Genomic DNA, 115766 nt, shown 5'->3' with positions numbered 1-115766 from the left:
TTTTGTGCAAGTTGAAAGAACAGAAGACTTAGAGGTGACTAGGCAAACCGGAAGCCCCACGCTGAAAATAAAGGGAGTATCACCAGCTCAGCGGGTTTATTAATTTGGATATAAACGGATTAGAACTATAAGCAACTTGATGACCAATAAGGAACATTGTTGAATTAATTTAGGATTGGGTCAGACTGATACATTAATTAGAAGACAATTGGGTTCTTAACTAACTTAATAACATTAAGAGTTCAAAACTGATCTTATTTAATAATCAATGTAAATCTGTCTAGGTATATCCTAATTCCTATTTCTCTCTTTCCTCTTCTGATATTCATTTACAATTGATTCCATATTAAATATAGAATTAATATAAATACTGATCAAACCTGATTAATCAAAATTACTTAACTATTTATTGACTACTTTATTTAACATTGCTTTGTAAATGAACTGTCATTGATTGATTTGCTTTATTACCTACTGTAGTGATAGATTGCTTGCTTGTTATTATTATTATTAATTATTAGATCTTTAATTTTTAATTACATTAACTATTCAATATTTGAGGGGCAGAGATATTAATAGACAAACCTGACACATAGCAACTCTTTTTTGAAATAGTTTAAATAAATATAATAGAAGTATATGGTTAATTGGAGTTATATTCTGGAAATATTTAAAATGTTTAATTTAAAACTGGCTTTTTGCCAGTTTTGTATTGGAATGTAGTAAAATGTCGATGTCTTCAGCGACTACATTCCAATCCATGGTAAGGATGCAGCAATCAATCAATCAAAATTATGAAAAGATGACAGAAACATGGAAGATATGAGGGGTAATATTAAAAGAGTAGAGGATAGAGTAGTCAAAATGGATGGGAAAATAGAGTCTATTCAATAAACATTATCAAAGAATGAGCCAAAAATAAAAGAAATAGAAGAGAAGAGTGAAAAGATGGAGGCAAAAATGCAAGAAACAGAAACTAACAGGATGACAACTATTAAAAATATGGAAGAAGTTTTACTTAGCACGGAACTTGAAAAACCTGCTTTCTTTCTGAGGTTTCAGAACATACAGGAAAATAAAGAAGAAAATAATGGCTGAAATAGTAGCGAGCATTATATGGCATTAAATATGGCAAAGAATAAAATAATACTATGCATAACTTTTTAATGTATTATATTTGTAAATTGTACTTAAAATTAAAATATATATATTGCAATACTATTTTCGTGTTCTATGAAACTTTTTGTTGCTCCATATAGACCAAATTTTTAATCAAGAAACACCCCCGGTCAATGGTGTCCTGCTTTACCAATGTTAAAATCTGGCTACCTTTCCTTTAGGACAAGTGTTGAACACAAGTAACATAAAAAGATAAGCAAATAAATAATATTTCTGTCCTAAAAGATCTAGACGAATAGACACAATAATGAAAAATGTGACTGGTAAATTAAAATCTAAACCATAAAAACATGGGCCCCTAAAGACCATACTAAAATAAGTGTTCTATGGATTTTATAAAGACAGAGCTGTAGCCAAATGCAGCTGCCTCAAGACTGCCTTGTAAACTCTGGAGATGATGCAGGAAAAGACCATCTCCCATCGGCCTAATAGTTCAGTCTCAAGAGCAGCGGAGTTTCTGCGTATCTCCTGCAGACTTCAGTGTCTGCTGAAACACATTTTCTATTTATATGTGGCTTGCCTTACCTAAAGGCAATACTTGGTAACTAAGTGAAATAAAACATTAACAGATTGTAAAAGAAACATCAACAGTAACATGGTTTAAAAAATGTGAATCCTTCTGTGTAGGGGATGTAACCATGGACCTGCTGAACTATCATGGATCTATCATAGTACTTGGCTGTGAATGTTCCCCATGAAGAGCCTTTCAATTCAAAGAATATTTTTCTCTTTCATAGCAGAACAGACACGAAATATTCCAAACAATTTCTAGAGGTAATGTTTTTGATTTAGTGTGTGGGAAAAGTTCTCACTTTGTTCCCAAATGCCAATCTGCCAAAGTAGGCCAACAAGCTGCTTTCTCACAGTACCCTTTTTGTGAGGTTGCATGAGATCACAACTGCTTTAACAAAATTTGCAATAGTGATGAGAGCTTCATATGAATCACAAGCTCAACTATTTATATATGCAGGTTTTTTTTTCTCCAAAGTTTGATCAGAATGCAGGTCAACAAATAGCAGATGTCTTTTTGGTATTCTATATGTAGTCTATAATTTATCTGCCTTTAAAATGGGGATTGGCAACAGGATTAGCAACAGAATTTTATAGACATTTACCAAGAAGTCTGCCTCTCAGTTTCGATGTAAAAACTAAATACTGAATGCAAACGTGTCATCAAGGCTTGGTGCAAGATGGGAAATGACATCTCAGTGCTTTCTCTAAAAGTGGGACCCACTGGGCCATTCTTCCAAAACTGTGTCCTTACCAGGATCCTCAGGTCTTTCACGCCTTAGCACTTCAGCACATACACGCTTGAGTTTCTCGATTTTCCTTTTCATTTGTTCTTTTTCTATTGTAAAATTTTCCAATACTAGCATTTTACTGTAACATAATAAGGACCAGAGAGATATTAGCCCTCTTGCAATATAGAGGCGGGAGGAGTGGAGGAGCCCATGTCTAGGGTGGCACAGGGCCGGAATATCCCGGTTTTGCTGGGGAAAGGCAGATATGTTGGGAGACATGGGGTAGGCGGCTCTTGGGGAACAAGAGCTCGCTGCTTGAAAGCAATCCCTTGTTCTGGCCCCATGAGCTTATCTCGGGGTACTGGCGACAAGCGAATCTCGGACCCTAGGCTCAGGCTGTTGATATTCAATGTCAGGTCAGTTGTAAATAAAGCTCCCCTCATCCAGGATTTACTCCTAGATGAGGAGGCTGACCTGACATGTGTTACTGAGATCTGGCTGGGCCCAGAAGGAGGAGTCCCTCTCTCTGAAATGTGCCCAGCTGGGTTGCAGGTGTGGCACCAGCCACGACCCCAGGGAAGGTGGGGGGATGAGTGGCTATTATAGTGAAAAAGACCTTCAGCCTACGCAGGCTCGCTGCTCCTGAGATTACGGATTGTGAGTCCCTCTTTGTGAAGTTGGACCTAGGGGTTCAGTTGGGCTTGTTGCTCATGTACCTGCCTCCCAGCTGCATGTCAACAGCCCTGCCTGTGCTACTCAAGGAGATAGTTGGGCTGGCAGTGGAGTTCCCCAAGCTTATTGTCTTGGTGGACATTAACCTGTTGCTCGGAGAATCCTCTGGATTGGTGCAGGAGTTGGACCTGACTGAAGTAATTTAGGGTGCAACTCATGAGGGGGGCATGCTCCTGACATGGTATTCCCCACAGAGCAGTTGAGCAATGATCTGAAATTAAGGGTCTTAAATATGTTGCCTTTGTCATGGTCAGATCATTTTCTGCTACGGCTTGATTTCAAGGCTTCAATCCTCCTTATTTGGACCGGGAGTCTCTACTCACAGTCGCTCATGCCTTTATCACCTTGAGATTCAACTACTGCAATGCTCTCTACATGGGGCTACCTTTGAAGAGTGTTTGGAAAATTAAAATTGTGCAAAATGTGGCCGTGCAAATGGTCATGGGCATTCCTAGACATGCCCCTCTTTCTCCAACACTACGTGGATTGCATTGATTGCTGATTGGTTTCTGGACACAATTTAAAGTGTTGGTAATGACCTATAAAGCCATACATGGCGTCGGTACTTGGCGGTACTTGTGGGACCGCCTTCTGCCGCATCAATCCCAGCAATTGGTGAGGTCCCACAGAGTTGGCCTTCTCCAGGTCTCATCAACTAGACAATGTCATTTGGTGGTGCGTAGGTGAAGAGCTTTTTCTGTGGGGGCTTCTGAATCAGCTCCCCCTGGAGATTCGCTCTGCCCCCCCCACTTCATTTATGCCACCATGCTTGGGGCAGTTAGATCTCAGTCCCCCTGGCCGACCAAATGTTTGTATGGCTGTTGTTTGAATGGGTATGACTGATTTTTAATATAATTGGGGGTTTTAGATTGTCTCTATAGTTTTAATTTAATTGGATTTGCTATTGTATTTGTATTGTATATGTTTTTATATGTTGTAAGCCACCCCGAGTCCTTAGAGAGGGACGGCATATAAATCCAATAAATAAAATAAATAAAATAAAAATAAACATTTCTCACCTATGCAGTTCTTCTTTCAACTCATTAATTTTGTGGAGGAGCTCTAATTTCTCCATGGCATCTTTTTTAATTTTTGTGCTCAGACTTTCATTTTCTTTTATTATTTTTTGAATCTCGTCTTCTTTCTCTGAAGTAATTTTCCTGTAAAATATCAAGAGCAGAGTGAAGTTAGCCCCCTTAGGTTTTTTTACTCAAATTGTAAAACTTGTTTAAAATTAAAACTAATTGAAATATTGAAGAAACGACGAGAAAGTCAGGGTTGCTATCCAAAATTTTCTCACCTCCTCAACTTTTCTTCAAAGTCTTCACAAATTTCATTTTTTTCTTGGCAAAGTTTCTTATTTTCCTCAAAAAGTTCATTATTTTTTATTTCTAATTCATTTTTTTCAGTCAGCAGTTTAGAAATTTTCATTGTCATGCTGCAAATAATGAAGACCAGAGAGAAATTAGCCCCCAGGGTTTTTTTTAACTTGAATTATCAACCTTTTTATTCATTTTTTATTAAATACACATTAAAAATACCTTATGAAATTATGAATGTCATACAGACAGGGTGAACTTAAGAGGATTGTGCAAAGATTTGATGAACTATGTGAAGACTTACATATAATTCTGCTCCTTCACTCTCTTCAAATCAGCATCTGAACTTTGCACTTTTGTCTGAACAATCTAGAGAAGCCAAAATAGATCATAAGTCAGGAATATATTTCGGTAACAGCCCACTTGCTACCCCTCACTACCCAATCAGTCACACTGGGCTTTCCCCCCTCTTTTTATGATATGATCTATGTCTCGGTCATGCACACTCAACAGGTTCCTTATGTACTAGATTGCTTACCTGATGGGATGGCAACTTTATGCTGGGCTAGAAAAAAAAGTAGTCTTAGTTAATTTCTTTAGGAAATGTAAAACACAGTGGTTCAAAACAATTATGAATCATCTAAATTTTATTTCACTGCTATTGGTATTGTATGTGGCCAAAGAAGCTAGCTAATGTAGCAACGAAGGAACCGACCAAGAATTAGCATCAGCTCTGATAATTGCCATTCTTTTACAGAAATTACAAATAAACTAGTCTGTATAGATGTGTGTATGGATTTCATATATGCAATAGAAATATAAAGCGAACATATATACTACATAAAATATGCTGCACATGCATTATTAACCATTACCAATTGTGAAAAAATCATTTATTTTCATTTTTCTCATAATTATATTCTAAGGTGAGCTGCAAGTATACATTATATACCTCAGCATGTCTTTGTGTCAGAAGAGGAAGTCTCGAACTTTCTTCATCCGGAGACAAAATACCCTATTTTTAAAAAGCAAATTGACAGTGATTAGAGACACTAATTTTTCTATCAACAATTCTAAATGATATTAAACATTGTTTCCTCTTAAAATCTGGGCTACCAACTATATCTCTGCCATCTAATCTTTGACACATGCCTGGAAATTCACACTACTGAAAAAAATAACATTTTACTATTCTTCCAAAACTGAAGAAACTTCTTGGATTACGGTCTAAAAATTTTCAAAAAAAACCCAAGCAAAGAAAAAGGAAAGTCCAGTTTCTTCTCGGTTGGATGAGTTCCTGCTGTTTTCCTAACAAGATTTTTCAGAAGTGGTTTGGTGTTGCCTCCTTTCTAGGGGAAGAAAAGGTGACTTGGTCAGGGTCACCCACTTGGCTTTGTGCCTAAAGTGGGGCAAGGAATGTCGGTCTCTGCGTGCGCAGGGTGATGCCTTAACCACGATACCAAACTGGCTTTCTTGGGTTGCTAATGCAAGCTAACTATGTATTTCAAAGGTCAAAACAAAAACCTAAATGGTCAACTGAGGATAAACAGAAATCACAATTCATATTCTGTATGTCTGTCTATCTGTGTTTCTCCAACTACCTACTGTTCTTTCTATCTATATGTCTGTCTGATTGACTGTCTGTATCTATCTATATCTATCTATCTATCTATCTATCTATCTATCTATCTATCTATCTATCTATCTATCTATCCATCCATCCATCCATCCATCCATCCATCCATCCATCCATCCATCCATCCATCCATCCATCCATCCATCCATCTATCCTATCTATCTATCTATCTATCTATCTATCTATCTATCTATCTATCTATCTATCTATCTATCCTATCTATCTATCCCTACCTAGCTACCTAGCTACCTGCCTAAAATTTCTATATGTTCCATCACACATTTACTGTGACAGTGTATGAACAAATGTTTTCTCTTACCTCCCTTTCGAGACGTTTCATCTTTTCTCTTAATTTTGTCAACAAATTGTTTTCCATCCCAAAATCAGTAATGGAAACTAGAAGACAAAGTAATAGGTGAGAATGCAGAACAGCCTTGACATTTTTATTTCCAAAATTGGAATCTAAACTTGAGACAGTGTCCAGAATAGCACATAATTTTAAAATTATATTTGCCCTCTAATTCCTCTACTCTGATCCTTTAGGTAAGGTGACCAGATGTCCCACTTTTGGGCAGGACAGTCCCAATTTTTAACAATTTGTCCCACATCCCGCAGCATTTTTAAAAAGTCCTGATTATTTTTTTTTTACTTCCAACTTGACATCGCATCATGGCAGGGCAGCCTCCAGTGAACTCCAGGTCTGTTCTCTGCTTTGGAGCTTTTTTGGTTGCAGCTTGGAGAGCCTCCACAACTTAAAGAGGAACTTCCTGTGGCGTTAAGGTGATCCCCCAGAGAGCGAGAAATACCCTCAGGACCACAGCTGATGCAGCTACCTGACACTTAAAAGGGAAGCAAGAAATAACAGCCAAAATAAGCCAAATAAGGGACTAAAACGGATGGGGATTGCAGATTTGTGGGAAGGTTCGGAGTGAGAGGTGGTAATAGTAGAATGACTTGGAGAGAGGAGCCCTTGATGCTGTCTGGTTGGATTGATTTGATTGTATTTGATTTGATCGGGAGTTCCAAGGGGCAACGCAGCAGTCATTGCATTTCATCAGGAACAGTGAGGACTTGAAAGATGGGTGAGGAGAAAGAGTTGAAGTGGCGGACGGGTGATTGGAGATCGGAAATCAGAGCTCGGAGATAGGAGACCAGCCACAGACTCCCTCCTCCTAATACCAGATTTAGACCTACTTGGGAATCATTCCGGACGAGCTGTTTGAATAGCAAAGGGCAAGGTGGTGTTTTTGAATGTATATGAAGTTTTGTGCAAGTTGAAAGAACAGAAGACTTAGAGGTGACTAGGCAAACTGGAAGCCCCACGCTGAAAATAAAGGGAGTATCACCAGCTCAGCGGGTTTATTAATTTGGATATAAACGGATTAGAACTATAAGCAACTTGACGACCAATAAGGAACATTGTTGAATTAATTTAGGATTGGGTCAGACTGATACATTAATTAGAAGACAATTGGGTTCTTAACTAACTTAATAACATTAAGAGTTCAAAACTGATCTTATTTAATAATCAATGGAAAACTGTCTAGGTATATCCTAATTCCTATTTCTCTCTTTCCTCTTCTGAAATTCATTTACAATTGATTCCATATTAAATATAGAATTAATATTAATACTGATTAAACCTGATTAATCAAAATTACTTAACTATTTATTGGCTACTTTATTTAACATTGCTTTGTAAATGAACTGTCATTGATTGATTTACTTTATTACCTACTATAGTGATAGATTGCTTGCTTGTTATTATTATTAATTATTAGATCTTTAATTTTTAATTACATTAACTATTCAATATTTGAGAGGCAGAGATATTAATAGACAAACCTGACACATAGCAACTCTTTTTTGAAATAGTTTAAATAAATATAATAGAAGTATATGGTTAATTGGAGTTATATTCTGGAAATATTTAAAATATTTAAAATATTTAATTTAAAACTGGCTTTTTGCCAGTTTTGTATTGGAATGTAGTAAAATGTTGATGTCTTCAGCGACTACATTCCAATCCATGGTAAGGATGCAGCAATCAATCAATCAAAATTATGAAAAGATGACAGAAAACATGGAAGATATGAGGGGTAATATTAAAAGAGTAGAGGATATAGTAGTCAAAATGGATGGGAAAATAGAGTCTATTCAATAAACATTATCAAAGAATGAGCCAAAAATAAAAGAAATAGAAGAGAAGAGTGAAAAGATGGAGGCAAAAATGCAAGAAACAGAAACTAACAGGATGACAACTATTAAAAATATGGAAGAAGTTTTACTTAGCACGGAACTGGAAAAACCTGCTTTCTTTCTGAGGTTCCAGAACACACAGGAAAATAAAGAAGAAAATAATGGCTGAAATAGTAGCTAGCATTATATGGCATTAAATATGGCAAAGAATAAAATAATACTATGCATAACTTTTTAATGTATTATATTTGTAAATTGTACTTAAAATTAAAATATATATATTGCAATACTATTTTTGTGTTCTATGAAACTTTTTGTTGCTCCATATAGACCAAATTTTTAATCAAGAAACACCCCCGGTCAATGGTGTCCTGCTTTACCAATGTTAAAATCTGGCTACCTTTCCTTTAGGACAAGTGTTGAACATAAGTAACATAAAAAGATAAGCAAATAAATAATATTTCTGTCCTAAAAGATCTAGACGAATAGACACAATAATGAAAAATGTGACTGGTAAATTAAAATCTAAACCATAACAACATGGGCCCCTAAAGACCATACTAAAATAAGTGTTCTATGGATTTTATAAAGACAGAGCTGTAGCCAAGTGCAGCTGCCTCAAGACTGCCTTGTAAACTCTGGAGATGATGCAGGAAAAGACCATCTCCCATCGGCCTATCTGCGTATCTCCTGCAGACTTCAGTGTCTGCTGAAACACATTTTCTATTTATATGTGGCTTGCCTTACCTAAAGGCAATACTTGGTAACTAAGTGAAATAAAACATTAACAGATTGTAAAAGGAAACATCAACAGTAACATGGTTTAAAAAATGTGAATCCTTCTGTGTAGGGGATGTAACCATGGACCTGCTGAACTATCATGGATCTATCATAGTACTTGGCTGTGAATGTTCCCCATGAAGAGCCTTTCAATTCAAAGAATATTTTTCTCTTTCATAGCAGAACAGACACGAAATATTCAAAACAATTTCTAGAGGTAATGTTTTTGATTTAGTGTGTGGGAAAAGTTCTCACTTTGTTCCCAAATGCCAATCTGCCAAAGTAGGCCAACAAGCTGCTTTCTCACAGTACCCTTTTTGTGAGGTTGCGTGACATCACAATTGCCTTAACAAAATTTGCAATAGTGATGAGAGCTTCATATGAATCACAAGCTCAACTATTTATATATGCAGCTTTTTTTCTCCAAAGTTTGATCAGAATGCAGGTCAACAAATAGCAGATGTCTTTTTGGTATTCTATATTTAGTCTATAATTTATCTGCCTTTAAAATGGGGATTGGCAACAGGATTAGCAACAGAATTTTATACACATTCACCAAGAAGTCTGCCTCTCAGTTTCGATGTAAAAACTAAATGCTGAATGCAAACGTGTCATCAAGGCTTGGTGCAAGATGGGAAATGACATCTCAGTGCTTTCTCTAAAAGTGGGACCCACTGGGTCATTCTTCCAAAACTGTGTCCTTACCAGGATCCTCAGGTCTTTCACGCCTTAGCACTTCAGCAATTCCACACTTCAGATCCTCAGCACGTCCACCCCTCCACCCGTCCACCCGTCCACCCGTCCACCCGTCCACCCGTCCACCCCTCCGCCCCTCCGCCCCTACGCTCCTCCGCCCCTCCGCCCCTACGCTCCTCCGCCCCTCCGCCCCTCTGCCCCTCCGCCCCTCCGCCCCTCCGCCCCTCCGCCCCTCCGCTCCTCCACTCCTACACTCCTCCATCCCTCCGCTCCTCCACTCCTCCACTCCTCCACTCCTCCACTCCTCCACTCCTCCACTCCTCCACTCCTCCACTCCTCCACTCCTCCACTCCTCCACTCCTCCACTCCTCCACTCCTCCACTCCTCCACTCCTCCACTCCTCCACTCCTCCACTCCTCCACTCCTCCACTCCTCCACTCCTCCACTCCACTCCTCCACTCCTCCACTCCTCCACTCCTCCACTCAACTCAACTCAACTCAACTCAACTCCTCCACTCCTCCACTCCTCCACTCCTCAACGCCTCAACTAAACACCCTCAGCACAAGGATTGGGATCTTGGATATATATATGTATGTAGCAGTCAATTATCACAATGAGTGTTTCATGACTTATCCTATTATGGCAAACCTTTGTCCTAGAATCGCCATGGCTCCTCATATACATGATAACCTCATCTGCTTTTTGGCTGAGAGTCCCACCTCTGAAATGGTTTCAGCAGTTTTGATTCTGATGGGGGATCCGAATTTAGCCTATTTCTAAAATACCAGCTCAATTAATTTTTAAAATTAATTTTATCCCCCGTTTACAATTAAAACTATCCTTCCTTCTTTCCTCTTTCATTTCCTCCTCTCCCTACTTTCCTCCTCTTCTCCTCTCATTTTCTCCAGTTCTCGGTGCCACAGGTTCTGTCATCTTATTTTTTGCTTCTGTGCATGCGCGTAAGCTGGTTTTTTTTAGCACTGTGCATGCGTGTGTGAAGCGCCCGCACAGCAAGGAGTGAACTAGCATCAAAAAAACTCAGAACCCGCCCCCTGGATTGCAGGATGCTGTAACTCTCATAATTGTGCGCCAAGCACCCAATTATAATTTCATTGCAAGAACACTGCAATGACTGCTACCTTGAGGACCAGTCATAAATCCTCTTATTCATTATAACCCTAAACTGTTAATAAATAAATTAAATGAGGACTGCATTAAATGAGGACTGCATTTAGAGGGAAAGGTTTGGCTACTGAGTGCGATGAGAACAGTATAGGATGGAAATAAGCGTGATAATAAATGGAAAGGCTAGTAAATTTTTCTTTGGGGGGGGGGTAATTTTTAAATTTTAAATTTTTAAATTTAAATGTATATTTTATTTTATGTACGTTGAGAGCATATGCACCAAGACAAATTCCTTGTGTGTCCAATCACACTTGGCCAATAAAAATTCTATTCTATTCTATTCTATTCTAAATTTTCCTTCTCTAATCATGTGTATAGAAAAAAAGATACCATTAATTTTAAGTTACATTATAGTATATCATTTTTGCAATTTCGGTATACATAGATTAACCAATGCCACCTCCTTACCATTTGACAGCTGAACAAAAAATAATTATTCCAATTACTTATATGATAAGAAAGAAAGAAAACTGTTAGCCAATATACATTTTAGCCTGTTACTATTCTTAATCACATCAAATTAATTAGATCATAATGTTTCAATTTTCTCAAAATCTCCTCCATATCAATTTTCATGTATAGTTTAAACCTTCTTCCATAGCAAATTTTTCAACATTGAGGGAATAACGTCATATCCCCCTGAATGCTTAATAACAAATGTTTCTCATGTTAAAAGTGTTTGATTGGCAACATGAATGGATGTGTATTTTTGAATGCAAATCATGCCATGTTGTTGGCTGAGGAGAAAATAAGTATGCATAATTATAATAATAATAATATAATATTATAATAATAGTTCCTTTACAAACATCTGTGTTTGAATTTCTCTTTTTGGACTTAATTGGGGGCTCGCAACGAGAAGCCCGGCAGAAGACATAATAATATGCTTTCGTCCAAGTTGAAGTGAGAGTTGGGGCTGGTTAGGTCTCACAGAGTTTGCTTTCTCCAGGTCCCGTCAGCTAGGCAATGCCGCCTGGCAGGGCCTATTAGACGAGCCTTCTCTGGCATCCCTGGCTCTCTGGAATCAACTCCTTCCAGGAATTCGTACTGCCCCCACCCTCCTGGCCTTCCGCAAGGCTTTAAAACCTCACCTTTGAGTGTGATGCCTAGCTCCGGCCAACGGATTGGAATCTACATGGGATGAGTGTGGATTCTTGTTTTAATGTATTGGGGGTTTAGATCTGATTTTTAAATTTAGATTTCTTATGCATTGTATTTTTGTACCTATTTTGTTGTGAGCCACCCTGAGTCTGCAGAGAAGGGCAAAAATAAATAAGTAAGTAGGCCAGTCAGAGACACAGAAGTAAGTTGAAGTCATTGAGAATTGGGTACATCAAAAAACTATAGTAAAACATGAAGAACAAAAGTGAAGACTTCTTGTAGTGTGAATGGATTTTGAATATGAAAGTAAATGACCAATATGAAACTGTAATGAGGTAACATGACATCAGTCCCTCAGGACAGAACAGGAAACTAGCCCCAGCCCCAGCCCTAGAGCTCCTGCCCAGCCCTAGCCCTAGCCCTAGCCTAGCTTCAGATGGCCAACGCACACACACGCACTGGAGCTGACATAGGGCAATGTCTTGTGTACCCTCTGATATGGTTCTACGTGCCACCACACGTTTAAAAAGCGTCCGCTTTCCCGGGCAGCCGGCTTTGCTGGCTGGAGAAGTGAGTGATCTGGGACTGCGTGGCTTTGCGCCACTTCAAACGTTTCTGCGCAGAAGGTTTTTAATGGCTGCGCGGGCGCGCACCCGCGCAGCTTATAGGTAACAGTGCCTGCCAACTTGGTAAAAAGCGATTAAAATCGTCTGTTTAGTTTCTAGAAAAAGAGTGAAATGAGATGGAGGTAATGTCATGAGAATGTATCCCTCAAACAAGAATGTTTTGCTGCAGCTGATGGAACATGAGAGTGAATTCTGTGTCAGAAATGGATATTTTGCAACCAGCCTGTTTTTCAAATGTCAACCTCGTGTCCCCACCCACAAAATGTGGTTACATTCGAATAAGCAGGTAGCCATGGCCTGCCCTACTTCCCCAACATGAAGTCAGTGTGGGATGTGATGGGCATGTGGACATAATCAGGGCCAGATTGCGATTATTAAAGCTACCGGAGTGCTGCACACGCAGCTTTGGTTCTCTTGCATGCGGTGTGCATGTCCCAGCGTGTTTTCCCCCCTGCAAAATACTGTATCCAGATGGTTCAGTTCCAAGTGGGGAGAAAGACACTGGAAACATGGAGGCTGATTGGAAAGATGGTTTATTGGTGAACAGGACCACATGGGTTTGAGGTCCTGGGCAACATATGGAGGAGAGAGATTGAGGTATTTATACCCTCTCTTGGGCCTGGCCCTTAAGCTTCCTGTTCCTGTGCAAGAAATGTATTCTGTTGGCTTGTCAGACTCCCAGGTTATGCAGCAGTCATAGTTAACTTTGTAAGTTATCTGAGTCTCAGGCTTGGTTGAAGCTTGCTAATGAAATGAAAGGGCTTGTCCTATTACGGCTGAATGATTTTGCCCTTGGTTAGATCTTTTGTGAGGGCTAATCGCATCACTGAGGCTGAAGGTCTTTTGTCTTGTAGATAGGCTGGTCCAGTCCTGCTGGGGCTATTAAGAAAGGTGGGGGCTGTTTTCCAAGAGCATGTTTCTCCGTTAGGGAAATATAATATTCTACCTTTTAAATATTTCTCCAAATATTTCATTCTTCTAAGACAGGGTTGGGTGCTAGCTTTCCATAGGATCACTAAACAAACTGTAACAAGTTGAGGATTACCTGTAATAACGTTCACCTATCTCCAGTGATGGGCTCCTACGGGTATGGTCAGGTACTCAGTACCGGTAGAAAAATTTTGATTTTTTTTTTCTTTTTTCCCTTCTGGGCTCTGGGTATGTTTTTCCTGTCGCAATAAATTAGGTTGAATATGTATAATTTTAGAAGAGCTGTGTGTGCGTGTGTGTACATACACTTTATGTAGTAGATAATCAGGGGTGGGCTACTGCCCGGATGGGGGGTGGGATGCAGTGGGGTAGCGAAAATGGAACTCCACCCCAGAACACCCAATTTGCACTGAAAGATGTTGAAACAAAATGCATAAGCCAAGCCCACAGTGTGGTAGTAAAAATTTTGATAACCCCTCACTGCATCTATCTCCTTCCCACTGAAGTACTAGCTAGGAAGAGAAACTTTGGGATTCCTACAGATGTGGAAGAAGGACATAACAATGCACGCCATTTAGATTTATTAGTTATTAAAATTCTACTGTACAATTTGTCATTTTGTGTGTGTGAGAGAGAGAGACAGTGAGAAAGAAAGAGACAGACAGAGACAGAGAAGGGGAGGGGAACATTAGAGTTAGCCTAACCTCCAACACCTATACTAGACCAGAGGTTTCCAACCTTGGCAACTTTAAGACTTGCGGACTTCAACTCCCAGAGTTGAAATTGACTGAGAAGTTCTAGGAGTTGATGTCCACAAGTCTTAAAAGTTGCCAAGGTTGGAGACCCTGTACTCAGGGATGGGTTGCCACTGCGCATCAATAGCAGCCACCAAATTGTGCAACCTGCAGGCAACCACTCTGGTGCCAGTCCTATGGGCTACCACCATCTTTTTTCTTTAATTGTTTGCATTTTTTTTTTTGCTTCGTGCAGACAAGCAAAACCTTGTGAGGAGAGGCACATGCGTGCAAGATTTTGGTGATTTTTTGCATCTAAAAATCACCAAAAACACACATACACGTGTTCCCTTGCAAGATTTCAGCACATTTTTTGCTTCCTGCCCATGCGCGGAAGCCAAATCATGCTGGGGATTCACATGAACAATGAGATAATCCAAGCTGCGTGCACACCCCACCGGTAATAGCCGGTAGTAGCAATCCTCCCTAGCCTGTACTACACTACAGAATCCAGACATCCCTAATAAAACCCACACCAATGCCCACACACACCCCAGGACCAGTCTACCAGCTGTGCCAGCAAGGTAAAATTCACTGCTCCTTCCTCAAGGGGAGGGGCATATTTTCGCACCTCAGTGGGGACTAACGCAGCAGCAGACTCTCCACCCCCCCCACCACCCGATTAACAAAGAGGAAATCCAGAAAAACTGTTTGATTCCGCTCTACCCCAGGACCGGCTGAAAGTCATGACAATTCCTGTGCGCAACGTCCATGGGGCGCTCCACACATCCGAGGAGTTCAAAGCAGGGAGAGGAAGGGGTCAAGTCATCCTGCCATGATTCCCATCAGGGATTGAGCTCCGGGCCAATTTGCATTGCATATTCCTCACAGAGACACACCCACGCTCCAGCCAACGGGAAGTCTTCTTATATCATGCGCAGAACGCCCAGAAGAAGCCAACCTTCTCGGTAGCGTCAGAGGACTAATGGAACATGCGCAAGAGAACGTTTCCCATAGTAATTCCTGGGGAGCGTGGGCGGCAACGTTTCCTTTAATCTCCCCTCCGATTTGCAGGATAGGCTGCAGTAGCAGGCAGGGACCACTAGGTGGCGGCTGCTGTGCAGCATCCCAAGGAAAGAGATTCCTCCAGTTAGCAGGCTACAATGGGGGGCGGGGACAGGACACTCGGAATGAGTTGGGATCTTTAGAAAGGGGCCGCAGTTCAAGTGAGGTTTGCTAGGGTGGGAGTCTTCTCCCCTCCTAGCCACAATCTCCTGTAAGTGCAGTAATTTCTTTCCTTTAAGGCAGGGGTCTTCAAACTTGGCAGCTTTAAGACTTGTGGACTTCAACTCCCAGAACTCTCCAGCCAGCATATCTGACATAGCATAGCTGACTCTGGGAGTTGAAGTCCACAAGTCTTAAAGTTGCTAAGTTTAAAGAGCCCTCCTTTAAGGCTTCTTTTCCACTTGATCCAGTGATTTTGGGAAAAATTGGGAGCTCAGGATGGAATCTTGTCTTTAAGATATCTTCCCAGCATGCCAAGCAAGTGTCGGAGTGCCCCGGTCTTCCCCATGGACAATCAGTGGCCTGGATGATTTCTCTGTAGGAAAGACACTGCTGGCAATGCTGCTAGGAGCTCCCTGGTGGAAACCAGGAGTGAGAGGTTGAGGGATCCCTCGTGAAAGTGAGTGGGATTCAGGGATACCAAGTTTGAGTTCGGCTCTGCCCCGACTTCTGATGGCCTATCAGCTGGAAGGTGAGGTGGCTGTGTCAATCTAGTCAAAGGCACATCCTGGATGGATCTTGTGGCACTCAGTAGTTTGAAGGCAGATTCTTACCAAAAGGCCCCAAAAAGGTCCATTTCTGCCTTGTTCCATTGGGCGGATTCTCTCCAACCCCTGAGCTAAAACAGAATTCATCTCGTTGGGGACCCCAATGTAGACATGCAAGAAGGCTGCTTTCTTGGTCTTAAAGAGCCAGCCAGGTGGGGCTAGATCTCACGCAGTTGGGACATCCCTTCTCCACCAGAGACCCTGGAGGAAAAGTTAGTCCTACCCAAAACAATGGCAATTAATCCTGTGCACAGAGCAGATGGGCGGGGCCCCAAAAATGTGCTGGCGATTATGCTGGGCATTTTCAGATCAGGATAAATCTGGAAAAATTTCCCCTTTTTTTCAAAGGAAAGTCAAATTAACTTTAACTGTAGCAAGGAATGTGTTTGTCAGGATGCCAGTTACCTTATGCAGGAAGAAGGACAACTGCATCTGATCCCATCCCTCAAAACAACATTTCATCTGGAAGGTTTTTCTAAAAAGATCAGTAGGATCCATTTAAAAGCTGACAGGATTTCATCCCACAATTGAAATTTTCCTACCTACCTGCATGGGGAAAAGAGCTCAAGCAGGTCAAAGGAATTCCTGATTGTGGGAACGCGGGAACTAGTGTCTTGGAATGTGCGTGCGAAAATCTATGAACTGGACCAACAACAAAGTATTCTTAGTTAAAAATAATGGTAACTGCTTTGATGTCAGGAAATTCTCATTCCTAAAGTATATATCTATAGGTGGGCAGTGGGAGTTGAATGAGGCTATCTACTAGATTTATAGATGTAAAATTATAATGAGCTATAATTCTTTTTTTTTCTAAAATAAGGAGAATGTGAGATTTTTCTGAATTTTCTAAGTTAAGGAGAACCTAATACAAAATTCTGGACCAGGAAGTTTATGGTGGCTATCTAAAAATTTCTCACCTCCATTTCAATTCATAATAGTCTCGGTAGAGCTGCTCATTTTTATCCATTAAGTCAATGTTTTGGAACGTGATTTTCTCCATTTTCATTTCTTCTTTTTCTCTTGTTAATTTTTCAATTACTGACGGTTTCCTGTAAAATATAAGGACCAGAGAGATATTAGCCCTCTTGCAATGTAGAGGTGGGAGGAGTGGAGGAGCCCATATCTTGGGTGGCACAGGGCCGGAATGTCCCGGTTATGCTGGGGAGAGGCAGATATGATGGGAGACATGGGGTAGGCTGCTCTCGGGGAACAAGAGCTCGCTGCTTGAAAGCGATCCCTTGTTCCGGCCCCATGAGCTTAGCCCGGGGTACTGGCGACAAGCGAATCTCAGACCCTAGGCTCAGGCAGTTGATACTCAATGCCAGGTTGGTTGTAAATAAAGCTCTCCTCATCCAGGATTTACTCCTAGATGAGGAGGCTGACCTGACATGTGTGACTGAGATCTGGCTGGGCCCAGAAGGAGGAGTCCCTCTCTCTGAAATGTGCCCAGCTGGGTTGCAGGTGTGGCACCAGCCATGACCCCAGGGAAGGTGGAAGGATGAGTGGCTATTATAGCGAAAAAGACCTTCAGCCTACGCAGGCTCGCTGCTTCTAAGATTACGGGTTGTGAGGCCCTCTTTGTGAAGTTGGACCTAGGGGTTCAGGTGGGCTTGTTGCTCATGTACCTGCCTCCCAGCTGCGTGTCAACAGCCCTGCCTGTGCTTCTCGAGGAGGTAGCTGGGCTGGCAGTGGAGTTCCCCAAGCTTATTGTCTTGGTGGACATTAACCTGTTGCTCAGAGAATCCTCTGGATTGGTGCAGGAGTTTATGGCCACCATGGCAACCATAGACCTGACCGAAGTAATTTAGGGTGCAACTCATGAGGGGGCCATGCTCCTGACATGGTATTCCCCACAGAGCAGTTGAGCAATGATCTGAAATTAAGGGTCTTAAATATTTTGCCTTTGTCATTTTCTGCTACGGCTTGATTTCAAGGCTTCAATCCTCCTCTGCAGGGAGATGGAACTGATTAGGTGATTCCTTCCCAGGCGCCTGATGGACTCAGAGGGCTTTCAGAGGATACTTTCATCTGCTGGTCCATTACTCTGGGGGGGAAGAAACCATCATCTTTCAGCTGTGGCAAGGGGCACGTTTGCCTGGTGCACCAGTTGCGGCCTTATTTGGACCGTGAGTCTCTACTCACAGTCGCTCATGCCTTTATCACCTTGAGATTCAACTACTGCAATGCTCTCTACATGGTGCTACATTTGAAGAGTGTTTGGAAAATTAAAATTGTGCAAAATGCGGCCGTGCAAATGGTCATGGGCATTCCTAGACATGCCCCTCTTTCTCCAACACTACGTGGATTGCATTGGTTGCTGATTGGTTTCTGGACACAATTCAAAGAGTTGGTAATGACCTATAAAGCCATACATGGCATCGGTACTTGGCGGTACTTGTGGGACCACCTTCTGCCGCATCAATCCCAGCAATTGGTGAGGTCCCACAGAGTTGGCCTTCTCCAGGTCCCATCAACTAGACAATATCGTTTGGTGGTGCGTAGGTGAAGAGCCTTTTCTGTGGGGGCTTCTGAATCAGCTCTCCCTGGAGATTCGCTCTGCCCCCCCCCCCCCACTTCATTTATGCCACCAGGCTTGGGGCAGTTAGATCTCAGTCCCCCTGGCCGACCAAATGTTTGTATGGCTGTTGTTTGAATGGGTATGACTGATTTTTAACATAATTGGGGTTTTTAGATTGTCTCTATAGTTTTAATTTAATTGGATTTGCTATTGTATTTGTATTGCATTTGTTTTTATATGTTGTAAGCCACCCTGAGTCCTTGGAGAGGGGCGGCATATAAATCCAATTAATAAAATAAATAAAATAAAAATAAACATTTCTCACCTATACAGTTCTTCTTTCAATTCATTATTTTCGTGGAGGAGCTCTACTTTCTCAATGGCATATTTTTTAATTTTTGAGCTGAGACTTTCATTTTGTTTTATAATTTTTTCAATCTCCTATTATTTCTCTGAACTAATTTTCCTGTAAAATATCAAGAGCAGAGTGAAGTTAGCCCCGTTAGGTTCTTTTATTCAAATTGTGAAACTTGTTTAAAATTAAAACTAATTGAAATATTGAAGAAACGACGAGAAAGTCAGGGTTGAGTCCCATTTTCCAAAGAGAGAAAGAAAGGCAAATGGAGAGGAAGGAGGACAGAGAGTCCCATTTTCAAGAGGGAAGGAAAAAGAGAAAGAGAGAAGGCAAATGGAGAGGAAGGAGGATGGATGGATGGATGGATGGATAGATAGGAATTTTTTCCCCTCTCAGCGAGGGGGCTGCAGGAGAGGCGGGACGGGCATTCTCACTGCAGAGACCGGCGAAGGTGATTTTTAATGTTGGGTGCGCCGGCGAAGGTTTTTCTTACTTTAAATGTTCCGGGCGGATTGGCAGGGGGATGGGGAGTGCGCGCGCCCGCCCACACGCCTGACATTGAAAATCACCTTTGCCGGTCTCCGCTGTGAGAAGAACGGAGAGAGAATGAGAGAGAGTGAGAGCGACAGAGCAAGATAGAGAGAAAGTGAGAAAGAGAGAGAGAGAGAAAGGGGGGAGAGAAAGAGATAGCAAGAGAGAGAACAAGAGAGAGAAAGAGTGAGAGAAAGAAAACAAGAGAGAAAGAGTGAGTGAGAGAGAAAGCAAGAGAGAGAGAAAGAAAACAAGAGAGAAAGAGTGAGTGAGAGAGAAAGCAAGAGAGAGAGAAAGAAAACAAGAGAGAGAAAGTGAGAAAAAGAGAGAGCAAGAGGGGGAGAGAAAGAAAGAGAGAGAGAGATGAGAGAGGAAGGAAGAGAGTGTGAGAGAGGAAGAAAGCAAGCAAGAGGGAGACAGACAAAGAAAGCAAGGGAGAGAGAAGAGTGGAAGGAAGAGAGAGAGAAAGAAAGAAAGAAAGAGAAATGATAGAAAAAAGTGGAGAAAAAGAGAAATGAGAAAATATTTGAGGCTTAGAATGACAGGAAAGAGAGAGAAACAGAGAGAGAAGTGACTCTTGATTTAAAGCATATGGTAAAAGTACTTAAATAATAACAGAGGAAAAAAAACCCCAGCCCTCACCTGTTTTTATTAATAGTTATGTTTTTGGTTTTGCTGGTTGTTTTAGTTTTAATAGTAATGGATTTTGGTTTTTTTAAATTATTAATTTCTTTTAATAAAAAATAAGGGATTTTTTTCTTATTTATTTCTTGTTTGTTTGTTTGTTTATTTCTATGCGGCCCAGTCCCAAGGGGACTGCCATTCAGACACTATACTTTTCCGCCCACACCGGAAAAAAATTAGAGGGAACATTGATCACAAGAATGTTATTTTATTCTATCAGGCAAGGTGGATAAGTTCTGTGTCCCACCAGTTTTGGTTTCCACGCAGGGCTTACAGATAGGATTTAGGAAGTGTGCTTTCTGTCTCAAGATTCCTGCTTTATAAACAACCTTCCTATGAAGATTCAAACACCCTTGATCGTTTTTGGTCTCCAGTTATGGGGCTGTGGAAGCCTGCTTGTATTTGTTATGTGGATAAGGATTTTTTTTTTTTACGTGGCCCTATATACCGTAATAGCCATTTAATACTATTTAAATGTCAGGGTCAGAAATCACAGGTCTGTTGAGATGGTTGTTTTGTTCCTTAGTAAATGAATGGCCAGATTAATGGGGAATAAGAGTAAAGAATAATTGTAGCACCATCGTGTGAAGATGGTCTACATCACATGGCAGAATTGGACGGAAACAAGTTTTCTTTCCAAAGTTTCCCAGGAATGACATTAGCTTACTTTGAGGTTAGCATTAGCATTCATTTAATTAAAAGACTTTAGGTTTGCTCGGATGTCATTCCTGAAACTGCATATTACAGGACAGACATCCCATCAAAGTAAGTACTAAATTTGATGTAAAAGCAGATTTCAGAAAATGGGAGAAACGCACAAGAATGCTCAATGCTCCTAAATAGAAAATAAAAAACCGGATATTGTAGAAACAAGGATTATTGTTTTGACAATAAGGAACTGAAATAACCCACAGATTGGAAAATATGATTGCTTCTATCAAGTCATCCAAACACTTGAGTCACATGGACAACACTGTAGTTTCAGAGATTAATCACCGAGCTATTTTTAGAAAGCAATTTGCAAAACCATGAAGAAAGTTCCTACTTATTCCTACGGGATTGCTCTCACATAGTTAAAATGAATTATTTTCAGAATAACTTAAGTTACACGTAAAAACTTTTACATGAGTCAAGTTAGATAACAAATTAGAATAAACTTACTAAGTAGCAGATGATTATGGTCTATAATAAAATCTAGTGAATGAAATGAAACAAGAGGAAAATAGGATTTACTCTATGTATTTATAATATTCTTACCATTATAATCTTTTTCTGACTAGATCCTAGACTAGATCCTAAACTAGATCCTGAGCTATTTAGAAATTTCTTAATCAAGTATTGACCAGTCCTACCTTGCCTACTTCCTAGCTCAAACAATGTTGGTACTTACTTCCTAGCTCAAACAATGTTGGTACTTACCGCCATTACTGGTATGATGCATGCGCAGGTCTGCGTCGCCAGTGTGCACGATCGCATGCCCCAGCGAGATTTTGCTTCTGCATATGGAAGGAAGCAAAATCTCATGAAAGGGCATGTGCGCGTGAGATTTCAGTATTTTTTTTTGCTTCTGCGCATGCGCAGAAGCAAAATCTCACTGGGGCGCACACATGCCGGCAACACAGAGCTGCAAGCGCAGCTCCATTTTTCGCTACCGGTACACAGTGTGGCCCGTACTGGCTAGCAACCTAAAAAAACAAGTATTGTGGTGCCACAATTAATTGTTATATTGCTCCGCCTCAACTACAGACCAGAGAAAACTTAGCACATGTGCATTAAGAAGGGATTCCTCCTCTTCTTCCTCATCTCTGCTGTGAGGTGCTGGAAGTTCAGAAGTCCTGGCTGAACCTCTGCCACTGCCACCGAATCCTTACCAGCTTCCTCATTATCCAACTTGTGTGCCAGCATCACCTCATTGGCGTCATCTCGGATGGGATCCGCTACCAGCTGCACAAGCTGCTGGCTGTGTGCGTGTCACAACATATATCTACTTTTCTGCATTGGAACTTTTTGCTTACGTATTTAACAAAAATAGGTGTACTCCTATCACAAAGCACATCATAGACTGCACCTGGAGTCTCTAAGATATATGATCATGTACATGTGATTTTCAAACATCTGCTACTTTCTCCACAGATATAATGCTCTGCATTTGTGTGCAACTTGTGGTCTCAAAGTAAACCCAACAATCCTGGTGTCACCATCATGTGCAACAATGTTGGAAGAACGCTCACATCTGAATATTACCTCTGGCTGAAGACCTGCTCTATATTACAGTACTGTGAGGCAGACAGATAGAAAATGAAAAAGAATCGTAAGAGCCCGGTTTGATCAGACTAAAATCACTTTTATCCCAGGATCATGTTTCCACTATGGCCAGTGTTCTGTCTGGGTGCCCCCAGACTTCAACACCAACTGGAAAAAGCAGCCAGACACGCTGGTAAAAGCAAAAGCACTTTATAGTTTGAAAAATAAACACAGAGAAAAACCTGTTCTTCCCAACAGGCAGGCTATGAGACTTCACAGCAGAGTCCTGATGGCCAGACAATACAACAGACTTCTTGCTGGCACACCCACCACTGTAGAGAATAAGACCCACACCTTTTCCCCCCAAGGTTTCAGTATTCAAAGTCACAAACCAGAATTCCAAGACGCCAAAGATCACAGCCAGGTCCCAGGACTCCCAAAGATAATACTCCACAAGCCAGGAAGGGTGGGTCTGCCTTTTCAGAGAGCACCACACCCAAACCCAGCTGTTGCCTCTTTAGTGCTGAAAGTACCTGGCTAATTGTCCCCTTCGTTGTGTTGCTCTTCTCTGCCGGAGATCTATGATTGCTTGTGCATTTTCATCTAAGGAATCCAGGCTGCTTGCTGGGGAGAGCTCCCCCGAGGGGGACTCTGGCTGTCCTCCCTCTCCCTCAGCCTGAGATTCCTCCTCCCCGTCTGCCTGAACCTCCTGTTCCTCATCCTCCCCCTCTGAGCAGGAAGCCGGCAGAGGATCAGCCGTTCCCTGAGGGGCCTCAGACGGAATCACAACAGCCAGTCAGAAGCCTCTCAATGTATTGTGTAAGCAGCACACAGAAGCAACCGGTTCCATCTGCTGATATTCTCCATCAATCCATATTTGCAATCCATACCCATATTTGAAATCCCATTTCTTCTAATCCTGGAGGTTTTATGTGGTCATTACAAAAATATGTCATTAGTTGATTTCCCCCCTCTATGACTATATTTATCTCTCTTTTGATTGCCTTCTACTCTTATTTATTCAGGATAAAGTTGCCTTTCAAAGTTGCTTTTTCCAAAGACGGTCACATTGAAGCACAAAATAAATTGGCAAAAGTCGGCGAGTTTTGGTGATTTTCAACCTTTCTTTGCTTCTGCGCATGTGCAGAAGCAAAGAAATAGCTGAAATCTCTCACATGTGAATGTCCTCACCTGAGATTTCGGCAATTTTCACTGATTTCTTTGCTTCTGCGCATGCACAGAAGCAAATTCTTGCACGGGAGTGTGTGGACCCACATCGGCATCCGGGATTGATACGGTAGGGAAAGAAGGTAAGTGCGGCCCTTCACTGGTCTAATGTCCAGCAGTGGGTTGCGCCCGGTTCAGCCTGGTTGTCTGAACTGGTAGCAGTGGCAGTGGGAGACTCCGCCCACCCACCGAGGATTGTGCACGTGAGTGAGCATGTGAACTGGTAACAAAACCATTTAGAATCCACCACTGCTAATGTCAACAAAAAACCCCAAAGGTACAAGTACAGACTAGGTGAAACCTGGCTCAAAAACAGGAACTGTGAGAGGGAAAATCGTGCATGGAGCCACAGGTGTACCCATGTTTCGGCATGCATGAAAGCAAAAAACCCTCACCGAAACATAGGCACACCTGCGGCCCATGCACAATTTTGCTACCTCCAAAGGAAGAAGAACATACGAGCCGCGGCAGTGAGCGCAATTTAGCATTCTGGCTCGTAGCCCACCACTGGACCTAGAGGACATTCCTTTTCTGCCATAGCATCCACCTTGTGCACATTCTTCCTCCAGATATCAGGATGGCCCCACACCCTGTTGGCCTTTCATAAAGCCATGAAGGCCTGGTTCTGGGCTCAGGGAACCAGCTTCTTTGTTGTACTAATAATTTGGGTTGGATGTTTTTCAACTGCATTGTATTTTAATTTTTGCAATGTTTTTTAATTTTGTTCACCATTAAGAGTGATTTGTTGAGCTACACTACTATACAAACTGAATAAATACATGATCATTAAGCTCATGGCTTCTGGCTAATTTCCACATCAGCTAGAAGCCAACATTTTATGTTTTGGAACAACAAAAATATAATTCCACTTTTCCAATCACCTTTTATTTGGCCCAAAGGCAGCTATCTCCATGTCCAGTCAACGAAGCAGCGGAAGTGATGTGCCGGTGTCTGGAGGCTGTTGGGGCCTGGATGGGTGTCAACAGACTCAAACTCAACCCGGATAAGATGGAGTGGCTGTGGGTTTTGCCTCCCAAGGACAATTCCATCTGTCCGTCCATTACCCTGGGGGGGGGGGGAAATTATTGACCCCCTTGGAGAGGGTCCGCAACTTGGGCATCCTCCTCGATCCACAGCTCACTTTAGAGAACCATCTTTCAGCTGTGGCGAGGGGGGCGTTTGCCCAGGTTCGCCTGGTGCACCAGTTGCAGCCCTATCTGGACCGGGACTCATTGCTCACAGTCACTCATGCCCTCATCACCTGGAGGTTCGACTACTGTAATGCTCTCTACATGGGGCTACCTTTGAAAAGTGTTCGGAAACTTCAGATCGTGCAGAATGCAGCTGCGAGAGCAGTCATGGGCTTATCTAGGTATGCCCATGTTTCGCCATCACTCCACAGTCTGCATTGGCTGCCGATCAATTTCCGGTCACAATTCAAAGTGTTGGTTATGACCTTTAAAGCCCTTTATGGCACCGGACCAGAATATCTCCGAGACCGCCTCCTGCCGCACGAATCCCAGCGACCGATTAGGTCCCACAGAGTGGGCCTTCTCCAGGTCCCGTCAACTAAACAATGTCGGTTGGCGGGCCCCAGGGAAAGAGCCTTCTCTGTGGCGGCCCCGACTCTCTGGAACCAACTCCCCCCAGAGATTAGAACTGCCCCTACTCTCCCTGCCTTCCGTAAACTCCTTAAAACCCACCTTTGCCGTCAGGCATGGGGAAACTAAAACACCTCCCCCAGGCATGTACAATTTATGCATGGTATGTTTGTGTGTGTGTGTGTGTTAGTATATTGGGACTCTTTTTAAACTTTTTAAATATTTAAATTTATTTGGATTTGTTACGATTTGTTGTGTCTTGTTGTGAGCCGCCCCGAGTCTGCGGAGAGGGGCGGCATACAAATCTAAATAATAAATAATAAATAAAATAAAAATAAATAATAAATATCTTTTTGGTTTTCTTTGTAAAGTGGTATGGACTGATTTGTGCACTCAACTTCCCTCATTCCAGTGTTGAAAAATGACTGACAGATGGTTGTTGTGCTAGAAAACTGACAGTTATCTTAGGCCAGAAAGAGGGGGGAGAAATAGAGTAAGAGCACATTCTTGTAATTAGCTAATGGGGTAAAATATTTAACCTTACACAACTGAACCAGCATGTTGCTAAGTATGCAAGGATGGGGATAGTTAATTAGTTAACAGCAAAGACATGAATGTTGTTTGTTCCAGGAAGGAAGAATGATAAATTAGCACTGAGATTGAACTGCTTTAATGTCCCATGTAGGCACTTTACTCATTAAAGATTAAAGATTGCAATTTGTTTTGGGGCAAAAAACCCCCTGAATCATCAAAAGACACAGGTGTAAAATAAATCCCGTCTTAACCCTAAAAGTCAGTTACAACAGCATCAGAATTAAAAAAAAAAAAGAAGATGTTTCAGCCTTTAGGGTTCCCAGTTTGTTCCACTGGATAGATGCCACCTGCTCTTGGGCCAAATCTATAAAGGGTCTAGTATTAAGTTCTTTTAATTACAGTGGTACCTCGAGATACGAGTTTAATTCGTTCCGGACCTGGGCTCTTAAGTCGAGCAGCTCTTATCTCGAACGACTTTTCCCCATAGGAATTAATGTAAATAATTTTAATTGGTTCCAGCCCTCAAAAAACTCACAAAGTTAGTCTAAATTATGCAGAAAGACATGTTTTTAATGAAGAAATGTACATGTACATATAAATGAATAATGAAGTTTCTTTCACTTAACTTGTAAACTTTCTTAAACTTTTAAATTTACATATGTTCAACTTCTCTGCCACCCAATCCTGTAGGACAGAGGTCCCCAACCCTTTTTGCACCAGGGACCGGCTTTAAGCGATCAAGAGAGGAATGGGTGAATGAATGGACGGAGGGTGGGAAGGAAGCAAGGAAACTTATGAAAGGGGAGAGTAAGAGAGGAATGAGTGAAGGGAGGGAGGGAGGGAAGAAGGTGGGAAGGAGAAAGAAAAGAAGAAATAGAGGAAGGGAAGGTAAAAGAGAGAAAGAAAAAGAGCAAGAAAGAAAGAAAGAAAGAAAGAAAGGGGGAAGGGACAGGAACAGAGGAAGGAAGCAAGGAAACTTATGAAAGGGGAGAGTAAGAGAGGAATGAGTGAAGGGATGGAGGGAGGGAAGAAGGTGGGAAGGAGAAAGAAAAGAAGAAATAGAGGAAGGGAAGGTAAAAGAGAGAAAGAAAAAGAGCAAGAAAGAAAGCTGCAAGCACCCCCCCGAGCCCCCCAGGCTGGCTGCAACCTTTTAAAACACGCGCGCCGCTTCGCAGCTGTCTCCTGAAGCCGAACGCGGAAGTTAGCGTTTGGCTTCAGGAGACAGCTCCTTGGCGCTTGTATCTCGAATTTGGGCTTGTAAGTAGAACAAAAATATCTCTCCCCTCCCAGCTCTTATCTCGAGTTGCTCTTAAGTAGAGCAGCTCTTATGTCGGGGTTCCACTGTATTGCTTTTTGTTACATTTACATTTTTTAAAAACTTTTTTACTTTGTTTCTAAATGGTGGCAATTTTGTAAGTGGGTTCACTTTAACTGTTCTGTAGAGGTTACTAGGGCGTTCAGTAAATGCCAACACTTAAGTACAGTGGTACCTCTATTTAAGAACGCCTCTACTTAAGAACTTTTCTAGATAAGAACCGGATGTTCAAGATCTTTTTCCCTTTTCTTAAGAACCATTTTCTACTTAAGAACCCGAGGCCGGAAAGGTTTCCCAGGGAATTTGAGAGCGGCACGAAGGCCTGGCCAGTTTCCTGCCATTCCCCCTTTAATCCTGAAATCTCGGGCTTTACTGGACTGCCAGAGGAGCCTTTCGGTGGCGCTTAAGGAGGCTTTGGCAGTCCAGAGTGAACGAAGCATTTTCCTTTCTCTGGGCGCTTGGAGAGGGAATAAACCTCTGCCAGCGCCCAGAGAAAAGAAATGCTCCCTTCACTCTGGGCAGTGACTGTCCTCCTCCTCTTCTTCCTCCTCCTCCTCCCACCCAGATTCTGAGCTTTTATTTCTTTCCTAATGGGTTTGCATGCATTATTTGCTTTTACATTGATTCCTATGGGAAAAAATTATTCTACTTACAAACTTTTCTACTTAAGAACCTGGTCACGGAACAAATTAAGTTCTTAAATAGAGGGAAAACTAAGAATATCTATGGATCAGGCGCGGGTTCCACTTACCTTTGCTACTGGTGCGCATCGTGATGTTGCACGAATGCAGGTGCCACACTCATACACGCGTGTCCCTTCCTGCAATTTCACTTCCGGACATGCTCAGAAGGTGGTTTCAGGCCGAAACACAGCTGTGGACCCACTCAGCTGTGCTTCGGATGAAGAAATATAGGTGGGTATTAACGTGCGGGCAGGAGGGGTGGCTTTTTCCACAGTAGAGGAGAAGAAGCCATGCAAACAACAACCAAAAAAATCACTGAAAATTCCAAAAAAAGAGAGATGGTGGAAAGCACAGACCGGCAAAGACAGAGTCTGATCTATGACACCTAAATTACATTACCAGCAGGTTGCTAACAGTTTGGGTGATCTGGTCCGAACCGGGAAGAACCCACCCAGGCGGAACAGGGGGCATGCCATTCCGTTGACGGAAATGGAGCGTGTAGGCTCACTCCATTGCCGTCGGATGTGCATGCGCTGTGCATGCGCAATGGCGCAATTGTGGTAAAAATTAACGGGTTTTTTGCTTGAACGCATGCAGAAGGAGATTTCTTGCTGCCACGCCTAGAGCAGCAGCTGGGGCCAGCAGCAAAAGCATCTTGCCCCAGCTCCGGTCATGTGGCCTGCTCTTTGATCTCCTGGGCCACAGGAGAGATGCCTGCAGTGTGGGAGAGCACAGAATAGGCCGTGCGGCCAGAATTGGGGCCACCCACCCTGCTCCCTGTGCCATAGCCCCTGCAGGAGGTGATCCAGGTAAGCGGGGCGAGGGGCCTGGCGAGGGGAGTGAGGGCAAGGGGCACGGCGGAGGGAGAGAGGGTGAGCGGCGCAGCGAGCGAGGGTGAGCAATGCAGCGGGGGAGTGAGGGCGAGTGGTGCAGCGAGGGGAGCATGCATGGAAGCAAAAAATCCCGGAAATAATGCACACGTCTTTGCACAATATTTAGCTTCTGCACATGCACAGAAGCCAAACTGTGCACCAGGCACGGGTGCATGCCAGGTGCGCTTGCAGTGGTGCGCTCCCAGTGTGTTCCGGTAGGACTGTGGTTGGTAGCCTGCCCCTGAACCTATGGATGCTACTCTAGTCTCCTACCTTAAAATTACTGTTCCTTCTTATTATATGTAGCTTTCAATATGCTACAAAATGCTGCAGAATTTGCCCAATTCCTCATATTTCTTCCCTCATCTGTGTCTCCAGATATTTCCTCAAGAAGATGAAAGTGTAATCTAGAAATTGCACAAGCCCTTTCCATCCTGGAGGTAATAAGCAATCAGGAGGAAATGACTTTTAATACAATCAATTGCATTCGATTAAGGAAAATGTAAAGTCATCTTTGAGTCACATTTGACTCCTGATGATTCCAGGAAATTGTCTATATAATGGTCTCATCAGTAATAGAGAAGTGATTTGTTCCTGTCTTCTCCAAGATATTTTCCCACCTCCTAGAAAAAACATATAGCCCTGGGATTTTCCAGTGGGCTACCATCCAAATACGCACCAGGCCCCAAGTCAGCTAAATATTGCCACTTGATTGTCAGTTTATTCAACTCCATCAGAGCCAGATAACACCTGGGTTCACACATCACACTAAACCAGTGGTTTTCAATATTTGCAACTTTAAGCTTGATGGTCTTCAGTTCCCAGAATATACTGGCTAGGGAATTCTGGGAATTGAAGTTTATTTACTTTGAAGTTGCCATGGTTAAGAAACACTTTTAAGTCAGGAATTTGAAATATTAGTTTAATAATAATAATAATAATAATAATAATAATAATAATAATAATAATAATAATAATTTATTAGATTTGTATGCTGCCCCTCTCCGAAGACTCGAGGTGGCTTACCTAATAAGCTACAGTGTTAGCTGGTTTAGAATGCCATGATCCATCCTTCCTTCCTTCCTTCCTTCCTTCCTTCCTTCCTTCCTTCCTTCCTTCCTTCCTTCCTCCCGCAAAGGAAGGACATATAGACTCTACTTTAGGTAGCAAATAGGCTCTACTTTAGGTAGCAAAATGACTTAGGATGGTCCTGATCAAGGTGAACCAACTCTTTTGTTTCAGCTTCTTATACACTGCTCAAAAATAAATAAATAAAGAGAACACTTAAATAACAGAATATAACTCCAAGTAAATCAAACGTCTGTGAGATCAAACTGTCCACTTAGGAAGCAACAGTGATTTACAATCAATTTCAAATGCCGTTGTGCAAATGGAATAGTTGTGCAAATGAAATATTCAATGAGAATATTTCATTCATTCAGATCTAGGATGTGTTATTTGAGCGTTCCCTTTATTTATTTATTTTTTGAGCAGTTTATATGCCCTAGGGCAGCGTTTCCCAACCTTGGCAACTTGAAGACAGCTGGACTTCAACTCCCAGAATTCCTTCCTTCCTTCTGGGAGTTGAAGTCCAAATATCTTCAAGGTGCCAAGGTTGGGAAACACTGCCCTAGGGTCCCATTGACAAAAAGCCAGCAATGCTGCAAAAATACTACCAGCGAGTCTCAGGGTTCATTCAGCTGTTTGACACTGTTTTACGCTTAGCCCTCCCCCTCTTGCAGAACGGAGCCAAAAGCATAGAGCGAACTACAGGTTCCAGCATGCTTTTGCCTTTAGCATGCCGATGAACGGTCGGTGTGTAAGAGCGAACTGTGCTTATTTGCTTTTGTTGGATCCTGAATCCATGTAAGATTCGGATCACTGGTTGTTAAGTGCGAAATGAATGTACCGATGTTGCTTTCCAGTAATCATTTCCCTCTGTTCTGTTGCCAGCCCTCGATATAGGATATAGGATAAAAAACTTTTAAAGTTTTTTGGTGTTTTTTTTAAAAAAATTATAATTTATAATAAAAAGAATTATTTAAAAACTTTATAATAGGTTTTTTAATAATTATTTTTTTTGGGGGGAAATCTCTTCAGATACATGGCTGTCTTTTTCCTTTAAACCGATCTAATCACTTTAATAACTTAAATACACTTTGGCTCTATTTTGGCTTCACCTGTAGTGATACAGTCAAAGATAGTACAGTACAGTAGATCTTTCTCAGTGCTAAAACAAGATTTCATTAGACTCACAAATTGCTATGCAACATAGTACAGCCACAAGAGATCACTGATAAATTATCAATCAAGATTGGCAAATTCTCTTTATAATTTCTTAACACTGCAACATGTAGCCTCTGTATAACATCAGTAAATTTTAGGATACTTTTCTTACGGCATTTAGTAGCCATACTTAAAATTCATAGCCCTTATTAACAAGATGATTTGTGATGCTAATGAAGCTGTTTTCTAAACTCTTTTGTAATGTTTGAGCTGTTATAAAAATTGCTTTTCTGTTCATTTAGCACTTCAAATAATCTAGGCTAAATTACACATTGTCAGAAATTGATGCTGGGAATTGAGAAATTAAAGTGCCAAGATACAAGAGTCCTTTTGGAGAATGCTGATTTATTTTATTGATTGATTGATCAAATTTATGTAGCCAGGAAGTAACTGGGCTGCCTATCATTAATTATCTATCATTTCTGAGAAGGAAATTTCAACAAGGTGTTTTCCACTAATCCCAATTTAGCCAGTTTAGTAATTGATATATGCAACTGGGCTCCAAATTACAGTCAGATTCAAATGTGTGGAAACAGTTTTTCAGAAATTCTAGTCATAAAATTTATTTATTTATTTTATTTATTTATTTATTATTTGGATTTGTATGCCGCCCCTCTCCGAAAACTCGGGGCGGCTCACAACAAGTGAAAAGAAAATCCAATACATAATCCAATTAATTAAAATATTATAAATTTAAGAAAAACCCCTATACTAACATACACACACACAAGCATACCATATATAAATTCCACGTGCCCAGGGGAAGATGTTTAGTTTCCCCATGCCTGACAGCAAAGGTGGGTTTTGAGGAGTTTACGGAAGGCAGGAAGAGTAGGGGCAGTTCTGATCTCCGGGGGGAGTTGGTTCCAGAGAGTCGGTGCTGCCACAGAGAAGGCTCTCCCCCTGGGGCCCGCCAACCGGCATTGTTTAGTTGACGGGACCCGGAGGAGGCCCACTCTGTGGGACCTAATCGGTTGCTGGGATTCGTGCGGCAGAAGGCGGTCTCAGAGATATTCTGGTCCAGTGCCATGAAGGGCTTTAAAGGTCATAACCAACACTTTGAATTGTGACCGGAAACTGATCGGCAGCCAATGCAGACTGCGGAGTGATGGTGAAACATGGGCATACCTGGGTAAGCCCATGACTGCTCTCGCAGCTGCATTCTGCACGATCTGAAGTTTCCGAACACTTTTCAAAGGTAGCCCCATGTAGAGAGCATTACAGTAGTCGAACCTCGAGGTGATGAGGGCATGAGTGACTGTGAGCAATGAGTCCCGGTCCAGGTAGGGCCGCAACTGGTGCACCAGGCGAACCTGGGCAAACGCCCCCCTCGCCACAGCTGAAAGATGGTTCTCTAATGTGAGCTGTGGATCGAGGAGGACGCCCAAGTTGCGGACCCTCTCTGAGGGGGTCAGTAATTCCCCCCCCCCCAGGGTAATGGACGGACAGATGGGATTGTCCTTGGGAGGCAAAACCCACAGCCACTCCGTCTTATCCGGGTTGAGCTTGAGTCTGTTGACACCCATCCAGGCCCCAACAGCCTCCAGGCACCGGCACATCACTTCCACCGCTTCGTTGACTGGGCATGGGGTGGAGATGTAAAGCTGGGTATCATCGGCATATTGATGATACCTCACCCCATGTCCTTGGATGATCTCACCCAGCGGTTTCATGTAGATATTAAATAGCAAGGGGGAGAGGACCGACCCCTGAGGTACTCCACAAGGGAGAGACCTCGGAGTCGACCTCTGACCCCCCACTAACACCGACTGCGACCGGCCAGAGAGGTAGGAGGAGAACCACTGAAGCACAGTGCCTCCCACCCCCAACCCCTCCAACCGGTGCAGAAGGATACCATGGTCGATGGTATCGAAAGCCGCTGAGAGATCGAGGAGCACCAGGACAGAGGATAAACCCCCATCCCGGGCCCGCCAGAGATCATCTATCAACGCGACCAAAGCGGTTTCCGTGCTGTAACCGGGCCTGAAGCCCGACTGCTGGGGACCTAGATAATCGGCTTCTTCCAAGGACCGCTGGAGCTGGAGTGCCACCACCTTCTCGACAACCTTCCCCATGAAGGGAAGGTTGGAGACTGGACGATAGTTGTTGAGTAATTGTATAGGTAAGAACTAGAATTCTCAATTGGATTTAGAAAAAAATAGAAAAAAGACAGTTCACAATATATGGCTTTGATTCACAGGCCTTGCAATAACTATAGTTTTCAAGTGTAAGATTATGTTGAGTTATCTGATATATAAAATAGACAATGCTATCATTTGAACACCCAGAAGCTATAGCAAATCTAACAGCGCCCCCAGTCTGCACAATTGATTGCACAACAGAGTGGAAGTAGATGGGCAACACATCCAGGGGTGGGCTATTGCCCGGACGGGGAGAGGAGGGACACAGTGGGGTAGTGAAAATGGAGCTCCACCTCAGAGCACCCAATTTGCACTGAAAGATGTTGAAAGAAAATGCAGGGTGTCCTGCAGAAGCAATGCCCATATTGTGGTAGTAAAAATTTTGGTAGCCCTTCACTGAACACATCTATCAATCAATCCTAATCCGAGCAGATGATATGCCCAGTTCTGGGTCAAGTTGTTGATGAGTTATTGGATTTATTTGAAGTGAATCTTTGTACAATTTTTAACTCTGCCAAGATTCAAGATTGAACGTTTATAAGCTCTTTGGCACAGATATTGGTTTGGTTTAATGTGATAATCCAAAGAAAATAATAGTAATTATAATATAATGTGTCTTTCATTATCATTCAATAACCATTGTGAAGTCTAGCTCCAAAGATCTGAAATAAAATAAAATTTATTGGAATTATATGGAACTTTGTGTGCACGATGAGTCAAATATTCAATTCCTAAAATGCAATATGAGCAAGTTAAATAGTCCCAAAAGCCATCTATTTTGCCTGAAGAATTCCACTTTTATAATTTGTATTTTCATTTGAGTATGGGAATTATAATCCAGGACAGGACAGGAAAAAGTCAACTCTGTTGGTTGGCCTTATTTACCTTGCATTTCTCTGATCTGCCTTTTTGGGATGTTTCATCCATAAAATAGTTCAGAGCCTCAATGGCTCATTGGACATTTCAGGAAGATGAAAGTCCTCAATATTTTTGAACAGGCTTCTACAATGGAGAATTCCCTTCATGTATGATGTGTCTTGGAGTTACAAGTCCAGTGCACATGGAGGCCACCAGATTGGGTACAGCTTCTCTAAAAAAACCTAGGCTTTATATGACCTTAACTGTTTTATTAAATATGACACGGCACCTATGCTTTGTTTTTATTGATTTATGTCATGTTCATTAGTTGCTTGAAAGTGTACTCCTTTGTTGTAGATTGTGTAAGTCTACCAACACTGAGCAATACAGCAGAAAACCCATAAACACCAGGGGCAAATTTCAGATGGGCACTAGTAAGGCTAGCCAAACAGGGTTAGCAGCATGTTTAATGACAAGTCACTTTAATCCAGTACAGTGATACCTTGTCTTACAAACTTAATTGGTTCCGGGACGAGGTTTTTAAGGTGAAAAGTTTGTAAGACGAAACAATGTTTCCCATAGGAATCAATGGAAAAGCGATTAATGCGTGCAAGCCCAAAATTCACCCCTTTTGCCAGCCGAAGCGCCTGTTTTTGCACTGTTGGGATTCCCCTGAGGCTCCCCTCCATAGGAAACCCCACCTCCGGACCTCTGTGTTTTTGCAATGCTGCGATTTCACTGAGAATCCCCTCGCTGTGAAACCCCACCTCTGGACTTCCGTTGCCAGTGAAGTGCCCATTTTTGCGCTGCTGGGATTCCCCTGCTGGGATTCCTTGCAGCATCACAAAAACACGGAAGTCCTGAGGTGGGGTTTCCCATGGAGGGGAGCCTCAGGTGAATCCCAGCAGCGCAAAAATGGGTGCTTCGCTGGCAACGGAAGTCCAGAGGCGGGGCATCCCAGCGGCGGCGGTGGGTTTGTAAGGTGAAAATAGTTTGTAAGAAGAGGCAAAAAAATCTTAAACCCCGGGTTTGTATCTCGAAAAGTTTGTATGACGAGGCATTTGTAAGATGAGGTATCACTGTACTCCACACTCAACGTGTAGTCCTCAATGGAACTGCATCTACATGGAGGGACATATACAGTGGGGTACCCCATGGATCTGTTTTAAGGCCAGTACTCTTCAACATATTCATCAATGATGTGGATAAGCGTACAGATGAAGAACTCATCAAATTTTCGGACAACACCAAGCTAGCAGGAATAGCCAACACTCCAGAAGATAAGCTTAAGATATAGAAGGATCTTGATAGATTTGAATTTGGACATTATCTAACTAAATGAAATTCAAAGATGAAAAAAGTAAGGTTCTACATTTAGACAAGTAAAATAAAATGCACAGATATAGTATATGTGGTACCTTGTTCAACAGCAGTAACTGTGAGAGGGATCTTGGAGTCCTAGTGATCAATCACTTAAATATGAACCAGCAGAGCACTACAGTGAGCAAAAAAACCAACATAGTTCTAGGCTGCATAAAGAGAGGGATAGAATCAAGGTCATACAAAGTGTTAATACCACTTTATAATGCCTTGGTAAGGCCACACTTGGAATATTGCATTCAGTTTTGGTCACCACAACTTTAAAAAAATGTTGAGACTCTAGAAAGAGTGCAAAAAAGAGCAACAAAATGATTAGGGGACTGGAGGCTAAAACATACAAAGAATGGTTGCTGGAGCTGGGTATGTCTAGTCTGATGAAAAAGACTAGGGGTGACATGATAGCCGTGTTCCAATATCTCAGAGGCTGTCACAAAGGAGAGTCAAGCTATTCTCCAAAGCCCTGACGGTAGGACAAGAAGCAATGGGTGGAAACTAATCAAGGAGAGAAGCAACTTAGAACTAAGGAGAAATTTCCTGATACCTAAAACAATCAATGGAACAACCTGCCTCCAGAGGTTGTAAATGCTCCAACACTGGAAGTTTCAAATAAGAGATTTGATAACTATTTGTCTGAAGTGGTGTTGGCTTTCCTGCCTAAGCAGGAGGTTGGACTAGAAGACGTCCAAGATCCCTTCCAGCTCTATTATTCTATTTTTTCTCTTCACAAATTCCATTTTATAACAAAACATATACGCCTTAAAATATATCAATAAGATATATATACATTTTCAATATTTCATAAACCAATATCTTATTTTGCACCCTTTTCAACTCTTATTCTTCAGTCTGACCCAACACTCCTCTCTCTCAACCTTCATCCCCTTCCTACTTTCTTACTCCTTCTCTCCCCTTTCTCCTTCCCTCCATTCATCCTCTATTAACACTCTATATTTTCTACTTCTTTTCACTCCTCTAACTTCCCCTTCTACTTCCTCTTCCTCCCTCTAATACCGTTCCCTGAGTGTCTCCTATCCTCACTCAATTTATATTTGACAAACTGATATTATGTTCCTTATTTTCATACTAGCGGTGCCACTTCTCAAATTATTATTTTTGTTTCATTGCTATGTTTATAATTTGTACAACCTTGGCATATGTTACATGACTCTAATGTCACCTAATCCCCTAGTTTTGTCTCCTGGGCCAACCACCAATTAATTCAATTTTTATTCTTAAAATATTGCTATAGCTTAATTTTTTTCACTAATTATCATTTCTTGTGGAGCTCTATTATTCTATTCTTTTCTATTCTATTCTATTATTTGTTTGTTTTTGTCAAGTACATATTGGTAGTATACAAAGATATAACAATGTTTATATACATGATACTAATAAGAGAGGAAACATTAGTACAGGGGACAGAAAGCATGCTGGTGCACTTATGCACGCCCTTTACTGATATCTTAACAATCAGAAGTCAACAGTGGATAGTCTAAGGGTAAAGTTTTGGGGGTTAGATGATGATACTAGAGTCAGGTAGTGAATTCCATACATTAACTACTCGGTTATGAAAGTCATATTTCCTGCAGTCAAGTTTGGTGCAGTTTACTTTAAGTTTGTATCTGTTATGTGCTCATGTGTTGTTGTGTGTGAAGCTGAAGTAGTTGTTGACAGGAAGGACGTTGTAGTAGATGATTTTATGGGCTATACTTAGGTCGTGTTTTAGCTGACATCGATCTAAGCTTTCTAAACCTAGGATTGTAAATCTAGTTGCGTAGGGTATTCTGTTGTGAGTAGAGGAATGGACATATTTCTGGACATTTTCTAGAGTGTTTACGTCCAAAATGTGATGCGGGTTCCAGATAGATGAGCTGTATTTAAGGATTGGTCTGACAAAAGTTTTGTATGCCCCTGGCTAGCATGAGATTACCGGAGCAGAAGCTATGTAGGATTAGGTTAACAACTCTTGAAGCCTTTTTGGCGATGTCCTTGCAGTGGGCTTTGACACTTAGGCCATTTAATATTTATTTATTTATTTTATTTATTTATTTTGTCCATTTCCTGAGTGGCTCCTATCCTCACTCAATTTATATTTGACAGACTGATATTATGTTCCTTATTTTCATACTAGCCTTTCATATTAGCCTTGGAATATGAGTATTCCAAGGTCCTTAGCGAGTGAGGGTTGTCTGCAAGGTGTTGTTTATTCAGCCTGTATTTGGTGATCTATTTGCCAATGTGTAGGACAGAGCATTTGTTGGTTGAGATTTGGTCCGGAGAGAGACAAAGGCAGCTGAGAATCGGGGCGAGGGAACTCAGATGCCGCCTTCTCTCCAAACAACCCGTCAGGCCTGCTGCGGTTTGCGCCCGGGCGGGGCGGCTGACTGGCCTCGGATTTCTCCTTGCCTTTGGGCGAGGAGGAGGAGGAGGCGGCTGACGAGGCGGGCGGCAGAAGCCGGCCTCGGTCACGTGGTGCCGGCGCAGAGGAGCAGCTTCTGCCGCCTGCAATTTTCCGCCGGCTGCTCATCGCCCGGCTTTTTCTGGGGATGCTCCCCAGACGCGGCTTTGTGGTAGCAGAGTCAGGCCGAAGTCGCCGACGTCTTGCGTCGCTTCGCCTTTGCCGCGCGGCTCAGGTGACTCTTCTGCCCGGCGGCGATGTAAGACAAGCCCGGCGCTCGCTCCCTCGCTCGCTTCGAGGAACCAGCTTCACCTGCTAGGGCTGAAGTAGGAGGGGTTTTTTTAAAAAAAAAGGCCCTCCCCTGCCCGGCTGTAGGAGTTCAAGGGGCGGCCTTTCTTTTGGGAAGGTGAGTCTGGGGTCGGCGGCCGCTTCTGTCCTTCCTTGGGATGGCGGGAGGAAGGGGCTTCCTGAGCACAGAGAGAGGCGAAAAAAATGGGGCTGCTTCGGATGGGATCCGCCTCTGAATTATGGAACTAGGCCATCGAGAGGGTCTGACCGTGTTTTTAAGGCAGACCCTTCCCGGCGACGAAGCTTGCTTTTTTGTGGTGGCCCCGATAATCTTTCGACGAAGGACCAATAAAGGACGAAGCGGTAAAATTCCAGGACTGAGAGCTGTGGCTGGAAGGAGGAAGAGAGCAACGTATTGAACTGAATTGAATTTTTCTAAGCCTTTCTGTTGAACTAAAAAACCTCTTCTCCCTCTTGATTGGGTGATTTTTTGAGTATTTTTAAAATAATAAGAAGAATAATTTAATATTTATTTAATATCACGTTTGTTCATTTTTCTCAAAAGGGATGCTTTATTTGGGACAAACTCTTAAGTTTGCATCCTCCCACTTTTGCTGCTATGTGAAGGGAATGATTTTTCTAAAATTGCATGCTGATTGATTGATTTGACTGACTGACTGACTTTTTATGGTTTGGGTTGTTTTTTTAAATTTATTTATTTATTATTTAGATTTGTATGCCGCCCCTCTCCACAGACTCGATTATAAATTATAATAAGATTATAATTTAAATTAACTGGATTTGGGACGTTATATATTGTTTCATTATGTGTTGTAAGCCACCCTGAGTCTTCGGGGAGGGGTGGCATAAAAGTCCAATTAATAAATAAGAAATAAATAATATGATGCCCAACTCCTGAAGGACTCTGGGCGTAAATGCATATGCCATCTAAACATGAAGGTGGCATCCTTTTTTCCTTCAGAAATTATACTTTCACTCCGATAGCAATGTGTATAGAAGCGATCGACTGTTAAAAACTAATTTAATTCATCAGTGGAAGCCTATGTTGACTTAATGGAAATATTCATTATTCTAATTAAGGTTAAGTTCTTAGATAGATGGGCATTGCTTTCGATTCCTCCTTAGATAAATGAACATTTAAAAAAGTTTCTTCAATTGGAAGTCTTCTGGATTTGGGGAGGTCTTCTGGAGTCTGCAGAGAGGGGCGGCATACAAATTTAATAAATAATAATAATAAATATTAATAATAATAATCAAATCCCTTCCTTCCCATTCAAATAAATTACCGGTATATGAAAGTTATATGAATGTGTTGCTGTCGTATGTTTTATTGTGGAGGTAATATTAAATCTATATGCCCTTTCTTTGTACAGTAGATTTCTTTTTAGGTAAATGGTGTTAAGTTTCTTCAACTGGACAACTTAGAGAGTTCTTAAATTAAAAAAAACTCTGGATGATGCTAAAATATGTTCCTTCCATTCAGATTAAAATTGCTATGGAATTATTGTTGCCTTATGTTACATTATAGAGGTAATGTTAATTTTATATGTCCTTTCTTTGAAATCATTTTAATGAATGACACTATGTTATTGGTTATGCAGATGAATCATGGCTATTTATCATTCCCATAAACATGATGATGCTGAATAACTACAAAGAAAAAAAATCCACATCTTTCTGGAGGCTTATTTTTTATTTAAAGGATAGTTGAATAATTTTCAAAATTGTGGAAAAAGTTAAAATACTGTACTTGCATATCTAAGTGAATGAACAAAAGCTTTCTAGAACTTTGTTTTTAACTTCAACTGAGTGGTGAAAGTTAATCATAGCCCCTTTTTCAAATTCATCTGGCTTTTTAATTTTAGCTTGGAACAGTTCAGTTTTTTGAAATGGATTTTAGTTATAGGGTATGATATAATAATCATCAGTGGCTAGTATTGAGACAGTGTCAGAAATTTAGATTCTGCTTCTATGAGACACTCGTATAGTAGTGTTGACAAACCATAGATGGCCAGCTAAATCTACCACTCTAATTTAATTTATAAACCTACTCTGAACTTCCTAAACACAAATCTAATAAATACATGAAAAATATACTAATTGTATTGAATTGAAAAGTATGACCAACTAAATCAAAATTTCAACAAATCTTGTCTAGTTGAACAGTGGAGTAGGGCGTACTTGTATTTAGCACTTAGAAACACTTGGTCTGTGAAGGATCTCATGTGTAGACTAGCTGAAAAAAAATCCTAGAATGCAATGGCAAGACCATTTCCATATTGTAGCCGGGTGTGGGCTACTGCACGGACCGGGGCGGGGGGGGATGCAGTGGGGTAGCAAAAATGGAGCTCCACCCCAGAGCATCCAATTTGCACTGAAAGATGATGAAAGGAAATGCAGGGCGTCCTGCATAAACAATGCCCACAGTGTGGTAGTAAAAGGTTTGGTAGCCCTTCACACTGATTGTAGCCCTCCCCCCTCCCCCCCCCCCCACAAAACCCCACTTTATGAATCTACCTATGTTGTCATCAGGAATAAAATTCAACTCAAGGATTTGATTACCGGTATATTATTGCCTTCCCGTTCTTTGAAAATTTTTCTGAATTCTGATTATTTTATTTCTTTATTTCTTTATTTTATTTTATTTATCATACAAATATAGTATTGTATTGTAGTATGTTTAACATAATATAAGTATAAAGTAGAGATAGAAAAGATAAAGAGACATTAGGACAGGAACGGTAGGCACAAAGGTGCACTTATGCACACCCCTTACAGACCTCTTAGAAAAAGGCAGAGGTCTATTGTAGATAATGTAAGGTTGAAGATTTTGGGATTGGGGGAAGAAACAACAGAGTGAATTCCAGGCCACTCTATTGCTGAAATTGTATTTTCTGCAGTCTAGTTTGGAGCAATTTACATTTAGTTTGTATCTATTGCATGCTCTTGCGTTGTTGTTGTTAAAGGTGAAGTAGTCGCCAACAGGGAGTAGTACATTGTGATGTATGATTTTATGAGCAACAGTTAAATCAGTTCGGAGGCGGCGTATTACTTTCAAATGATGATACCAAAAATGGACTGTATATTCACTAATTAACTCTGTGCATATAGTTACTTCCTCTGGCTCTGATTTGGCAATTGAAATCAATAAAGAAAATGTTTAGCATTATATTTGATAAGTTGACTGCAACATTTATATAAATAATTTGGATTTGCATGGGTTTTGCTGTATCTTATGAGATTATGAGCATCCCTGTTGGGTTGGCAGTATTACAGGATCGATATGACATTAATAATCCTGTGGAATAGACAGTCACCTTGCACAAATATGATAGGTCCCACAAAATAATTTAATACAGTATATGAAAATATTTTTGTACTGCTTTAGAATGAGCACAAAATTACTTCCCGTTTAAATGCCAGTGTCAAATGAGATAACAATGATTTTCCTCCCATTTATCTTAATATAACAATTGTGCGTTGGTGCTTTTTGAAAGAGAAAGAGATGAATTGAGGAATCTGCCACATATAATATAGATCCTGGACCAGGGAAGAGGAGGGAAAGAGAAGGGAAGTGAGCTACTGCTTTATAGATTAACTTCTTTGTCCTTCGTATGCGTAGGAATCTGTTCCCCAAATATTGCTTCTTGTGTTTTTCATAGCAATACCAGTAATGCAATTATATTTCTTGAGCACCATACAATTCTCAATAATAAATTCTTTGAATTTAGTTAACCTGGTTTTCTGGTATCTTCAGTATTAAAGATGTTGATAATACCTTGTCTTCATTCTCACAGTGGATCTACTTCCTATCTATTGTCTTTCTACCCAGACATGAATGGAAGAAAGCTCCATTTTTCAGATGAGAGACCTGCCTCTGAGCACACTTATTTTGGAATGGAGCCACACTGGCTTTTAACATTGTTGTTGTCCTCTAACAACAATTTGTAATACATTAAGGCCAATGTTGCAAATACAGAACTAAATAATTCACATGCCTTCTGTGAGAGGGTCAATAGAATTAGAAGGAAGTTTAAGCAGATTCTGTGACATCTGTACTCTAAGAGCAAACAGAATATATTGTAATTTCTAGGGTTCCTAATACTAAAAAGCCCAGGAAGTTGTTTATGGAACTCCCTCAATGTGCTAAAGTTTCTTAGCTCAAGGAATTGGATTTAAAAATTGGTTTGTTCTGTGACTTTTCTCTGAAAGTGTGATCTGTATGACGGTAAGACATAGAATGGAGTTCCATATAATATACATGTCTTAAAGCAGTGTTTTTCAACCAGTGTGCCGCGACACACTAGTGTGCCGTGAGACATAGTCAGGTGTGCCGCGAAGCTCAGAGAGAGAAAGAAAACAAAAGAGAGAGAAAGAAAGAAAACAAGAGAGAGAAAGAAAGAAAGAGAGAGAGAGAAAGAAAGAGAGAAAGAAAACGAGAGAAAGAAAGCAAGAGAGAGAGAAAGAAAGCAAGAGAGAGAGAAAGAAAGCAAGAGAGAGAAAGAGAGAAAGAAAGCAAGAGAGAGAAAGAGAGAAAGAAAGCAAGAGAGAGAGAAAGAAAGAGAGAAAAAGAAAACAAGATAGAGAGAGTGAGAAAGAAAAAGAGAGAGAGAGAGAAAGAAAGAAAGAGAGAAAGAAAGAAAGAAAGAGAGAAAGAAAGAAAGAGAGAGAGAGAAAGAGAGGGAAGGTGGGAGAGAGAAAGACATAGAGAGAGGTAGGGAGGGAGAGAGAAAGAGAGCAAAAAAGAGAGGAAGGAAGGAAGAGAGAAAGAAAGAGGGATGGAGAGAGAAAAAAAGAAGGGAGAGAAAGAAGGTGGGAGAGAGAAATAGAGCGAAAGGAAGGAAGAGAGAGAAACATTTTTTAGCCCCCCCCCCCCCCCCACTCAATGTGCCCCAGGGTTTTGTAAATGTAAAAAATGTGCCATGGCTCAAAAAAGGTTGAAAATCACTGTCTTAAAGAACCCAGTTATTATTTATTGGACTTCTAGACCATTCAGAAGCCGTGATTCTCAGCCATTTTATGATGGTGCAGAAATCAAGCAAGAGCCAAGGATAAATGTGCACGTAAGAGAGGGGGAGGATGTGAGAAATGTCGAAGATTTTTTTGAGAAATAACTCGTGAAACAATATCCTGTAAAATCTTAACAGGAAAACTGATAAACAAAATAATGTGTTTATGGAAAAAACCTCCTTATGTTTGGTTCCAAAAATAGTGCTTTCTATGATAGGAACATGAGAACTGTGGGAGAACTCATTTTTCTTCACTGTTAATATCTTTTTCACTGCTGTGATTAGTTGATGAAATAACATCAATGGGCTATAAGTTGGCATGGAAGGTGCTGTAATACTTGTAGTTTAGAGTTGAAACTCTTGTTGTTAAAGGAGACAATCACACCTTGAGTTTTAGATATGCTCACAAATACATGCATAGCATTTTTGGTTAATCATTCCAATATTGCTAATGTTTTTTTCTATTCCAGCAATGGAAAATCCTGAAGTGCTTGTAGGCAGCTGCAGTACTCAGGATGATGAACATTTATACAATGTAAAACATCATGCATCAATGTGCCAGCTTCTGGAAGATCAGTTAAGAAGAAAACTTAAATTTTTCTTTATGAATCCCTGTGAAAAATTCTGGGCCCGAGGAAGGAAACCGTGGAAGCTGGGCATACAAATTCTGAAAATAGCTATGGTCACTATCCAGGTGAGACACAAAGCTGCAGTACAATTATTACTTACACATTTTTAGCTACTGCTATATAAATTCAAGAAATTATAACCAGTTGAGTGACAACCTCTGATTTACTGCTGCTTTAGTGACTTGTGTTTTTAGAACCATTTGTACGGTTGGTATTTGAAACTTTCAGACCTTAATACAGGCAGTCCTCGACTTATAACCATTTGTTTAGCAACTGTCTAAAGTTACAAGGGCTTGGTCATATACTGTAATTAGAATTTGGGCGCTTGACAGCCAGCATGTACTAATGATGGTTGCAGCATCCTAGAAACATGTGACCTGCATTTGCAATCTTCCCAGTTGGCTTCCAACAAGCAAAGTCAATAGGGAAAGCTGGATTTATTTAGCAACCGCATAATTCAATCAATTACTGCAGTGATTCATTTAAAAACCATTCCCCCCCCCATTTTTAAAAATAAAATCAGGTACAACTCATGTAATAATTGCCTTGCTTAGCAACAGAAATGTTGGTCATAATTGTGATTGTAAATCAAGGACCATCTGTAAGTATTGAAATGACCTGTGTTCTTACACACTGAATATTTTGGAAGAAAATATTTTTGTCAAGTATTTAGTATTGACAAATTTAATAATATATGTATCTTCATCATATGTTCTCCATCTGTGTTGCAAAAGAACTTTCATAAGTGCCAGCTAACATAGCTATCTCGTTTAGGAATTATAGAACTTTTAGTCCAAATATTTGATGGATGCTGGATTGGGGTAATGAACAGAATAGGCTATTAGTCAAGTAGAGACAATGAACAATATCAAGATTATAGTTGCAGTTTCATTTCATTATTATATATGTCACTCTTCAGCCTTCTACTAATTAAATCCTCATTGTTCACCAACTATAAGGAAATCTGTGTGTTCAGAATATAGTATGAAAATGTCCAATATGAACTATACTAATATTATATTATATTCTTATTCAGCAAAACAGATCCAAGATCAAAAAGAATAAAATAGTCATGATATTGAACTGGGCTAAATTTTAAGTGTAACAAGAATATAGTTACATAAATATAGGAGGAGTCTTTGACCACTGAATGAAAATAAAAGTTGTAAATCGGAGGGATGGTACCCAGCTCTTTTTTCCTATATGTTCAATTCCTGATTTATTTACCTTTCACACTCTCAGGGTAAAATGAAACTACCAAGAGAATGAGTAGGGAATGGTGGTAGAACTACTGTATTTTTCGGAATATACAGATAAGAGGCACCCTTTTCCTCCCTAAAAGAGGCTGAACATTTGGGTGTGACTTATACTTTGAATGTTACTTTTTCAAAAAATTTTTCCCCAGCCCTAGCAAGGTGCTGACAATCTTCTCTGCTTCCTATGCCCTCCGAAGAAGGTTTTTTCCAGCCCTAAGTCTTTGCAGGCTTGCTTTCATTCCTATCCCCTCTGAAAAAGGCTTTTTCAGCCCTAACCAGAGGATAAAATAATGTGTTCGAGCTGAACTGACTAAGAACACTAACCAGATGAATACCTGATAGGTAGATTCCCCCCCTCTATTTTACTCCCCCGAAACTAAGGTGTGTCTTATACTCCAGTGTGTCTTATACTCTGAAAGATACGGTAGCTACGAATGCTCCATCAATTAAAAAATTTAATGTACTTGTGGTCAGAATGGACTTTTTGAGTATTTTAGCTGAAGAATTCCCTTTCTATTGATATTTTCAGCTTGTAGTTTTTGGTTTAAGCAATCAAATGGTGGTTACATTTAAAGAAGAAAACACGGTATCCTTTAAGCATCTATTCCTGAAAGGCTATATGGACAGCATGGATGACACCTATGCAGTGTACACGCAAAAAGAGGTCTATGACCAGATCTCTTTCGCAATAAACCAGGTAATATTTATCTATCTATCTATCTATCTATCTATCTATCTATCTATCTATCTATCTATCTATCCATCCATCCATCCATCCATCCATCCATCCATCCATCCATCCATCCATCCATCCATCTATCGGCTGTATGTTCCAGCATAAGTCTGGAATGACTCAAGCAATTTTAAACAAACTTGGTACACAGATGATTTACCCTCTGGAAACAAATACTGTGGGAGTAAGACACCCTAGTACCCCTTAGTGTGTGTGTGTGTTCCAGCATAACTCTGAAACATCTGGGCCATTAATGAGAGCGAGTGCAGCGTCCTAGAGTGGACATTGTCTATGATTCACTTCTGTCACAGCTTCCTCTAGAAAGCCAGCCATGACATTTGCCCTCCACTGGGCCAATGGGAAAGCACTTGATATTCCCTTCTCTTGACAGAAGGTGGCCCAAAGTGCCATGATTGTAGAAAGGGTGGGAAAGAGGAGTGCGTTGGAGGGGGGAGGGACAGGGCAGGGGTGATGGGCATGGGGGTAGGGGGAAGAAAGGCCCCTCTCAATGACTCCCTGTTAGAGGCAGACGACGCCCCCTGGTGGATTTGGGGCAAAGTGCCAAGATTGTAGAAAGAGCGGAAAGAAGGTCACATGGGAAGGGGAGGGCAGGGGTGATAGGCATGGGAGTAGGGGGCAAAAGACCCTTCTCAATGGCTCCCTGTCAGACAAATGCTTTGAGGTCTATAAATACCCGTGTAGCGCTGGGTTTTCAGCTAGTATTTTATAAAATATTGTACACTGAACCTAAACTAAGCTTGAAAAAGCCAAGTCATTATATGTAAACAGATATGAATGGAAGGAAAATCACATTGGTTTCCTATACCATAGAGCTTGCATTGGCTCTAATGAGGCAAGAGATGCAGACCTTTTAATTCCATAGTAACCTCATGAGATAAAGGTAACACAGGCAATTGGCCCATAAAAATGAGGTTTTCTATGACTGAATCCATTTCACCGAGTTTTATTTGAACCTTAGTCTTTGTAATTCTATTCATGAGATCAATAAATCTGAAAAGCAGGATGTTCCATCGCAGACATTCTCTTGCGTCTCCAATTAGTTCAGTTTTAATTATCAGGCAGCTCCATTAACTGGTTGTACCTTGTCGCTTAGTTCTTACAGCTGCGTGCTAATTCGGTTGGAAATCACGCCTACGAAAAGAAAGGATCAGAAGAGACGCCCATGGCAATATGTCAGTACTTCTACAAGAGAGGAATTATCAGCCCTGGAAATGACACTTTCGATATTGACCCAGAAATTGAAACTGGTGATATACTGAACGACTCAAATCAGATAGATTGTTTCTGTGTGTGAGAGAGAAAGGAGAATGAGAGTGGGGTGGGCGGAGGTCAGAAAGAGAGACAACTTGAGCAAAGTCATAGTGTTTAAAAGCAAACACATAGTAATTTCCAGTATCATTACAATATAATGGGTAGACACTTCAGATGTTTTATTTGTACAGGAAGAAATTCAACTACTGCAGATAGTCCTCACTTAGCAATTGCTTCATTCAGTAACAGTTCAGAGTTACGACAACAGTGAAAAGGTATATTTAAGACCAATCCCTGAACTTGCAGCTATTGCAACATCCATTGTCACCTTCTCAGCTTGTTTCCAAGCAGAATCATTTCCAAGCTTGTTTCCAAGCAGAATCATTGTGGAAAATGGCAGGAAGTCACAAAAGTCATATGCCATTTTGCTTAACAACCTGAGGTGATTTGGTTAATGACTGCACTGGAACTGTCATGGGATGTTTCACTTTATGACTATATCACTTAGTAACTGTGATTAGTAAGTGAGGACTACTTGTACATTAGAGTCTTGTTTAAGTCATGAAAACTGCAGTAGTGGTGCTTCATTTAATTCCTTGCCCCATTTCACTCAAATGATGTCAGCTTCAGTCAGACCAAGTATATTCCATATAGACGTACATTGTTTATATCTATGGAGATTCTCAGTCATCCAGGTTATGGTTGTCCTGAAGGTGCTTTTTCAAGAAGTAACTGGACTTTCTGGTTTTTCTTTGAAGATGTTTTGCTTCTCATCCAATAAGCTTCTTCAACTCTGAGCTGAAGAAGCTTCATGGATGAGAAACAGAACATCTTGAAAGAAAAACCAGAAAGTCCAGGTGCCTCTTGAAAAAGCACCTTTAGGGTGTACGTGGTTTAGTTTCCAAGTGGCCTGATACCCTGCTGATAAAAATGGCTGACTCATAGCCCAGTGTGTTGACTTTATTGTATCTGAAGCAGGTTCTTCATACTGGTAATTATTGAACAGAGTTAAGGGTGCATCTACTTGCAAGATACTGTAGTATAATCAAAATTGAAGCAATTGATGTCCCTCATCCACAAAAGTGTCTTGCCAACTCAACATTGCAAACATCACCAACACTAATTGGTGATTCAGGTTCACGGTGAACTATATATTAGGAAAAGTGAGGCAGTGCCCTCAGACTGTAGACATGTGATAGAAAGCATTAGTTGGATGACATAAATGTTTGCTGTGTGGATTATTTTGCGCTCTTACTTTTGCCCTGAAGTATTGAAGAAAATGTCACCTTACAATGCACTTACAAATCCAGTTAGTTTACTTGACTGAGCCATTCATGTTTATGTGCTTTAGGCAAATACCAAAATATATTGGCTGACTCTACTGGCCTCTGAAACTTTGTGAATAAATTTGAGTGGACAGTCTTAACTGTTCAACATGAATATTGATTACTGAACATATAGAATTATTGGTAGTGTCTGTTATGAGAATTCAGAAGCATTGTGACTTATTTTTGGAGTTTGGAAATAGTGACATAAATAATAATCTCTTAGCGAACTAATGTAGTAAACATATGTGCACAACATTTCCAAACAATACCAAAAGCTGAATTCTGTAAGGATATCTTAGCTTAAACCTCTTGGGTATGAAAGATATTAAAGGACTGTTGACAGATTGAGGGTCTTTTCTTGATATATGTATGCAATTACATGAACTAATGTGTAACATATACAAATAATTACAGTACAAGAACTTTCTGAATTACTGTTTCTTCATTTTATTCAGATGGAAGTAATTCATAACTGCATTGAAACATCATTCTACAGTTATAAGTAGAAGGGCCTGTAACCATAGAAATTAGGGTATTAGGGTACTGATCTGTGGATCAAGTATAAAATTTCCTTTTTGGGTTTATTTTTAACAAGCAGATATTTTCAGGGATTCTTTATCAAATAAGAATTCCCATAAGGCAGAAGTTCAGTAAATATATGCATTAAATTAATGAAAAAACATAGCTGCTTTTTTCTTGCAAGTATGAAGAAAGATTTTACATCTCGTATTATTTAGATAAGACTACTAGTGACCAGATTGGATTTAATTTCCTTATTACTGATTTTCTGTCTTCCTCGTCTTATTAAATATTGAGTATTTTCTATATGCCGTAAAGCATCTGTCTTCCCACAGAGTGTCTTTATGTGGAGCCAATGCTACCTCTGGAAAATGGGACACTGAGGAAGACTCCTTTCAATTTTACTTTGGACTTCCAGAGGTGAGGAGAAATAAAAGTTGCTGGCATTCTTGAACATTTTTGGTAATGGTGAAATAAAGCTCCGGTCTCTGTTCTAGACTTGTAACTCTGACACTCACGTTCAAACTGAAGGCCATTAATCTCCAGACCATTCGACAACATGAACTCCCAGACTGCTATGATTTCACACTAACAGTAAGTACAGAGGTGGAGTCCTTGGAACTTTCTGAGCTTGGTTGTTTATGTGCAGATAAACTAGGAAGCAAGTAAAAAAAATTGAACTGATGAAGACTTGTAATTAGTCATTTTCTGAAGGGCAGGTTTGGGATGGGAGAAATGGGCCTAGATTGTGTCAGCTTCTTAAAGTGGACTATTGCAGTATATACATTAGCAACTTAGAAGTAGAGAATGAAGTGAAATGATAACGCTGAAGCTAATCAAGAGGCAGGCACCAATGATTTATTGCTTCCAGAGATTTGCCTGCCCACAGCTGCAAATACCCATTTGGTAAATCAGCTATTCTTCTCCAATGCACTTGCAAGGAGAGTCCAGGATGGGTAATTCTCAATCTGATTGGTCGGGACTGAGTTTAATTTAAATATTAGGGAGTCACCGCCCCCCTTAGCCCTCCAGTCTAAAAACTCAGTCGCAGTAAAAGGGACTTTGAGTTTGTTCTCCTTTCTTTTTTTGTTTACAAAATGAGTTTTATTAATAAAATGTACTAATATATTTTTTTCTCTTTTGCTTTTGTCTTTCAGGTGCAGCAGGGGGACTGGATTTCCTCGGGCAGCCAGGGTTTAAACCTCCAGAGGGTTTGCTCTGCCAGCTGCTGCTCCTCTGTGATTCTCCCCACATTGTGAAAAGGGCCTGTGGGAGACAGAGAGAGCCCACGGGCTGTCTGCTTCCGTGGTAGCGCCCGGTAGCCGAGGGGGTGACTGACGCCTCGGGGGGGTCCGCCCCTCCCGGCGCGAATAGGTCACAGGCCGCCTGTCACTTCGGACAGGGGCCTCCGTGAAGGGCTTTACAAGCGCCCCCCCCACCGCTCCGCGCTATCTTGATTAGCGCTACGAACCCGACTGCCAGCTGAGAGGAGCGATCGGTGTCGGCGAGGCCTCAGTGGGGGAGCCGCCGAAAGAGAAGCCGGAGGGCGGGAGAGCTTGGCTTCCCGCCCATTTCCATGGCAATGGCCCGGCGGCCATCTTGGGAGGCCGCAATGAGCCGAACTGCCCCTGACGCGCCCAATTGTATCCAGGGTTGCCGGGGCAACGGCCCGGTGGCCATTTTGGAGGCACATCGGCCGAGAGAGCTGCTTCGCGCCCAAATGTATCAAGGGTTGCCATAGCAGCAGGCCGTTATTGCTCTCGCCAGGCTGCCCCCTCCCCAGCGCCGGTGAGGGGCTTTTCCCATTGGCTCAGCTTACTGAGGGCCTATTTCTGTTCAAAGACACGCAGGCGCTTTTCTGCCCTGTCCTCGTGTCTCTTGTCGGTGGTGTGTGAGCAGAGTCGTTTCTTCACCCTCGCAGATTGCTAATTGTGAGTTGTTTTGAATCCATGGCTGATCAAACGGTCCAGGCCGGGGAGGAGGCCGGTGCCAACAGGCCCAGTACCCCCAAGGAGAGGGCTTCCAAGTCCAAATCCAAATCCTCCCAGGGGGCTTCGCTCAGAGAAGCGGAGAAGCGCATCAAAGCGCTTGAAAAACAGCTAGAGGCCTCCCAGAGATCTTCTGCATCTACTGCTCAGCCTCTAGGTGCCATTCCCCCGCCAGCCTCCCCCATTTTCACCCCAGGGGTTGTAGGCTCGGCCTCTGAAAGGGATTGGTCACCAGAGAGGCCTTTCCAATCCTCCATTTCTCCCAGGCCAGAGGCCCTCGCATTTGGAAAACAAGCTACGTGGCCCTGCACATTCGCTGCTCCACAGCCTATCCATCCACAAGGTGGGCAGTCACAAGCAGCCACATTCACCCCCACGGCAGCTGGATTACGCACTGCGCAGGATGCCTGGCAGAGTATGCCCCAGGCCCTGCAGGACTTAATTGTTAGTGCATATACTCAGGGGCAGGCTAGTGTGGCTCAGCAACAGCAGCTACCAGCAGATCCTGCTCCACCGAGGTTCAGGGACCCCTGGATAGCTCCAGCCACTCAATCCATGCTGGAGTCCAAAGATGATGATGAATTTTCCAGGGATGAGTTCAGCGAGGCGGAGGAGGACTTATCCGGAGATGAACAACCACCTGAACTGCCTGCATTGCCCGGTCTGTTCAAGTCCTCCCTCTTCAGGACTTTGCTGAACAAAGCAAAAATGACCATTGACCAGGCGGGAGAAGGAGGTCAGGGAGCTCCTTCGGCTCTGGGTCAGCCTGCAGGGGGCCTGTTTGTGTTTCCACAGCAGGAGACTGTCAATGTCCCATCATCCCACTTGTTCCTAGAGACAGTACAGCGCCCATGGGAGAACCCTGCGACACCCCAGGGCCCGTCTAACCTGGACAAGCGCTTCTACACCTTTGACCAGGCCATGGAGGATCTCTTGGAGCTACCTATAGTGGACAAACCAGTAACCAGCCTGGTCTCGAATGCCCTTGTTCCTTCGGAGTCTCAAGAAGGATTAAGGGCTGAGGACAAGAGGGCGGACAATGTCATTCGCAGGACTCATCAGATGTCAGCTTGGGCTGTAAGGGCTGCTTCTGCGGCCTCTTTCTTTAATCGAGCTACGCTCCTCTGGATAAAAGACATCCAGTCCAGAGTTGATCCCCAAGATGCGAGGCTGCGCCAGGACCTGAACAAACTGCTGGCGGCCACAGAGTTTTCCGCAGACGCAACAGTTAATGCCGCTAAGTTCGCGTCCAGAGCAATGGCCTCGTCGGTCGCCTCCCGCAGACTCATCTGGTTGAGGAATTGGCAGGCCGATGTCAAATCAAAATGGGCCCTTGCTTCTTCACCGTTCAAGGGCAAGAAGCTCTTTGGAGAGATCTTGGACGATGTATTGGTGGAGGACAGGGACAAGAAAAAGGTCATGCCCAGCTCCAGCAAAAAGCAAGGAAGGCGCTTTACCCCCTACCAACGGAGGCAGCCCTTTCGGAATGACCTCACCTCGGCCAATAACCAGAGGTCGAGGTCCTACTTTCCAGGATCGTTTGGTCAGGGTTCCTTTCGTTCGGACAGGAACCAGCAATTCGATCGCGGATCCTTCCAGGGCCGCCGCCCCTTTAGAGGTTCCGGCAGGGGGTTCAGGAAAACCAAATGACTCTCCTATGGACATTCCTTTGGGCGGCCGGCTAATCCATTTCTCAGACGTCTGGACAAACACCTCATCGGACCCATGGGCGACTGCCACGGTCTCACAAGGTCTGCAGATCGAGTTTCTTCGCCCTCCACCTTGCCGCTATCTACCTTGTCGTGCCCCCTTGGATATTTCCAAGAAGAGGCTCCTCTACCAAGAGGTGTCCCACCTGTTGGAGATAGGAGCAATCGAGGAGGTCCCCCTACTTCAACAGGGTATGGGGTTCTACTCGGCGATCTTCTTGGTCCCAAAGTCCTCAGGAGGGGCACGTCTCATACTGAACCTTCGAAGGCTGAACCTCTATGTAAAGTACAGGAGGTTCAGAATGCATTCTCTGCGTTCCATTCTGGCCGCCATCCGCCAGGGGGACTACATGACGTCCATAGACCTAAAGGAGGCCTACCTCCATGTCCCCATTTTTCGGCCTCACCGTCAATATCTGCGTTTCAGCCTAGATGGGGCCCATTTTCAGTACAGGGCCATGCCTTTCGGGCTCTCATCGGCCCCAAGATCCTTCACGAAGCTGCTGGATGTCCTGACGGCAGGTCTCAGGCAGCAATCGGTGCGCCTGATGGCCTATCTAGACGACATCGTGATTCTGTCCAGGACAAGAGACCTTGCTTTTCAGGACTTACATCTAACCATCCAGACGCTCCAGGATCATGGCTTTTCGGTCAACTTCGACAAAAGCCACTTGACTCCCACGACTCGTCTAGCTCACCTGGGGACCAGCATAGATTCCAGGAGGGGCCTTGTCTTCCTGTCCCAGGAGAGGCAGTCCACCATCAGGGAGCTCGTTCGGGGCTTGGCATCACAGCGATACCCCAGACTCTCCTTCCTGTCCAAACTTCTCGGTACACTGGTTTCATGTATCGATGTCATTCCATGGGCCAGGTATCACCTACGGCCTCTACAATGGTTCCTTTTGCCATTCCAGAGAAAGAAGATCAGCCATTCCCACCTACAAGTACATCTCGACTCAGAGGTTCGACGGTCCTTACGGTGGTGGGTATCCCCAGCTCTAACAAGGGGTTCCCTCTTTCTGGAACGATACCTTCTCACGGTGACAACAGACGCCAGCTTGACTGGGTGGGGAGCCCATCTTTCCTCGAATCTGGCCCAGGGCCTTTGGGATCCATCGGACCTGAGGGAGGTGAACATCAACTTCCTGGAGTTGAAGGCGGTTTCCCTGGCTCTCCTCAGTTTCGCAGACCTGGTCAGGGGTCAGCATGTCCTAGTTCGGACCGACAACGTCTCCACCCGGTCTCACATCAACAGACAGGGGGGGACACGGTCTCGACGACTGATGAGGGAGTCGGAATCCCTACTCAGGTGGGCGGAGGCCAACCTTGCTTCCCTGTCAGCGGAGCACATCTCGGGGGTGGAGAATGTGTGCGCGGACTGGCTGAGCCGGGAGACCTTGGATCCAGGGGAGTGGCAGCTGGATCCCGCAGTTTTTCAGGACATTGTTCAAAAGTTCGGGAGGCCACTCTTGGACCTGTTTGCTACTCAGAGCACTCTCAGCTCCCACGCTTCTTCTCCCGCTTCCCGACCCCGGGTGCGGAAGGGGTCGACGCCCTTCGAATTCAGTGGCCACCAGGTCTTCTGTACGCATTTCCACCGATCTCCATCATTCCCAGAGTAATGCGGAAGATTCTGGAGCAACGAGCGGAGGTGCTGTTGCTGGCTCCTTACTGGCCTCGCAGCATCTGGTTTGCGGATTTGATGCAACTGTCAGTGTCACCCCCCTGGAGGATCCCGGATCACCGGATCTCCCTCTCACAGGGCTCAATCTCCCACCCAGAGCCTCAGTGGTGGCAGCTGACCGTGTGGAGATTGAGCGGCAACATCTAAAGCGTCAGAATTTGCCAGATGCAGTTATCGACACGATTCAGGCTGCTCGCAGACCTTCGACAAGACGAATTTACCAGGCAACCTGGGCTTCCTTTTCCAGGTTCTGTGAGGAGCGGGAGGTGGATCCACAAAAAGCTTCCCCTCCCTTGGTCTTAAGCTTTCTTCAGTCAGGCCTAGAAAAAGGACTCGCGCCTAACACCTTGCGCCGTCATGTGGCCGCCTTATCCACAATCATAGGTGGAGACAGTTACCGTTCCCTCGCCAGACATCCTTGGATCAGGGACTTCCTGAAAGGGGCCACCAACATCAGGCCACCACCGATACATCGGTTTCCTTCCTGGGATTTGTCGTTGGTACTCCATGCCTTAACGGGTCCTCCATTCGAACCGTTTCGCCATATATCGCTCAGAATGTTAACACTCAAGACTGCCTTCTTGGTGGCAATCACATCTGCCAGGCGGGTCTCTGAGATTGCAGCTTTCTCTACCAGAGAGGACCTCTGTAGGTTTCACCCTGATAGAGTTGTATTGAGACTGGACCCAGCCTTTCTTCCTAAGATCAACTCTACTTTTCACAGGGCACAGGAGGTAGTGCTTCCGGACTTCTGTAGCCATGGGACTCACCCTTCGGAGCTGCGGTGGCATAAGCTCGATGTGAGACGAGCTTTGAAGATTTATATCCGCAGGACTCAGGACTTCAGGACTTCGGAGGCTTTATTCGTCTCCTTTGCAACTAGAACCTTGGGCACCAGAGTCTCTTCTAGGACAATAAGCCGCTGGTTGTGTGATTGCATCAGAGAGGCTTACCGATCTAAGGGATCACCTGTTCCACAGGGACTTACTGGACATTCCACACGCAGCACGGCTACTACAGCGGCCTGGAGGACCCAGGCTTCACTAGAAGACATTTGTAGGGCGGCCACTTGGGCAGCTCCGTCCTCATTTGTCAGACACTATCGAATTGACTCCTTTGCTTCTGCGGAGGCAGCTTTTGGGAGGAGGGTATTACAGCGGGTGTGTTCTTTTTCTGAGCCCCCGGTCCGACCTTCTCCCTCCCTTGGTTAATGTCTTGGGTATATCCCATCCTGGACTCTCCTTGCAAGTGCATTGGAGAAGAACCGTTGAAACTTACCTGAACGGTCTTCTCGATGCACTGCAAGGAGAGTCCAGACCCGCCCGAATTCGGGACCGGGGTTACTGTTAGACGGTTATCTTGCATGGTTTAATAAAGTTTGTTAGTTTTACTGCTCCTTCGTTTTCTTTTAGACTGGAGGGCTAAGGGGGGCGGTGACTCCCTAATATTTAAATTAAACTCAGTCCCGACCAATCAGATTGAGAATTACCCATCCTGGACTCTCCTTGCAGTGCATCGAGAAGACCGTTCAGGTAAGTTTCAACGGTTCTTTGTGTGTGTGTGTCTGTGTCTGTGTCCTACAATTCACATTAATTCTCGCGGTAACTCACCTACTCTTCTTTTAGTTAAGTTCAAAACATAATTCTGTATAGTATTAGCTTTTTGACAATAATATTAACAATAATATTAATACTTTTATTATGCGTGTAACTATATTGTAATTGTACATTTTAAAATTTGTTTCTATTTATTTTTGGTTGACTGTGGCTGGCGATCAACTTGAATACTCCTCAGATGGAAAAGTGCAATAAAACCCAAATAGTGATAAGAATAGCAATATTTCTGAAACAATATTAAAAAGATAGAAGACATTGGGTCATGTTCTCTTGTTAAGTTTTGTTCGAGGATTATTCAGATATAGTCTTCCTTTATTCTATTTCTCCACCTTATTTTTAAACTGCTTAGATTTGGGGGAGAATGGTACACTGACAGAACTAAACTAACTCCAAGCATTTTCTGTTTTCTACAAAACATGCTTTTTATATGCCATCACTGCTTCAAAGTTATACTTCAAGCTAACTATAAGACTTTATGGCTTTTTTGAGAAGAATAGTAGATAGATAAATAGATGGATGGATGGAAGGTAGGTAGGTAGGTAGATAGATATAGATTTTGATTTTATTACCAAGCATTAGGCATAAACTATTCAGATTCTATCTGAACTAATGAGTGTTTAGAAATAAGAATAATAGCATCTTTTCTATCTCCACAATATCTACAGATACTCTTTGATAACAAAGCTCATAGTGGAAGAATTAAAATAAGCCTAGACAATGATATTGCCATCAAGGAATGTAAAGACTGGCATGTTTCTGGATCAAGTAAGCTTAAAAAACATACTTTTGTTATTACTTATTTAGTGCTTATTAGGTTTTATTGAAGGCCTAGTGATGCATGAAGTTAAATATAGTATTTGCTATGTTCTGTAGTAACTATATTTTTTAAAGTATGTTTGTCAACTGAGCACACAATTTGAATATGTGTGTTACATCATTTCACCTATAGTCCTTAAAAAAGTCTCTTTCTATATGGTTAATATTTGAATTACTGGCGAAATTCAAAAAATTTCCCTACCAGTTTGGTGGGTGAGGTTTGGTGGGCGTGGCAAGGAAGGATACTGCAAAATCTTCATTCCCACCCCACTCTGGGGCCAGCCAGAGATGGTATTTGCCGGTTCTCCTAATTAGTCAAAATTTCCGCTACTGGTTCTCCAGAATCTGTCAGAACCTGCTGAATTTCACTTCTGATTTACAGTATATTAGAAGGGAATTCCCCACAATTGGAAATTTGCCCCAAATGCAAATAACTACATACGGTAACTTGAGGGAGGAGGGGTCCTCTTTAGACTACCAAAAGTGTGAAGCATTCATTCCTTTTGATGGCTTTGAATCCTTTAATTATCCACCTTTCCCTGTATTGAAAAATTAAGTAAGATGGAGGCCTCTTCTCCATTATTAGCACTCTCTCAAGGCAATTTCACAAAGAAAATTTCCCCTCAGACACAAATGAGTATGTGTTCTATGAGAGTATCAGGTTAACTATTATGCATAGACAAGTACAGTGGTCCCTCGACTTGCGCGTTCTCGATTAGCGCGAAACGCTGCAACGCGGTTTTTCAAAAAATATTATTTAAAAAAATAAAATATTAAAAAATAATTTTTTTTTTATTCTGTTCCCTGAATGGAGACCGCCGGCCGCTCAATCGGGCCGGCAGGGAACAGAATGGAGCCTTCCGCGGCGGGGCTGGTAAGGGGGGGAGCCGAGGGGGGAGCCGAGCCCAGCCCCGTGGCATTCGCTTTCCTCCCGCCGGCAGCCGACTGATCGTGGGCTCCTTCGCAACCTCGGAGAGCTTCCTGGTTTTCGTGAGCTTTCATGCCCCGGAAGCTCTCCGAGGTTGCGAAGGAGCCCACAATCAGTCTCGGCTGCGGGTGGGAGGAAGGCGAATCCCCCGTGGGCTCCGTTACATCTTCCGCTGCCAGCCAGGCCATGCTGGCGGCAGCGGAACAATCGCTGGCTGTCAACTTTTCTTTTTAAAACTGGGCAGGAGCTGACTTGCCTCCCCAGTGCTAAAAAGAAAAGTTGACAGCCAGCGCCACGCCTGGCTCGACTTCCCTGGCTGCTTGGCCGGGGAGGCTCGGCCGAAAGCGGCTGGAGCGGCAGAGCCGAGCACGCCTTCCGCCCGGGAAGTCCTGCCCCTTCATCCCCACCCCTCGCCCCTGTGGCCGGCTCATCCAGGGGGGCGTGTGTGGACTGGCAAGCGGCAAGCGGGAAGACCAAGGGAAGGTTCCTTCAGCCGCCCAACACCTGATCCGCTCCGCAGCGCGGCAGCAGCGAGGAGCCGAAGATGGGGTTTCCCCTTTGCCTTTACCCCATCTTCGGCTCCTCGCTGCTTCCGCGCTGCGGAGCAGATCAGCTGTTGGGCGGCTGAAGGAATCTTCCCTTGGTCTTCCCCGCCGCCCACACGCAAACTCCACCATCTGCGCATGTGCGGCCATGAAAAAAATGGCGCACATGCGCAGATGGTGGTTTTACTTCCGCATCCAATATAACGCGGAAATCGGTTAGCGCGGGAGGTCTTGGAACGTAACCCCCGCGCTAACCGAGAGATCACTGTAAATCAATCTTTTTTTCCCAGTACAGAAGAATACCCATTATATGATGATCTTTGATGGTTTTGTCATACTGACATGTCTTGCATCACTGATTCTCTGCACACGATCTGTAATTAAAGGAATTTATCTACAAAGGGTAAGCTTATGTTTGTCAGTATCTCTTAATAAATTTAATTGCAGCTTTTCAATAGCAATTTCTCTTTTCTTGCCCTCTCACGTATCCTAGGAATTTGTGACTTTTTTCCAACATCACTATAAGAAAGAAGTATCTTTCTCTGATCTAGTGGAATTTGTCAATGGATGGTATATCATGATCATCGTTAGTGACCTTCTTACCATAGTTGGTTCTACATTAAAGATGGAGATACAAGCTAAGGTAAGTGACTTGAATGCTGAATAGATGACCTGTGTTCCAGTTTTGGAAGTCCCAATTGAAATCTTATTGACCAACCTGAATTTTGTTATTTTAATAGTTCACTTGAGTCTTCAACTGGGGAAAATGGTCACATTGAGAAAACTGCTGCTCCAGAGAAGGCATTTTTCTAGCTGTATATTTTATCTATCCATGGTAATATCATTAGAAATTAGAAATGAGCAGTATCTGTGCATATCATCAAAAGTCTATTAATTTGCTGTGCAATGCATTTGTGCTCTTTGTCCACCAGGAAACAGCCCTGACATTTTTAGCCCATTTCTTTTTAATGGAATAAGGTTTACTCACCTCCCAAGAACGGTCTCCTAATCTAGCAGAACTTTATGTCTCCCATCTCAGTGTCAAAAGAAAAGAAAATATGGTATCCCCAAGAGTTAAAATGAATATAAAAGGTCCTTTTTTTATGGGCACCCCACCTGAAATTCCGTTAGTGTAATTTATTGAACATCATCTTAATCTTCATATAGAGTCTGACAAGCTATGACGTCTGCAGTATCCTGTTAGGAACTTCCACCATGCTTGTGTGGCTTGGAGTGATCCGCTACCTCAGCTTCTTTAAGAAATATAATGTAAGGATCTTCTGGAACACTCATGCTCTTGGTATTCTTTTCTGTTATTACCTGGCAATGCTGAATATCTTTGGAAAGTCTAATGAGCATCTTTGGGTTTTTCTTGGGCCTTGTTTTTCAGCTGCTTATTTTGACTCTCCGTGCAGCATTGCCCAATGTCATTCGATTTTGCTCCTGTGCGGCTATGATCTATCTGGGTTATTGCTTCTGTGGCTGGATTGTGCTGGGCCCATATCATGCTAAGGTACTGTGAGTTGGATGTTTGTCATCTAGTTTTGTATCTGAAGGGTCTTGCGCAAATGTTAACAAAATGAGCACGCTGCCAAGATATCTGAAAGGGCCAGTTTATCACTTTAGTTATGTAACTATACATGATCACCAGAATATGGAGTTGTCACGTATAGGTATATATTCTGCATTATCTGAGGCATTGATGCACATTAATAAAATATTGTAATATCCAGAGATTTTCAAGGGCTGGTATTGAGTAAAACATGTAAGATTTATTTGCAGTTTACTGTATTTGACCAGTATTTTTTAAACAACTTGAGCAAAAAATGGAAATAATTTTCTTTTCTTTTGTCTGTTTGTTCCTGAATATTTGTTCTCTTCTAGTTCCATACCTTGAATATGGTTTCTGAATGTCTTTTCTCTTTGATAAATGGAGATGACATGTTTGCTACTTTTGCAAAAATGCAACAGAAAAGCTACCTGGTGTGGCTGTTCAGCCGGATCTACCTCTACTCTTTCATTAGCCTCTTTATCTACATGGTTCTGAGTCTCTTCATTGCCTTAATTACAGACACGTATGAAACAGTGAAGGTACATAAGCATCACTATAGGATGTTACGTTTAATTTTTGAAATGTGAATTTCCAAAAGTTCTGAAATAGTTTTCTGAATATCAAATGATTTTGTTCATTTCATTAGTCTCTTGTGCAAACAGAGATATTCTACACCTTTGCAAGAATTCAGCATAACATCATGACATCATCATACAAATGACACAGAGCTCTGATAAGTTCACATTTACTGCAAGTAAGCAAAAAAGGGCCATTTGCATGATGACATTATGATGCAGTGTCATAATTTATTCGGTCTATGTCAAACTCACAGAGTCATGTTACCGTCATATAATGTATTGCGATGTTTCCCCCCTTTGCGGAACTGGGGTGGGCTTGGCCTGCGCATAATGCATCCAAATCACAGGCCATCTGTTCCATTTATTCCATAGCTGAGTGATAAGTTTTTTGTATTTAATTTTTTTTTGTTAGCATGGTTTATCTGGTTCTAAAGAACTGAGCAAGTTCTTTACAACAACCAAGACTGAAGTTTAAGGCTATAACCTATTGCTTAATTTCCCAACTCTACTTTAATCTGAACTACTATGCTTAATTTCCCTTGGGCAAGAGGACATGTACTATGATAACAGTTGTTTTTCCCTTCCCATTGCCTATAATATGAGGGAATCTCTTCAGAAGATAGTTTGGGTGCTCCAACTTCCTAATGTCCTCTGTAGGCCCTAAAGACAAAAAAAATATGAAAAGCCCTCAAGCACTCTTCTTGCAATACTGACGTGAGAAGACCCCAGGAGCAAGACAAGATTTTAAGTTAATGTTATGTTTATATTGAATTACAAGGATATTTAATTCAACAGAATTCCTATGATTTTTGTTGTTTTTGATGCAAAGTTGTGTCTAATTCATCGTGACCCCATGGACAACATTCCTTCAGGCCTTCCTGTCCTCTACCATCCCCTGAAGTCCATTAAATCTCACGCTGACTGCTTCAGTGACTCCATCCAACCACCTCATTCTCTACCATCCCCTTATTCCTTTGCCCTCAATCTCTCCCAGCATTAGGTTCTTCTCCAGTGAGTCCTTCCTTCTCATTAGGTGGCTAAAGTATTTGAGTTTTATCTGCAGCATCTGGCCTTTTAAAGGGCAGTCAGGGTTGATATCTAGGACTGACCGATTTAATCGCCTTGCAGTCCAAGGGACTCGCAGAAGTCTTCTCCAGAGCCATATTTCAAAGGCCTTGCTCCCTCTCTATTATTTAATTACTGCCTTAGCAGCCGTCCGCATCTTCAGGTAGCTAACGTAAGATTTGACAAAGCAGATTTGGCTCTGGTTAGCTTTCATATCGGAAGTTGAAAAAAATCTAGTGCTGTGGGAGGTTGAAAACCCATCCTGGAAGGTGGCAAAACCACATCACTTTCTTACCATTCCTGGGCAATAAAACTGAATGGATGTATCCATGTAAATCACAAGGGTCCAGAGAAGGTGGCTTTGCTCTTTGATTTCAGAATTTTCCTCTTCTCTCATATGAAAAAGTATAATTTGGCAGCATCATTTGGAAGACATCTGAATATTTCCTCCAAGGCTACTAGAGTCTGCCTGGAATCCTGAGGCTCAAAGTTGTGTTCCCCTGTCATTTCTACCAGGGTTTAAAGACCGATAAAATGCAAATTACAAGTCCACCCTAATCTCCCAATCTCTTGTGGAAACTTGGGGGAAGGTGGATGAGAAATAGGGTGCAAGAACCTCACTTTTCTCCTTTTTAATAGCTTCTAACTAACCAGGAGAAACCTGACCTTTCCTATTTTTCCTCACCCCTCTTTAAAAATTGTGTTTTTCATAGCCATATAATATCCACTGGAGTTGTACTACATAACAACTTTTTTTTTTTAGCATTACCAGCGTGAAGGCTTTCCAGAGACAGAACTTCATTCATTCATAGCCCAGTGCAAAGACCTGCCAAACTCTGGAAGATACAGATTAGAAGAGGACAGTCCTATAAATATTTTCTGTTGTTGTAAAAGGTTGGTGACTAAAGGCCTGGGTGACAGATGCATCATCTGACAGTTTTGTTTCTTCAATATTTAATTAAGTTGACTGCTGTGAGAATAGAAAGCAGGTTAACAGAACATCAGTCTTGAATCTAGTGAAACTGTAGGCACTTTCTCATAAGCCTAGTGACCCTACACTGGTTTGAAAGCTGCTCTAGATTCCCATGATCCCCCAATGTCATAGATCAGAGGTCTTCAAACTTAGCTGGTTGGAGAATTCTGGGAGTTGAAGTCCACAAGTGTTAAAGTTGCCAAGTTTGAGGATCCCTGGTCATAGATAGATAGATAGATAGATAGATAGATAGATAGATAGATAGATAGATAGATAGATAGATAGATAGATAGATAGATACCCATTTTTCAGAATTGCAAATGGTTAAAAGTGAAAGCAATTACTGATTTATTTTAAACTTTCTGAGGGTTGAGGAATAAAGATACCAGTGAACCTTTAAAATAATGGTGCATAAAATAACTTTGGTGTCAGTTATACTTTTGTAAAGTGAGCAATTGTGATTATCCCCACTAATTCTTTGGGGGTTTTTAAGAGTACGGTTTCTAACCTTGCACTTCTTATTCAGGGTGACTTATTTTTATTAAAATTATTTTCTTTAGATCAATAGATCTTGTTTGATTTATAAAATGGGACCATTTTGATTTCATTATTATATTTTTGTGCAGCTGGATAACATCTCTGTACCTTTTTCCCTTCTTTAGGTCTTAATAAAAACATTGGGAAAAATTGCTGAAAGTAGTTGGAGATTCTGGAGCTGGACAATCATCACAGATTCAGTAAGAAATCATCAAAGAGGAAATTCAAATATAAGAGGCACAAAATTGTCATAAATGTTTTTGAAATATGTGCTGGTAATTATGTTAATTCTGAGTCCTATTTACTATTTAATGCACAGCTTAAACTTTTTATGAAAAACAGTGGAAAACTGAAATTATATTGTGATGTACAGTGATCCCTCGATCTTCGCGAAACGCTATATCGCGATTTTTCAAAAAATATTAATTAAAAAATACTCCACGGTTTTTTTGCTATACCGCGGTTTTTCCCACCCGATGACATCACTCTCTTCCTTTCTCATCTTTCTTTCTCTCTCTCTTTCTCTATCTTGCTTCTTCCTCTCTCACACTCTCTTCCTCCCTCTCTCATCTCTTTCTTTCCTTCTCTCTCTTTCTCTATCTCTCCCCCTCTTGCTCTCGAGTGGCGGGCGGCGGGCGGGCGGGCGAGCGGCGGGCGGGCAGCAGCGAGGAGCCGAAGATCGGGGTTTCCCCTTTGCGTGGGCGGCGGGGAAACCCTGATCTTCGGCTCCTCGCTGCTGCCGCGCTGCTGAGCAGATCAGCTGCTGGGCGGCCGAAGAAACCTTCCCTGGGTCTTCCCCGCCACCCACGCAAACTCCACCATCTGCGCATGCGCGGCCATGGAAAAAGGGCGTGCATGTGCAGATGGTGTTTTTACTTCCGCACCACTATCGAGTATCGCGAGGAGTCTTGGAACGTAACCCTCACGATACTCGAGAGATCACTGTACTATCATTACTCTTACTATGTTATGTTACAGGCACAATGTATGAATAACTCTACGTAAATTACTGTATTTTTCGGAGTATAAGATGTACCTTAGTTTTTGGAGAGGAAAATAAGGGAGGGAAATCTGCCTACCAGATATTCATCTGGCTAGCATCTTTAATCTGGTCGGTTTCACACATTATTTTATCCCCTGGTTGGGGCTTAAAAAAATCTTATTCGGAAAGAGTAACAATGAAAGAACCTGCAAGCCGGTCAGAGCTCGGAACATTATTAGTGCCTCGTTAGTGCTGGAAAGAAACTTAGAGTAGAGCAGTGTAGAGCAGTGAAAAAAAGCCTGCAAAGTCTTAGGGCTGGAAAAAACATTATTCGGAGAAAGTAACAATGAAAAAGCCGGCAAGGTCAGACCTGGGAAGATCATTAGCATCTTGTTAGGGCTGAAAAAAAAGCTTCGGAAAAAGCTACATTCGGAGTATAAGATGCACCCAAATTTTCAGCCTCCTTTAGGGTGGAAAAAGATGCATATTATACTCCAAAAATATGGTAATCATACAAGATTTTCTCTGTTTTTTATAGGTATCTAAATAACCTTAAAAGTAAAAGAGAGCAAATGGTTTCAGTATATTCTCTCTGTGATTTGAGACAGATCACTAAAGGACTTTTGAGTCCCAATTGTTTATTGTTTGTCAAATCTGTTGAATTTGTGAATCTGTTAGTTCTTCAGCCAACATAAAGATGGTTGGCTTCGTTATTTATTCTAATTATTTTATGAAAAACCTCCTTTTTTGGAACTTAAACAGTCTGTTATCCATCGCTTTCATGTCCAAGGCAAGACTAAAATTCACAGGCTCCTGGTTTCTAGCCTGGTGCCTTAACCACTATTAATGCCCTGAGTACTTTGTACCAGAAAAACATTCTTAACTTAATATATTTCTATTTTAAGAAATGCACAGACATGTTTTAAATGTTAGCTAGTAGCATTTCTTAAGTGAATCTCTGCAGCTGTTAAATTGATAGCACACTTGTTAAGTGGAATCTGGTTTCCCTGTTGACTTTGCTTGTCAGAAGTTCGCAAAAGAGGATCACGTGATCTTTGATGCTATGTGATCCATGGGGATGCTACAGTGGTTTTAAGTGCGAAAATAAGTCACTTTTTTCAATTTCGAACAGTCACTAAGTGAACTGTTGTAAGTTGAGGACTGCCTGTATAGATACATTACAAGTTAATGTTAATAGTGAAAATGTTAGTGAGTCAACACAGCATTGGATCCATGGCCCTTCCATGAGCCAGCCCCCTTCTGGTTCTTTCTGAAGTCAAGGTTCATTGACATCAGAATCTGACTGGATCTTGAAGAGTACTCACATCAAGGCCAGATTCTTCGCATTAGAGCGGAAATCCTATAGTCGTCCTAGATCAGGGGTGTCAAACTCACAATGACACATCGTCACGTGATGTATTACAACTTTTCTCCCCTTCACTAAACCATGGGTGGACATGGTCAGCGTGTGACGTATCTGGCCCACGGACCGTGAGTTTGACACACCTGCCCTAGATAATAGCATTAAAACCTAAGCTTTATCCTGGTTTAATCTCTGTTTAAAATTAATTAGAGGAAAGAAGAAACTTGCAGTATTTGCTCCTAAGAAATCGTTTCCCTCATAGACTTTCACAATAAGTATTTGTTAGACAGTGCTGGGTTTTGGCATTTAGTGGCTGTGCTCTAGACCAGTGGTCCCCAACGTTTTTTCCACCAGGGACCAGTTTCAGCAAGACAATTTTTCTATGGCCCAGTGGGGGCAGAAAGGGGCGTGGTTGGGGGCGGGATTAAGTATGGGGGTGCTGGTCCTCCCCGCCCCTCTTTCCCGCCATCGTCCTGTGGCCGGCAGATCCTGCCTCCCAAGCCCTCTTGCCCAGCGGGAGGTAAGCGCTGGAGAGAGGGTGTCAGGCTGGCCCTCCTGCCTCCCCCCAGCCAAAAACGCAAAAGCGCCCCACGGCAGAAGCCAAAAGAGGCTTGAGCCTCTCGGTCCTTCCCGCCCCTCTGTCCCATCCATCGTCCTGTGGCCGGCAGAACCTGCCTCCCGAGGCCTCTTGCCCGGCGGGAGGCGAAGCGCTGGAGGGAGGGGGTGGCGGCATGAGGGCCGGCAGCTGCTGACTCCACGGACCGGTGCAACATGCCCCGCGGCCCGGTACTGGTCCGTGGCCCGGTGGTTAGGGACCCCTGCTCTAGGCCACAAATTTCCTAAAAGACCACAGGCAACAAAGCAGGAAATGTCTGGGTTTCTACCTTTATAGGCAAGTGTCCTCCTTTTGATTAACCAATGTGATTAAATAATGTTTTAATCCAATTACTGTACAGCCAATTTTAATGGCTATTGTCTTGTCTTTAATATGCTGTCCTAGTTTTGGCAAAGGCCACAGGAGAGGTTGTTACTAGAGGGACCAAGCTTGGGTTTTCATCCTTTCAAAAAGCTTTCTGAAGTATTTTTTTTCTTCAAAAAAGTAAAAATGACATCAAACTATTGAAGACAAACATGCTCTTTTAATTATTGCTCCTCATGCCTCCCCTGGAAACTTTTAGGGCTGTCATTCAGTGGTTTACTTCTTGATTTAGCATAGTAATTTTAGAGAGCTCCAGGGCTTAGAGGGAAAAAACAAAGTGGAGACCACCTGTGATCCACAGGTTTTCTACCACATCAGTCATTAAAATTCAATACTGACTTTATTTGATGCTCTTCCAATTACAGTAGATGGAAATAATTGGATTAACACATTTGAATTCTTTGGTCTATTCTTAGATAAAAAGAGATCATTCAGTAATAGAGAATTGAATATTTTATTACAGTATATAATAAATGTATCATCAGTGCAATGTGTTTCTCAAATCTTTATATTAAGTAAATGCTATCTGCTTGCAGTAGAGCAAGAATGGGCATAACATGAAATATGCTTAATTATAGTTTTTAACTTTCTGTCTTAGAACTGTTAAATAATTGCATAAAAATCTTGAAATGAAACTTGACTTTTATGGATGTCGAATTTGTCATGTGATATTGAAAAGCAAATCTGAAAAATAAATTCTATTTTTAGACTGAAATTTTCAGATGCAGAAGCAATAATTACAGCACAAACTGTTGGCAGAAGGCAAAACAATATATTATAACGTACTGTGTACAAACTTTTGAAAGTATGAAACATGCTCGCTGTTCTCATTTGTAAATCGATACTGTAGAAAATAATATATTATTTTGAATGTACATCTGAATATTATATTGAATGGTACATAATATTAACAGTAGAAATAAATATTTCTTTATCCAGTAATATCTTTGTGTAATTAAAAAAATGATGTGTGTGTGTGTGTGTGTGTGTGGTATGTGTGTATGAGAGAGAGAGAGAGAGAGTGAGTGAGTAGTGGCCTAGACCAGTGTTTTTCAACCAGTATGCATGAAACATGGTCAGGTGTGCCGGGGGGAAATTAAACATGAGTCCCCAAACTACAGCCCGCGTGCCGGATACAGCCCATGTAGGCCATTTATCCGGCCAGCTGCCTCCATCCGAACATAAACATTCCCCTCACAATCCCGCCAGCTATCAGCGACAGGAAGAGTGGAAGCACAGGGAACACTCATTGACCAATCACCTTCTAGGATTCATCCCGATCATTAGTGATGAACCAATAGCAGGCCACCTCTCATCTACACCCAGGAAGGTCACCGCTCGGGCTGCCGCGAACTTGTCATTGTGTGGCCATGGCGAGTAGTTGAAGCTGCTACTCCTCCCCATGGTCCCGATTTCTAATCCTGGTCAGGACTGGAGGTAAATGTTGCCACCACGAGATGAATCCTCAGCTTCAGATGGTTATGTCTATCCTGATGGTGTATATTATTAACTATATGTATAATATGTACTGTGTTAGAGTGTCATTTTGGTTGGTGGTGTGCCCCAGGATTTTGTAGATGTAAAAAATGTGCCGCAGCTCAAAAAAAGGTTGAAAATCACTGGCCTAGACAACTCCCAAAGGAAGGAGAATATAAAGTTGCAGACTATATTTTCTTCTGCTTTACTTAAAAGTCTTTTTATCAATTATCTATGTCCTACCTTAAGTAATTAGCAGTAGTGAATTGATATGTCACATTGTGTGATGGTTTTATGAAAAAGTACGTAATACAAATAAAATTGAGGTGCATTTTTCCCAATTCAAATTAAACTGAGTGAAAGTCTTGTCAAATCCAACCATGGAATATTGAGCCTCAGAACTTAAATGTTAAAAGTAGCCTCCCCTTAAAGGTTTACCTAATAAAGTTGGTAACAGGGAAGGCTAGAATTAACATTTCTGAGCCACAAACTACTATCTTCAGTTATTTCAGGCAATATCCACCTCTAATTAATTTCTCTTTTGTTGCTTTTTAGCAACAAAATTTCTGTTTAATACAGAAAAAGAGCAAAAAGACCCTGTGCAAGAGTAAAGTGTACAGTCCAATTTGAACACATTTCTTCAGTCTAGTAAAGACCATTGCTATGTTTACCTCATGTTGAATTTGCCTATGGAAATTGTTGCGACTATAATACCACCATTATCTATCCCGAAACTTTCCATTCTGGATAAAGTTGAATTATACTGGATCTTACAACCTAAGAATTGTCCTCCTCAACCATACTGGCTGGTGATCGATAGTTCTACTATTCAACCTGTCTCTTGCCATTTCCTGTCCTATAGTTGCATGGGGGATCACTGTGTAATAAAACCTGACGAATCTTGGATACAACTGAAGAGATTCAGATGACATTTACATGTGGAAAGTACTACCTATAATGACAACATAGTGTAGATACATAGATAGATGATCTCTACACATAGGGGTTCCACAGATAAAAGCTGCCAGATGGTAATCAGATGGGATGAGATGGCATGGGGTGCATTTAAAAACTGGGGGAAATGAAACAAGCTGGCTAATCCCCTTTTCCATCCATTGTGAAGCAGCTTTCCAAGTTTGAGAAGTTAAGGGCTAGGACTTGTCTGACAGATTCTGGAGCTTTTGAACCACACAGCATCAAAATGTCTTTTGTAATGGGACAGTCTTTTCTGGCTGGCATCTTCCTTCCTTTTGCCTAATAAGCACATCCTATGCTTCAAGAAGCATATTTAGGTTGCAAATATCCAGAGGACTATTTGGTAGTGGCAAACAGCTTGGGGTTTCTGTAACTCTTGTGATTTTTGCAGCCAATATATCCATGCAATCAAGTTTTTTGAAGGCACAGCAAGAGAGGTTTGTGATCTTCAGGGCAATTTCTTGTTCTGCCTTCACTATGTGTATGGACACTTCTGACTTCTTCACATCCACTACTGTCACTGTCCAAATCCCATGAACCAGTTTTAAAATCACAACCGTTCTCAATCTAGTTACCAAAATCTCTTAAATCAGCGAAGAACAGTCTTTTTTACAGGGAGCAAAATCATTCCCACCCTTACTTTGTTTAAGATTAGGTAAGCTGGTCTGCAAACATCCACATGGCAGGACAAAATAATCTTTTCACATTTCTCTGCTATCATCTAGTAGTCAATCTAGATTTCTGCAGTCAGATATGGTTCAGTTCTCTTAGCTTTGCTGCTCGTTTTGTTGCAGACGTAAAGGCAAAATAATCCTTACCTAAATATTAAATAAAAATAATAAAGTTAGCCATCAAGACTTCAACCACTTTTCCTTAATGTTCTGATCATTCAATAAACTTTTTTTTTGATAGACCCACAAAATAGGCAAGATGCTAAAAGGTCTCTTTGCTGCCATCTAGTGACCACTCTCTGGAATCAATTGACCCCTGTGATCTGCACTCTTCCTACCTTCCTGGCTTTCCTGAAGGCTGTGAAAACTTGGCTTTGCCTGCAGGCCTGTGGCCGATGAGTTATACCATCTAGCTCCGGCTAAAAGGATGAATTATTTATTTTCTTGTGGTTTTAAATTGTTATTATATTGTTTTAAATTGCTGTACACTTCCCAGAGTCCCGAAGGAGTTGGGCGGCTTATAAATAAATAAATTAAATTAAATTAAATTAAACTTTTTACAGCCCAAATATGGTAGATCTAGTCTTGGGGGAGGGGGAGAGAAATGTTTTCCTGCCAGTAATACTGGGAGATAAAATATCCTGAGCTGAGAAGCCCCTGAGTAGCCTCACTCACCACGGCACTAAAGACATTCCTCTTTGATTCAACAGATTGAAACAGCCTTGTTCTGGGGATCAGCAAGAGGGGAAGAAATTGGAGAGGTTGGGAATGTTTTTAATAAGTTTTGTGGTTTTATTAGTTGTGTTTCAGCTAAGTGTGTGTATTGCCTACTGCCTGTCCTTGTTAGTTGTATATGGCTTGCTGTCATTCCCCTTGTTAAAAGGGCATTATAAATAAATTAAATTATTATTATTATTATTATTATTATTATTATGTGAAAGGACAGTGGAACAGGTGTGTGCACATCGCAATTGTGCATCAGTTTAGTGCAAAAGAGATCCCCAAGATTCACAATCACGATCAAGCCCAGCATTTCCCGAACTGCTGTCTTCCAGATGTTTATTTATTTATTTGTCAAAACATACAAGATAGCAGGTATTGGTATAAACATAAACAAAAGCAAAGTAGGTACAGGTAAATTTGGACAATAGGACAGTAAGACAAGGACGGTAGGCACGATGTTGCGCTTATGCACGCCCCCCTACAGACCTCTAAGAAATGGGGTGAGGTCGACTGTAGACAGTCTTAGGCAGTGATGGCGAACCTATGGCACGGGTGCCACAAGTGGCACGCGGAGCGATATCTGCTGGCACGCGAGCTTCAACATGCAGGTTTATGCTGGCCAGCTGATTGTTGGCTTACACAGAGACTTTGGGAGGGTGTTTTTGGTTTCCAGAGAGCCTCCTGGGGGATGGGGAAGGCATTTTTACCCTCCCCCGGTTCCAGGGAAGCCTTTGGATCCTGGGGAGTGAAACAAGAGCCTATTGGGCCCACCAGAAGTTGCAAAACAGGCCATTTCCGGCCTCCAGAGGGCCTCTGGATTGGTAGGGGAAGCTGTTTTTCCCTTCCCCAGGCATTGAATTATGAGTGTGGGCACTCACGCATGCGCGATAGCATGAACGTGTGCTCTTTCAGCACCTGAGGAAAAAAAGGTTCACCATCATTGGTCTAAAGTTAAAGTCTTTGGGATTTGGGGAAGAAACCAGAGTCAGGTAGTACATTCCAAGGAGTAGTGGGTTGCTACTGGTGCAGTAGGGGACAGTGCAATTTGTGCGCGACCGTTCTGGTGGAAGTCCTATGGGTGCCACCATCTTTTCAATTTTTCATATTTTTTGCTTCGTGCACATGTGCAGAAGCAAAATCTCACGAGGGGATGCTCATGCGTGTGAGATTTTGGCGATTTTTTACTTTGGCACATGCATGGAAGCAAAAAACCACCAAACAACAACAACAACAACAACAACAATAATAATAATAATAATAATAATAATAATAATAATAATAATAATAATTTATTAGATTTGTATGCCACCCCTCTCCGGAGACTCGGATTTCAGCGCATTTTTGCTTTCTGCCCATGTACAGAAGCAAAAACATGTTGGGGACATGCACACATAACACATGCACAAGACAACCAAAGCTGCATACGCAACACACCAGTAGAAGCGGTAATAGCAGTTTAAGTTTATTGGATTTATATGCCACCCCTCTCTGAGGACTCTTACAACATATAAAAAAGACAATATATATTGAAATCCAAATAATTCAAATTCAGTTATAACTAAAAGAAATAAAGTTGCCCCTGATTCCAGGCACTGATCTTGTTTTGAACCTCTCAACAAATCAGGAGGAAATTTAGGTGAGGCGATATACGTGCCCGCTCGCTTGAGGGAAATCTCTCGTTTTCTGAACATGCATAAAAGATAGTCTGTCACTATGTTGTTTAAATATTAAGATAGAATTTAACCGCTGTTGTTACAGGCCGCAAACACATACTAAGAAAGAACTGACTTGGGGGAGGGTTAGGGTTATGTTCTGTCGGTTTGTGTTGTTCTCTACTTCAAGACATGTATAGTCAAAATAAGCAAACATACAATAAATTATGTAATGACTTTTTAAATAGTATTTATAAACTCAATAAAAATCATTTTTTTTTAAAGATAGACTGCTACTCTGCGTTGAACACCGCCTATGTTATCTGCCTTCATGGTCACTCAAAAAACATTTCATTGTCTCCGGGGGTGGAAAGGAGGAACTGACTAACTCCCACCAAGCCAAGGCCTTGTGTCAGCTGAAATAATTAAAAAAACAACTCTAGAGCTTCATTCCGATAAAAGATCCTTCCCCTCCCCATTCGCCTGTCTATGGAGCCCCTGATTGGTCTGCGCTCTCCCTCCCGCTTCCCGGCTGACCAATAACAAACCGGGGGGGGGGGGGGGGGAGACAGCAACCCGGCAAAGTTCCATTCTCTTTTCGCGTCCCGATCTGGATTGATTTGATAGCGGCGGAAAGGGGGGGGGGGGTCGCTCCGCTTGATGAGTTTGGAAGGGCGGGAAGTGGGGGGTGGGTCGGATCCAAAGTCCAACGTTTCCTAGCAATGGGGAGGATCCCTAAGAGGCGGCGGAAGCCGGAGCCCCCCCGCCCCCAGCCCGGAGGGTCACTTAGTCACCCTGCAGCTGCAAAAGTTAACTTCCAGGCGCGCAGCTTGCGAGCGACGGTCGGACCCTCTTTGGATCGGGGAGGGCGGGGAAGGGAAAGAAACGGTGCCACGAATTCTAAAGCCTCGCTCGCTTCTTTTGACTACCGCGGCTGCCTGCGCCAGGTAGGGCTTTGTCCTTTAGAAAAAAACAAAAACGACCGCGCGGTGTGTTAAGAACGGCCGCCTTTAGGAAAGATTGCAGCAGCGCGGCGGGCCGGATGCGTCAAATGACAACATCTTGAATTTGCCCCTTGATGGAGGAGCCCTGCAGGGACAAACCGCGTGGGCCCCTCGCCGGCTGTTGTGTGTTGGCTCCGGTTCCACGTGAGGGCAGCGCCGCTGGGGCTTCTGTGTCGTTTCCTTTCGTCTCTTCCTCCTCCTGTGTCCCGCGTCTCTCTTGAAGTAATGCAGAATCGCCTACAGCCACGGGATCCAACCTTGGCATCTTTAATTGAATCTGGTTTTAGAAGTTTTAGAAGTTTTAAGGGGCGTACATAAGTGCACGTCCCCTGTCCTATAGTCTCTCCCATATCTCATATATCTTCTCTTCTATCCCTATATCTTTTTCTGCTATTCTCTCATAGTTATATTTTACTCCTTTATTTTCTCCTTTAATACATTCTACCGGATTATATTACCCTCATTGTGTATTATTGTGTATTGGACAAAACAAACAAATTAATAATGTTTTGATTTTGGTTGTGAGCTGCCTAGAGTCCCTAAGGAAATGGGTGCTATACAAATTTAATTAATTAATCAATCAATTAATTAATTAAAACGCCCAGAATTCACCAGCCAGCTTTGCTGACTGGGGAATTCTGGGAGTCGAAGTCCACCGGGCTTAAAAGTTGCTAAGGTTGGAGAACCCTGGCCTATTTTATTTATTTATTTTATTGTTTTGCCAAGTATATATTGGTGGTATACAAAGGTATAACAATGTTTATATATACTGCTCAAAAAATAAATAAAGGGAACACTTAAACAACACAATATAGCTCCAAGTAAATCAAACTTCTGTGAAATCAAACTGTCCACTTATTCACAATCTGATTGACAACACTGATTGACAATCAATTTCACATGTTTCAGCACATTCAACTTTATACAGAACAAAGTATTCAATGAGAATATTTCATTCATTCAGATCTAGGATGTGTTCTTTGAGTGTTCCCTTTATTTTTTTTGAGCAGTACATGATACTAGTAAAATAGAAACATTAGGACCAGACGGAAAGCATGGTGGTGCACTTACGTACCCCGCTCTAAAGCCAGAGGAGGCCAAGGTCAGCTTCTACACCTGGGGGGCCCCTGCTGTCCCTGGATGAGGGAAATCCTTTGGTTTGCTGGCTGGGGAATTCTGGGAGTTGAAGTCCACCAGGCTTAAAGTTGCTAAGGTTGGCCTATTTTATTTGCTTATTTTATTGTTTTGCCAAGTACATATTGGTGGTATACAAAGATAACAATGTTTATATATACAGTACTGCTCAAAAAATATACAGGGAACGCTTAAACAACACAATATAACTTCAAGTAAATCAAACTCCTGTGAAATCAAACTCCACTCATTGACAATCTGATTGACAACACTGTTTGACAATCAATTTCATATGTTTCAGCACATTCAACTTTGTACAGAAGAAAGTATTCAATGAGACTATTTCATTCATTCAGATCCAGGATGTGTTCTTTGAGTGTTCCCTTTATTTATTTATTTTTGAGCAGTGTACATGATACTAGTAAAATAGAAACATTAGGACAGGGGACAGAAAGCATGGTGGTGCACTTATGTACTCCCCTTACTAACCTCTAGAGCAGTGTTTCCCAACCTTGGCAACATGAAGATATTTGGACTTCAACTCCCAGAATTCTCCAGCAAGTGAATGCTGGCTGGGGACTTCTGGGCATTGAAGTCCAGATATCTTTAAGTTGCCAAGGTTGGGAAACACTGCTCTAGAGCCAAAGGAGGCCAAAGTCAGCTTCTACACCTGGGGGTCCCTGCAGTCCCTGGATGAGGGAAATCCTTGGGTTTTCTGGCTGGGGAATTCTGGGAATTGAAGTCCACCAGGCTTAACGTTGCCAAGGTTGAAAAAAAAATAGCAGAATGCTGCTTTAGATGACCTAAGATTGGCGTTTTATCAGAAATCCAGGCATAGATTGTGATATATCTCAGCAGGGAGAAAGAATGATTTGTAATCTTTAAGCCAGACTTTCAACAATGAAGGTTTTTTTTGAACTTCATTGATAAGTGACTCCTAACCAGTTTAGTTTTTTATTAAAGTAAATAAGTTAGTTTGAAGTCTTCAACTCAGGAGCAATGCCTAATGATTTCAGTGGGGCTTTGATCCCCTGCAGTAGGGGGTTACATTTGGCTAAATATTGTGTGAGTTGTAGGTTTTCAAAATTCCTTCCATTTTTTCCATAGCCGTGGAATTTATGCTTATTCAGAAGTAAGTCCCATTTAATTCACTTAGGTTGTGCAATCTAATTTATTTTGCTAAATGTGAATGATGAGTTTTGTGTTTTCCATTTGTTGCACTAGAAAGGTCCTTTCCATCTCTGTTATTCTATTATTTGGAGTATAGGACACCATAAGTGCAGCTGAATACAGTGATACCTTGTCTTACAAACTTAATTGGTTCCAGGATGAGGTTCTTAAGGTGAAAAGTTTGTAAGACGAAACAAGGTTTCCCATAGGAATCAATGGAAAAGTGATTAATGCGTGCAAGCCCAAAATTCACCCCTTTTGCCAGCCGAAGCGCCCGTTTTTGCACTGCTGAGATTCCTCTGAGGCTCCCCTCCATGGGAAACCCCACCTCTGGACTTCTGTGTTTTTGCGATGCTCCAGGGAAATCCCAGCATCGCAAAAATGAGTGCTTTGCTGGCAAGAGAAGTCCAGAGGTGGCGTTTCCCAGCAAAGGGAGGATCAGTGAAATCGCAGCATCCTTGAAACCCCACCTACGGACCTCTGTGTTTTTGCAATGGGGTGGGGTTTCCCATTGAGGGGAGCCTCAGGGGAATCCCAGTAGCGCAAAAATGGGTGCTTCGCTGGCAACAGAAGTCCGGAGGCAGGGCATCCCAGTGGCAGTGGTGGGTTTGTAAGGTGAAAATAGTTTGTAAGACGAGGCAAAAAAATCTTAAACCCCGGGTTTGTATCTCGAAAAGTTTGTATGATGAGGCGTTTGTAAGACAAGGTATCACTGTATTTTTACCTGGAAACATATCCTTGTTCAGGTTAAAAGTAACATAAGAGCATAGGAAAGGAATGGAGTTCTGGGAGCAAAAGCTGGGGAGGTACATTTTCTGAAATACAGTGATACCTCATCTTACAAACGCCTCGTCATACAAACTTTTCGAGATACAAACCCGGGGTTTAAGATTTTTTTGCCTCTTCTTACAAACTATTTTCACCTTACAAACCCACCGCCGCCGGTTGCCCAGCCTCCGGACTTCCGTTGCCAGCAAAGCACCCGTTTTTGCGCTGCTGGGATTCCCCTGAGGCTCCCCTCCATGGGAAACCCCACCTCCGGACTTCTGTGTTTTTGTGATGCTGCAGGGGAATCCCAGCAGGGGAATCCCAACAGCGCAAAAACGGGCGCTTCACTGTCAACGGAAGTCCGGAGGTGGGGTTTCCCAGCAAGGGGAGCCTCAGTGAAATCGCAGCATCGCAAAAACACAGAGGTCTGGAGATGGGGTTTCGAGGACTTCGGTGTTTTTGCGATGCTGCGATTTCACTGATGCTCCCTTCACTGGGAAACCCCACCTCTGGACTTCCGTTGCCAGCGAAGCACTCATTTTTGCGATGCTGGGATTCCCCTGCTGAGATTTCTTTGCAGCATCGCAAAAACACAGAATTCTGGAGGTGGGGTTTCCCATGGAGGGGAGCCTCCAGCAGCGCAAAAACAAGCGCTTCGGCTGGCAAAAGGGGTGAATTTTGGGCTTGCACGCATTAATCACTTTTCCATTGATTCCTATGGGAAACATTGTTTCGTCTTACAAACTTTTCACCTTCAGAACCTTGTCCCGGAACCAATTAAGTTTGTAAGACAAGGTATCACTGTACAGGTATTTTAAGTGCTACTGGAGCTTCTTTCATTCTACCTGGCATTAAATCTGGTGCATAAAATTCCAGACTGTTTCTTGCTTTTCAGATTGCCAGAGGCAACAATTTCACTCTGACTTATATAGTGGAGTGATGTCACTATTGTTAGAAAAGAAAAAGCACTCAGTACCCAATTCTGTTTATGTACACAGAGGACAGAGGTGTTGCTTCCACAAGGCATTTTCAGGAAAAGAATTCAAATTTCTCTGATGCCATTCAGCTTGTCAGACTCAGGGAAATAGTCAAGGCAAAGTGGAGACTTCTCTGTTTTCAGTAAAACATTTATATAGCATAGTATGAAGAAATATTCTAGACTATACAGTAATTAGCAAGTCATTGAGAAAATGAATTTGAGGGAGAAAATGCACTTTTGTTGATTTAAAGAAAATGTATAACAAAAATTATGGAATGTTTTGAGCAAGGAAAGGCAGTCCTCACTTAACAATGATTGTTTGCCATCACTAATCAAATCACCCACAATTGTTAAGTCATATGTCACATGGCAGCGAGTTATAACATTCACCATTGACGTTGCTTGTTAGAAGCTGGGAGTGACCTCCTGGTTCGGACCAATTCTATGGAACCAGTGGTAACTTGGTGGCTTGGGTTGCTAGAACTGGCAGTAACTCAAGCATGCCACACCTCCAAACCAGTGCTCGGTGCCGCAGGGGCTGCCATCTTATTTTTTGCTTCTGTGCATGCGCATAAGCTGGGTTTTTTAGCACTCTGCATGCGTGTGTGAAGCACCCGCGCAGCAAGGAGTAAACCAGCATCAAAAAAAGAACCCACCCCCTGGATTGCAGGATGCTGTAACTCTCATAATTGTGCACCAAGCACCCAATTGTAATTTGATTGCAAGAACACTGCAATGGCTGCAACTTTGAGGACCAGTCATAAATCCTCTTATTCAGCACCATTATAACCCTAAACTGTTACTAAACAAATGGTCATTAAATGAGGACTGCATTTAGAGGCAAAGGTTTGGCTACTGAGTGCGATAAGAACAGTATAGGATGGAAATAAGCGTGATAATAAATGGAAAGGCTAGCAAATTTTTCAACATTGAATAACGTCATATCCCCCTGAATGCTTAATAACAAATATTTCTCATGTTAAAAGTGTTTGGTTGGCAACATGAATGGATGTGTATTTTTTGAATGCAAATCATGCCATGTTGTTGGCAGAGGAGAAAATAAGTATGCATAATAATATGCTTTTGTCCAAGTTGAAGTGAGAGTTGGGGCTGGTTAGGTCTCACACACAGAGTTTGCCTTCTCCAGGTCCCATCAGCTAGGCAATGCCGCCTGGCAGGGCCTAGAGGAAGAGCCTTCTCTGTGACATCCCTGGCTCTCTGGAATCAACTCCTTCCAGGGATTCGTACAGCCCCCACCCTTCTGGCCTTCCGCAAGCCTTTAAAAACTCACCTTTGCGGGCAGGCTTGGGGCCATTGAGATGCCTAGCTCGGGCCAACAAATTGGAATGTACATGGGATGAGTGTGGATTATTGTTTTAATGTATTGGGGTTTTAGATTTGATTTTTAAATTTAGATTTCTTATGCATTGTATTTTTGTACCTATTTTGTTGTGAGCAACCCTGAGTCTGCAGAGAAGGGCAAAAGTAAGTAAGTAAGTCAGAGACAGAGAAGTAAATTGAAGTCATTGAGAGTGGGGTATATAAAAAAACTATAGTAAAACATGGAGAACAAAAGTGAAGACTTCTTGTAGTATGAATGCATTTTGAATATGAAAGGAAGTGACCAGTATGAAACTGTAATGAGGTAATATGACATCAATCCTTCAGGACAGAACAGGAAACTGCAAGGATAGTTGTTGGAAGTTATAACCACAGAATCTTTAAACAACTGCTAGTATTTCCCTTCAGTATCTCTTAGGCCAGATGCAAACCTGACATATGAAAGAATAATAAGTGGGTTGAGAGGAAGAAAAAGGCTGAGAAATTTGTGGTTGCATAGAATTGATTGGATTGTGAAAAAGAGAGGAGTGAGAAGGTTAAAGAACAAAGACCAATCTGTGAAGTGGATGTAGCAGAAGTCAGGATGGTTGGCAAATTCAGAATGGTATTATTATTATTATTATTATTATTATTACTATTACTACTATTACTACTACTATTTATTAGACTTGTATGCCGCCCTTCTCCAAGGACTCGTATAGATATGTGTAGTCCAGCTCAGGTGAGGGTTTCAACTTACTGCCGCTACTGGTGCTGATGCACGCACAGCTCTGGGTGACTAGTGGGTGTGCGCATCCGGTGTGCGTGTGTTGGAGCGAGATTTGGCTTCTGTGCATGCTCAGGAAGCTAAATCTCACGAGAAGCTGCGCAGGTGCACGAGATTTTGATAATTTTTTTTTGCTCCTGTGCATGCATGGAAGCAAAAAGTCACCCAAAATTGCTGAAATCTCACGTGCATGTTCTATCACAATATTTTTCTTTCTGCGCATGTGCAGAAACCAAATCTCGCTCTGATGCACACGCATGCATGGCGGTCACCCAGAGCTACGCGGGCAGCTCCATTTCCACTACCAGTGCTGTGTCTCCCCCACATTATGGTAGGAACCTGATACTGGTGCAGGTAGTCTTCCACTTACGACTGGTCACTTAGTGACCGTTTGCAGTTATAATGGATCCTCCCAAAAGTACTTAAAACCTGGATTCAAACTTCTGATAGCCACCCCCTAATGGTCATGTGACTGCGTTTTGGATGCCTGGCAATTGGCCTGCATGTATGGCCATTTGCCAGAGCAAACAATGGCTTCACTTTATGACTGTGGCATTCATTTAACAACAGCTGCAAAAAAGGCAATAAAACTAGATACAATCACGATGACCCACTTAATGACTGCTATGACTTATGCAGGTTCAATTATCGTTGTAAGTTGAGGCTTGGAATATGTAAAATAAACATAGTTTTAGCTTATGCTTCAATTTCTTTTTCTCATCACATACCTTTCAACTTCCAGCATTACTATTTCTTATTTCTGAGCTGTGGTCTGAAAAATAGTGTTTAATGCCAAAGGAAAGAGTGTGTTGTATATGCCTCTATGAAACATTTCATAGATGCTGTTCTGTCGGGCTCTCTGGTACACTCCTCCCAAAAATTCATAGGTACAAATTTCAGACACACACATGTTTGAAAATTCAAAACAATGTTCTTTATAATGAAAATTCACTTAAACTAAGCCCTCTTTTGGTATAGCAAAGAGCACTGGTCTCCAAACAAACTGGTAATTTGTCCCTTATCAGTTCTGTGATACTTAGCTTGCATCTGTGAGGCAATTCACAGTCGTTCTTCTTTCACAAAGTGAAACACACTTTGCTCTGGTTTAGTTTCCAAGCGGGGGAAAATCAGCACACAAAAGGTCAAAGTCAGTAAAGCAGTCATGAAACACAAGGATCAGATAATCCTCCACAATGGCCAAACCCACAGGCTGCTATTTATAGCAGCCTCACTAATTGCCACAGCCCCACCCAACCACAGGTGGCCTCATTTACTTTGATAATAATCTCTCAGTTGTTGTTGCCTATGCATCGCTCTCCACATGCGTGGCTGTATCATTAACTCTTGTTCTGAATCCAAGGAGGAGCTAGATAATTGGTCTCCTTCTGAGCTGTCTGCCTCACTCTCCTCCCTGTCACTCATGTCTTCTTGGTCAGAGGAGCCTTCATCAGCAGATTCCACCAGGTGGGGGGGCAAAACAGGCCTGAAGCATGTGGATGTCTCCCCCACATCCACAGTCCTTGGGGCAGGAGCTGGGCCAGAGCTAACCACAACAGATGCATATACGTATTAAGCATTAATACGAGCCAGTGTTTGAGAAGGAGGCCAAAAACGTCGCAAAAACAGGCTTGCCACACCAGAACCAGCAGAGTGGGCATGTTTCACATCCCTTCCGTTAGGAAATTTCACCCTGTGGGAACTAGAGGTCGGCTCTATGTTGCAATGTTTGCCCCATGGAACAATATCAACCCAGAGGTGCTGATGGCCCTGACCTCCTGACTTTTATTAAGACTTAAACGACCTGGATGTTACCACAGGTACTTGTGCCGGCCGGTGGGTTTATTTGTTTTGGCCTTTATTGATTGAAAATAAAATGTTTTTAGAACCTGGATGTGTGTTGTTTTATTATAATAAATCATTGCCATTTTTAACCAATACTTGTTTTTAAATTTTATTTTGTATACTGTGTTCTGTTTTTTAAATTCTAATCCCATGAGTGCCCTGTGGTTTACATAAATAAATGCCACAGGAAACTTGTACTATTCAAAACTGCTGAAAAATCTGCACAGCTGCCAAAGGTTAAACTCGGATCTATTCACTGAAATGTTTTGAGTAGAAAATTCTGAAACTGTCTCTTACTTGGATTTTCCAACTAAGAAATTCACAGCAATTTGCTGACATGGTTAATCATGGATTATTTAACAAAGATTTCTTGATTTAGCCACAATTTGGTGCACACAAAGATCTTATTCAGCCACAAGCAAGAATTCACCATTGCATAGGCTGCATTCGGACTCTGCCCAACTTTTATGGGCTCCAGAATGTTTCTTAAGATTATCTGTCAAAATTCAACTATAAATCAATTAAGTCTCCATAGTGGGTAGAGTGCAGTATTGCAGGTCACTAAAGCTGACTGTAGATCTGTAGGTCAGCGGTTCAGATCTCACCACCGGCTCAAGGTTGACTCAGCCTTCCATCCTTCCAAGGTGGGTAAAACGAATACCCGGATTGTAGGGGCAATATGCTGGCTCTGTTAAAAAGTGCTATTGCTAACATATTGTAAGCTGCCCTGAGTCTAAGAAGGGCGGCATTAAAAAAAAACCCAAATAAATAAATAAATAGCATCCAGGAATGGGTTAACTCCATCTGTCATCTGATTGGACAGAGTCTGCAAACTAAGGACACGCCTCCTCTGGTTACCCTTTCAACTTTTAGACTCAGTTGGTCTTTGGACTAGACATGTCTTCATGGTTTCCATTCCTTGATTCTATCACACACAGTAATCTGTTTTTCTATTTCTTAAAAAAAGACTAAAACATCTCTATTGAAGTCTCCGATAGACTTAACATATCCACTTTACTTTCAGTTGACAAACATCTTCAAACATGGGTTGGATAGGGCAGTGTTTCCCAACCTTGGCAACTGGAAGGTATTTGGACTTCAACTCCCAGAATTCCCCAGCCAGCGAATGCTGGCTGGGGGATTCTGGGAGTTGAAGTCCAGATATCTTACAGTTACTGTACCAAGGTTGGGAAACACTGGGATAGGGAATGAATTTCACTGTGACTGAAGAGTGAACATGGCCCTGTAGAAAAGAACATGGAATGTAAAATTCTATTAGAATTCAAATATTATTTTATTTGAACTGTTATATTTTTTTTCCACAACTGTTGCCAGCGCCTAACATTAACTCTGATTTTTGAACTTTTGTGTCTGTTTTATGCAACACATGCAGCCAGATCCAACACCAACACAGAATGTAAAAAGTTTTTTCTTAATGTCGTATACAGTCTATAAATCCAAAGGCCAGGTTTCGAAACGGATTGTGGCTAGTTTGTGGCTAATGCTCCCCATTTGAAACTATCCGCGCTTTGTAAGTGCAGCTTATCTGAACGCCCAGGTCATGCTGTTTCTGCAAGGTGCATTTGAGGCATTTGCAATTCAGACAGAAATATTTGTTTTGGACTTCCTGAAAGAATGTAGTGAGTGTTGGGGTGTAATACATTTAGTCAGGAGATAGGCGGCTGATGTGCAACCACAGAGACCTTTGCCTTCAATCCGCTTCTTCTACCGAAGCATGTTTTATAGTTCTACTGTTTGTGTAGTGCTACCCGGCCAAATATAGCTAAAAGGTTAAAGGAAACAAAGATTATTTGTACGATCCATTGCTGACATGGAAGATTCTTGTGAGAATTTGCCTTACCAGCGCCTTGGGGCCAAGTTACGTGCTACAGAATTGTAAGTAGGATAATCCTAAACCCCCCTGTCTTTCAGGAACTCTCCTTCAGGATTGAGAACATTGTGCATTTTTCAGTGTAAAAAGAGGCGGGGAAGGAGAGAAATTAGTTTTCCTGCTATTCGTTTCTAAATTAGGGCTCAGGACTTTGAATCTTGCAGAAGTGTGTGGGTGAGAGAGTTTAAGGGCAGCGGGTGCAATAGGCTATCTTCTCAGAATGTTGTGTGTAAATTGAATTGAAGTTGTAGCAAAGAACCTTGAAAATCCTTTAATCACTGGACATTCTTTTTCCAAACAGATCTAGGCAACTGAATACTTTTATTTAGTTCAATTTTCTTTATTTCATGTTTAACATTTTTTAGTGCGTTCAGGAAGCATGCTGCTTAAAATACTATGTAAAACAGGCTATGGCTGGGTGATTCAAGAAAACATTTGTCGAAAGAAAGAGTAATTTCTCTTCCCTTAATCTGGTAGTTTCGTTTATTAATTTTCGAAATGAAAGCAGGTGGTACACATACAAAATGTTTAGCTTTTTTACAAAAAATAACTATCCTATGGGTTTGTTTGTTTGTTTGTTTTGAATGGCAGGAATATGATGGCTGAATCAGATCCAGATTTGATGGAAGAGGAATCACTAAAGGAGGATTTAAAGTTCTACTTTATGAATCCGTGTGAAAAATACAGAGCTAGACGTCAGATACCCTGGAAACTAGGGATTCAGATTCTGAAGATAGTTATGGTTACTACCCAGGTAACATTTTAAAAGATGGTCATATTACTTTGACGGGAGTTTACAGTATGTGAAATGGCAAGTGAATGAATACCAAGTAGATTATTTTTTTCTAGTTTTATTAATGTTAAATATTGAGAACTAGATCAATTGTGGGTAGAAAAATAAATGAATTGTTGTACTCTGAAGCCTTGGACCACTTGACCTGTCATGTGTACTAAGTTAACCTGCATCCCAAGAATTACAAAATTAACCATTAATTCAAGTGGGGGAAATGATTTTTTAAATCAAGGGCCAAGGGAAAAAATTAATAGGGCTGACTGGTTATTAGTGTAATTATTTGTACATCAGTTAACTTCTGGGCACTCATGAAAATATGGAATTATTATTATTATTATTATTATTATTATTATTATTATTATTATTATGTCAGTACAACACAGCAAACGAGATCACTATGCTGGATTTCGTATTTCATCACCAGTTGGGCGCTTCCCAAGCACCTAGGACTGCGTGATGTAGTGGCGAATTATGTTTGCCGATCCCAGTAAAGCGGCCTTTTGCAATTGACAGATGGAGATTTTGTCAATTTCGATGGTTTTCAAATGTCCGCTGAGATCCTTTGGTACTGCGCCCAGTGTGCCAAGCACCACTGGGACCACTTTCACTGGCTTATGCCAGAGTCATTGCAGCTCGATTTTTAGATCTTCGTATTTCACTAATTTCTCTAGCTGCTTCTCAATTCTGCTGTCTCCTGGGATTGCGATGTCGATGATCCATACTTTCTTTTTCTCCACAATCACAATGTCTGGTGTGTTATGCTTCAGAATTTGGTCAGTCTGAAGTCGGAAGTCCCACAGTAGTTTTGCTTGCTCATTTTCGACCACTTTTTCGGGCTTATGATCCCACAAGTTCTTTGCCACTGGTAAATGGTAGTTCCGGCACAAGTTCCATTATTATTATTATTATTATTATTATTATTATTATTATTATTATTATTAATTACATTTGTATGCCGCCCCTCTCCGCAGACTTGGGGCGGCTCACAGCAGCAATAGAAATGAATGTACAATACAAATCTAATATTACAAAGTTAAAAACCCATAATTTAAAAAACATGCACACAACATACCATACATAAATTATATAGGCCTGGGGAAGATGTCTCAGTTCCCCCATGCCCATATATTCTTTAACTGACATAACTTGAATCTTTCACTCTTTCCCTGATGTCTATCTCTCATGTGGGAGAAGTTCAGTAGTGCCCCATCTTGAAAAGACTTTGAATACAGGTGGCCTTCGACTTACAACAATTTATTTAGTGACTGTCCAAAATTACAATGGCACTAAAAAAAATCATTTATGAGTTTTTCACTTTACAACCTTTGCAACATCTCCATAGTCATGTGATCAAAATTAGGATGCTTAACTACTGATTCATATTTATGACCAGTTAAGAGTTGTGGTGGCACAGTGGTTAGAATGCAGTACTGCAGGCGACTTCTGATGACTGCCAGCTGCCAGCAGTTCGAATCTCACCGGGTCAAGGTTTCCATCCTTCCAAGGATGGTAAAATGATGACTCAGATTGTTGGGGGCAATATACTGATTTACTTAAACTACATAGAGAGGCCTGTAAAGAATTGTGAAGCCGTATGTAGTGTAAATGCTATTGGTGTGACAGTTGCCATATCCTTTTTCATTCATGTGATCAGGTTTTGCAACCTTTTGACAGGCAAAGTCGCAAAAGCTGACAACTGCAATGATTCACTTAACAAAGAGAAGTCGTAAAATGAGGCAAAGCCCACTTAGCAACTTTCTCACCTAGCAACAAAAATTTGGGGCTCAGTTGTGATTGTAATGATGATATTGAATGGATTCATTGTCAAATGCTTGCAAAAGCACCACCTCCTTACATTTACATTACATCTTTACACTTTGCAAGCAATATTGGAGATGCCAGAGATATTACTATAAACTTGTACAGTCACTGGGAACTCATTCAGTTTCTAGGTTAAGTGTGTAAAGGCAATTGTTTGTTCTGTGTATTGGACAACCTATGTATTATCTACCTGCTAGTCTAAATGTTTATTTCTGATATTCCTTGAGAGTGAAACAGGCTGCTCAAGCATTTTGCTTTCATTTGTAAAAACTTGGAAGGGATATGAAGATGAGAAAAAGAAATGCCTCTTCCATATAATGTAAATTAATGAGTGTCCTTCAGTTTATTTAGGAAATTAAGATTAAGTGATATGCCGGTGCCTGGAGGCTGTTAGGGTCTGGATGGGTGTCAACAGACTCAAACTCAACCCTGATAAGACGGAGTGGCTGTGGGTTTTGCCTCCCAAGGACAATTCCATCTGTCCATCCATCACCCTGGGGGGGAATTACTGACCCCCTCAGAGAGGGTCCGCAATTGGCCGTCCTCCTCGATCCACAGCTAACCTTAGAGAACCATCTTTCAGCGGTGGCGAGGGGGGCGTTGTGACCCTACCAGGAGTGGAAGTCACTGCTCACAGTCACTCATGCCCTCATAACCTCGAGTTTCGACTACTGTAACGCTCTCTACATGGGGCTACCTTTGAAGAGTGTTTGGAAACTTCAGATCGTGCAGAATGCAGCTGCGAGAGCAATCATGGGCTTCCCCAGGTATGCCCATGTTACACCAACACTCCGCAGTCTGCATTGGTTGCCGATCAGTTTCCGGTCACAATTCAAAGTGTTGGTTATGACCTATAAAGCCCTTCATGGCATCGGACAAGAATATCTCCAGGACCGCCTTCTGCCACACGAATCCCAGCGACCGGTTAGGTCCCACAGAGTTGGCCTTCTCCGGGTCCCGTTGATGAAACAATGTCATCTGGCGGGGCCCAGGGAAAGAGCCTTCTCTGTGGCAGCCCCGACCCTCTGGAATCAACTTTCCCCGGAGATTAGGATTGCCCCCACCCTCCTTGCCTTTCGCAAACTCCTTAAAATCCACCTCTGCCGTCAGGCATGGGGAAATTGATTCCCCTGGGCTGTTTTTGCTTTATGTATGGTTTGTCTGAGATGCATGAGTGTTTTTTTATATTAAGGGGTTTTAAATTGTTTTTAACTATTGGATTTGTATTTGTTTTTCTTGTTGTGAGCCGCTCTGAGTCTTCGGAGAGGAGCGGCATACAAATCTAATAAATAATAATAAAATGGGTGTTTTTATTCAGTGGCATACTACACAAGCTTTGCACATTGATTCTAAAAGGATTCTAAGGTATGTGAAAAAAATCTTTGGAATCTTGCTGAGAAAGGCTTTCTTCCAAAATCTTAGAGAGCTCACTACAAAAGTATTTAAATGATGTAAAGGCTAGAAATACCAAGTACTGTATCTGATTAGATACTGATTAAACAACCTTCCCCAACCCGGTGCCCTCATATGTTTTGGAACTGCCAGTTCTATAATTGGTAGTCAACATATTTTTTGAGCCATTTTGACTTTAGAGTTAAGTAAGTGGCTCTCCAACATACTGTATTTTGTGGATATCAGGCTTGGAAGGCTGCTTTGTACATCCCTGTGAAAATTGAATTGGATTTGGATGGTGAGGATAAACGAGAAGGTGAACTGAAAAGGTTTTTTTAAATAGTTAAGTGGATGTAGTTTCTCACTAATCAGGGTTCAAAAACAAAGTATTTTTTACATTTTTTTCATATTTTGAAATTGCAATTATAAATACTTTGAAACCTGATATTTATTTATTTATTTATTTGATTTGATTTGATTTGATTTGATTTTTATGCCGCCCTTCTCCTTGGACTCAGGGCGGCTTACAACATGTTAGCAATAGCACTTTTTAACAGAGCCAGCATATTGCCCCCACAATCCACGTCCTGGAGTGAGTGAGAAACAACAATTTGAGAAATCGAGCAGTGATGATCTTTCAAGATTAATGCTGTGGCCTTGTTTTATGGTGTAAGGAGGATGCTCTGCTGCCAATTGTAGCTGGCATCTTCACAGATAAAATTTTATTTATTTATTTATTCATTTGTCCAATACACAATACATATGGAAGAGAATAGACATGAAGTAATATATATAAAGATAATATGTAAAAATAGAGGAGAAGATATATGAAAGGAAGAAAATATATATGATATATGAGATAAAGGAAAGACAATTGGACAGGGGATGAAAGGCATACTAGTGCACTGATGTACGCCCCTTACTGACCTCTTAGAAACCTGGAGAGGTCAATCGTGGATAGTCTAAGGGAGAAATGTTGGGGGTTAGGGGTTGACACTATTGAGTCCGGTAATGAGTTCCACGTTTCGACAACTCGATTGTTAAAGTCATATTTTTTACAGTCAAGTTTGGAGCGGTTAATATTAAGTTTGAATCTGTTGCGTGCTCTTGTGTTGTTGTAAATGAACTGCTTTGTAGCATGCCACTCAGCAGCTCCCAGACAACTGAACAGGTTTGAGTGGGTTCTGGGTATTTGAACCTGGCAAGTTGATCTCTTAATTGGTCCATATCACAGCAGTCTAGGAAAGCTGGCTCCTGGTTGGTTCTTCATCTAAGCATTGAAAAATACACAGAATAAAGACATCCATGGCATGTCCTAGCAAGTGATTTTATAATTGTCAGTCATTTAAAAGTTTAACTGACTCCTGGTTTAAAGGGGAAAGGACAATCTGTTATGTTTAAGATATTGCTGAATTTCGATTTGTTGGTAGGTTTTTTTAAACACATTCCATTGCTAAAGTTAAAAACCAAACATTTTTTTAAAATATTTCATGTTTAAGTAACTATAGTTTTTTTATTAAATTCCATTTAAAAACCTGGTTTAAAGTGATTTCCCTAATCAGAATAATACATTGGAAACAAGTCACATATAAAGAGATGAGGATTGAAATGATTGAGGAGTAATTTGTGTCTTCCCATCCGCTAAATTAGGGGTTGGCAAACTGGGGGTGGGTGGGTGTTATTCTGACTTTCTTCCTTATTGATGTAACCAGTAACATATTGCCATAAAATCCAAACTTTTTTGGATGGACTTTGGAGGTGGGGTTTAAAAGCAGAATGCTTAAAGAAAAATGGACAGTTTGTCACTTAAATATTTAGATTTTGGACACATGTAACCTCTCTCAACCATAACAACAACAACAACAACGTTCAAAATTTTCAATACAACCTGTTCTAGAAAACTGTTTGGAACCCACAATATGGGGGCCTATACATTGCCTGTATTAAACCATGATTTAGCAAGTTAGGGTGCTTATATCAAAAAGTACCTGCCGCCTGATTTAGTATGTATTACATAAAACAATTTATCACTTGCTCTCTTTTCTTCTCTTAAAGCTCATCCTTTTTGGTCTGAGTAACCAGTTGGTGGTTTCTTTTAAAGAGGATAATACTATAGCTTTTAAGCATCTGTTTTTGAAAAACTACTCTGGGGTTGATGAAGATGATTACAGTTGCAGCGTATACACACAGCAAGATGTCTACGATAGCATCTTTTTTGCAATTAGCCAGGTAAGTGCCTACCTTTGGTATCCGAGTATATGAGTGAAAAACATGCACGCATTTGACTAGAAACGGAAACACTAATGTGGTCAATTCAATGGACAACTGAATGTGAGAACTGAGAATGTGGGATTTATTTATTATTTATTTATTATTAACAGTCTTCCAGTATCTCAGGGGTTGCCACAAAGAAGAAGGAGTCAACCTATTTTCCAAAACATCTGAGGGTAGAACAAGAAGCAACTAAACAAGGAGAGAAGTAACTTAGAACTAAGGAGAAATTTCCTGACCGTCGGAATGGTTGATCAGGGGAACAGCTTGCCTCCAGAAGTTGTGAATGCCTCCACACTGGAGGTTTTTAAGCATATGTTGGATAGCCATCTGTCTGAAGTAGTGTAGGGTTTCCTGCCTAAACAGGGGGTTGGAATAGAAGACTTCCAAGGTCCCTTCCAACTCTGTTGTTGTTGTTGTTGTTGTTGTTGTTGTTATTATTATTATTATTTGATTTAAAGACTGTCCAACTCCATGTTTCTACTGAATCCCAACCTGAATCTGAGATTCAATGCAGAGATATAAAATCTCTGGAATTATGCCTTCGATATGACCTAATAATTTAACCCAACGCCTACTTCTTTAGAAATGAAAATTGTAAATTCATGTGCTTGCCCAAAGAATACTCTAGATGTTGGACACCCTTGCTAAGGCTGTAGCTACAATCCGACTTTTTTGCCACAGAAAAATAACAATTTAATTCTTTAAAAACTTGGCATACTTTTGTTACACTTCACAGTAATCTTTTCCAAAAGGAAGTTTTTAAATTTCACAGACTTACTTCTAAGTAAATGTGTAACTGGGGAAAAGAGGCAATGAATACCAGACAGTGCAATTAATACAATAGCTTTCTTTTAATTGGTTCTGCAAGTTTATTTTGACAATAAATGAAATGTTTTCAAAGCAAATTTCAGGCTTCTTGTTTAAATATCTGTGTTTTTGGATGTCTTATAATCCTAGTTGAGGCTATCAAAAAGAGTTGTTTCTTCTTTTGTTCTTTGCATCTAGTACCAACAACTGAAGAATATATCACTGGGCACACTCGGTTATGAGCAAGATGACGATGACGTGGCTGGCTTACACATATGTAAGCAACAATATAAGAAAGGCACAATTTCTTCTAATGATACTTTGATCATAGACAGTACTATTGAAACAGGTACTTTGGAATCAGCACGGTGACTATAGCTGTTCATTTGATATTTGTAAGTTTTTCAAAACTTGGGGACAAAACTTATAGTTAGTCTCTGATTTTAGGTTTGCCCATAATGTACATTAAAGTGCTCTTCTCTCTTGTGTAGTAGAATGTTACAAAGGATATAATCATTTGCCTTGGCTGCCCAAAGTCCCTTCTGTCTATATAGTAGGAGCTTTACTACCAGGATGCCACAAAACTAGGTTAACACATCACAAGTTATAACATGATTAATATTTTGACATGATGTGCTGTGTGCTTTAGATCTATGCCAGTGATGGCGAACCTTTTTTTCCTCAGGGGCTGAAAGAGAGTGGGCATGCACTATCACACATGTGTGAGTGCCTACACCCATAATTCAATGCCTGAGGAGGGTCAAAGCAGCTTCCCCCACCCTCCTGAAGCCCTCTAGAGGCCGGAAATGGCCTGTTTCTCAACTTCTGGTGGGCCCAGTAGGCTCGTGTTTTGCCCTTCCTAGGCTCCAAAGGCTTCCTTGGAGCCCAAGGAGGGTAAAAACGCCCTTCCCCATCCCTCCAGAGGCTCTCTAGAAGCCAAAACACTCTCCCAGAGCCTCTGTGCGAGCCAAAAATCAGCTGGCCGGCACACACATGCACATTGGAGCTGAGCTAGGGCAATGGCTTGCATGCCAGCAGATATGACTCTGCGTGACACCTTTGGCATCCATGCCATAGCTTCGCCATCACTGATCTATGCCATGGTTTGCTTTAGGAAACTATTACACAGTTTGAAATAAAGCATTTTTCTTAGGATTCTAAGTGAGGCAATGGCCTGGTGATGATTTCATAATTTCTGGTTCATTTTTGCTCCTTACCCAAGTCTCTAATTAAGAGATACAAGGCACTCTACATTAAAATAAATGTCCATGGTTAGGTGATAAACCAGACATTAACTTTCCAAGCCATGATTGAATTGCTGATCTGGAAGTCTGACTCTGGGTTTTTCATTAAAGCATGATTAGTTTGATCTGTGCCATTGGACAGTTGTTTTTTAAGTTAACAAATGGGGATGTGAACCAATCTTTTTTGCCAGTAAAGAAATGCCTTTCCCCTCCTGTTATACTGTGACTTGGTGAAATATAGAAATATAAATTAACCCCCAATCCCTATCTACTTGAATTGGGAAACTAGGGTAATTTGTCTGAGAACTGAACAGGAAATTTAACCACAATTAAATTCACAGTTCAAGCTTCCTTAAAAATGAAAACAGAAAACCTTTAGGCGGTTAGAGGGCACATTTTTATATTATTCTTTTTCTTCAGTGTAGAGATAGGTTGGTGATATAATGCATCTCACATGTTTTGGATTAGTTTTATTTTGAAAATCAGAAGAAAATTGCAGCTTTGTGATTTAACTATTTGCCATGGGAGTGTACTTATGTCATATGCACTGACTGTTTTGGGATCAATTTCTTTCCAGAATTGATCATTTTAGTTAACAGATTTTGATAAAATGGAAGCTTATATTTCCCATAGCAATCAGAAAAAAGAGCAAAAATGTAGAGGTAGAAGTTATGTAGAGGTTGTGTGCAGCAAACTGCCTTCCTCAAGCAGGCCTCGCATACCTATATGATCTCACCCAGTTCACATCGCCAGGATGATGTAGGACACTATCCCTGGCTGGTACGTGATCTCATCTAGATTGTATCAATAGGATGTTATTAAGGATTGGCGAGGAGAATTCACCAATAAAAATGCTGTTGCTCTTTGTTACCTTTTGCTGCTTAGAAAACAATATAAGAGCAATAAACACTATGAAGGCAGTCAGACATCTTAGCATCCTGCAATGACTGGTCTCTAACTCCATCACACAAAGTTTATGAGAAGCTCATGAATGCCTTGGGTCTTTGAAGTATAGCAGGATTGTCTAGTGTAGCCTATGCCTTTTGACTGTATGTAGATTCTTTGCATATTGTGTCAGTCTGTACAAGAAGTCCTGATTTAGCAATTGCTCACAGTTAGGATAATGCCAAAAAAGTAACTTTGCAACCATAGGAAAGATGAAGTAAGATCATAAGCATTGTTGCAGTTTCACTAAGCAAGCTCTTTGCTTAATGATTGAATTGTCAATCTCAATTGTGGTGCTAAACAAGGACTAACTGTATAGCTAAATGGATTGATTGGAAGAGAGGTTTGGGATGCTTACCCAGATACAATGATACCTCATCTTACAAACGCCTCATCATACAAACTTTTCGAGATACAAACCCGGGGTTTAAGATTTTTTGCCTCTTCTTACAAACTGTTTTCACCTTACAAACCCACCACCGCCGCTGGGATGCCCCGCCTCTGGACTTCCGTTGCCAGCAAAGCACCTGTTTTTGCGCTGCTGGGATTCCCCTGAGGCTCCCCTCCATGGGAAACCCCACCTCAGGATTTCCGTGTTTTTGTGATGCTGCAGGGGAATCCCAGCAGCGCAAAAACGGGCGCTTCGCTGCCAACGGAAGTCCGGAGGTGGGGTTTCCCAGTGAGGGGAGCCTCAGTGAAATCGCAGCATTGCAAAAAGGTCCGGAGGTGGGGTTTCAAGGACTTCAGTGTTTTTGCGATGCTGCGATTTCACTGATGCTCCCTTTGCTGGGAAACCCCACCTCCGGACTTCCGTTGCCAGCAAAGTGCTCGTTTTTGCGATGCTGAGATTCCCCTGCTGAAATTCCCCTGCAGCATTGCAAAAACGCAGAAGTCCAGAGGTGGGGTTTCCTATGGAGGGGAGCCTCAGGGGAATCCCAGCAGCGCAAAAACGGGTGCTTAGGCTGGCAAAAGGGGTGAATTTTGGGCTTGCATGCATTAATTGCTTTTCCATTGATTCCTATGGGAAAAATTGTTTCATCTTACAAACTTTTCACCTTAAGAACCTCGTCCCGGAACTAATTAAGTTTGTAAGACAAGGTATCACTGTAGCTTATTTGTGTGGGTTTCACATAAACTGTATGACATGTTTATTAATCTATCTGCGTCTCTTGGTTTTATTATTTAGATATTGCTTATATACAAAACTGGATTTACAGAAATAAAATTATCACTTGGAGCCGTGTTTCTTATATAAAACAGAAGACGGTGATAATAATGATTGTTGCCTAGTGCAGTGTTTTTCAACCACTGTGCCGTGGCACACTAGTGTGCCGCGAGACATGGTCAGGTGTGCCGCGAAGCTCAGAGAAAGAAAACAAGAGAGAGAGAGAAAGAGCAAGAGAGAGAGAAAACAAGCAAGAGAGAAAGAAAACAAGAGAGAAAGAAAGAGAAAGAAAGCAAGAGAGAGAAAGAAAGAAAGAGAGAGAGAGAAAGAGCAAGAGAGAGAGAAAGCAAGCAAGAGAGAAAGAAAAGAGAGAAAGCAAGAGAAAGAAAGCAAGAGAGAGAAAACGAGAGAGAGAAATAAAGCAAGAGAGAGAGAGAAAGAGCAAGAGAGAGAGAAAGCAAGCAAGAGAGAAAGAAAACAAGAGAGAAAGAAAGCAAGAGAAAGAAAGCAAGAGAGAGAGAGAGAGAAAGAGAGGGAGGGAAGGTGGGAGAGAGAAAGACAGAGGGAGGGAGGGAGAAAGAGCAAAAAAGAAGAAAGAAGGAAGAGAGAAAGAAAGGGATGGAGAGAGAGAAAAAAAGAGAAAGAGAGAGAAAGAGGGAGGGAGAAATAGAGTGAAAGGGAGGAAGAGAGAATTTTTTTGTCCAAACATTTTTTAGCCCCTGTGCCCCATGGCTTTGTAAATGTAAAAAATGTGCCGCGGCTCAAAAAAGGTTGAAAATCACTGGCCTAGTGTATGCTTGCTTTGCAACCGTGTTGTTACAGTTATCATATCTTTCCATTTCTCAAATCCATATTATATATTTGTATATATTTAAGTATATCTTTTGCTTCCTTCTTCCAGAATGCATTCATTTGAAACTTCAGGATCTGTCCACTAAGGAAATAAGTGAATTAAAGAATTCAACATTTTTCCACCTTGAGTTCTATAGGTAACATGCCATTTTTAAAGCCCAGTTTCTGTTTCCTTAGAAAAAGAAAATGTTGTAATGGTTTCTCTTTTTTCCAGGCTCATACAGGTTGAAATTTATTTTAAACTAAAAGGCATTGATCTGGAGACTATTCATACTCGTGAGCAGCCTGACTGTTACGAATTTGAAAATACTGTGAGCAATTTTTTATTATTTCACCTATAGAAAATATATTTTACTCTTCAGCCACTTTTTATGTTGGCAATTCTTAAACATCAGTATAAGATTTACGACCAGTCACTTAATCATTGTTTGAAGTTTCAATGGATCTACCTGGGGGGTATACAGTGTTCCCTCGATTTTCGCGGGTTCAAACTTCGCGAAAAGCCTATACCACGGATTTTCAAAAAATTAATTAAAAAATACTTTGCGGTTTTTTTCCCTGTACCATGTTTTTTTCCACCCGATGACTTCATATGTCATCACCAAATCTTTGTCCGCCTTTAATAAATATTTTTTTAAATAAACTTTAATATATAAACATGGTGAGTAATAATCTAAATGGTTGCTAAGGGAATGGGAAATTGTAATTTAGGGGTTTAAAGTGTTAAGGGAAGGCTTGTGATACTGTTCATAGCCAAAACTAGTGTATTTACTTCTGCATCTCTACTTTGCGGAAATTCAACTTTCGCAGGTGGTCCTGGAACGCATCCCCCGCGAAAATCGAGGGAACACTGTACCTAAAACCTAGATTTAAAGTTCTGATAGTAAGCGCCCCCCTCATAGTCACATGACCAAACTTTGGGTTCTCTGCAATGGGGCTGTATTTACAGTCATTTGGAGCATCCCATGAGCAATTGACTGCATTTTTATGACATTTTTGTAGAAAACGGGCATTTACTTCCAGTTTTTGGTAAAACTGGACTCATAGCCAATCATTTGTTTGCTTAGCAACTACCATGAAAAAGTTAATAAACTACCATGAAAAAGTTAACAAAATTAGGTCAGTCACACGACTGATCTTTTTCACAACTGTCTCAGATTTTAACCAAGATGAGCAGGCTCCATTACCATTGAACTTGAAGACTACCTGTATTATGCATCTCTGTGTTTCCCAACCTTGGCAACTTGAAGATATTTGGACTTCAACTCTCAAAATTCCTCAGCCAGCAAATGCTGGCTGGGGAATTCTGAGAGCTGAAGTCCAAATTTCTTCAAGTTGCCAAGGTTGGGAAACACTGCATTAACTTAATATACTGCAGTGGGCAATAGGCTGTCCTATGAAGAAGCTTTGTTTACTAGCCAAAGGATTTTTCTGTGTGTCTGTATGTAATATTTTATAAATACAGTACTTTAAATGGAAAAATTAGCAGTGATTATTGTTTAAGCAACTTCCCATATACTAAGATATCAGGTTGCTCAATTTCTCTAGTCCTCTTTGACAAGGTACTTATACAGCTTTGGTCTTATCTTTTTCAAGATAAGCTGATGGATGTTTTAGTCTTCAGGATGTGAAATTGAAATAAATTAAATGGTTGAGGCAAACTAGGTACTGTAAATTTTAGTGATAGTAATAAGAGGCATAAACTACATTGTCAAGCTACTTTCTGGAGAATTACTGCTTTGATACCTATGAATAGATTTAGAGGTTTGTAGCTTTAAAAAAAATGTATATAGGATGCTCTTTACAAAGACAGTTTGGTGTAGTGGTTAAGGCACCAGCCTAGAAGCTGGGAGATTATATTCTAGTCCTGTCTTAGGCACAAAGCCAGTGGGTGACCTTGGTTTAATGACTGGCCTCTCAACCCTGGGAAGAAGGAAGTGGCAAACTTTGAAATCTTGCCAAGAAAATCTTTCCAAAAACCTGGAATTCTCCAGGCAATTACCAGGAGTCAACAATTATTCCAACTAGGCATGCATACCCCAAAAGGGTGTTCCATGTGATCTAAAGCCGGGGTCTCCAAGGTTGGCAACTTTAGGACTTATGGACTTCACCTGCCAGAATTCTGGGAGTTGAAGTCCACAAGTCTAAAAGTTGCCAAGGTTGGAGACCCCTGATTTAAACTAAATATTCATTCTAGGATGTAAATAATTTTTTTAACAAATCCCTTTTTTTCTTTTTTGTAATGATTTTTATTTTTTATTTTGTTCCTCGTTTGTTTTTTTCTCTGTTTTTGTCTTTAATTTTCCTTCTGTTTTTACTTTATGATTATGTATATGTGAAGTTTGTATATGTGTGTTAAATATTTCAATAAAATCTTTTATTACAAAAATTTAAAAAAAAACTTTTTTCTTGACAGATTACTTTTAACAATAAGGCTCACAGTGGTAAAATAAAAATATATTTTGATATTGACGCTGAGATTCAAGAATGTAAAGACTGGAATATATCCGGCTCTTGTAAGTATCCTGACTATGTGAATAAGAAAATGGAAGCCTCCTTTTTTATGGACAGCCACCATTTTGTCTACAGACTGTGTCATTGATAGCTTAAACATTGTCAACAATGCAGAAAATTTGACTAGGTCATATTTCTTAAGCAAATAGATAAATGCTTATATAACTAGCTATGTAGAGAAGCTGTGTTTACCTTTTCATGTCATTATTCTGAAATGGAAGCTACCTTAGATTTTTTTTTAAATTCAACTAAGTCTTTCCTTTCATATTAAGATGTAATGAAATACTGAACAAAAAGCTTAAAATCATAAAAACTCAGCTAAGCTACCATAATATTGCAGTTTAACACAAAAATGTATACATGGACAATTATTGTGTAAGCATTATTTCGAAGTACTGGGACTAGAGAATTACATTTTGAAAGAGTCTGTAGATCAATGGGGGTTTATTTCTGTTTCTTCATGCTTCGGTTCAGAATTTACTACACTTAAAAAGAGATGACCTGCTGTAATTAATTTATCACCTGTGTAGTGATAGGCTTGGAATTATCTGTATTTTTTAAAGTCTTTAAGTTATTTGTTTTTCTAATCCCTTTAGTTGTTCAGAAGAACACACAGTATATCTTGGTTTTTGATGGGCTTGTTATAATGACCTGTTTGGGTTCCCTGATTCTCTGCACACGGTCTATTATTCTTGCTCTAAAATTGCAAAAAGTAAGTATGCCTCATTTCTATGCATGCATTTCATTTTTCCAAAATAACAGAAAGTAAGAATTGTTCTTAGCATATTTATCATATACTGTAGTTTGATCAGAAGTTGTATTTAAGACAGAAACTGTAATAGCGGGTTATGTTCTTGAAGATGAGAAATTCATATTCTAAATTTGCTTTCAATTAACAGTTACTGATTATTAGAGTTTCCAACTACATTCAGGAATATGTTATTTTTATTTGTCTGATTTAAGTCAATTTAATTAATCTCAAGGTGAAATCCCAGAGATAGAGGATATAGAACATATTTAATTTTCAACTGCATAAGAAACAGACATACAGTATCTTGACACATTAGACAAATTTGTTTGTTTGGACTTACATGCCGCCCAACTCCCAAAGGACTCTTGGGATTCCAAATGGCCTATTGGGATCCTTAAATTAAAATAATAAATTCCGTGTGCATCAAAATCCCAAAATTGCATATAATATAACCATCTGAACACACAGTATAATTGAGAATTGCATATATGAATCTGAAAAGGGTAAATTGTAGACTTGACACAGAAATATAATTCATATTTTCTTTTAGAAACATAGAAACATAGAAGACTGACGGCAGAAAAAGACCTCATGGTCCATCTAGTCTGCCCTTATACTATTTCCTGTATTTTATCTTACTACAATGGATATATGTTTATCCCAGGCATGTTTAAATTCAGTGACTGTGGATTTACCAACCATGTCTGCAGGAAGTTTGTTCCAAGGATCTACTACTCTTTCAGTAAAATAATATTTTCTCATGTTGCCTTTGATCATTCCCCCAACTAACTTCAGATTGTGTCCCCTTGTTCTTGTGTTCACTTTCCTATTAAAAACACTTCCCTCCTGAACCTTATTTAAGCCTTTAACATATTTAAATGTTTCGATTATGTCCCCCCTTTTCCTTCTGTCCTCCAGACTATACAGATTGAGTTCATTAAGTCTTTCCTGATACGTTTTACACTTAAGACCTTCCACCATTCTTGTAGCCCGTCTTTGGACCCGTTCAATTTTGTCAATATGTTTTTGTAGGTGAGGTCTCCAGAACTGAACACAGTACTCCAAATGTGGTCTCACCAGCGCTCTATATAAGGGGATCACAATCTCCCTCTTCCTGCTTCCTCTAGCTATGCAGCCAAGCATCCTACTTGCTTTTCCTACCGCCCGACCACACTGCTCACCCATTTTGAGACTGTCAGAAATCACTACCCCTAAATCCTTCTCTTCTGAAGTTTTTGCTAACACAGAACTGCCAATGCAATACTCAGATTGAGGATTCCTTTTCCACAAGTGCATTATTTTACATTTGGAAACATTAAACTGCAGTTTCCATTGCTTTGACCATTTATCTAGTAAAGCTAAATCATTTACCATATTACAGACCCCTCCAGGAATATCAATTTATTCTTGTATTTTATGCTATTTTCTAACATATATTTGTATTCTGAATTTTATAGCCGGATATGGCCTAAAGTATTATTAATTAATTAGAAAAATTAAAGAAATTTCATATTAATATACCGTAACATTACCATTTGGGATTTTAAATACTGGTCTTCTTTTCTCTCTATGCTCTATCATCCTACTCAAATAGATTAAGAAAACTAGAAATTGAACAAATATTTATTTCATAAATTAGTTCACAAAAGGTGCTATAAGGTGGTTTGATTATTTTGTTTTTGTGCTGTGCATGCCACCCATTAATAGTTGAGACATATTATGAACCCCGGTTGGTTCCACGAACTGTAATTAAAATTCTACATTTGGAATGGGGCAAAGATGTACATTATTGAACACAGAAATGAACGGTATTAAATAGCTTAATTTCTCTCCAACTAGAGACTGAATGTTGGCAGTGCATAGCAGGAATAAGCAGAATTTTAAAAAAGAATGATATCTTAAAAGTTAGTCAATAACTTTCTTCTATACTGTGTGTATACAGTAGAGAGGAATGAAGTGGTTTATAAAATATAGTTCCTATAAGATAGTTGATACTGGGATTGTAGTTCAGCAATAGCCGAACTGCACTTTCCTTATCTTCATGCAGTTCTTATAATGACCACATGGTGGCATTACCATAATAATGGTGTGATGTTAATTAGTAAATCATTCTTGTTTTGAAGCAGTTTTTTCTTCTTCTGTTAATCTTTAAACCAGAGATTTGTGAATTTTTTCCTGGAGAAATATAAACGCCATGTATGCAGTGCGGATCGTTTAGAGTTCATAAATGGATGGTATGTTCTAGTGGTTATCAGTGACACGATGACTATCATTGGCTCTATAATGAAGATGGAAATAAAAGCAAAGGTAATCCTTAAAGCTTCAGTTACTTTTGGCTTGTGATAGCTGAAAGAATTCTAACCTCTAAAACGTTGGTTGAGATCTGAAGAGGAATCGGTTCTTCCTCTTTCAGCGGTTAATTTTTTCCCTCCTTTTTTCAGAATCTTACAAGCTATGATGTTTGCAGCATCTTTCTTGGAACGTCCACTCTCTTTGTTTGGGTTGGAGTCATTCGATATTTGGGTTACTTCCAAACCTACAATGTAAGCTCAAATAGCAAAGTGCCAGAAACTGAGTGGGGTCCCCCTCCCTCCCTCAACATAGTAGCTGATGGATTTTCTCCCAATTCCCTAGGTACTCATTTTAACAATGCAAGCATCTTTACCCAAAGTTCTCAGATTCTGTTGTTGTGCTGGGATGATATACCTTGGATATACTTTCTGTGGCTGGATTGTTCTAGGACCATATCATGAAAAGGTATGTAGGTGATTTGGAATTTATTCTTTATGTGCAAGGAACATTATAAAATACTATTGCACATAAACATAAATTTAGAGGCAAATTATCCTTTGTGCTATATATTAGCTATTCATAGTTCAACTCATATTCTAATTCCTAAAGGATTTTTTTATGTCTGAAGAAAGAAATTGTGTGGTACTCCAATCTTCATGGGTAAATACAACTATTGCCTTTGTTTGTGGTCATCTTGAAAGTTGATAAATGTATTCATTGTGATTTCTCTTGCACAAGTTTATTGCTAGAGGGCAGCATTGTCTAATGCTAGTTAGCTTAAGAGAGACATAGCTTCTTCTCTAAACTGATATTAATTAAGATTAAAGATCTTAGGTTTCTGTCTTTCTAGTTCACGGCTGTAGAAAAAAACTCAGTTGAACTTGCCAACAAATTGGCAAATACTAAAATACCGGTAGTCCTAAACTTAGTACAGTAATACCTCATGATACGAACTTAATTGGTGCAAGGAGGAGGTTCGTAAGACGAAAGGTTCGTAAGACGAAACATTGTTTCCCATAGGAAACAATGTAAAGTCAATTAATCCGTGCAACCAAAAACCCCCCGCAAAAAAACGGCTTTCGGCGACTGCTGGGAAGCCGCGCGGCTGTTTTAAAAGGTGACAGCCGGCCTGGGGGGCTTCCCAGGTTCGGGGTTCGGGGGGGTGCTGGGAAGCCTTTTAAAACACCCGCGCCGCTTCCCAGCTGTCTCCTGAAGCCGAACGCTAAAGCCGAACTTCCGCGTTCGGCTTCGGGAGACAGCTGGGAAGCGGCGCGGCTGTTTTAAAAGATCGCAGCCGGCCTGGGGGGCTTCCCAGCAGCCTCCCAAACCGAACCCGAGGTTCAGCAAAATTTTGCCTCTTCTTACGAACTTTGTTCGAGTTACGAACCGGCGTTCGGGAGGCTTCTGGGAAGCCCTGCCGCCCGGCTGTCACCTTTTAAAACAGCCGCGCGGCTTCCCAGCAGTCTCCGAACGCCGGTTCGTAACTCGAAAAAAGTTCGTAAGAAGAGGCAAAATTTTTCTGAACCCCGGGTTCGTATCACGAGTTGTTCGTAAGACGAGGGGTTCGTATCTTGAGGTACCACTGTACCATAATTGAGCCTCAAATTTATGTTGTTAAGTGAGAAATCATGACCTGGATTACTGAAAATCTCTATTTAATAAACCTAGAGATTCAGATACTTTTACCATACATAAATCTGTATTTTGGCTCATTTCCTCAATAAATATATGAAAAATAATATTTTGACTGCTGATTGGGTTCTGTTTTTCTAGCATTTGGACATGTGAAGAACAGAGCATATGTTATTTAATGTATTTATTATTTGGATTTCTAGCACCCCCCTTCTCTGTAGACTTAGGGCATCTTACAAAACTGCCCTGAGTCCTGTGTAATTTTATGTCATTTAGGCAGAATACTGAAAATTCAATATGACAAATTCACAAACTTTTAAGCACCACTCTGGAAAATGCTGTTCTCCGTAGAAGGTGGAACTAGCATCTAGACCTGGGTGGATTATTCCTGCTCCTGAGCTAGGGACCTTAGATCCACTCAGTTTATTTTATTTATTTATTTATTTATTTTGTCCAATACACAATGAGGGTTTTAGTGGGTATATATCTATATACACATAGTAAAATACATGATGAAGGTTATAGAGGAGATACTCATAGTAAAATATATCTAAGAAATAATAGAAAAGAAGATATAGTAATAGAACATATCAATGAAAGAATAGAAGAAGAGATATAGGAATAGAAGAAAGGTATAGGAGATATAGGAGAGCAATAGGACAGGGGACGGAAGGCACTCTAGTGCACTTGTACTCTCCCCTTACTGACCTCTTAGGAATCTGGATAGGTCAACCGTAGATAATCTAAGGGTAAAGTGTTGGGGGTTTGGGGATGACACTATGGAGTCTGGTAATGAGTTCCACGCTTCGACAACTCGGTTACTGAAGTCATATTTTTTACAGTCAAGTTTGGAGCGGTTAATATTAAGTTTAAATCTGTTGTGTGGTCTTGTGTTGTTGTGGTTGAAGCTGAAGTAGTCGCCAACAGGCAGGACATTGCAGCATATGATCTTATGGGCAATACTTAGATCTTGTTTAAGGCGTCTAAGTTCTAAACTTTCTAGGCCCAGGATTGAAAGTCTAATCTTGTAGGATATTCTATTTCGAGTGGAGGAGTGAAGGGCTCTTCTGGTGAAGTATCTTTGGACATTTTCAAGGGTGTTAATGTCTGAGATGAGATATGGGTTCCAAACAGATGAGCTGTATTCGAGGATGGCTCTGGCAAAAGTTTTGTAAGCTCTGGTAAGTAGTGTGAGATTGCCAGAGCAGAAGCTACGTAGGATTAGGTTTACAACTCTTGAAGCCTTCCTGGCTATATTGTTGCAGTGGGCTTTGACAGTTAAATCTTTTATTATTAGTGTACCAAGGTCTTTAACCGAATGGGGATTATCTGTGATAATTTGATTATTCAGTTCATATTTGGAGTTCAGATTCTTCTTCCCAATGTGTAGGACAGAGCATTTGCTAGTTGAGATTTGGAATTGCCATGTGTTAGACCAGAGGTCCCCAACCGCCGGTCCGCGGACCGGCACCGGGCCGTTGGGGGTTTTCAGCCAGTCCGCGGCGCCAGGGCCCCCTCGGCCTTTCCGCACCACCAGCGGCGCTCCCCCCGCCAGCCAGCCAAGCCCCGCGCCCGCCGGAACCGGCTCCTCGCTCTCCCCCTGCCGCCCACCGCGTTTGCAGGAGGTGGGGAGGGTCGGGCGGCCCGCCAAGGCCAGGAGGGACGCCGCTGCCCCCCCCTTCCCTCTCTCCGCCCGCCGCTGCGCCTCCTTGACGCCGAGAGGAAATGCCGGCAAAGGCTTTTCTCAGCGGAGGTCTTCAATGTCGGGGGCGCACGGGCGGTTGCACGCGCTCCCTATCTCCCTGCAAGCCCACTCGGAGTATTCAAAATAAGAAAAACCTTTGCCGGCGAAGGCTTTTCTTATTTTGAATATTCCGAGTGGGCTAGCAGGGAGATAGGGAGCGCGTGCAACCGCCTGTGCGCCCCCGACATTGAATATCACCTTCGCCGGCCCCACCTCTCCTGCAAACCCCCTTGCTGAGAGCCCGGGGCGAAAGTGCTCTCGCAAAGGTGAGGCGGGCAGGGCGTGCGCGCGTCACCGCTGAGAAGAACGGAGAACGAGAGTGAGTGATAGCAACAGACAGCAAGATAGAGAGAAAGTGAGAAAGAGAGAGTGGGAGAAAGGGGGGGAGAAAGAGATAGCAAGAGAGAGAACAAGAGAGAGAAAGAGCATGAGAAAGAAAACAAGAAAGAGTGAGAGAGAGAGAAAGCAAAAGAGACAGAAAGAAAATAAGAGAGAGAAAGTGAGAAGAAGAGAGAGAAAGAGGGGGAGAGAGAGAGAAAGAGAGGGAGAGGGAGAAAGAGAGAGGGAGAGGGGGGAGAGATAGCAAGAGAGGGAGAGAGAAAGAGAGAGGGAAAGGGGGGAGAGATAGCAAGAGAGGGAGAGAGAGAAAGAGAGAGGGAAAGGGGAGAGAGGGGGGAGAGAAAGAGAGAGGGAGAGAGAGAGGAGATAAAGGAAGAGGAGAGAGAGAAAGGAAGAGAAAGAAAGAAAGAAAGAGGGATAGAAAGAGAGAGAGAGTGAGAGATGCTCAGTGAGCCTTTCTTTGAAGTTGCCTTTCTTTCTTTCTTTCTTTCTTTCTTTCTTTCTCTTTCTTGCTTTCTTTCTTGCTCTTTTTCTTTCTCTCTTTTACCTTCCCTTCCTCTATTTCTTCTTTTCTTTCTCCTTCCTACCTTCTTCCCTTACTCTCCCCTTTCATAAGTTTCCTTGCTTCCTTCCTCTGTTCCTGTCCCTTCCCCCCTTCTTTCTTTCTTTCCTTCCTTCCTTTCCTCCCTCCATTTCTTGCTTTCCTTTTCCTTCCTCCCTTCTTTCCTCCCTCATTCCCTTCTTTCACTCCTTCCTCTCTTACTCTCCCCTTTCACACCTTTCCTTGCTTCCTTTGCACCCTTCTTCTGTTCCTGTCCCTTCCCTCTTTCCTTCCTTCCTTCCCACCCTCCGTCCATTCATTCACCCATTCCTCTCTTGATCGCCCCTTTTACGGCGCCGCTGACAGCTAGCTCCCCCCCCCCCCACCGGGCCATGGAAAACTGGTCTAGCTTAAAGCCGGTCCCTGGTGCAAAAAAGGTTGGGGACCTCTGTGTTAGACCACTCAGAAACAGCGTTAAGATCTTTTTGGAGAGTAGTTGTGTTATCGGTGGTGTTGAAGAGTTTTACATCGTCAGCGAAGAGGACACAGTTGCTTGTGATGTAATTGCAAAGGTCATTGATGTAGAGAATGAAGAGCGTTGGTCCCAGTACGCTACCTTGGGGAACACCGCTTTTAACTGGGACAGGGGTGGATATGGTGCTTCCTATTTTGACCACTTGTTGTCTGTTTGACAGGAATGCTGTAATCCAGCTATGGAGGGATCCTGAGATGCCATAGGATTTGAGTTTTAGGAGTAGTTTGTCATGGACCACTGAATCAAAGGCTTTGCAGAAGTCAATATAAATTGCATCTGTAGATTTCCCTTGATCTAGATGAGTTGTCCATATATTTTTGCAGTGGAGGAGCTGCAGGTTGCAGGATAGTTTTTTTCTGAAACCAAATTGTTTGTTAGAGAGCAAATTATTAGTTTCTAGATGGAGACTAATTGATTTGTTTATAATTGATTCCATGACTTTGCATGGGACGCAACATAGTGAAATTGGTCTCCTTTTTTGAAGATGGGGTCTCCTTTTTTGAAGATGGGGATGACCATTGCTTTCGACCATAGCTTAGGAAGTGTGCTGGTTCTGAAGGATTTTTCAAAAATTATGCTTAGTGGTTCAGCTATGGCAGAAGAGAGCTTTTTTAGGAAGTAAGCACATAAACCATCTGGTCCGACTGATAGAGAAGGTTCTCAGATAAGGACAGATATGTGGTTGCTAGCTCTCCCTCTATCAAGAAATTGAACTTCTACCGCTTCTTCCAGAACTGTGAGTTGTCCACTGGTCCCTTTCCACTGGGATCGCTGTTCTTAAATGTTTAGAGCTGGGTTTAAACTGCCTCCTCAACCTGTAGGTGGCTCTTTTTAAGCCTAAGGGGCCATTTGGCCTTCCCTCCTTTCCATCAAGTCCTTTCCCCCATGCCCACAAATCCATCACGTTGTCCAATTTTCTATTGCCATGCTGGCAGAATCCACCCATCTTCTTCTGTGCAGGTGCAGAAACAAAGGATGACCTTGGCTTTCTAGAAAGAATTTGTTATGGCTACATACTAACAACTTCATACAATCCTCTCTCTCATTTTCCCACAGTAGAAAATGCATAATAGAATAGTATATAATATGTCCAGGCCAAAAATCCCAAATAAAATAGCTTCGGCCTGGCTGACACTGTGTGAGATGTGAATCCTGCACTCACTTTTGAAATGTACATACTTTTTCCATGCAGATATTTTGTTGTCTTTGTTCAGTTCAGTTCAGGTTTAGTAATGTGTTGAGTTTTAGTAATGAGTTGTTGACCTGTTTATTTTAAGAAGATTGGACTAAAACCACTCTGAAATGCCACAGTAGCTATTTCTGATGTCGGTTATGTTCTGTGCTCTCTACTTCTAGTTTGAAGATATGAACACGGTTGCAGAATGTCTCTTTTCTTTGGTCAATGGCGATGACATGTTTGCTACGTTTGCTCAGATCCAGCAGAAGAGTACCACAGTCTGGTTATTCAGCCGATTATACCTGTATTCCTTCATTAGCCTCTTCATATATATGATCCTCAGCCTTTTTATTGCCCTCATTACAGATGCCTATGACACCATAAAGGTAAAATATACAATGGTACCTCTACTTACGAACTTAATTCATTCCGTGACCAGGTTCTTAATAATAATAATAATAATAATAATAATAATAATAATAATAATAATAATAATAATTTATTGGATTTGTATGCCGCCCCTCTCTGCAGACTCAGGGCGGCTAACAACAATAATAAACACAACATGTACAATCCAATAATAAAAAACAACTAAAAACCCCTATTATAAAATCAAACATACACACAAACATACCACGCATAACTTGTAATGGCCTAGGAGGAAGAGCTATCTCAACATCCCCATGCCTGGCAGTATAAATGAGTCTTGAGTAGTTTACGAAAGACAGGGAGGGTGGGGGTAGTTCTAATCTCCGGGGGGAGTTGGTTCCAGAGGGCCGGGGCCGCCACAGAGAAGGCTCTTCCCCTGGGGGCCGCCAAACGACATTGTTTAGTCGACGGGACCCGGAGAAGGCCAACTCTGTGGGACCTTATCGGTTGCTGGGATTCGTGCGATAGCAGGCGGTTCCGGAGGTAATCTGGTCCATTGCCATGTAGGGCTTTAAAGGTCATGACCAACACTTTGAATTGTGACCGGAAACTGATCGGCAGCCAATGCAAGCCACGGAGTGTTGAAGAAACGTGGGTGAATCTTGGGAGCCCCATGATGGCTCTCGCGGCTGCATTCTGCACGATCTGAAGTTTCCGAACACTTTTCAGAGTTAGCCCCATGTAGAGAGCATTGCAGTAATCGGACCTCAAGGTGATGAGGGATGAGTGACTGTGAGCAATGACTCCCTGTCCAAATAGGGCCACAACTGGTGCACCAGGCGAACCTGGGCAAACGCCCTCCTCGCCACAGCCGAAAGATTAAGCAGAAAACTTTCTAAGTAGAAGCAATTTTTCCCATAGGAATCAATGTAAAAGCAAATAATGCTTGCAAACCCATTAGGAAAGAAATAAAAGCTCGTAATTTGTGTGGGAGGAGGAGGAGGAAGAAGAGGAGGAAGACCTTTGTGTTCCTGCTCACCCACCACTTAACGTAGCCCAGGTCTCAACAGACTATGGCCAGGGACCAGGAATCGAGGATCCCTGTTTTAAGTAGAATATAGGTGCCTGTTAATCAGAAACCTTCTTCTGAGGTTTCTTATTTTTCATTGTTGACGTTGTTACCAAAACTATAGTAACCTCTCTGGAGTGAGTACAAGAGAAAACTGGAAGACATCTGGAAAAGCAGAAAAAGTTATCCTTATACAACAGTAAGAGAGTTAACTGTATCACTGTAGTACCACTTTCAGGATGAACAATCTAGCTCCGAAAGCAAATCGAGCGATACTTATCAAGGAAGTGGAAGGATATTTGTGGTTTCATTAAGTAATAGATGAAGTGCTCTAACAGAATTCGATAAGATAAGATGTACCCAAAAGCACTTTTCCCTCTTCGTGAACCGCATAAATAACATTAGATTTCAACCTTCCGTTATATTTGAGGCTGCAGAACTCTGCTGAAATGATAACTCTTCTCATAAATAATGCCTTCTTTTCATAATAGGTTAAGAAATGGGAAGTCCCGACAGTGTAGGTTAGTGTGAGTAAAACTGTTTCTTAAAAGATTTTTCTGTACTCTCTTGTTTCAGAAATATCAACAAACTGGGGTCCCAGTTACAGATCTTCATGAATTTCTAAAAGAATCCAACAATGAAAATTATGGCCTAGGACAGCAGACATCCACGAACCTCTGTTGCTGTATGAGGTCAGTATTTTATTCCACTGATACCATTATGTATTTTTCCTGTATACTAACATACTTAAGTTTCCTTGTTATGGACTCTGATAAAACACAGCTAGAAACATAAATAGAAGTTTTAAGCCCTGGTTCCACTTTTGTATTTATCATTGAAAAATGACTTTGAATTTAGGAAATAAAGGGATCATAATTCTTTTTCCTGAGGAAGAATTCTGCTCTTAGGAGCAGTTAAGTTTGCTTCTATTTATGGCATAAAGCAATTTTATATCATTAATTGTATTTTTTCCCAAATTAATAAATAAACATTAAAAGTTTGTTCTAATTCTGGAACAAATTATTTTCTGTGATGAAGTTTGTTATTTATCTTTACTTAATAAGTTTGTTGACAGGCATCTGAACCAGCTAAAAAAAAGGTAACAGCTTTCTCATAACTGAGTTTATGTATAACGTTAATAGGGAATTCTAAAAACCCCATGTTAGTACCCCGGTTCTCATAAAACGAAATAATAATGAATAGATTGTCAAAATGCACGAAGCCAATAACAAACAAAACACATTGCAGTTTAGCAATGAGAGTACAGGATCTTGATTATATTCTGATATGGGAATTTCATTGTTAGTCCGTAAATTCTATAAACATCACAATTACGTTCCCAGTTTTTTAAAATTAAGATGTATGTCAAAAACAATTATTTCAAACTATTCAGGAAACAAAAAACTGCATTCTCAAGTTCATTCATAGTCATGGTGAGTATAACAAGGTCAGCAGCCTCATATCATATTGAATTAAATTTTAGGTATAAGCATAAGTAGTATGAACAATACTTGCATAAAACCTGTACTGCCGCTCCTGATTATACAGTACAGTGATACCTCGTCTTACAAACCCCTTGTCATACAAACTTTTCGAGATACAAACCCGGGGTTTAAGATGTTTTTACCTCTTCTTCCAAACTATTTTCACCTTACAAACCCAAGCTGCCGCCACTGGGATGCCCCGACTCCAGACTTCTGTGGCCAGCAAAGCGCCTGTTTTTGCGCTGGAGGGATTCCCCTGAGGCTCCCCTCCATTGGAAACACCACCTCTGGACTTCCGTGTTTTTGCGATGCTGCAGGGGAATTCCAGCAGTGCAAAAACGAGTGCTTCGCTGGCAATGGAAGTCCGGAGGTGGGGTTTCCCAGCGAAGGGAGCCTCAGCGAAATTGCAGCATCACAAAAACATGGAAGACCGGAGGTGGGGTTTTGAGGACTTCCATGTTTTTGCGATGCTGCAATTTTGCTGAGGATCCCCTCGTTGGGAAGCCCCACCTCTGGACTTCCGTTGCCAGCGAAGCACCGTTTTGTGCGCTGCTGGGATTCCCCTGCAGCATCACAAAAATACAGAAGTTCGGAGGTGGGGTTTCCCATGGAGGGGAGCCTCAGGGGAATTCCAGCAGCGCAAAAACGGGCACTGGCAAAAGGGGTGAGTTTTGGGCTTGCACGCATTAATCGCTTTTCCATTGATTCCTCTGGGAAACATTGTTTCATCTTACAAACTTTTCACCTTACAAACCTCATCCCCGAACCAATTAAGTTCGTAAGACGGGGTATCACTGTATGTAGACTCTGTCATTGAATTGGGAATAATGCAAATACTGTAGATGCAATCCAATTATGACAAGAAAAGAGGTTCAAGCTTGTTTTTGTGACCATAGTGAGGATTCAAAGAAGAAACAAGCTGGCTCTCTGAGGAAATCATAATGCTGAAGTCAGCAAGTTTTTATGCCGTTGAAGAGAAGAGCAAGACTATCGAAAGCTAGCCAGGAAAAAGTTGGCTTAAAAAATAGGTCATAAAAGATAATTGGCTGAAATGGAGGAGAATGAAGCCACTGGTGTGGAGAGTTGTAGAAAAATCAAGGCAAGGCAAGGCAAAAATAGGCTGGTATAGACCAGTGATGGTGAGCCTTTTTTCCCTTGGGTGCCAAAAGAGCGTGCGTGCACACTATTGCACATGCGCGAGTGCCCACACCCATAATTCAATGCATGGAGAGGGCAAAAACTGCTTTTTCCACCTCCCGGAGGCTCTCTGGCAGACAGAAATGGCCTGTTTCCCAACTTCTGATGGGCTCAATAGGCTCGTGTTTCACCCTCCCCTAGCTCCAAGGCCTTTCCTAGAGACAGGGGAGGGTAAAAACATCCTATCCCATCCCCCCGGAGGCCAAAAACGCCCTCCCAGAGCCTCTGTGGGAGCAAAAAATCAGGTGGCCGGCACATACATGCACATTGGAGCTCAGCTAGGGCAATGGCTCACGTGCCAGCAGATATGGCTCCGTGTGCCACTTGTGGCACCCGTGCCATAGATTTGTCATCACTGGTATAAACTTCAAAGGTAATTAACAGACATTCTTTGGTATAAAGAATAAATGGCACCGGACCAGATTATCTCAGGGACCGCCTTCTGCTGCACGAATCCCAGCGACCAGTTAGGTCCCACAGAGTGGGTCTTCTCCAGGTCCCGTCAATTAAACAATGTCGCTTGGCAGGAGCCAGGGGAAGAGCCTTCTCTGTGGCGGCCCCAGCCCTCTGGAAACAACTCCCCCCAGAGATTAGAATTGCCCCCACCCTCCTTGCCTTTCGAAAGCTTCTTAAAACCCACCTCTGCCGCCAGGCATGGGGGAACTGAGATAATCTTTCCCCCTGGGCCTTTACAATTTTATGCATGGTATGTCTGTATGTATGTTTGGTTTTATAATAAGAGTTAACTGTTTTAATATTGGATTGTTATATGCTGTTTTTATTGCTGTTTTTAGCTGCCCCGAATCTGCGGAGAGGGGCGGCATACAAAGCCAATAAATAAATAAATAAAGTGATTGAAAGAAAATAAAAGTAAAATATAAGTTTGCAAGTTCTTTATTCTGGGGGGAAAAAGTTTTATTGTAACAATTTAACAGAGGAAAATATGTGTGCCTTTTATAAACACTCTAAGGCAAGGGTGGGCTGCTGCCCAGACAGGGGGAGAGAGAACGCAGTGGGTTAACAAAAATGGAGCTCCACCCCAGAGCTCCCAATTTGCACTGAAAGATGTTGAAAGAAAATGCAGGGCATCCTGAATAAGCCACGCCCACAGTGTGGTAGTAAAAAATTTGGTAGCCTTTCACTGCTCTGAGGGCAGGGTTTGAGCATGTAGGAAAACAGCCAGATAATGATGATGAAATGAACAAGATTTCAGGTAATATAATTAAACCCAAGACAAGTCCAGTCACTGATTGTAGGAATATAGATTAAAACAACTGGGGCAGATGGCTCTGCCAATCCATTCCTGTAAAAGCTTTGTTGTCTATGGAGAGGGGCGGCATACAAATCTAATAAATAAATAAGTTAATAACTATTTCTTATTCAATAATATTTTAATATTGCAATGTATGTAACTTTTAGTACCTGGGCAGATGTTTTAAGTGGCCAAAGTTTTAAGCTGTGATTTCGTTAGTGGATCTTGATTTTGAATAGATATGATGTACTGTGAAGATAAACAACTTATGGAATATCTGCTATTTCAATTGAGGGCCTAGGAGAGGCTTTTCATTATCTGCTGTATGCTCTAATTGATTTAGATAAAATCGCAAAGTTTGGGCTTTTTTTTCTCAAATTACTTTTTTAAGGCACAGAATGGCAACCATTGGAAGTATGTAAGGGCATATAAAGGCCAGTTATTATTTTGCCTTAGGATGGAAATCTAAAAATTACTAATGCTAATATTTTGATTGATCCATTCATACCTCTTTCCAACATTTTTTAATTCCTTTGCTGATCTAAAATAATGAACTATTTCTTTTTTCTACAGGCGAAAAAGCGATGATAACTGTTTACTTATTAATTAAAGATATTTGGCATAGCCAAAATTGCCAACAAACTGCTGGAAAGCTGGCCATCTTGAATTTATTGGAGACACTGTGTGTGCAGGACTTTTCCACAAATTCATGAACTTAATGTAATTCAAGGAAAAAGAAGTAGCAGTTTTTCTGCAGTCGACAATGGGAAGCTCAAAATTTGTAGTAAAAGGGTTGGATGAACAGTTTATAAAGTGATTGCAATAACTGATCTTAAAGAGGAAAAGTTGTTACACACTTTTCAATTGTAAATTGCTTTCTAAATATTTTTATATTAAAGTATTTAAATAAGACCTGCTTCTTGAATACAATATTGTAATTCTTGGAGATTGTAGCTCTTTTTTGGCTTGTTGGATATTTACAATGGAGTACTGTGAGTTTCTTTCTCAAATTTATTTGTTCAGTATTGCAGCCCCGAGCTATATACAGTATAGTTCTGGTTTGGGGTTCATTAAGCTGACTTAAAATTGCCAGATGTTGAATGCTCATTTGATTATGTAAGCATTTTTCTTCCTAAAACCTCAGTATTAGTCAGTGCTGTTTTTATTTGTTTTGAATGCTCATAATTCCTTCCATTAGCCATTGAAAACTGATGCTGCAGTTCTGTGTACTTCTAAACTTAAAGGAGTTTATGAAACTTTTCTCTTGAATAAACAGCATTGGATTGGTCAAACTGTCAGAGTAGGGCTGTCAAACTCATGGCCCGCGGGCCAGATGGATAACATACTGGCCCCATCCAGTTTAATAAAGGGGGGGGGGATTTATTTATTTATTTATTTATTCATTCATTCATTCATTCATTCATTCGTCCAATACACAAATACATAGGAAGAAAAATAGACATGTAGTAATATATATAAGGGTAAAAGTGAACTTAGAGGAGAGGATATATGAAAGAAATAAAATATATATGATAAGTGAGAGAAAGGAAAGACAATTGGACAGGGGACGAAAGGCACACCAGTGCACTTATGTACGCCCCTTACCAGCCTCTTAGGAACCTGGAGAGGTCAATCGTGGAGAGTCTAAGGGAGAAATGTTGGGGGTTAGGGGTTGACACAATTGAGTCTGGCAATGAGTTCCACGCTTCGATAACTCGATTGTTGAAATCATATTTTTTACAGTCAAGTTTGAAGCGCTTTGTATTAAGTTTGAATCTGTTGCGTGCTCTTGTGTTGTTGTGTTGAAACTGAAGTAGTCATTGACCGGTAGGACGTTGCAGCATATGATCTTGTGGGCAATACTCAAATCATGTTTTAGGCGCCGTAGTTCTAGGCTTTCTAGGCCCAGGATTGTAGGATATTCTGTTTCGAGTGGAGGAGTGAAGTTACCATACATCACCTGACAATGCCATGACAACGCAATTTTGACCCCTTTGTGCTAGAGAAACTGAAGCATAATATGCCAATGGACAGGATTTGATAAGCTGCACTTTACTCTGCGAATTATGAGAATGAGATAAGAAATTTTATTTGAGAACATTAACTAGTCATGGTTCATGTTGAAGTACCTATGAAAGGATTTGAGCCAACTGCTGTCATTTTCTACATATTCATGGCCAAATAAGACATTTGCCTGGCCAGTATGTATGCCTACAACATAATTGGTAAAATGGATACCTGTTTTAATAGCAGAAAAGAAATTGCCATTATAAGCCAATCAGAAATCCCAGTTAGTGATTGAAGTTGGCCAGGATCTTTACAGGGAGAGAAAGGAAAAATATCTGTTTTTGTTGTGAGTGTTTTATTTCACCTGCTTCGCCTTTCCTGTATTTGGCAAAGCTATCCCAAGGGAGGGGAATTTTGGGGACAGAAGGAATATGGTGGATTGGAGAAGAAGAGACCAGAAATTTTCTAATGAGAGTCTCATTATTAATATTGAACTGCTATTGTGACCTCTACTACCAATTGATTCATTATATACTACCAAGTTATTAACAATGTTATAGATAAATTTTCTCCATAAATATTTCCCCCTAAACTGGTCCTTCAGATCTTCCAATGGTGTACCTATCACCTAGTACTATTACTATTACTGTTTTTCCATAGACTTTGAAAAGACAGTTGTCCACATATGCTGTCAATAGTCAGTGATTTCTGTGCAGCTGCAGTTTATATAGATGCATAACACAACAACAGTTTGTAAATCAGGAAAATGGCCAAGATTGTACACAAAGTTTCCGCTGACATTTACTGAAGCTCGCTAACACTTAAGAACACTTACAAAATTCTAAATAGTTTTCCACTCCAGGAAATGTAGTTGTATATACGCAGTATTAATCTGTAGTGGTAGATTCGGTGCATATTTAAATTACGGGATGATCATATATTTTGATGGGCTAGACAAATTATTATTATTATTATTATTATTATTATTATTATTATTATTATTAATTGGATTTGTATGCCGCCCCTCTCCGTAGACTCGGGGCGGCAAATCAATGGAAAACCAGATTAATAATGGCTAATAGTCTGATGGCTATAGTATGCTTTCTGAATATCAAGCAGCCTATCTACGCGATGGAACGGAGGTGGAAGAAGGTTACTCTATTGATTTCCTGTCCATTCTTAAAAGCTTGAAGTGCCTAAGTAGATGAGTCAGAAAGCTACTTTATTTTATCACCTCTTGCTGTTTCCATGAACAAAAAGCAGAGGAACCAATGAATCAAGATTGACTTTTTGATACAATTTAAAATACTGTACGTTGGAATAAGAAACAAATTGAAGATCCGTCATAAGAAAACAATGGAAATATGTAAAGGACAACGTATTTCTAACGAAGAATAGATACAGTTCTAAATCAAAAGTCTTCAAACTTGGCAACTTTATGACTTGTGGACTTCAACTTCCACAACTTGAGAGTTGAAGTCCACAAGACTTCAATTCCTGGAATCTTGGGAGTTGAAGTCCACAAGTCTTAAAGCTGCCAAGTTTGCTACCGCATGAATCCCAGCGGCCGATAAGGTCCCACAGAGTTGGCCTTCTCCGGGTCCCATCGACTAAACAATGTCGTTTGGCGGGCCCCAGGGGAAGAGCCTTCTCTGTGATGGCCCCAGCCCTCTGGAACCATCTCCCCCGGAGATTAGAACTCCCCCACCCTCCCTGTCTTTCGTAAACTACTCAAGACTCACTTATACCGCCAGGCATGGTGGAGTTGAGACACCTTTCCCCCAGGTTTTTTTTTATATATATACTTTGTTTTATGTTTGGTATGAATGTGCTGTTTGGTTTTTTAAAATAATGATAGGGTTTTATATGTTTTTTAATATTAGATTTGTTCCACTGCTATATTGTTTTTATTACTGTTGTGAACCGCCCCGAGTCTTCAGAGAGGGGTGGCATACAAATCTAATAAATAAATAAATAAATAAATAAATAAATAAATAAATAAAGTTTGGGACCCCTGTTCTAAATAATGACTAAAGTAGTTAACTAATGTTAAATGGTATGTCAGAAGCTAAATCAAAGAATGAATGGTCAAAGGTATATTAACTTTATTCAACTTAAAGTAAATATATATTTATTATTTTAGTGTAATATTCAGCTACTTTTAGGCTCAACATGTCAAGATTGCAGAGAAATGTCTGAGAAGTTAAGAAAGGACAGGCTGCAAAGGAAATGTTTTAATATCAGGTAAGGAAATTGTGGTTTTTCAGAGAGAAACTCAGGGGAAGTACTTCGAGTTAGAAGAAATTAACACATCCGCATAATTTCCAGAAACAAATACCGGTAAGCCTCTTTTTTGGTCAGCATTTCTATAGTTAGCTCTGTTTCTTAATGACATAGTTGTTATGTCTCATGAATTGGTAGATCCCCGTGCTTCAGATTACATCTCCAAATTGCTTTTGTTGTTACCACATTGGATTATGAGCAGTACAGTACAGTATTAAGCAAACAAAGCTTTTTGGACTTTTTAAGTAACCAAATAATAAATTTGCCTATTCCAAATGCTTTGTTCTTGGCACCAAAATCATCTTACCGGGGTTACCTATGGTAGTTTCTACACTTCCCACCTGATATTCTTGTGATTCTTTTTTTAATGTTAACAATATTAGAAACATTTATTTTACAAAAAATTAAAATACATTATTGTCAGTTCATGCACGTTCCTTGTTATCAGAGCTAATATCAGAGTAACGCCACATTTCAAAACAGCTTAAATTTCTTGTGTCTACATTCCAATGGAACTGTTTGACAAAGTTAATATCAGAATAGTTGCTCTAAATTTATTTAAAGAAGAGCAGTGTAAATTTTGAACATTTTTATCTGTTAGTTTTTATGCAATCTCATACCTGTTGTGGTTAGCTCTGGCCCAGTCCCTGCCCCAAGGAATGTGGAGATGGGTGTGGGGCAAACATCCACATGTCACAGGCCTGTTT

The 115766-nt window shown here is 41.3% G+C and overlaps 2 protein-coding genes across 4 annotated transcripts; both read left to right on the top strand.

Annotated features, from left to right (window-relative positions):
- Positions 1-43608: 43608 nt before the first annotated feature.
- On the top strand, positions 43609-63466 carry LOC139164286 (mucolipin-3-like). The gene is made up of 13 exons (XM_070746255.1): positions 43609-43830; positions 45551-45718; positions 46869-47022; positions 49209-49293; positions 49371-49467; positions 56536-56635; positions 58450-58562; positions 58653-58802; positions 59327-59428; positions 59550-59672; positions 60044-60250; positions 62118-62248; positions 62990-63466. Exons 1-13 carry the CDS (start codon positions 43609-43611, stop codon positions 62994-62996), a joined length of 1659 nt encoding a protein of 552 aa, XP_070602356.1. The 3' UTR covers positions 62997-63466.
- Positions 63467-72432: 8966 nt separating this feature from the next.
- Positions 72433-111681, top strand: MCOLN2 (mucolipin TRP cation channel 2). Of its 3 annotated transcripts, none has more exons than XM_070746261.1 (14): positions 72433-72632; positions 83172-83334; positions 88642-88815; positions 89866-90016; positions 93923-94010; positions 94088-94184; positions 96290-96389; positions 96984-97099; positions 99296-99445; positions 99580-99681; positions 99773-99895; positions 105578-105784; positions 107413-107528; positions 111343-111681. In XM_070746261.1, exons 2-14 carry the CDS (start codon positions 83176-83178, stop codon positions 111377-111379), a joined length of 1620 nt encoding a protein of 539 aa, XP_070602362.1. In that variant the 5' UTR covers positions 72433-72632; positions 83172-83175; the 3' UTR covers positions 111380-111681. The 3 variants fall into 3 exon arrangements, with proteins under 3 accessions (XP_070602362.1, XP_070602363.1, XP_070602361.1); XM_070746262.1 differs by lacking the exon at positions 72433-72632 and adding an exon at positions 72889-72911; XM_070746260.1 differs by lacking the exon at positions 72433-72632 and adding an exon at positions 82448-82585.
- The last annotated feature ends 4085 nt before the right edge of the window (positions 111682-115766 follow it).

The sequence above is a fragment of the Erythrolamprus reginae genome, chromosome 3 (genome assembly GCF_031021105.1).
Source record: "Erythrolamprus reginae isolate rEryReg1 chromosome 3, rEryReg1.hap1, whole genome shotgun sequence".
Classification (NCBI taxonomy): Eukaryota; Metazoa; Chordata; class Lepidosauria; order Squamata; family Dipsadidae; genus Erythrolamprus; species Erythrolamprus reginae.
The sequence above is the reverse complement of the archived record's forward strand: the minus strand, read 5'-3'. Positions and strand labels throughout refer to the sequence as shown.

What these genes read in the sequence shown, in the direction of transcription:
- LOC139164286 (XM_070746255.1), top strand. Translation starts at nt 43,609, where the DNA reads ATGGAAAATCCTGAAGTGCTTGTAGGCAGCTGCAGTACTCAGGATGAT. An exon ending in TTTACTTTGGACTTCCAGAG is followed by an intron (nt 49,294 to 49,370) that starts GTGAGGAGAAAT and finishes TCTCTGTTCTAG; the next exon opens with ACTTGTAACTCTGACACTCA. An exon ending in TGGGCCCATATCATGCTAAG is followed by an intron (nt 59,673 to 60,043) that starts GTACTGTGAGTT and finishes GTTCTCTTCTAG; the next exon opens with TTCCATACCTTGAATATGGT.
- MCOLN2 (XM_070746260.1), top strand. Translation starts at nt 82,521, where the DNA reads ATGGAAGATTCTTGTGAGAATTTGCCTTACCAGCGCCTTGGGGCCAAG. An exon ending in TTGCTCTAAAATTGCAAAAA is followed by an intron (nt 97,100 to 99,295) that starts GTAAGTATGCCT and finishes TCTTTAAACCAG; the next exon opens with AGATTTGTGAATTTTTTCCT. An exon ending in GTTACTTCCAAACCTACAAT is followed by an intron (nt 99,682 to 99,772) that starts GTAAGCTCAAAT and finishes CCAATTCCCTAG; the next exon opens with GTACTCATTTTAACAATGCA.